General features: G+C 52.4%; 6 protein-coding genes across 8 annotated transcripts in view; 4 read left to right on the top strand and 2 right to left on the bottom strand.

The window, feature by feature from the left end:
• The window catches only part of UBE2O (ubiquitin conjugating enzyme E2 O), a gene marked incomplete at its 5' end in the record, with an annotated part of 56,563 nt that extends 9,893 nt beyond the window's left edge, over positions 1-46,670 (top strand). Inside the window, 17 exons of the mRNA XM_082678466.1 lie at positions 33,305-33,364; positions 33,492-33,602; positions 35,581-35,678; positions 36,421-36,484; positions 37,152-37,295; positions 37,627-37,736; positions 37,873-38,023; positions 38,245-38,717; positions 39,073-39,227; positions 39,476-39,588; positions 39,682-39,810; positions 40,427-40,516; positions 41,280-41,976; positions 42,215-42,351; positions 43,956-44,159; positions 44,257-44,314; positions 44,461-46,670. Coding sequence (XP_082534592.1) covers positions 33,305-33,364; positions 33,492-33,602; positions 35,581-35,678; positions 36,421-36,484; positions 37,152-37,295; positions 37,627-37,736; positions 37,873-38,023; positions 38,245-38,717; positions 39,073-39,227; positions 39,476-39,588; positions 39,682-39,810; positions 40,427-40,516; positions 41,280-41,976; positions 42,215-42,351; positions 43,956-44,159; positions 44,257-44,314; positions 44,461-45,131 — 3,465 coding nt within the window. The 3' untranslated portion in view covers positions 45,132-46,670. The remainder of the gene's footprint in view (positions 1-33,304; positions 33,365-33,491; positions 33,603-35,580; positions 35,679-36,420; positions 36,485-37,151; positions 37,296-37,626; positions 37,737-37,872; positions 38,024-38,244; positions 38,718-39,072; positions 39,228-39,475; positions 39,589-39,681; positions 39,811-40,426; positions 40,517-41,279; positions 41,977-42,214; positions 42,352-43,955; positions 44,160-44,256; positions 44,315-44,460) is intronic.
• A 962-nt stretch (positions 46,671-47,632) lies between these two features.
• Positions 47,633-51,710, bottom strand: SPHK1 (sphingosine kinase 1). 2 transcript variants are annotated; one of them, XM_082679268.1, is made up of 6 exons: positions 51,569-51,710; positions 49,807-50,010; positions 49,317-49,469; positions 49,121-49,215; positions 48,925-49,040; positions 47,633-48,626 (listed from the first exon to the last, which is right to left on the bottom strand). In XM_082679268.1, exons 2-6 carry the CDS (start codon positions 49,814-49,816, stop codon positions 47,825-47,827), a joined length of 1,176 nt encoding a protein of 391 aa, XP_082535394.1. In that variant the 5' UTR covers positions 49,817-50,010; positions 51,569-51,710; the 3' UTR covers positions 47,633-47,824. The 2 variants fall into 2 exon arrangements, with proteins under 2 accessions (XP_082535394.1, XP_082535393.1); XM_082679267.1 differs by lacking the exon at positions 51,569-51,710 and adding an exon at positions 50,681-50,848.
• Positions 51,711-73,073: 21,363 nt separating this feature from the next.
• On the top strand, positions 73,074-103,983 carry PRPSAP1 (phosphoribosyl pyrophosphate synthetase associated protein 1). Its single transcript, XM_082679964.1, has 10 exons — positions 73,074-73,429; positions 76,091-76,143; positions 78,657-78,723; positions 91,102-91,274; positions 92,826-92,941; positions 93,409-93,464; positions 94,181-94,326; positions 101,067-101,137; positions 101,917-102,063; positions 103,041-103,983. The coding sequence occupies exons 1-10, from the start codon at positions 73,260-73,262 to the stop codon at positions 103,197-103,199; spliced, it is 1,158 nt and encodes a 385-aa protein (XP_082536090.1). The 5' UTR covers positions 73,074-73,259; the 3' UTR covers positions 103,200-103,983.
• A 2,623-nt stretch (positions 103,984-106,606) lies between these two features.
• Positions 106,607-115,555, top strand: LOC309837900 (uncharacterized protein; the record flags this gene model as incomplete). The annotated part of the gene is made up of 5 exons (XM_082678777.1): positions 106,607-107,185; positions 107,243-107,335; positions 108,553-108,612; positions 112,671-112,733; positions 114,638-115,555. The coding sequence occupies 5 exons, from the start codon at positions 106,607-106,609 to the stop codon at positions 115,553-115,555; spliced, it is 1,713 nt and encodes a 570-aa protein (XP_082534903.1).
• A 417-nt stretch (positions 115,556-115,972) lies between these two features.
• Positions 115,973-127,782, top strand: LOC309837899 (glutamine-rich protein 2-like; the record flags this gene model as incomplete). The annotated part of the gene is made up of 17 exons (XM_082678776.1): positions 115,973-115,980; positions 116,166-116,311; positions 116,913-116,998; positions 117,671-117,768; positions 118,285-118,399; positions 121,789-122,049; positions 122,756-122,878; positions 122,967-123,041; positions 123,439-123,603; positions 123,718-123,839; positions 124,392-124,457; positions 124,726-124,827; positions 125,235-125,438; positions 125,947-126,094; positions 126,434-126,521; positions 127,291-127,416; positions 127,655-127,782. 17 exons carry the CDS (start codon positions 115,973-115,975, stop codon positions 127,780-127,782), a joined length of 2,061 nt encoding a protein of 686 aa, XP_082534902.1.
• Positions 127,783-132,702: 4,920 nt separating this feature from the next.
• UBALD2 (UBA like domain containing 2) lies at positions 132,703-137,572 on the bottom strand. Of its 2 annotated transcripts, none has more exons than XM_082678807.1 (3): positions 137,197-137,572; positions 136,746-136,808; positions 132,703-133,112 (listed from the first exon to the last, which is right to left on the bottom strand). In XM_082678807.1, the coding sequence occupies exons 1-3, from the start codon at positions 137,314-137,316 to the stop codon at positions 132,792-132,794; spliced, it is 504 nt and encodes a 167-aa protein (XP_082534933.1). In that variant the 5' UTR covers positions 137,317-137,572; the 3' UTR covers positions 132,703-132,791. The 2 variants fall into 2 exon arrangements, with proteins under 2 accessions (XP_082534933.1, XP_082534934.1); XM_082678808.1 differs by having other exon boundaries at positions 132,703-133,109.
• Positions 137,573-138,360: the final 788 nt, after the last annotated feature.

Raw genomic sequence — 138,360 nt, 5'->3', positions numbered from 1 at the left:
GGTTTTTGTCACCCTTCTGCTTAGTCTTCTAGTAGCAGTGTTAATGCCAGAAATTGTCAAAAGATGGGGCCACAGGAGGGAAAGGAAATTAAGTTGCCTTTAAAAACCAGGCAGTGCTTTCAGGTCATAGTGGTAGAAAGACCTGTTTTCTTCCCCACTACCCTTTTGCCTACTGACCAATATTAGTACACAGCTGTCGCTGAGACGTTTCATTGGACTTAATTTCTTTTTAGGGTGAAAATATATGACAGTTGTCATGAGTATAATGCAACCAGTCCAAGAGAAAAATGATGGAAATTGCTGTCCTTCAGCCAGCCAGTACCGGCGGGGTGCCTGCCATGTGCCAGGAAGTGTAATGCTTGCTTTGCGTGTGTCATCTTTCTCTTTCCCTAAAGTGGCCAGTGTCCCCATTTTAGAGAGGAAGAGATTAAAACCGAGAGGATGCCTGTAACTCACTCAAGGCACACAACTAGTGAGGGGCTGGCCTGGGATGTTTGTGCTGCCAAAGCTCGGGCGCTTTTCTCTTTCTTTCTTTCTTTTTTAATTAATTAATTAATTAATGTATTTATTTTTGGCTGTGTCGGGTCTTGCTCGCCGCACGCGGGATCTTTCGTGGCTCTTTCGTCGCTGTGCGTGGGCTTAGTTGCCCCAAGGCATGTGGGATCTTAGTTCCCCTTGAACCGAGTCCCCTGCATTGGAAGTGGATTCTTAGCCACTGGACCGCCAGGGAAATCCCTTGGGCTCTTTGCACTGGGTACACAGCTGCCCCTGCAACTGCTGGGTGCTGTGGAAGGTGGAGACCCCCCCAGACCCTGCCCTCTAGATCAGGGGCCAGCAGACTTCCATAAAGGGCCAGGTAGAAATATTTTCGGCTTAGCAGGCTATACTTGTCTCCTTCACATCTACTCACCTTTGCTGAGGCAGTGTGAAAACATTCAGAGACAGTAAGCAAACAACTGGGCCTGGGCTGTGTTCCAATAAGATTTTACTTTAAAAAAGAGGCAGTGGGGCTTCCCTGGTGGCGCAGTGGTTGAGAGTCCGCCTGCCGATGCAGGGGACATGGGTTCGTGCCCCGGTCTGGGAAGATCCCACATGCCGTGGAGCGGCTGGGCCCGTGAGCCATGGCCGCTGAGCCTATGCGTCCGGAGCCTGTGCTCCGTCCACAACGGGAGAGGCCACAACAGTGAGAGGCCCGCATACCACACACACACAAAAAAAGAGACAGCAGGCTGGATTTGGCCTGTAAGCCACAGTTGGCCAGCCTGTGCTCTGGAAGGGTCCTGAGCAATGGACATATGATGTAAGCCAGGTCTCGTAATTTTAACCTTAATAAGGAACCACATTTGAAAAGAAAATAGAAAACAGGTGAAATTAATTGTAATGTATTTTAATCCAATGTATCAAAAATATCATGCCAACGTGTAATCAGTATAAAAATTACTGTTGAAATATTTGACATTCTCCTTTCTCTAACGGCTACTGTATTGGATAGCACTGCTCGAGAAACTGAGTCTGACAGGAGAGAACAGCAGCCCTCTAACCCCTTCGAGCGCTTTATTGTCTTCATAGCACCTGCAGTCTCTGAGATTTTATTACTTCATTTCCTTCTTTGCTGTCTCCCCCATCAGAAAGGAAGGGGTCAGAAACGTCTCTGCTCTCAGTGCCTAGAACAGGACTGGCCCAAAGCAGCACTGATGTTTGTTTCATGAGTGAATGAAGGAGTGCACATAAGGTTCCATCTGAAGGTGCAGTGAACACTCAAAAGAGAGTTTGGTAGGAGAGCATTAGGAAAAGCTTTCCTGGAGGCAGGTATTGGGCTAGCTCTTGAAAGGTAAGAATTTGGAATCACAGTGCTGGGAGGGAAGGGTGTCCTAAGTGGGAAGTCCAATGTGAACAAAGACAAGAGAGGCCGGAAGTTTGGGCAACATTCCGGAGCGATAGTTCACTTGGCCTTAGAGCTCCTTTAGACTTAAAAATTATTGAGGCCCCCAGTGAGCTTTCATTTATATGGGTTGTATTGATATTTACCATATAAGAAATTTAAACAAAATTTAAAACTCAGGAATACCCAGGCACACATTCTGTTAGCCATCAGAACAGTGACATCATCACATCATGTCGCCTCTGGAAAATTCCACCATAGACTTGTGAGAGGACGAGAGTGAACAGAGCAAGTAACACCTTAATAGTATTTTGAGGAAGTTTTGACTTTGGACCTCCTTAAAGGGCCTCAGGGATCCCTAGGCCACATTTTGAGAACTGCTGAGCTAGAGGTGGGGGTGAGGAGAAGGCAGGTGAGAGAGAGAGTGCCAGCAAATGTGCTTGAATCTGATTGCAAATAATAACAGGCAACGTTTATCGTGCACCTGCTACGTTCTAGGCACTGTCCCTGTGAAACAGGTGTTATTATTTAACAGATGAGGACGGGTCTGAGGCTGCCCAAGGTCACGTAGTAAGTGGAAGAGCTTGGGTTAAACCAGGCAGTTGCCCCTCAAAGACTGCATCACACTTGCTCTGTGTTTATAAAGGTCTTTGAATGATAGACTCAGGAGTTTGGTTTTTTTGTTTCCGGTTTTGTTTTGTGGTTTTTTTTTTTTACATAATGAGGAGCCACTTCAAAGTTTGCAGTGAATGAGTGAATGATCTGGCAGCAGCTCACAAGATGGATTAGGTGGGGGAGCTGGGGATCCTGGAGATCATAGAGGAGCTGGGGACCCTGGAGACCAGTTAGGAGGCTTTTACATACAGGGCAAGTGAGTTGTGTCTTCTGTACGTTGAATTTGCACATACATATATATATGCGTGGCTCACGCAGAGTGTTGAAAGTACTGATTTTTCAAACAAAATGGCCCTAAGTGTAACCCAAGGATTTCAGAGGGAAAGCTGGTGTGTTGGACTTAGTGATGGCGTCAGGAAGTTTTCAAGGATAATTTTGATGGTGCTCAGTTTGACCTGGGGACCTAACTCCCAAGTGAAATTAGGACTCTGTTGAATCTGAGACAGCAGTCGTAAAGCTTTGAGTTAGGGTCATGGGGTTAGAGAGGTGGAGGGGTGTTGGGGAAGCTTTGCTCAGCGGGGCACAAAGGCAGGAAAGGCTTCTGGGGAGTAAGAAGCAGAGCACATGTAGCACTGACAGGGCTGCAGCAGTGGGCGTCGGCAGGCCAGGTGCCGGGATGATCAGGAGGGAGTCGAGGAGCCATTACGTTTCTTGTTTTTTATTGTGGCAAAGTATGCGTAACATAAAATTTACCATTTTTAAGTGTACAGTTCAGTGGCATTAAGTATAGTCACGTTTTTGTGCGACCTTCTCCACCATCCATCTCCAGGACATTTTCGTCTCCCCAAACTGAAGCTCTGTCCTCATTAAACGGTAACCATTTGCAAGAGTAATAGCCATTCACTGCAGACATGTGGTCCCCCAGCGTTCAGGGAGTGAGGGGACATGTGGCAGAGACCCGGGCTTCCCAAGGGCACGACCAGGTGATGTCCCTCCAGTAATAGTGATGGGAACAGAGGGTGAGGACTCTGTTTTGGATGTGCTGTGTCTTAGGGAGATACCTGCCTTGGAAATATGTGTTCAGTCTGTCCCCCATCTTTCTTTTTTTTTTTTTTTTTTTTTCGGTATGCAGGCCTCTCTCTCTTTTTTTTTTTTTTCGGTATGCAGGCCTCTCACTGTTGTGGCCTCTCCCGTTGCGGAGCACAGGCTCCAGACGCACAGGCTCAGCGGCCATGGCTCACGGGCCCAGCCGCTCCACGGCATGTGGGATCTTCCCGGACCGGGGCACGAACCCGCGTCCCCTGCATCGGCAGGCGGACTCTCAACCGCTGCGCCACCAGGGAAGCCCCCCCATCTTTCTTTCATTCTTATTGTTGTCCTATTTCATGCCCTCATAATTGCATTTTAAAAATAAACACTGGGCTTCCCTGGTGGCACAGCGGTTGAGAGTCCGCCTGCCGATGCAGGGGACACGGGTTCGTGCCCCAGTCTGGCTAGGCCCATGAGCCATGGCCACTGAGCCTGTGTGTCCGTAGCCTGTGCTCCGCAACGGGAGAGGCCACAACAGTGAGAAGCCCGTGTACCACAAAAAAAAGAAGAAAAAAAAAAACGACACTATTTAGATTTACAGAAAAGTTGCAAAGATCCTGGTATACCCTTCACCCAGCTTCCCCCCAATGTTAACATCTTATGTAACACGGTATATTTGCCAAAGCAAGACGCTAACGTTGGTTCCACACGATTAGCTAAACTACACACTTCTACTTGGATTAGTTTTCCACTAATGTCTTTTTTCTGCTCCAGGGTCCAAATCTATGGTACCACATTGCATTTAGCATAATTGCCTTTCAAATGTTGGAAAAACCCTTCTAATTGATCTTTCTTTACCTAAGCCACACTTCATCCTCTTCCCTAAGAGTTATCTTACTGAAGAACTTTGTTCAACAGCTTTTGATGCCAGAGAGAAGGGGTCAAGCAAGATGCTCTCTGAGAGAAGGGTGTCGGAAGCCACCTGTAACCATGGAGAGCACTTGTGGAGAGTAGAGGGCAGCCTCTGGCAGAAAGAGCGGCAGTGGGTAGACAGGTGAACGCGGAGGGCGTAGGAGTGTAGGCACCCAGGGTCAGGGACGTAGGGAAAGTGCAGACTTAACATCCTGTTGTTCAGTCTCTGTGGTCCAACACTGAAGAAAAATTGGTGGGATTATTCTCTTATTTGTCTTAGATTGATAGCTTTTTTATTTTTTCTGATTGCAAGTTATATTAAGTTACTTATACATACTTGATACAAAATTGCAAGAACATACAAAAAGTAGGTTAAAAAAAGTCTCCTATGATTCCACCACTCAAGTGTAACTGCTTTTTATCATTTCAGTGGATGGTTATTCTAGTCTTCTATGAACATATAACTATTTGTTTTCGCAAATACATGCTGTGCTTAATCCCTCCTCCTGTCCCACACCACTTAACAAACGTAAACTGGACCGTTTGCAAGTGTCCAGGAGGAGTTCAAGTTTGCAGTACCCACGTGTATTTCCACAGAACAGTGGAAGCTTTAAACCCAGACAGTCTGCTTCCCTTTGCTGGTCAGTGTTCTAAAACGCACGTTTCCCACGACAGTGTCATCTGCGTCGGAACTCTGTCAGATTTGTTGCTGTGCAGGCGACTCCTCATGCTTTGATGCACACTGATTCTCTTGGGCTCGAGTCTAAAGACTTATTCCCAGATTGTCTTTCAGAAACAAAGAACACCAATAACAAAAACCTTTGCCACTTTTACCTTGCCTCGGCTTTCGGGTCTCAGGTCCGAGCCTTCTGCTGAACCCACAGCAGACATTGGCTGAGGAGGTGCCCGGGTCTTGGGTCTTTGCACCCATCCGTCCCTCTTCCTCAGAAAGGCTAGCACTGTGGGCACCTCACAGGGGTGTGCTCAGCCCTTCAGGATCATTTCCTCTGTTGATCAGCTCATCCCATAAACTACTCTTCAAGTACGATTCATCATGCTCTTTCTGCGTTCTCTTTATTGGAATTGTCATCTGTAACCTTGGGAGCCTGCATATTCAAGTTCTTTTAACAGCAGCTGTGGTGCCCACTGCCTTTGCTCTTTTCAGATGTGATGGGATTAACGTTTGTGGAACACATGCAGACTCACTGCAGGCACAATCGGAAAGGCCGAGTAGGACTCTTTGCTTTCTGGAATGTGGCTTTGGGCCTGTCTACAGTGTTCCGAAGTTGGGTGTTCAGAGGTGGAGGTGTTTCTATTTCGCAACATTTTCTCCCCATTTCAAAAAAAATTTTTGAGGTGGCGCAGTGGTTAAGACTCCGAGCTCCCAATGCAGGGGCCCGGATTCGATCCCTAGTCAGGGATCTAGATCCCACATGCATGCCACAGCTAAGACCCGGTGCAACCAAATTAAATAAATAAATAAATACTAAAAACAAAATTTTTTTGACAGCGTGATTTTTAATGAATTCCCGTAATTCCATCAGATGGATGAAACCAGTTCTTTAACCAGTCCCTTTTGACAAGCTAGTTCGTTGCCTGTTTTTCACAGTTTTAAATGATGGGACTAACATCTTATACTACTTTTTTTTCTATCTTGTTAAGTTTCTTAGGATAAATTCCTAAATGAAATTACTGGTCAAGGGATAGGAGTACATTTTTTTAATATTTATTTATTTATTTATTTATATATTTATTTAGGCTGCGCCTGGTCTTCTTTGCAGCAACATGGGATCTTTGTTTCAGCACGCAGTGTTGCGGCATGCGGACTCTTAGTTGCGCCATGTGTGTGGGATCTAGTTCCCTGATCAGGGGTCGATTCCAGGCCCGCTGCATTGGGAGCACGGAGTCTTAACCACTGGACCACCAGGGAAGTCCCAGAATGTTTTTTTTTGTTTTGTTTTTTTTTTTTGCGGTACGCGGGCCTCTCACTGTTGTGGCCTCTCCCGTTGCGACGCGCAGGCTGAGCGGCCATGGCTCATGGGCCCAGCCGCTCCGCGGCATGTGGGATCTTCTCGGACCGGGGCATGAACCCGCGTCCCCTGCATCGGCAGGCGGACTCTCAACCACTGCGCCACCAGGGAAGCCCCCCAGAACATATTTTTAAGATATGATTCACTTTGCTAAGTGTCACGCCCCCCCCAAGTGGTACCCACTTACACTTCCATCTTAGAACGCCTATTTCCCAGCACAATGGTGAGGCTTTTTGTGACTTATGCAGGAGTACCCAGCTAGCTGGCAGCATCTCGAGGACTAGAGCTCAGGTTAGCTGACTGGGCCTTTTTGTGGCCGCGCCCCTGTTGCCAAGAAGTAAGCCCTTCTTGTGCCAGGGGGTTTCCCTGAGCCCTGCAGGATGGGCAGGCCGGTCTGTTGTGCCTTCAGCTCAGGGCGTGTGCATTCCCCAGGCAGAGGGCTGGACGAGGAGGCAGTGAGTAAGCTGGGGTGGGAAGGCGGAGGGACAGGAGGTGTTCAGACACAGGGCTTGGCGTCAGCATGTAGACCTGCAATTGCTGTGTCCACAGCCAGACCCGTAGACAGCATCTTGTACAGTTGCTGGGAACTGGATGAGATCACCCTGAGCACCGCTCAGCATAGCGCTGGCCAGCAGTTACTACTAACGGGGAATCGTTTATCTCTGCTTCAGTTTCTTCGTCATGTTTGGGAGCCCGCACAGTACGTATGATTGCAGGTTTAGGGGAATATTGCTAATTAGCTTGTCTGCCCTGTAAGACTGACTTTAAATTGAAATCTTAATGCGTGTGTGTGTGTGTGTGTGTGTGTGTGTGTGTGTGTGTGTGTGTGTTTAAATAGATAATATATGCAGATGGAACAACATTCAAGAGGTTTAAAAGAGTATGTAATGAAATGTTTGTTTCCTTCCTACCATTTCCACCACTATGACCAGATATAGTCTATTCTGTGCATATATATATATAATTTTTTTTACGAGACTAGGCATATTTTAACACGCTGTTTAGAATTTCTCTGTGATGGTTCTGCAGTGAGACTGAATTAGATTTTTTTAAACTATTAACATAGAAAAATGATATTGAAAATTTGCCTCTGCTTTTCCCCCCAGTTTTATTGAGATATAATTGACATACAGCACTGTATAAATTTAAGGTGTGCAGCACAATGATTTGACTTAAATATATCATGAAATGATGACCACAGTAGGTTTAGTGAACATCCATCATCTCATAGATACAAAATAAAAGAAAAAATACTGTTTTCCTTGTGATGAGGACTCTTAGGATTCACTCTCAACTTTCCTATATAACATACGGCAGTGTTAATTGTATTTATCATGTTGTACGTTACATCCTTAGTGCTTATTTACCTTATAACTGAAAGTTGATACCTTTGACCACCTTCCTGCAGTTCCCCCTCCACCCCACCGGCTGCCTCTGGTAACCACAAATCTGACCTCTTTTTCTGTGAGGTGTTTTTTTTTTCTTCTTCTTCTTCAGTACGCGGGCCTCTCACTGTTGTGGCCTCTCCCGTGGCGACGCGCAGGCTCAGCGGCCATGGCTCACGGGCCCAGCCGCTCCGCGGCATGTGGGATCTTCCCGGACCGGGGCACGAACCCGCGTCCCCTGCATTGGCAGGTGGACTCTCAACCACTGCGCCACCAGGGAAGCCCCCTTTTGGCTATTTTGAATAGTGCTCCTACGTGCATTTGTGTGCTGTACAAGTTTTTCTGTGGACATATATATTTCAGTTCTCTTGGGTACTATACCCAGGAGTAGGATTGCTGGGTTGTGTTTATTCTTTTGAGCACCTGCCAAACTGTTTTTCAGAGTGGCTGCACCATTTTACATTTCCACCAACAGTGTTTGAGGGTTCCAGTTTTTCCACATCCTCACCAACACTTGTTATTATCAGTCTTTTGATTATAGCCATCCTAGTGCAGTGGTATCACATTGTGATGCGATGTGCATTATGCTAATGATGTTGAGTGTCTTTTCATGTGCTTGTTAGCCATTTGTATATTTTCTTTGGAGAAATGTCTATTCACATAAATCCTATGTCTATTTTTTTATTTTTTTATTTTTTATTTTTTGCGGTACATGGGCCTCTCACTGTTGTGGCCTCTCCCGTCGTGGAGCACAGGCTCTGGACGCACAGGCTCAGTGGCCATGGCTCACGGGCCCAGCCGCTCTGTGGCATGTGGGATCTTCCCGGACCGGGGCACGAACCCGTGTCCCCTGCATCGGCAGGCTCAACCACTGCGCCACCAGGGAAGCCCACCTTGAAATATTTTTAATCTCGTTTTTTTTCTTTTCTTCTTCAGTACGCGGGCCTCTCACTGTTGTGGCCTCTCCCGTCGTTGCGGAGCGCAGGCTCAGCAGCCATGGCTCACGGGCCCAGCCGCTCTGTGGCATGTGGGATCTTCCCGGACCGGGGCACGAACCCATGTCCCCTGCATCGGCAGGCGGACTCTCAACCACTGCGCCACCAGGGAAGCCCCTGATGTCTATTTTTCTAATTGGGTTATGTGTTGGCTTGCCTCTGAGACCCTGCATTTGGGTGTTCTTTAGACTCTAGCAGGTCTGTGGTAGGTGCCCTGTGCATGGCGTAGGGGTCTGTGCCAGGTGTCTTGCATTACATTGAGATTTAACCTCCTTTCCTACTTAAATATGCTCTAGAGGATTTGAGACCCTTATAAACTGAAAGGTCTTTAAGTTCTAAATCTTTCTAAGAACTGAGTTCTGATTGTTTTCCATCTGTTGCTCCACAGTCACTCTAGAATAAGAAAGGGGTTGTTGAATAGGGCTTCTTGGACAGTGGGGCAGCATTTCACATACGTACCAGTCACATGAACTATGCATGGTATGCCATTTACAGTTGAAGTTTCTCAAAGGCAGAGGCTATACCATCTTTTTTTGTTTTTCTTGGCTCGTTCTCGCAGTACGGATTATAATATTTCTTATGCAGTAGATGATGAAATGCTTATTGCTTGACATGAATGTACTTTGGTAGCTGCGTCGTTTCTGTAGCCCTTCGGCAGGTTGAAGGCATGGTTGTGCTGAAACAGTGAGAGGATGCCTGTGTGTGACAAACAGCGCTTGGTTCCCAGAGGCCCTTGGCTTTCCGAGTGTGTCTTGGCCGCCGCTGCTTCACAGATCCTCCCTCCTTAAGCAGCATGACTGTCTGCCGAGGGGCACGTGTACTGCTATTTATGTCCTGTGACTTTCTCAGCGATTGTTTTTAGGTTAGCATTTAAGAGTCTCATTTAATTTTGTAAGTGTGTGAAGTGTTGATTACTCGTGCCTGTTGCTCTACACTGACAGTGAGTCTCTCCCACCTGGAGCCCAGCTTTGTCCTGGATCAGTTCTGACTGTCATGGTTGAATCACAGCGATCTATGGAATTTAAAGTTTCTCCGACATTTGAAACAAAAAGCTATTTGTAGGGGCAGACAGGTGGCCTTTTCAGGTGATTGGGGCACTTTCTAAGGGAGTTGTGCTCTCTTTTCCCTTCCCACCATTTCGAATCTTGGAGCAGCAATACTGGAAGAGCCCTTCAAAGATACACTGGTGTCTAGTAGGTAGTGTGCAAATACTTGTAAGTGATTGTCGAAACTGAGGAGTTCTCATTTTTGAATTTGTGATTTCTTGTTTCTGTTGACACATTACCGTCTCTCCGTCTTCAAATGTGTCCCATGGTTATGTGTAAGTACTTTGGAAAATTAAGGTTAAAGAGCTCTGGTTGGCATGGTATATTTAGGTAAACAGGGACGATTGAACACATTTATTTCCACTTCCTCCAGAAGCCCTTCTAAAATGACAGTAAAAGGATTTTTTAGGGCTTCCCGCATGGTGCAGTGGTTAAGAATCTGCCTGCCAGTGCAGGGGACATGGGTTTGAGCCCTGGCCCAGGATGATCCCACGTGCTGCAGAGCAACTAAGCCCGTGCGCCACAACTACTGAGCCTGCGCTCTAGAGCCCGCGTGCCACAGCTACTGAAGCCCACGCGCCTAGAGCCCGTGCTCCACAATAAGAGAAGCCACTGCAATGAGAAGCTGGCGCACTGCAACAAAGGGTAGCCCCCGCTCACCGCAACCAGAGAAAGCCCACGCACAGCAAGGAAGACCCAATGCAGCCAAAAATAAATAAATAAATACAATTTATTAAAAAAAAAAGAACTTAAAAAATGTCTAAGCCCACGAGGAGAAAGAATGCGAGAGAAGACAATTGACAGTAGGTTTCAAGTTGTGGATGATGGACGGTGACTGCAGCAGCAGAGCAGGAGCTGAAATGTTTGGTGCCTCAGAGACACGGCCCAGGGAGGAGCAGTGTGGGAAGCCTGGTGTCCTCGAGGTGGGAGTGCGGTCTGGGCCTAAAGACAGAGGGATTAACTGAGAGTCTGTATAGGGAGAAATTCAATTCCCCAAGTTACCTGCCCACTAGTACAAACAGAGAATACTTATCCCCTCCGCCCACGCGAGCGCAGAGGTTGATGTTCCGGAGAAATCAAACCGGAGACTCTAGATGAGGAACCTCAGGTGGAGCGAAGGGGTCAGTGTAACCCTGGGCTGAAAGGGGGATTCATGGACGTCTGTATGCTCAAGGGGAAATCCCGTAGCCTGAGATCAGGCCAGGCGCGGGGTTGGAGGACTTCCCTCTGGAGAAGGAACAGTGTCGGAGACAGGCCAGCAGTTGTTAGTGTTTGGCAGTCCCTCAAAGCAAAAGCTAGATGCTACCCCAGCTAATATGATCAGTACTAGTCCAAAGGCTTGCTGTGTCCACAAAGCTTCCATCATCTTTTTATTACCTCAACTTTTATGTATGTATGTATGTGTGTGTGTGTGTGTGTGTGTGTATATATATATATATATATTTTTTTTTTTTTTTGCGGTACACGGGCCTCTCACTGTTGCAGCCTCTCCCGTTGCGGAGCACAGGCTCCAGATGCACAGGCTCAGCGGCCATGGCTCACGGGCCCAGCCGCTCCGCGGCATGTGGGATCTTCCCAGACCGGGGCACGAACCCGGGTCCCCTGCATCGGCAGGCGGACTCTCAACCACTGCGCCACCAGGGAAGCCCCTACTTTTATATTTTTTATTTTGAAATAATTATAGATTCATAAGAAGTTGCAAAAATGATAGAGAGGTCCCCTGCACCTTTCATCCAGTTTCCCCCAATGGTTACATCGTACATAACCACAGACAATAGCAAAACCAGGAAATTGACATGTATACGATGTGTGTACAGTTCTATGCCATTTTATCACATGCAGCTTCATGTAACCACCTCAGCAGTCGAGGTACATGACTGTGCCATCACCACAAAGATTTCCCTGATGACTCATTTTAAAATAGGAATGGACAGCCAAGGATCACAGCATATTCAGAAAGCTCCCAGCATGAAGGGTAGAGGCTAGAACAAACAAGAGAAAGATGTGTCGGAGGAAGCAGTTGATACTGCGGACAGAAGAAACCCTCAGAACACATAGTGAATAGCCTGAAATAAGAGTCAATATTTTGTCAATGAAATAAAACAGGATGCTATAAAAATCAGAACAAGAAATAATTCTTGGAAATTACAAACATAATATTAGAAGAAAAGAGTTGACAAAGACTCCCAGCAAATACAATAAAGTATCTGACATCTAGGAGATCTATAAAGAGAGAAAGGGAAAATGAAGGGCAGAAATGGATCAAGGAAATCGGAAATGTTTCCAGAATTGAAGAGCACAAGGTTCCAGGATGGTGCATGGAAAAAGTCCTAGCTGGCACATTGTGTAATTCCAGAACACTGGGGATAACGCTTCCAAAGAGAGAAAACAGTCACATAAAAAAGATTGGGAATGAAGATGCATCGGATTTTCAACCACCTGGGAAGCCGGAGGCAGTGGAGTAGTAGGTTTCCAATCTGACATGGTAGATTGAGCTAACGTAGAACCACTCTTACTACAGTCACTTAGAAGTGCTATTAAAATATAACAAACATTTTAAATGTAGCTAAGCATATAAGAAAGAAAAGGGATAACAGGACACCAGAATCAAAGAGGGAACCTAAAACCAGAGCAGAATAGGCTGCTGATGTCATAGCAGCCCTGAGGGGTGTTTATTGGGCCCTAAAACAGGCCCTAACAATAATAGAAGTCTGGATTTTAATGAAAATGTATCGAATTGAAATAGAAATCCCCTCAAAGGACTATTTCCTGGTAAAAGGGAAAAAAAAAAAGATGTGACAGAATCTCCCCCATGAAGCCAGAGAAATGGCGAGGAAGTTTATCACTGCCCCACACCGTGAGGTGTTAGGGGAAGTCTCCCATGAGCGATTGAAACATCTGAGTTTGAGGTCTGTATTTATAATACCCACTTTCAGGAATCCCCAAGCCAGCACCAGGCTGGTGACGCTCCTGGAGATCCTTGCAGAAAGAAAAGCAAAACTTCTGTAGAATGACCCTTCCACAACGCAGGCCACTTGGAATCCTGTGATTTCCACAAATGATGAGCTCGTGCTGAGAAATTACTAAACATACAGAAAAATCATAAGGAAGAGTCAGCTGTCACAACAAACAGGAGGATTTCCAGCATTTTAAAACTTCAGATAATGAGATTAAATGTAACGTTTAAAGTGATTGAAGGGCTTAAAGAAAGAATAGAAATCAAGGAAAGAATAAGATACAGTACGTTTTAGAGACTGTTTTTTAAAAGAGCCAAATAAAATCTCTACAATGAAAACTCTAATCGTTGCATATAGAACCCAGTGGAAATGTTAAATAGCAGAATAGACACACCACAAGAGAGAATTATATGAACTGGAAAATAGATCTGAAGAAGCGAAGTAGAATTAGCACAGAGATCCAGAGAGATGGTGTAGATGGTATTGAGGGAAGGGAAGTGCCAAGCTCAGAGGGTGGGAGGAGGGGCCCAGGCAGAGTCGGATGGAGTTCCCGGAGGAATCAAGAGCATCTTAAAAGCAGCTTGAGAGGAAAAGACGGATTACTCCCGAGGTTCAGCAGTGATGCTCAGCAGATGTCTAAGTAGTAACGGTGAGGCCAGACCACGATGGAATAAAATCTTCAGTGTGCCGAGGAAAATGAGCTTAGTTTTCAGTGACCAGCTTATCATTCTATAGTATAGTGAGAACAAAATACAGGCATTTTTCACAGAAAGAAAAACTAAGTTCATTCACTCACAGACCTTCATTGTACTTCAGGAAGAAGGAAACTAAACCCAGGAGAGAGAGACAAAAAGAAATGGCGTACAGATACGGCAGAAACGTGCGGTAGAGCTAAATCATCATTAACTTATAAAACGGTGATCATTACTGACTTGAGGAGAGTTAAAAACTGAAATCCTGACAAACAATCAATGGAAATGAGAGAGGGGTTTATCTGAAAATTAACGCTTTCTAAGATCTTTGAACTGTTTGGCAAGAGTGGGAGGGATACTGATTTGCTTTAGATCGTCTGAGTCAAGTAGACATATTAACATGTTAAGGATAGACATAGGATTGGAAGCCTTCAACCAATAGAGGGAAAATATCCAGAATTATAAAAACTAGGTCATTTCACCAGAAAAAAGAGCAAAGAAAAAGCGTGGTAGGCAGAAAGGCCTAAAGGTAACAAATAAATCCGCAGGGATCACAATGAATATAAACAGAGCAAAAGTGCCGGTTAACGACAGAGGCCTCGGGGTGGAAGACAAGAGCAGAGCCCTCTATGTTCTCTGGGAGTTTCACATCCAGCCAGTTACCTGACGAGTATTTCTTCTCAGGCCTGCAAAGACTGGAAAAATGTGCCTCCCGTGGACCTTCCTCCAGAAGCTGGTGGGAGGTGTGCTTCACCAAGACAAGGGAGTTTTCTGGCATCCAGAAAACGAGATTCCCCCACAGGCAGGCTGTTGGAGAGGCAGGCTGGAATTCTGCAGGAGAGAGATCTCCAAGGAAGAGAGACAGAACCCATACTCACCTGATGGATTGTGTGAGCATGTTTGGAAAAGTTAGGGATAGCTATTTGATAGAGTTCTCAATCCGTACACAGGTTGTGTGTATCCACAGAGCACACTCAGTCCAGCTGTGAGCCGCGTTTACTCCATTCCAGCACCTTCAGGTCGTTTCTGTCAAAGCTGCAGAACTGTCGGAAGGATGGACTCAAGGTAAGGGGTTGTCAGGGGACGGGTAAGAAACAGGAGGTCCCTAGGTAATGTCCACAGTTAATAACTTAGGAATTAGAGGTGCAAGCATATTGTTTATGTATATGGGTAAATACTCAAACTGCTAAGAAATTAGAAAGTGGTTTTCTCAGGGGAGCGCTACTGAGACAGTAAGACAGGGCGTTGCTGTTTTGTGTTGTTAAGCCCTTTGGAACTCTTTGTTGTTGTTGTTTTTTTTTTTTTAAAGAATTCACTGGTTTAAACCAACGCTGTTCCATAGAAAGTGGTCTCACTTTCTATTGAAAGTCTTTTTTCTCATGGCCTCAATTCTTTTTTTTTTTTTTTTAACATCTTTATTGGGGTATAATTACTTTACAATGGTGTGTTAGTTTCTGCCCTATAACAAAGTGAATCAGTTATACATATACATATGTTCCCATATCTCTTCCCTCTTGCGTCTCCCTCCCTCCCACCCTCCCTATCCCACCCCTCCAGGCTGTCACAAAGCACCGAGCCAATATCCCTGTGCCATCTCATGGCCTCAATTCTTTAAATGTAAAAAGGAGCAGGTGAAATTAATTGTAATATATTTTATTTAAGCCAGTATAGAGCCAAGACATTGTTTGAACATATAACGGATGTAAAAAAACATTCATGAGGTAGTTTGCGTTCTTCGTAGTAAGTCTTTGTAATCCTCTCTGTGTTCCAGCACATCCTGATTCAGACATCACATTTCAAGCGCTCAGTCGCCAGACGAGGCTGGTGGCTGCCCCGCTGGGCAGGGCGGGTCTGACCCAGGAAGGATGGAGGGTGTCTGCTCCGTGAGGGTCTTTAACGATATGCAGATCGACATTCCGGAAGCCCGTTCTGGAGAGTGATTTCTGACCCTGGTTTCTTCCTTTAGCCCAGCCACCCCTACTTTAAATTCTCCACTGACATTTAGAATTGTTCCATATTCCCAGGAAAGCCATAGACTTGACGGCAGAAATTACAGTCCTGGGCTTGTCTCCTGGAAGTTGTTTCCCTCTTTCCTCGTAGATACTGTTTCTAGCGCTGCTCTGAACCTTCTCAGACTTCTCCACATTCTCTTAGTGTAGTGATCAAAACTGGACTTAATTTTGTCGAAAGGCTGGCTGACTCAAAACAACAGCGGGACGAACGGCCTCACCTTGCTTGTTCTTGCTGCTTCTCCGAAGTAGTGTTGTTTTTGCTTGTCGGGTCACTGTCATCTGTGTGGAGCAGCTCTTTTTCTGAAATGCTTCCTTCTCTTGGCTTTGTGAGCATCAGGAACGTGGGGTGTTAAGAGTGAAGGTTGAAGTATTACTGTTTTAAAGTCTGTTTCTTAAGTGGTTATTCTACCTGGATTTCTGGAACTCAACCCTCAGATTTCAGTCAGTGGAAAGCTGTGAAGGGTTTTGTTGTTGTTTTTATTTTTGGCTGCATTGGGTCTTTGTCCTGTGGGCGGGCTTTCTCTGGTTGTGGCGAGCGGGGGCTACTCTTCGTTGCAGTGCGTGGGCTTCTCACTGCAGTGGCTTTTCTTGTTGCGGAGCACGGGCTCTAGGCGCACGGGCTTCAGTAGTTGTAGCACATGGGCTCAGTAGTTGTGGCTTGCGGGCTCTAGAGCGCAGGCTCAGTAGTTGTGGCGCACAGGCTTAGTTGCTCTGCGGCATGTGGGATCTTCCCGGACCAGGGCTTGAACCTGTGTCCCTGCCAATCCCCTGCATTGGCAGGTGATTCTTAACCACTGAGCCACCAGGGAAGCCCGAAGGTTTTTTTTTTTTTAAGGGTGCTAGGATTGATTTGTGTTTTGAAGCTATTGGTAATCCTCTCCCTCCCATTTCTTTTATTATCCTATTTTTTTTATATAACTCTCCTGAGAATCAGGAAAGGTCTGTAGAATCAATGGGTTTTTCCACTACACACACACACGCACACGCACGCACGCGCGCCCCCCCTTGCCCTTTTCCTTGCTTCTCTTCCCGCTTCCCACCCCTTCCAAAAAAGACTCAGTTTTCATAAAAGCCACCGTTGTGTAAGCCTAGTCTTAAAGCTCTGTTAAAGCTTCAAGTGAAGGAAACACATCAGGGTGATAACAAGCAGGGAAGGGCAGGCGTCTCCCCATCCTCCAGCCTGCTGCTGGGTCTCCATCCCACTCCTCCAAGACCCTGGGAAAGGCCCCGGCCTGCGGGCCCTGGGCACCACCACTGGCGGTGTCTGCGCCTGTGGACGTTGGTCACCCCCGGAACTGTCATTTTAGACGGGGGGGGGGGGGGGGCTGAGCCTCTGGGCCAGGCCGATGACTGCAGTCCGTGTGTGCAGACTTGTGTGTGATGGGACCCTGCCCTTGAGCCGCGGGTGGTCTGCTTGGGGGAGCAGCTCACATATGCGGAGGCGGCTGCCAGACGAGGGTCTCTTGCGGGGAACTGGCTGCTCATGACGTTTGGGGCTGAAGGGAGGCGGGCGCAGTGGGAGCAGAAGCCGGGCCCTGCAGCCTGCCTGCGCCCGGAGAGGGCGGCAGGGGTGGCCCGGCGGCCAGACTCCAGGGTGCCCGTGGGACACCAGCCTCGTGGAGCTGCCAGGCTCTGGCTCTTGCACGACCGGGCTGGAGGCATCTCCCTGGGTACCTCGCAGCCTGGACTCTCCAGACTGCCCCTCAGCCGCCGCCGCCGCACCTAACTTTAAAGTCTCAAAAAGAGGCCCTTGCCCAGCCTGCGTCCCCTCCACCTGCCTCTTCCTTTCTCTTCCCGCCGGCCTCTCTGGTCCCTGCTTCCTGGGTGGCCAGTTGTCCTCCAGCGTGGGCGTTGCTGACCACTGCTTTCGGCCACCTGTCCCCGTTCCCGCGGGTCCCCCTGCAGCTTCTGCCCTGGGGGACGCGTTTGAGTGCTGTCTGTTTCCCAGGCACTGTGCTGGGGCCGCCCCGTGCCAGGCGGGGCTGGTGAGCAGGGAGCAGCAGCGCTGGACAGGCGGTCAGAGAGGGGCTTCCTGGGGGGTGACGTCTGGACAGAGGCCTGAGTCAGCTGTCTGGGCAAACGTGAAGGCCGTGATTGTTGCCGCGGCGGCTCCTCGTGTGTCGCTGCTTGTTGCACTTCCGCCCCCCCTCCTCTTGGCTCCTCGTGGCCTGGTGTCTTGCTAGCACCAGGCGCAGCATTTGGCGTCCTGGTAGGTATGCAGACTGTTGAATGAGTGGGTGGATGGATGGATGATCCACTGTCGATGGAGCGAGCAGCGGATGACAGATGTCAAAGGAAGCAAACCCAGACTTCCTACAGGGCGGGCTCTGTCCCTGCCGAGCCCGAGAGAGGAGGGGCAGGTCTGAAGCCCAGGCCTGAGGAAAGCCAGGTTTAGGTTAAACACCTTCTGGCATGCCCTCTCCCTGTGTGGTTCATTTCACAGCTTCGTATATTACCTGCTGTTTCAGGCTAGTTCAAACTACTGATGGGTGAAGTAAACTCTGAAATTGCTGGGAGAGCGTAAGCGGGGTGGGCGTGGGAGGGCAAGAGAACTACTATTTCCATTACTTACCACGTGCCACATACGTCCTGGGGCTTAGATCTCAAAACCATCTCCACAGGCCTACTGTCACCTTCACGTGGCTTGGTTGGACCTTGAAGGATGGACCGTAGCAGAGTCCTTGAGGGCGTCTGGATACACCTGCGGGAGTGGGAAGGATCCTTCAGATATGCCAGTCGGGCTTGTCTTCTGGTTCTGCTTTAGATTTCTGGTCCAGCAGACTGTTGGCCAGCTCTGAGTCCCCAGGGATTAGAGAAATAGGGACAGCCCAGGTAGGAGAGATAGGAAGGCTGAGATGTTTATAGTAAAAGGTGTACTGCGGGCTTCCCTGGTGACGCAGTGGTTAAGAATCCGCCTGCCAATGCAGGGGACACGGGTTCAAGACCTGGTCTGGGAAGATCCCACATGCCGCGGAGCAACAAAGCCCACGCACCACAACTACTGAGCCTGTGCTCTAGAGCCCGCGAGCCACAACTACTGAGCCCGCGCGCCTATAGCCTGTGCCTTGCAACGAGAAGCCACTGCAATGAGAAGCCCGCGCACCGCAACGAAGAGTAGCCCCCGCTCGCAGCAACAGGAGAAAGCCCGCGCGCAGCAACGAAGACCCAACGCAGCCAAAAATAAATTTTAAAAAGAAAAAAAAAAGGTGTACTGCGTACTCCTGGCAAGTCTCCAGCCCTCCTCAAGCAGGGGTGCTGGCACCCTAGTGCGTCCGTGGTAATGTGTTAGTGTATGTCAGTGGTGCTGATTACTGCCATCCTTAGGAGAGCAGAACATGCTCACCTTCCATGCTCTGGTGGCTTAGATGACGACGACGCTGGCGTTTCAGTCTTTGGAGGGGTTGTGACCGTGCAGGCCCGAGCTGAGTCTACAGTGCCAGTAGGTGTTTCCTCCTCACCTCTCTCCAGTGGGTGGTGGTGAGTCCTTTCCACTTTCCCAGCCGTGCCAGTTACCACGACTCAGCCCAGAAGCCGACTGCTAAGTATTTGTGCTTCATTTTGTTAGAAATCTTTGCTCAGAAGGCTGGCTACCTGATCCCTTCCTGACCTAATTCTAGTGACATGGGGTGACTGAGAAAAGGAAGATGTGACTGTCGAGGTTGGCACTGGGGAGTGGCGGGGCCAGCCTGTCTGCGTGGCTCTCAGTGACTGTGGCATCCACGGTGGGGATCAGGCAGGTCCAGAGGGCTGTCAGCAGTTTGGGACCAGCTGGCTGTTAAGACCATCACTCGGTGATGCGAGACCCTGGCTCGCTCTCCATCCCGGGGGTCTCGTGTCTCTTCCTCCTTGGCTTCCTGTGCCTTCGTCAAGCTCCTGCTTCCGGGGTGGGGGGCAGGCAGGGGATGTTTGCAGCACCCACCCCGGTTTGTCTCGGAAAGATGTAGTTTTGGAATTGAGGAAAGCAGAGGACCAGCATGGTTCTGGCACGGTCATTCTGGGGAGGGTCATGAAGCTCCCGCCCCTCTGGTGTGGATCCCCCTTACCTGCCTGGGGGTGGCTCAGGGAACGGGTGGGGTGGGGGCTCTGGGCCCACAGGTATGATGAAAACAAAGCCGCGTGGGGAGATGAGCCACCCTGCTCCCACAGCCCACCTCAGTGAGAACCTGACCCCTGAGCAAGGACTCGGCCTCGGACCAGGGGTCTGGTGTGTTATTTGTACTGTCTTTTCCTCCCGTATTTGCATTTTTAAAAATAGCAGTGCTGAGTGGATCCCTTTCGGTGTGAGTCAGCTTCAGAAGGTGGGGTGCGTTCTGCAGAGAGTGTGCCCATTGATTAGCAGCTGATTCTCAGTTTGGGAGCGTGGACCGCGGGAGCCGCAGACGTTCTGGGTGGAGATAAGGCTCGGCGTCATGAGCCACTGCGGGAATGAGTCCCCAGCTCTCTGCTGACCAGAGGTGACATCGTTTTGAAGATGCTGTCATTTTTCTGTGGGTGTGAAGAGAGGAAGGTGAAGAACAGGGAGCGGGAGCGTCTGTGAGCCGAGGTCCTCGTGGTCGTCTTGGAGGCTGTGCATCAGGCAGTGACTCGCCTTCCTGCCAGGGCAGTTCTTTCTCAGACTCGGAGTTCTTACAGGAGAGAAGAGCCACATCTGATGCTCCAGCTCCGTCCCGTCCAGTAACCCAGCTCTAAAACTCACGTTTCTTGTGGCCGCAGCATGGGCCTAGGAGCTGCCTTCCTGCCTGGAAGTCTTTATGGTGGGAAAACCGTGTCCCCCAGGTGTCCGGGGATGTGTACTGGCAGGTTCTGCTCTTTGCCACCTAGGCAGCAGCTGGCCTGGGTCAGGTCACAGGGCTCTTGGTCAGCAGGGTCTGGGGCTTTGTTCTTGGTGTCTGTCTGGAAGCTGACCTAGACCAGGGTCTGGACCACCTGAGCAGAGGTCAGAGTTGGGGCCACATCGTTTAGGGGACCTGGTGCCTGTGTGTCTGTTCAAGGGCTGAACCGCAGGAGGAGTGTGTCAGGGATACTGAGGGCCGGGTATGAGCTGAACCTCACTTTGTTCATTATTTTAATCCACCTTGCTTTTTTGCATCTTGCTCCCCAGATTTTTATCTTTAAATTTTTTAAAAATTAAAAACAAATGTCCCGAGGCTTCCCTGGTGGCGCAGTGGTTAAGAATCCGCCTGCCAATGCAGGGGACACGGGTTTGAGCCCGGGTCTGGGAAGGTCCCACATGCCGCGGAGCAACTAAGCCCGTGCGCCACAACTACTGGGCCTGCGCTCTAGAGCCCACATGCCGCAGCTACTGAAGCCCACGCACCTAGAGCCCGTGCTCCGCAACAAGAGAAGCCACAGCAATGAGAAGCCCGCACACCGCAACGAAGAGCAGTCCCCGCTCTCCGCAACTAGAGAAAGCCTGCGTGCAGCAATGAAGACCCAAAGCAGCCAAAAATGAATAAATAAAATTAAAACAAAGAAAAAACAACAAAAAAACCAAATGTCCCTAGTAGTCCTATTTTGTTTTAGAAGAAAGGGAAGCATACTGGTTGAAGTGGAGCTGTTTTAACCAGGCTGGTTATCTGACTCGCCCAGCGAATGTTAAGAAATAGATTCCTGGCTTCACCCAGAGATTCGTTCAGTAGGTTTGGGGTTAAAAAAAAAAAATCAGGAATGTGTTTTGTTTTTTGTTTTTTTGCGGTACGCAGGCCTCTCACTGTTGTGGCCTCTCCCGTTGCAGAGCACAGGCTCTGGACGCGCAGGCTCAGCGGCCATGGCTCACGGGCCCAGCCGCTCCGTGGCATGTGGGATCTTCCCGGACCGGGGCACGAACCCGTGTCCCCTGCATCGGCAGGCGGCCTCTCAGCCACTGCACCACCAGGGAAGCCCAGGAATGTGTACTTTTGAAAGAGTTCTGAGGGTTCTGATAGTTGCAGTAAAGTCTAGTCCTCCTCCCAAGGGGCCTGTCGAGGCTGCCTCCGTTCTTCTTCATAATCTTTTGCTGTTTCCGCACTGATGAGTTACATATCTAGACTCCTCCACTCTGTCTTTATGGGGCCATCGGGTGGTTTCCATCAGTTGCCCTTCAAGACCAAACATAGTGGTGTGTGTCGGCCAAAACGCTACCTTACAGTTGCTGATTTCAGGGCTTGGTGTCTAGAGGTGGGCGTCCAATAGTTCAAATACATTTTGATCTCTCACTTTCAGGAAGTGTGTCCTCCTTCAGATTTGTGATAATATGAATTCTGCCTGAGAAGTCCTTCTATGTCGGACCTAGAGGAGCCCGGAGGAAGGAAGGAAGGAAGGAATGAAGTTTCATGCTTAATCGTACAGAAAAGAGAATCAGGCCAGGGTCTTGCGTGCTGGTGTCTGTTCACTGATCACCCCCTCTCCCCAGACGGCTCAGGGGTGCCGTGGGGCAGCGGGGCTGGCCTGGTGCCAGGAGGCGGACTGGGGAGAGGCTCACTTGGTGCGTGCCAGCCCTGTGCCCACTCCCGGCACATCGTTTCCAGGACCCTCCTCCTGAGGGGGCTGTGAGGCCCAGATGAAGTCTGTGAGGCGCTCGGACACTCCTTACCCTTCCCTCCCTCCCTCCCTCCAGGCTTACCGGGGGCCTGAGAGCACCTCCTGCTGGCCCCCTGGCCCGTGCAGTACCACCTCCTCCGATCGCACCTCCTCCAGGCAGGCACCTTAGTGCCACCCCGCCATCCAGCTGAGCGCACCCTCTCCCACGCGCTCTGGTTCTCTCTTGGCTGTATCTGCTCATCGCTGAGGTGGGTGTGTCTGCAGTCATTAAGAGGGGAGGAGAATTTTGACCATATAAGAAGGTGGTAATTTGCATACTGTAAGATTTGCTGTGGGTTTTCCTGAAATAGCTCCCCGATTCTAAAATCCTTTCAATTTGTAAAAGACTTTTTAGTAATGACATCTAGCTCAAGAGGCACCTGTACGTTAATTTTTTTAAAATAAATTTGTTTATTTATTTGTTTTTATATTTGGCTGCATTGGGTCTTCGTTGCTTGCGCGGGCTTTCTCTGGTTGCGGCGAGCAGGGCCTACTCTTGGTTGCAGTGTGCGGGCTTCTCATTGCGGTGGCTTCTCTTGTTGCAGAGCACAGGCTCTAGGCGCGCAGGCTTCAGTAGTTGTGGCACGTGGGCTCAGTAGTTGTGGCGCACGGGCTTAGTTGCTGCGAGGCATGTGGAATCTTCCCGGGCCAGGGCTCGAACCCGTGTCCCTTGCATTGACAGGCAGATTCTTAACCACCGCGCCACCAGAGGAGCCCTGTACGTTAATTTTTGCATCTTGTTTCTGTCTTTGTAGATGTTATTTTGTGTACTTGTTTTCTCCAGCTGAGCTCTAAGTTCCTGGGGAGAGAAACTGTCAGGGGCCTCGTCCAGGCTTTGCCCTGGTGCTCCTGTCCCGGGGCCTTCTCAGGCCGTGTGCACCAGCGCCATCTTTTCCTTTCAGCCGCCCCCCTTGGGGGTCTGTGGGGATTCACTTTGCAAATGGAATACCCACGTGGCCCCTCTGCAGGGACAGGTGCTGGGCAGGTAGACTCCAGGGCTTCTGGAGACGTTGCAGGGGATGAGCTCTGGAGCTGGAAGGGCCCAGAGCTTGTCCAGCCCAGGGCTGCCCATGCCAGATGATGCCCAGGGAGGTGACAGGACTTAGCGCATGCAGCTGGGGAGTGGCAGCACCGTGGCCTCTGCAGGACCTGGCTGTTGGGCTGTATGGCCAGCTGCAGCCTCGTCTCACTGTGCCTGCAGGAATGGAGGGGTGCGTCCTCCCAGCCTCAGGGATTCTGCTTTTTCATGGTCAGTCAGGTTTTTAGGACTTAACGGTCAAACCAAGAGGTAATAGCGGCCCCCAGGAGCCATTTGGTCTGTGCCAGAGTTGCCAGGCCAGTTGGTGCCTGAGTGATACCCTGTACCCTAGGATGGGGATCCATTTCATGCCTTGAAATAGTAACCACAGGTGTTTGAGGAACAAGCAGAGGTTGGTGTGGGTTCAGGAGGCTGTGTTTCTTCCTCATGGGGTCCCTTATAGTTGAGAGTGGGCTTGACCTGCCCCACTGGACTCAGATATAGTCCCTTTTAGCTATTTCTCCTCCTCCCTTACTGCCTTTAAAATGCCAGTCAGAGTAACCAGGATTTGGAGATATGTATCAAAATCCCTTTAGGAACTTTTTCAGAATGCCTGTTTTCAGAATACCATCCTGGGGACTGTGGGCAGTGAGCCTGGGATGGGGCCCTCCTTCCATCTTGATGCCTCTCTGTTAAGAGCCACTGTTACGTGAGGACGAGGTGATGTGCACGTGGGTCACCTGGAGACCTTGTTAACCTGTGGATTCTAAGGCAGCTGGGCTGGGCCTGGGAGTCTGCATTTTCAGCAAGATCCAGGACGATGCCCTGGAGTAGAAAGGGCCGTGCAGAGGGTCACGCCCGCCAGATGAGGAAGGACACTAGCAGATCCAGGGCTCTGGAATCCCGGCGCCAGGTGGCCTGGGGCAGGTCACTTACCTCTCCGAGCCTCCAGCCTCCTCTGTGGCACGAGAGCTACCAGAGCAGTACCTCCATGTGGGGCTTTTCCCTGCACAGTGCGGGCTCCATAAAGGTCTATTCGTGGGATTACCAGCCTGGGTCATTGTTCTGTGAACTCACCTGCCATCAGACACGTGGGGCTTAGGGTGGGGGTCTGGAAGGCAGTGTTGGGCTCTGTCTGCACCTGGACCGTGGGCTTGCTCTCTGCTTACTCCCGGGGATGGATGCCCGGCAGCCCGGCCACGAGAAGAGACAGGACATCATGCTGTTTACTTTCTACCTTTTAGTCATGCCTCTTGAGGAGGGAGGCCTTCTCAGTCTAAAGCTGCCTGTCTGTACCCTCCTTTCTCATCCGGGAGTCCTGGGCTGTTTTGTCCTTTTTAGAGCCAGGTTGATAAGCCCAGGGCCAAGACACTGGGTGTAGTGCTGGGTTCTTTCTCCACGCCAGCTCTTGCCACTGGAACGCATGTGCTGCACCCCAAACACTGCAGCATCTGCAGAGACCCAGCTCTGCTGCCTGGGCTCCAGCTGGCCTGGCGCCAGGCACAGCTCCCTGGTCCTTCCCCCTCACTGAGCAGGCGGTTGGACTCAGTCCCCTTTCTCTGTCCCCTTGGGCAGGCTGTGCCTCTGGACCATTTCAGCAAGCTGGCAAGCCGCAGCTGCAGTTTCCAAGCAGGGATGCAGTCATGCTGCATTGCCGGCCCTGATGACAGGCTTCGGGACTGTGGTGTGCCGTCAGAGAGAGGGGCCCCTGGAGACAGGGCTACCCCTGGGGGTTGAGAGTACAGAGGCCTGGCCAGTTGTCATCTGCAGGGGGCGGGGGGTGGCATCCCTTGCCTGTGTCTCTGATGCACATTTCCTTTGCAGCCTGGCCCTTCCCGCCTTCCCCCACCTGCCATTTGGAAGCAGAAATCTTTGTCTCTCTACCCAGCTTGGCAGTGTATTTACTTGTATAAATGTTTTCAGGTATTTTCATTTTGTCTCCCCCATCTAAATGTAAGTTCTGTAAAGCCAGGACACGTACCTATGTGTTTGTATTCTTGTCTCATTCTGAATCTATGGAAAACACTAAAGAACTATTGAATTGATTGACCCCAGTCTTTGGTTTTAGCAGAGCTTCTGTTGAATGGTTTCTGTAGCACGTGATTGACAGAATTTTCCAGTTAGGGGCACCGGCGTTTGTCTTTTCTTCCACTGCCCAGCCATTTCCAGCTCTCCTCCTCCCCCCGGCATGTGAGGCCCTCTGGCCATTGGTGTTTGCTGGTAAAACCTTCGATCCTCAGGTGGGCAGTTTGCTGATGGCTGGATTTTTAGGGACTCAGTCACATGATGGTCAACTGCTCTGAGAAAGTCATTACACTGGCATTCGCTAGACTCACTGGCCAGTCATATCCCCAAATCCATTCAGAACTGGAAGCTGGAAGAGGAGCCCAGCTCCAACCCACAGTTAGTACCATTTCCTGCCACTCCCAGGTTCACTCTTCTGAAGGCCAACTTACTGACGTTTTAGGTAATGTCAGAAAGAGTTAAAAGTTCCCCACTCCCACGGTATCTGTGTGTGAACGTTTAGATCCTAGGGTTTTTGATTGTTTTCTTGTTTTGGGCTAGATCTAGACCAGCTTCTGACGAGAAGAGAGGTCTCGCTCCGCTTGTAACTGGCTGAAACCCTAGCCAGAGGGAGCCAGCAGAGCAGGTAGGCAGGGTGGGGCCCTCAGACTTCTTGAAAGTGACCCGCCATAGAACATATTATATACATCGTGACCCAGGACACATGTATGTTATATACGCACCTGGAAAAGTGTTCTCAGAACAGTACCTCGGGGCTTCACTGCTGGCGCAGTGGTTGGGAACCCGCCTGCCAATGCAGGGGACACGGGTTCGAGCCCTGGTCTCGAAGATCCCACATGCTGCAGAGCAACTAAGCCCGTGTGCCACGACTACTGAGCCTGCGCTCTAGAGCCTGCGAGCCACAACTACTGAAGTCCACGTGCCACAACTATTGAAGCCTGCGCACCTAGAGCCTGAGCTCTGCAACAAGAGAAACCACCGCAGTAAGAAGCCCACGCGCCGCAACGAAGAGTAGCCTGCCGCAACGGGAGAAAGCCTGTGTGCAGCAACGAAGACCCAACAACGAAGACCCAATGCAACCAAAAATAAAATAAATTAAAAAAACGGTACCTAGCCTTCCTGTGTGTGATACACCCAGTGTTGGCCACGACCCACTAAATTGATCTCATAACCCGCTAATGGGTCACAGCCCTCAGTTTGAAAAACGCTGCTTGGGAATTCCGTGATGGTCCAGTGGTTGGGATTCTGCAGTTTCACTGCCGAGGGCCTGGGTTCAATCCCTGGTCGGGGAACTGGGATCCCTCTGGCCGACTGGCACGGCAAAAAGAAAAAAAAAAGGAAGAAGGAAAAACACTGCTCTAGGGAGCATTCCATTCTAGGATTTCCAAGGCTTTTTCAGAATTCTGCACTGTGGGATAAACTTCCCAATCTGGCATCTTAGCTTCTCTGGCCTCCAAATTGTATTTGCGTCGGAGGGAGGGAGTTAATATCCCTGGGCCTGCCCTTCCCCTTTCCCCACCCATCTCTGTGCCAGATCCTTCTAAATTCCTTAAAGACTGTGTACATTCCTTATTTTACATTTGTATTCTTCTCTAGCCTTGAATCTATAGGAAGCACTAAAAAAAATTTCCATGACCTCAGTCCTAGGATTAGCAAAGTTCCTATTGAATGGCTTCCTCTATTCTCACCCCCTAGACTGAGCTGGGCTTCTCAGCCAGTGACTGGCATGTCCCCCATTCCATCCTGGCTTGGAGTGCAGCTGGGTGGCCACCGCAGTGAGCTGGGGTGCTTGCAGCCAAGCAGACCCAGGGGCCGCGGGACTGGGGCCTTCTTCAGCATCTGCGACCCCGGCTGAGGGAGTGAGAGGGGCTGGTTAGGAGGCGCTGAAGTCTCCCCACCCCACCCCACATTGACCACTGTCCCAGCTCTAGCTGTATGAGAGGTGGGAGGCATGGTGTTTCTCAGATTCTTTTTACCCCTTGGGAAGTAGCAGGCCTTTAGAAATTTCCAGCACTGGCCTCACCTCATTACATTCCTTTCAGGAATCCGTTCTTTGAGTCCTGGCCTAGGTAAACAGCCTCATCTCCCGAGTGTCTGCTGGCCCTGGCACTCCTCTTTCCTCTCCCTCCCCAGGAAGGGCCTGGCTCAGGCCACTGAACACTGCCCAAACCGGGGGCCACAGCAAGCCATCCCCCATCGCCCACTCACTTCCCAGGGGCACGGTGTGGGACTGGCAGCCAGCTCGTCCTGCGACCCGAGGCTGTGGGTGCTGGTACGCCCATTGTCAGTCCCCCAGGGAAGACTGTGCGGCTTTCTTGCTGTGGGTCCCAAGGACACCCGCCTCTCCTCCCCTGTGTTTTGGCCTTGCCGGAGTTTGACAGGAGATGGCAGTGGCGGGCGGGTGGCTTCCAGCCTTGACGCAGACGCTCGGCCCCTTTAATGGCCCTCCTTTGCCCATTGTTGGACTTCCTGCCTCTTCCCCCCTCACGCTGGGAGCCCTGTTAGTGGATACTGATCTTAGGGACCAGGTGTGAAGCCTGCTTTTTTCCTAAGGTGGGTGCTCAGCCCCCACTGAGCAGGCCAGCCCTTAGGGCCACCCAGTCTTACAGGATGTGATGTTCAAATCCACTTTAAAGTAACTTCTTGTTTCAGCTTCCTTGTACTTTGAACCGGTTGATCAGCCTCAGTTTGCCTTTTTCTGTCCTTGGAACATTTTTATGTGGCGCATTAGGTTCAGTGGAGAGCAGTGTTGGGAATGAGGGTCTAAGACCAGGAGCTGCGGGACCAGCTCGTCATTCCTGCTGTGCCGTCAGTGCTCGGCGTCAGAGCTGCAGCTCAGGGAAGCAGTGTGCGCCTCGGGCAGCCCGGGGGGCAAGGGGCAGAGAGTGGGCCTCCTGGCCAGGGCAGAGCTCCTTGGAGCTCAAATGGGGGTGGGACGGAAGTGCTCAGCCCCCGTGCCATGTTGCCTTCCCCCAGCAGTGTCCCCCCTCCTCCCTTGGCCACTGAATTGCTTTACCACTTGGAGCACCTCCTTAGCTCAAACTTCAGAAAGGGTCTGGAGAGTGATCCCTTCCCCCTTCTCTGGTCTCAGCACCACCAGGCTCTCCTGGGAACAGCCTCAGGGCTCCTCAGCCTCAGCACTGCTGATGCTCTGGGCCGGATCAGTCTCTGCTGTGGGGGGCTGTCCTGAGCACTGTTGGATGTTTAACAGTGTCCCTGGCCTCTAACCACCAGGAACCGGCCCCCACCCACCCACCCACCCACCCCCCAGCTGTGACAGCCAAGCGTGTCTCCAGACATTACAGATGTCCTCTGGGGGGCAGAGTTGCCCCCAGTTGAGAACCACTGGGCTACCTGGTCACCCTGCCCTGCTCAACAGCCAGATGACGCTTTTAACGTGACCCCCCCCTCCCCGGCTCAGAGACCTGCAGGAGCTCCCGTCACTCAGGACGGACTCTCAGGTCCTTCCCTGGTGCTTTTTCTCTGAGGCCCGAGACGCCTGGCCTCGCCTCCTGTTCCTTGCTGCTCTGTCGCAGCCCTGCTGGCCTCTGCTGGGCGTCGAACATCCAGTCAGGGCGGCTCTTCTGTCTGCTTGGAAAGCTCACTCCCCTAATACACTCAGATCTCTGGTCACATGTCACCTTGGAGCGGCCTTTCCTGGTCACCCTCTCAAAATAAATAACTTGCTCCCCTCCCGTTTCCAGCCTGTCCCCCACACACCCTGGGTAGTGCCTTGGTTTTCTGTATGGCACATAGCACCACCTGACCTCTGTCTGTGTGCCTGTCTGTCTGTCTGTCTCTCTGCTGCACTAGAATGGAGGCTGAGTCAGAGCGGGACTTATCTCACCAGTGCCTGTCCTCCCTGAAGCCTGGCTCTCTTCCTCCAGAGCAGGTGCGGGAATCCTCGCTATGCGGGGCAGGTGTGTTGTTTGCTACTCCTGTTTCCAGAGGAGGCAGTGGAAGCAAAGGATGTGGGTTCTCGGATTCCACCAGGCACGTCCCACAGACATGTCACAAAAGTGTCCAAGCACAGGGAGTTATACCCAATCTCTTGTAATAACCTGTAACGGAATATAATCTGCAAAGAACCCACAAAAACAAATCGCTGTGCTGTACACTTGAAACTAACACAATATTGTAAATCAACTATACGTCAATTTAAAAACATGTTAAAAGTCTCCAAAGTAATGCATGTTCGTTTTGTTTTTTTTTTTTGCGGTACGCGGGCCTCTCACTGTTGTGGCCTCTCCCGCTGTGGAGCACAGGCTCCGGACGCGCAGGCTCAGCGGCCATGGCTCACGGGCCCAGCCGCTCCGCGGCATGTGGGATCCTCTCGGACCGGGGCATGAACCCGTGTCCCCTGCATCGGCAGGCGGACTCCCAACCACTGTGCCACCAGGGAAGCCCAATGTTCGTTTTTAAAACCACCTGTAGCCCCTCTTTGCTCAGACACTTTAACATTTTGGTGTGTTACCTTTCTTGTCTTGCTTTTTTTTGTTATTCAGAAACCTCTGATAGCTACAGCTCTCCCTCAAGAAATGTTAAACAACAGTTCACCACCTCAGAGGTTGTTCAGAATTCTAGAACCAATAATGACAGTTAAAATCTATCCACCTTCCACCTCAGATCCCACGCTGGTAACAGTTTTTTAAAAACTGCGTCCAGGGTGCGCCTAGCAAAAAACGTGGCTCCGTTTCATGACTTAGTTTCACTTTACAATCTGGCGTTTTCCTGGAGCAGGCACAGCGCCCTCTGGTGTTAGCCTCCAGTGTCTGGTGCCTGTGGTCTGGGTGCCTGATCTCTCAAGGGTGGGAGGAGCAGAGGCGGGCGGGCTGCTGAGACCCGGTGGTGTCTCCCATCTGGCGGCCTCGGCGGGCGCTCAGGGCCCTGATCCGCAGGCAGAGGCCACCGCAGCCGCCTGCCATGTGCCCCAGAAGTGAATAGAGCAGTTGTTGCTTTTATAACCAGGAGAAGAATTGCTGTCTTTCAGAGGGTGTGGACCTGCCAGAAATGTGTTTTACTCTGTCCCTATCTCTGCTGCTCTGGGGAGGAGGAGCTTTTTCTGTGGTTAAGCGAATGGACTCGAGCTAGACTGCCTGAGTTGAAGTCCCAGCGGCACCACTTAGGAGCCATGAACATGAACGTGTGACCATGAACACGTGACTTATTTTCTCTTTGTCTCAGTTTACTTATCTGTAAAGACAATGACAGTATGCTTATTTCGTGGAGTTGAGGATTTCTCCGGTTAAAACACGTGAAGTGCTAGAAAACTGCATGGAGTGTAATACACACCAGCTGTGCTGTCGCTGTGAGGAGAGGCTTCCAGAGCAGGGGTTCTGAAAGCCTTCGAGATGCAGGGAGCATGTGTCTGGAACAGGGAGAGGCGAGGAGGACGTGGGTAAGCGCTGTCGTGTGGGAGATGCTCAGCTGGAGCGGCTGGCGGATGTGAAAGGAGCAGTGCCCAGTGTGGTGGGACATGGGCACCTGGGAGGGAAGCTTGTGAAAGAGCATGAAGAGGCTTGCAAGTCATCCTTGCCCTCCCAGGCGTCTTGTTCTCATTTTCTGGAATTCCCAAGGAAAAGAAATGTAGCCAGAGGAACTTCCCTGGTGGCGCAGTGGTTAAGAATCCGCCTGCCAATGCAGGGGACACGGGTTCTATCCCTGTCCGGGAAAATCCCACATGCCGTGGAGCAACTAAGCCCATGCGCCACAACTACTGAGCCTGCGCTCTAGAGCCCGCGAGCCGCAACTACTGAGCCCACGTGCCTAGAGCCCATGCTCCACAACAAGAGAAGCCACCGCAATGAGAAGCCCGTGCATCGCAATGAAGAGTAGCCCCCGCTCGCCGCGACTAGAGAAAGTCCGTGTGCAGCAACGAAGACCCAACGCAGCCAAAACAAATTAATTAATAAATTAAAAGAAAAAAAAAGAATGTAGCCAGAATAGTGGCCCCTGCACCCCTCCGTCCTCCCTGCCACACCGCTCTGCTCTACACTGTCATTGTCATTGTCACGCGAGATCAGAAGAGCCTGGAGACCCAGCTTCAGGGTGGAAGGGAGTCAGGCTCGGGCAAGAGGCCAAGCGCAGGTCAGGAGAGCCACATCCGGGGACACGCTGGCTCACCAGGCCCCCTCCCGGGAACTCGGGGACCTGCCTGCCCCACAGCCTCGCAGAGGTTCTACAGAGGGAGGAGGGAGAAAACCCACCCCTGTCCCTGCCGTGACAGCTTTCACTGGCTGTGTTGTTCCTGCTTCGGCCTCAGAGCAGGGGCCTCAGTTTCCCGTACCCCCTTGGGGGCAGCGAGGCTGGGCTGTGTCCCATCAAAGACTGTGCTGATTTAGGGTCTGCACTTGGGCCACTCCCTTCCTTTCCTGGCAGCTCTCTCGGGGACTCACACAGACGCCGAGGTTGGGATGATGTGCAGACTCAACTTGGGTCTCTCCTCAGGGTCCCTGAGCCCGCGAGGCAGCCTGTGCCCGCAGCCGCAGCTGCTCCAAGCATGGCGTCACCTCCCGCCCCATGCAGCACTGTCCATCTCCCAGTGGATTTCCCCTCACTGCAACTTCTGGTTTCCATGGCAACTTGGAAAGACCTGCAGTTGTGGCTTTTGGAAGTCTAAAATGAGAGCAGAGGTTTGAGATAGGGTGGGACAGCACTGAAAATACCTGTCCCACCCAGGGATTTGGGCCCAGAGGGTTACAGGATGGGAGGTTCTTTGAATTAGAAAAATGGCACTGTCATCCCAGCACACCCTTAGCAGAGCTCCACGTGGCCCCTTGCAGCCTCCTGGGATCTTGGATTCTGAGCTCAGGGTCTTCAGCCTGCGCCTAGGGGGCAGCGGAGGCAGGTGGAGTGATCACAGCACTTAGCGTTGGCTGAGCCCTTACTGTGGGCCAGGCGCCTGGTGGCCGTCTGTGCTTTCACTGCCTCGTTAATCCTCTGAGCCACTCATCCCACCTTCTACACGAGCGCTTCGCGAGGCTGCTTTGCAAGGCTGCAGCGCCAGCGCAGGTGAGTGTCCGGTGTGCTTAACTCCGGGGCTCCCTCTCATCTGGAACACGGGCTTGTGTCCCTGGAGGAGCATCTCTGTCACCTGTTGATGGCGGGCCCATTGCTTCCCCTTTACTTTTTTTTAAAGTCACATCCCACTAATAGCAGGGTTTGCTTTAGTCGTTGCCAGGATTTCGGTGCCCTTAAGCGCGTGTCTCCCTTCTCAGTTCTCCTCCCGTGAGGTCGCCGTTCCAGGCCCCACGTTCTGCGGTGGAGTCACCTTGAGTGTTCGGTTGGGTGTCTGAGGGAGCAGCTCTTCCATCCCCCTAGTTTGGGGTCTTGGAGGTGCCTGAGCCAGGGAGGTGGGCAGCCACACAGAGATGCGCCGGTTCCCAGGACTCAGTGAAGAACCGCAGGGGAGCGGCCCCAGGTTTGGGGAGCCAGCAAGGAAGGTGCACTGGCCCAGTGGAGAAGCGTCTCCCGCCTGGGCTGCTGTGGGGCATCCGGTGCCCGGCAGGGGGAGGGGCTTTGTCATGGAGGGATGGGTCAGTGCTTGCTGCGCGGTTGGCCAGGCTCCAGAAGCCGGCGTCCCGAGAGTCCAGAGTCGGTTACTCAGCAGCTTGCAGTCCTCTGCGGGGCAGTCGATAACGAGCAGGCTGTGACTGGCGGGGCAGGATGGCCCAGATTAGAAGGTGGTGAGGCTGATAGCGGCTTCAGGGTGACCCTCGGCCCAGTGTCACACTCCTCCTGCAACCCACCCTGCTCAGCACTCGGCAGCAGGGGTGCAGGGCAGGCAGAAGCTGGAAAAAGGATTCCACTCACAGCAAAATGTTTGGCTCTCTGCAGAATGGGCTGTTAAATCTTTCATTTACAATGAGGCCTTACGTGGTTTGTCATGTAGCCACTTTTCAGCGTGACCAGAGTTACCGCTGGTGAGCACGGTGTTTGCCTTTGGTGCGGGAGGTCGCACCTGGCGTGCTGTCTGCTGATCCAGGTGCTGTTGGAGGGGCGCGTGGGGTTTGGCAAAGCCGAGCTCTGGGCTTAGGGTTTGTGCGCTTAGCTATACGTATGCTACGCTTCACTAAGAGGTAGGGAGGAGACTGTATCCTGTAGGTGATTTTGGGGGCCGTGCTCTGACACCTGTGCTCTCTGTTCCAGTTGAAACTAGAGGACCGCTCCGTGGTGCCCCGGGATGTGGTCCGGCACATGCGCTCCACTGTGAGTCCCGCGTCCCACTTGGTGGGGCAGGGTTGGGGGCGGGGGTGGCCTGGGGCATGTCCTGGCCGGGTCTGCCGGGTGGCCCCGCGGGGCGCCTGCCGGGACCTGGATGCCTTCTCCCCCGCAGGACAGCCAGTGTGGCACGGTGATCGACGTGAACATCGACTGCGCCGTGAAGCTCATTGGCACCAACTGCATCGTCTACCCCGTCAACAGCAAGGACCTGCAGCACATCTGGGTGAGCCCGCCCCGCCTGCCACCCCTGCTGACCTCCCCTCTCGGGGCTCTGGTTCTCTCCGCGGCACCTTCCCAGGCCGGGCGGCCAAGCCCAGCAGTCAGCTCGCTCCCTGCAGCCTGACCATGCTTCTTGTGAGTCAGCCATTGAGACGCGAGGTCAGGACACAGCTTTACGTCTCCAGCAGACTGCTGGTTTCCCTTCTCCTCTAATGCTTTTTTTTGGAACAAATTTCTTTTCAGCTTACTTTTTTAATGATCTCAAACTTACTGAAAAGTTGTAGGTACCTTTATCCCCTGCAACATCCAGGCTCCTTAGCTGGTGACGCTTCGCTGCATTAGCTCCAGCGCCTTTCCTCCCTCCTTCCCCACCTCTCTGTACTCCTCTGTCGCTCTCTCTTTCTCACTCCCCCCACTGCCTTCTCTCCCTCTCTCTCTCCCCTCCCCTTTTCTGAAACGTTTGAAAGCAAACTACAGGTATGATGCTATATGACCCCTAAGCACTACAATGTGTATTTCCCCAAAACAGAAACACTCTGCTGTTTAACCACCATTCAAAGCCCCAAGCAAGGACTTTGACCCAATACTGTCCAATCCACAGACCTCATTCAGTTGTCCCCACAATCTCCTTTTTCCCCTCTGACCCAGGATTCCATCAGGAGCACACACAAGAATTGTCAGCTCTTTGATCTCCCCCAGTCTGGAGAGGTTCCCCACTCTTGCTTTGTCTTCCTTATCCCGGGTGACCCTGAGCGTGGGGCCATCTGACAGTGCCCGTGACCAGCCTGGGGCCCTGCGTTCTTGGCAGAACTGCCACGGAAGTGCCGCTGAGCTCGTCGCTGGCCCGGAACGTCCCGCGGCCGCAGGGTGGGGACATTCCGTTTGCTCCCCAGTCGTCTGGGGCTCTGCCATGCCTCCTCACCGTAAAGTCAGCATTCACCCCGTTGGAAGCGATTGTATCAGCTTTGTGGGGAGATATTCCGGGATTGTGTCAATAACCCGGTACTTCTCAAACCCCCATACATCAGCCTTAGCTTCCATTAACAATTCCCAGCTGAATCGGCCAGCGCTCCGGTGGCTGCTAAATGGGGATTTTATGACTCCACCGTTGCCTCCTTGTTTCTGTCAGTTTGGCATCTGCTGTATGGAAGAGCTGTACTTTCTGTCCCATTTATTTATTCATTTTGTACACCAGTATGGATGCAGAGATTCCTGTTTTATTCAGTTGGTGATAACCTATTACTGTCATTATTCGTTTTGTTGCTTGAATGATCCCACGTTTGGCCAGTCGGATCCCCTTCAAGCTGACATGTGTGTCCTTTTGACATATCCCCACCATTTTTTTTTAAACACTTTCTTTCCATCTTGTATTTTTTCTCATCCAGCCTAGAGTCAGCTGTTTCTTCAGGGAGCCCTGGTTCCTTTCAGAAAATGGTATTTCAAAAGCCAAGGTCTGGATGCACGCTGGGTGTGCTAACCGCTGCTAGGCCCTATTCAGGGCAACACGGGGGAATACATGTATGTGTACATAGGTAGACACACACACGTCTAAATACGTCCGTGCCTGTTCTGTGTGTGTAAGATGTATGGGTTCGTCTTGATCCTTCCAGCCCCAGTCCAGCTCCTCAGGTCCCTCCTCTCTTGCCCTCCCTGTTCCTGTATCAGTGAGTGCCGTCCCCAGTAGTGAGAGACTTGGCTCTCGATATCCTCAGTTGAGTTATTTATTTGCTTAAATCACTTTACTTATTCGTCTGTATAACCACCCTCCCCAGCCCGCTCTCACTTACGTGTCCTGTGTCCCTGGGACGCCGTCAAGCTTCTGCCTCTGCGTGGGAGGGGAGCTGGGGTGCAGCTGGACTCTCGGGGGAAAGCCTGCTGCAGCAGCTATTAGGTCGGACCTGTCTGTGTGGCCAAGAGGAACTGGTGCCCTGGACACCAGTGTCATCGGCCACCTCTCACGGCCCTGTCCCCCTGATCTGCAGCCCTTCATGTATGGGGACTACATCGCCTATGACTGCTGGCTGGGGAAGGTCTACGACCTGAAGAACCAGATCATCCTCAAGCTGTCCAACGGCGCCAGGTGCGGATCTCCCCGCGGAGGAGCCCGTCCGGGAGGAGCCCGTCCGGCGGGGCGGCCCGGGAAGGGGGGCAGGGGCTGTTGACCTCCCTGCGGAGGAGCCCGTCCGGTGGGGTGGCCCGGGAAGGGGGGCAGGGTCTGTTGACCTCCCTGCAGAGGAGCCCGTCCGGGAGGAGCCCGTCCGGCGGGGCGGCCCAGGAAGGGGGGCAGGGGCTGTTGATCTCCCCGCGGAGGAGCCCGTCCGGTGGGGCGGCCCGCGAAGGGGGGCAGCCCGGGAGGGGGGGCAGGGGCTGTTGTCTCACTTCCTCGAGGGCCGTGCCAGGGCCTGCAGGCTTTCGGGGCCCCGAGTCTCAGGACCTGACCCTGGGCTGGTCTCCTTGTCAGCCCGGCCTGATTCTCTGGCTCAGTTTCTGGTCTAGGCTGTACCGTGGCTTCGGGAGAGCTGCATTATCATTTAGGACACGCGAGAGGAGCTGATGCTTTATTTTAGGCACCTTAATGGTGGTGAACGCTCAGATCTGGGGGTAGAGTCTTGTTTGTTTTAGGAGAGTTCCTTGTACCAGTGCAGGGGCTGAGGTGTGGGCGGAGGATGAATTGCCTATTTTGGGGGGGGGCGGACGTATTGACACCTCTGGACAAGCCCTTTAGATCCTGACCGGCACCACAAGGGGTCCTGGCTGCCTCGCCTCCCCTAAGACTCAGGCACTGTGTCGGGTGCCAACCAAGCCCCTGTGCCCTGTTGCAGGTGCTCCATGAACACAGAGGATGGTGCCAAGCTCTACGATGTCTGCCCGCACGTCAGCGACTCTGTACGTTGGCTCCACCCAAGGATCCTGGGGGGTGGGGGGCCCCTCATCTCATGTTCCTCAGCCCCTGGGCTGTGCAGGAGGGACTTCTCAGCAGAGAGCTTGGAGCTGACCCAGGCTAACCACTGCTTCTACGCCGTTGCTTTCCTAGAAAAGGGGCGGTGTGTATCCAAAGGTATAGAAGTTTGGGTGTGGGCGGAAAGCAGTAGGACCTTTCTTTGCATTTTGCTAACTTTGTATCTCATCCTTTTTAAATCTCCTGTTTTCTTAGAGCGTATGCAGTATTTTACTGCAATTGACATCTTAGAACAGTAGTACATGACACAGTTTGTCAATAAGAATACTAGGGGAGTGTGTGTGATTAAGCAGGTTTGGGGACCCCTGTCCTCTGGAGCTTCAGTCCTTAAAGTGCCTCCCCTGCACCAGCAGCATTGTTGTGGCCTGAGGGCTTGGAAGCAGAATGGGTCAGACGTGCATTTCAGTAAGATCCCTGGTGACTTGTATGCACCTGAGGTCTGGGAGGTGCTGCTCCGGAGCCTTAGGGGCTGTGGAGCTGGAGGTGCGGGGCCAGCGGGAGCCAGGCACAGAGCAGGGGGTGCGGGTATGGAGAGCGCCCTCCCCTGAGGAGGCAGTGCTCACGGGGACTTTTCTCTGGCCCCCAATCCTGCAGGGTCTCTTCTTTGATGATTCCTACGGCTTCTACCCAGGCCAGGTGCTCATTGGCCCTGCCAAGATCTTCTCCAGTGTCCAGTGGCTGTCAGGGGTCAAGCCCGTGCTCAGCACGAAGAGCAAGTTCCGCGTGTTGGTCGAAGAGGTAGGGGTGGGGGCGGGACGGGGGGGGGAGGCCCTGGATCTCCTGCCCCCGCTGCCTCATCTGGGGCGGGGCTGCTCTGAGGACCAAGGGAACCCGGGCCGAGCAAGGTGGGAGGGTGGAGAGTGGCAGGTCCTCTGGGCCCTGACTGGAGGTGAGGAGGCCGCAGTGAGTGACCCCTGGGCTGGGCCTGTTCTGGGGGTGTCCAGACTTGGTGCTGCCCCGTGATGAGGACCTGCTTCCTGCTCTGGGGGCAGGTGGGCTCCGGACAGCTGCTTAAAGAGAGGGCATTAGAGCCTGCTGACCGTGGCCCTGTCCCGCCCGCCACCCCCAGGTGCAGGTTGTGGAGCTGAAGGTCACGTGGATTACCAAGAGCTTCTGTCCAGGGGGCACGGACAGCGTCAGCCCCCCGCCCTCTGTCATCACCCAGGAAAACCTAGGCAGGTGAGCGGCTCCAGTGCGCCACCCGCTCCAGCGCCCCCAGGGGCGGTCCCCAAGCAAGTCTCTGGGCCGCGGGCACGGGTGCGCGGGGCTGAGAAACCCCTGGCCCAGCCCCTGCCTCTCCTCCCTCCCCTCCCAGGGTGAAGCGTCTCGGATGCTTTGACCATGCTCAGCGGCAGCTCGGGGAGCGCTGTCTGTATGTCTTCCCAGCCAAGGTAGAGCCGGCCAGGATTGCCTGTGAATGTCCAGAAAAACACTGCGCCCAGGGGGAGGGCTCTGTGGCCAAGAAGGTATGTCCTCGGGCTTGGGGCTTGGCGGGCGTTTGAGGAACTGGCCTGGAGCCATTTCCACAGCAGGAAGGTCTGTGCTTTAGGCCTTGGGGGGCAGCCCTGATGACTCTTGCAGGCCAGTTAGGTGTGTACAGCTGTCACCCCTCAGACCGAGCTGCCTGGGGTCCGGCCGCGTCAGCCGGCTCTCCACAGCGCCCGCCCTCCCCGTTCCTTCCCCGCAGGTGAAGCGCCTCCTGAAGAAGCAGGTTGTGAGGATCATGTCCTGCTCCCCGGACTCCCGGTGCTCCAGGGACCATTCCGTGGAGGACACAGGCAAGAAGGGGGCGGCCAAAGCCAAGAGCGAAGCAGGGTCTGCCAGCCCCGAGGAGACGCCCGATGGGTCTGCCAGCCCCGTGGAGATGCAGGACGAGGGCCCCGAAGAGGCCCACGAGGGGGGCGAGCAGCTGCCCCCCTTCCTGCTGAAGGAGGGCGGGGACGACCGGCTGCACTCGGCCGAGCAGGACGCCGATGACGAGGCCGCCGACGACACAGACGACAGCAGCTCGGTGACCTCCTCCGCCAGCTCCACCACCTCCTCCCAGAGCGGCAGCGGCGCAGGTCGCAAGAAGAGCATCCCCTTGTCCATCAAGAACTTAAAGCGGAAACACAAGAGGAAGAAGAATAAGATCAGTCGGGACTTCAAGCCGGGGGACAGGTGAGCTCAGGGGCGCCTCCCTTTCCCGGCCGGGTGTCCTGCCCCCGCCCCGCCCCCACACGCATGCACACCCAGGCTCGCGTGCTCGTGGGCGCGCTCGTGGTCTGCAGGCCCCACGAAGGCTCAGGGGTGCCCAGCCGAGATGACCTGGGTGCCTGGGCTTGGCCGGGTGGGAAGGAGGGATCTGGGAGTGGGAGAGGGCGGGACGGGGGCCCCTTCCCGGAGGAGATGCCTGGTGGGGAGACTTGTTTCTTCCCTGCTGCCTGATGCTCAGGGTTTCAGGTTACCAAGCCCGCGAGGTGGGGCGGTGGGTAGAGAGCGTAGCTGCCCTTTCCTCACTGGTCCTGCCCTGCAGGGTGGCGGTGGAGGTGGTGACCACGATGACCTCAGCAGACGTGATGTGGCAGGACGGCTCCGTGGAGTGCAACGTCCGCTCCAACGACCTCTTCCCTGTGCACCACCTGGACAACAATGAGTTCTGCCCTGGAGACTTCGTGGTGGACAAGCGAGGTAGCGCCGGGTGGGGCTTGGGAAGAAGGGGCGAGAGGTCTGGGCATCAAGGACACTCCCCTTGGATGGTGGCTCACTCTTCTGAAGACTCGGGGAGCCTTTCTGGCCTGCACTGACCGAGCCAGGGAAGCAGTGGGTTCTGGGCCCCGTTGTGGTTGACGTGCAGTGGGTGGGTGGGTGGGTGGCAGGTGGCACCACCAGGGTGCCTTAGCTAGTCATGCGCCCCCCCCTCCCCGCTGGGTCCCCAGTCCAGAGCTGTCCGGACCCTGCTGTCTACGGCGTGGTGCAGTCTGGGGACCACGTGGGCCGCACCTGCATGGTGAAGTGGTTCAAGCTGCGGCCGAGTGGGGACGACGTGGAGGTGAGCGTGTGCTGCCCCCACGTTTCCTTCAGGGTGGGCTCTGGTGGGCTGGATGTAGGGCCCCTGGGCTCACGACCACCCATCCTTTCCCAGCTGATTGGAGAGGAGGAAGATGTGAGCGTCTACGACATTGCCGATCACCCTGACTTTCGGTTCCGCACGACCGATATTGTTATCCGAATTGGCAACACTGAGGATGGAGGGCCTCACAGGGAGGATGAGGTACGTGCGCCCTGGCCTGTGCGTCAGCTGCAGTACATGATGGTGCCACCAGGTGGCACCAGGAGCCAAGACATGCAAGTCCTTTGGGCTGCGTGTCCACCCCAAGCGCCTTCCCCAGGAGAGCGGCTGCCGGCAGTGGGGCCGCTCAGTCCGAGCACCTGCACGAGGACTCACCTGCCTGCCGGGCTCAGGCCTCGTTCACACAGCTGTTCCCTGGGCCTATTAGAGAAGCCCATTCCTGTCCTCCGCGCCACGAGCGTGGTGTCAGGCGCTACAGGAGCACAGGAGAGGCCTGGGGAGGTGGCGTCTGAGCTGCGCCCTGGAGCCCAAGTAGGGACACGGGGTGGGGTTGGGCAGATTCCAGGCAGAGGAAGAGTGGGGACGAGAGTCCCGAGGCTGGAAGCCCAGAGAGACCAGGGTGCTGTGAGCAGGAAGGGAGTGAGTGGGGGGCTCAGTGGACAGTGAGCATTGGGGGTGTTTCAACCAAAGGGTCCCGTGCTCGAGGTACTCACGGTGGTCTCTGGCTGGTGCCCACATCCCTTCTGTTCTCATGGCCTTGCCCCTGCCCTCACCCTTGGGGAGCTGCACCTTTGACCCTGTCCCATTTGCCCTGCAGCCGTCGGTCGGCCAGGTCGCCCGCGTGGACGTCAGCAGCAAGGTGGAGGTGGTGTGGGCTGATAACTCAAAGACCATCATCCTGCCCCAGGTGAGCCCCTGCAGAGCCCGCCTCGCGGCTCCAGACCGTGGCAGCTGGGCCGGGAGCTCAGATCTTCCTGGCCAGGGAGTCTGCTTTGGGGGAGGAAGGTCTCAGGGAAAGGAAAGGCAGTGTTACACCCAGAGCCCCGGGGTGAGAGAGTCGGGAAAGCAGAGAGGCAGCCTACAGCTGGATTGCCAGTCGTGTGTAGATTTTCTCAGACCTCCCAGATCTGCCTGGATCCCCGTCCACTGTGGTAAGAAAACACAGGTTGCTTCCTTTAAGAAACAGAGCCTTCACACCAACACTTCTAGGAAAACTTTCACAGATCAGGGAGAGAAAGCAGATGGGTTCTGAGCGGCAGGGCTGTTTTTGACGCTGTTTCTTCGCTCCCTTGTTTGAGCTGATGCTCACACCCCAGCTCCCCTCTCCTGGCACCAACGTGGGGTGGGGAAGGGGCTCACCCCTCGTCCAGGAGGCCATTCCAGGGGCGGGAACAGGCTGTGACACGGCCGCGCTGACCAAGTGCACTCAGCGGCCAGGAGGCTGGAAACAGGCCTTGGCTGGGCCTTGGGCCCGTGGGTGGGGCTGGGGCAGCGGAGGTGCCTCTCAGGGGCCTAGGGCCCACCAAGCACAGAGGCCCAGCTGCGGAGGCCAGAGCAGGAAAGGGAGGAAGGGTGGCGTGGCTGCCGAGGCCTCAGGGCGCCATCAGCTCTGAGGGTTGGGGTCCTGGCAGAGCGCCCCTGAATGGCCCGCGCCCCATCTCCCCCACCAGCACCTGTACAACATCGAGTCTGAGATCGAGGAGTCAGACTATGACTCGGTGGAAGGCAGCACCAGTGGGGCGTCCTCGGATGAGTGGGAGGATGACAGTGACAGCTGGGAGACGGACAATGGGCTGGTGGAGGACGAGCACCCCAAGATAGAGGAGCCCCCCATCCCAGCCACCGAGCAGCCAGCGGCCCCCGAGGAGGACAAGGGAGTGGTGATCAGCGAGGAGGCTGCCACGGCCGCCATCCAGGGAGCCGTGGCCATGGCCACCCCTGTGGCTGGGCTGATGGAGAAGGCGGGCAAGGATGGGCCCCCGAAGAGCTTCCGGGAGTTGAAAGAGGCCATCAAGATCCTGGAGAGCCTCAAGAACATGACCGTGGAGCAGCTTCTGACGGGCTCGCCCACCTCCCCCACGGCGGAGCCGGAGAAGCCGACGCGGGAGAAGAAGTTTCTGGACGACATCAAGAAGCTGCAGGAAAACCTCAAGAAGACCCTGGACAACGTGGCCATCGCAGAGGAGGAGAAGATGGAGGCGGTGCCAGACACTGAGCGCAAGGAGGACAAGCCCGAGGGGCAGTCGCCTGTGAAGGCCGAGTGGCCCAGCGAGACCCCGGTGCTCTGCCAGCAGTGTGGCGGCAAGCCCGGGGTCACCTTCACCAGCGCCAAGGGCGAGGTCTTCTCGGTGCTGGAGTTCGCGCCCTGTGAGTTCGCCCCGTGTGTGTTCCAGATCTGGAGGCCAGGTGGCTGGCCCCTGGCTGCCGCCCAGGGCGGGGGAGCCGTTTCCCTGGCCTGGGCACCAGTCCCCATGCCAGAAGAGGAGGGCAGGGAGCATGTGGGTTCATCCACCTGTTGGGGGAGCGCTCCCAGCGGCCGCCGCACCTCCAGGTGGAGTTCCCAGGCCTCGCCCTGAGGAACTGACCACTCTCTTTCCCCCTCTAGCAAATCACTCTTTTAAGAAAATTGAGTTCCAGCCTCCAGAAGCCAAGAAGTTCTTCAGCACGGTGCGGAAGGAGATGGCCCTGCTGGCCACCTCGCTGCCCGACGGCATCATGGTCAAGACCTTCGAGGACAGAATGGCAAGTAGCCGGGTGCGGGCCGGGCCTGGGGACCGCCGGGCGCCCGAGAGGCTGCAGCCTCGGCGACTCCCTACGGGGCAGGACAGGCTCCGCCGGGGAGCCGCACGGCTGGCAAGAGTCCCACGCGTGCGTCTAGACCAGATGGTCGTCCTTTTAAAAGTTAGCTTAAGATTGTAATGATCATCTGACTCTTCTCTCGTTTTCTGAAAAATTAGAACATTTTAGAAAAAGTCATAGTTGCTTTGACCAATCCTCACCCTGCCCCCAGGGGCCATGACTTCAGGAGTTTCATGGGTCTCCTTCTTGGTGATCTACTTCTGTGTTTACGTGTTCGTGCATCGCCATAAACCAGCCTATCTTGTAGGATTTCTTCTACACGAATAGCACATCGTCATACGCATCATCTATAACTTTTTTTTTCAGTCAACAGGGTAATTTTTGAGACCTACTGATGTAGGTCATTGCTTTTTAGCTACAGGACAGTATAGCCTCCCGTGGCCACGTCACACTCCATTTGCCACTTCTCTGTGACCTGGGCCCCGTGTTTTGAGTCATGCTGGTGGAGGCGTGTGAGCGCCTCCTTGTGTGTTCCAGGAATGAGCGAGCATGGTCCATCTGCCACCTTATTGTTCAGCAGACCTTCACTGGGCCTTGCTGTGTGCCAGGCACCATGTGAGACACTGAATTTGGGTCCGAGTGAGGCCTCAGCTCCAGCCCAGGCCTGGAGGAAGGGGCCAAAGGAAAGGGACCACAAAGAGAGGCACTGTTGAAATGGGCCTGCAGGTGGCCAGAAACCCCAGGGCAGGGCCAGGAGCACGTGCGTGGTCAGGGCTGCTCGAGGTTCTTGATGATGCTTTTAGTTTTCCTTGGGTTTTAGTGAAATTCCTTTTGAAAATTCCAGCCCATCTCAGCTCTGCTGGTGGAAGAACTCTTTTGTTCGCTTTCTACCCAAATCTCACTCCGAGGGAAAGGGAAATCGTGTGTTATCTTGAGGCCCACAGAGTGGCTCCAGTCCCAAGCACACGCGAGGATTCCGTCACCAGCTCGTCCTGGGCCCTAGCCGGCTCTCAGCTCGTTGCTCACCCGGCACGTTGCCCTGGCGATGGTCCCCCCAACCCCGACAGTCAGTGTGGACCTCTGGTGTCTGTGGAGAGTCTCCTCGATGACTTACAGCCTGAGTTTCTAGTGGTCTCCCAGCATTTTCCCCGACTTCAGTTCCTCTGATCCTTCTAGTTCCCTAAAAGCAAGTGCAGCCTTGCCATCCTGGAATGTTCTTTCATCTTCTGATGGGTTGTAATTGTTGCTTGCTTCACTGGGGGTGGGGGGCTGTTTTGAGGACTGCAACTTACAAGTAATGATTTATAAGGAAAAAACCTGGTAGGATACAAACTGGCTTGGAAAATTCTTTTTGTGCCGGGAGTTAAAAGATGCCAAGCAGGTCTGCACAGAGATGTTTGCGTTTAGCTTCTCTGTTGCAGGCAGTGTCTGGAGTCCCAGGGGGCTGCTCCTGCTGGAGCCGCACAGCGCCCTGGAAAAGATCACATCCAGCTGCCCCGTGTGGAAGCCCGCCGCCAACCTCAGCCTTCCCTCCCTCCCTCCTCTAGGACCTCTTCTCGGCCCTGATCAAGGGCCCCACTCGCACCCCCTACGAGGACGGCCTCTACCTGTTTGACATCCAGCTCCCCAACATCTACCCAGCCGTGCCCCCCCACTTCTGCTACCTCTCCCAGTGCAGTGGCCGTCTGAACCCCAACCTGTATGACAATGGGAAGGTGTGCGTCAGCCTCCTGGGCACCTGGATTGGAAAGGTGGGTCCGGTGCCGGCACCTGGTCAGGACTGGGGGAGGCCAGTCTGGACAAGTGTCTGGGACAGAGTTGATCGATGGCACTGTGTGTGTGTTTTAGGGGACAGAGAGGTGGACGAGCAAATCCAGCCTTCTCCAGGTGCTCATCTCCATCCAAGGTACGGTGGGCGGGGCCGGGGGTGGTGACAGGGCTGCCGGAGGGCACAGTGACTCTGGCTTTTGCGTCCCCCACCTCCTGTCTGTAGCTCTGGCCTCCTCTCGGGGGTTGAGGTCGGGCGGGCCTGATGGGCTTCTCCTCCCGCAGGTCTAATCCTGGTGAATGAACCGTACTACAACGAAGCCGGCTTTGACAGCGACCGCGGCCTACAGGAGGGCTATGAGAACAGTCGCTGCTACAACGAGATGGCGCTCATCCGCGTGGTGCAGTCCATGACCCAGCTGGTGCGGCGGCCGCCCGAGGTCTTCGAGCAGGAGATCCGGCAGCACTTCGGTACTGGCGGCTGGCGGCTGGTGAACCGCATTGAGTCCTGGCTGGAAACCCACGCCCTGCTGGAGAGGGCCCAAGCGCTGCCCAACGGGCTTCCCAAGGACAGTAGCTCGCCAGAGCCGCCAGCTGTGGCCGAGCTCTCAGACTACGGCCGAGAAGAACCTGAGGACGGAGGGCTGGCCCCTGGAGAGGCCTCCCAGGGCTCAGACTCGGAGGGCGGCGCGCAGGGCCCGGCCTCAGCCAGCAGGGACCGCACAGACCAGACTTCGGAGGCAGCGCCTGACGCCTCAGTGCCACCCAGTGTCAAACCAAAGAAGCGGAGAAAGAGCTACCGGAGCTTCTTGCCTGAGAAGAGTGGCTACCCTGACATCGGCTTCCCCCTCTTCCCGCTGTCTAAGGGTTTCATCAAGAGCATCCGGGGGGTCCTGACGCAGTTCCGGGCCGCTCTGATGGAGGCGGGCATGCCCGAGAGCCTGGAGGACAAGTAGTCAGCCAGCCCTGGAGGAAGGAGCGCCGCCGCGGGGAGAGGCCAGCTGCTGCCTGCTCACTCCCTCCCCTGGAACCTCCCCTCTTCCCTTTCCTCCTCCGTCCCCAGTGCAAGCCCCGCCCATTGCCCTTTTCTTCCCAAGGTGAGTTTGATGCTGAAGTGCAGGAAGTTTCTTGAGATGCTGCCATTTCTGTTCCCAAGCAATCTTCCAGCAAGCGGGGTCCGCGTGGCAAAGAAAATCTGAACCCTGTTGCTGATTTTCCACTTGTCACCCCAGGCAGGGTGTCCCAGCACTTCCTCCCTCGCCATCTCCACCTCAGGTCGGAGGTGGGCCTTTCGTGGGGGCTGACGCGGGAGAACTCGGGGCCCAGGTCTGTGCGGACCCGCGGGGCCGGACCCGTGGGACGAGTGGATGTGCCTTGCATGAAGTGTGGGTTGCTCCAGCGGTGCCCCGGTCCCCTTTGTCCTCTTCAGTCCCACTGTAGCTTCCTAGTGTCCCAGGCCCTCCTGCTGCCACCACCAACCGCCTCCTCCCTCGTGTCCCAGCGCCAACACTCTCCCTTGGGAGTTGTAGCTGCCGTCACAGACTCCTGGCTCTGCTCTGGCCCATTTGCACAGGAGAGCCTTCGGGCCTGTTGAACTCGCTCTCTAAGAGAGGTTGGGACCAGGCTGGGTTCGGGGTGACCCCCAGGAGAGGTGGTGGCCCTCACACGCTGACATGGAGTGAGGACCAGGGAGCTGCTGGGAAGGAAACAGCTGTAGGTGCCTTGCTCTTCCTGTCCCACGGGGCCTTGCGCATCTGCTCCCCCGCTCAGCCCCATCCCAGGGCCCCCGGAGGCCGCAGCACAGACAAGGCCAGGGCAAGTGCGAGGGCCCCTCCTGTAGACTGTGCCCCTCCCACTATCAAATGCTAACGCTGGGAGGCGGCATATAGCTCCCTGAACACAGCGAGCCAGCCCTCTCTCCCGGAGGATGAGAGCGAGGCCTGTCAGCCCTTCACTTACAAGCTGCAGGCTCCATGCGGGAGAGAGGCGGCCCGCAGGCTCCTCCCTCGCAGGGACGGGCCCAGAGGTTTACAAGTTTCCTAAGCGTTCGATAATGTGAAGCCCCAGTTGAGTAGGTGCCGTTGAGCACATCGCAGCTGTGTAATTTTGGTGTATGTATGTAATATTTAAGATTGAAAGAAAAGAAATCTCAAAAGCAAAGATACTAACTCTTACTAGGAAAAAAAGACAAAATAAGAAGCCAAAGCATGATGCGTCTTGTCCGCCTTACGCTGGCTCCACACCTGCGCTGCCGCAACCGCGCGCGCGCGGGGCGGCCGGCAGCAGCGCGGGGAAGGGCGGGGCCGGAGCCGATGTCTTGTTCAAGGATCACCCGGGGTGACTGCCGCCGGGGCTGCGCTTCCCCGGTGCGTTGTTCATGTGGAGATGTGAATGCCTACTGCTTAAGATACCTGTATAAAGTGCGGTGTGATTAAACTTTTTTTTTACTTGCATTTTTTTTTTGTTTGGCTCATTACAATGTACAAAAAAGACAAGGTGGCACCATTAAACCTGCCTCTGCCATCCATCCGGCTCTGTCGCCTTTCTTCCCCTCGGGGGCACCTCACACACCCTCCCCAGGGGAAGGAAAGATCCCTGTTGCTGGGGAGGCTCGAGGCAGCGGCACCTTCCCCTCCCAGCCTGCTTCTGCGCCTCCGCGCCGCCCGTCCGGGGGACTCACGGGGGCCGGGAGATGAGGGTCTAGAAGTTCAGTGGGTCGGTGCTCTCGCCTCCGAGCAGGGCCCATGTCCTGTTCCTCAAGAGCTGCCTTTCAGCAGTGCGTCAGCGGTAGCCGTGGCCCCCGGGGGCCCGTGACTGACCAGTTGCACCGGTTCAGCTCCTTCCAGGTGCTGGGGGAGCTGACTCGGCAGCACCTGGCCTGGGCTTGAAGCCAAAAGGGTGCCCCGCTTTGAGCGGGTAGCATCTGCCCCTCCCTGCTGCTTCCTTTTAACCCCCCGCCCACCACTCCCCCACAAGGACGGGTTCCTCCAGCTGCCTGCCATTTGGACCTCTGTTGCTCCTTGCCCGTTCTCCCCAGTGCGCCTAACTCGGAGGCATTTTCTCTTTCCGCTGAGACTCGCTGGCCGTGTGGCCCTAGGTAAGACACACTGGCTCTGAGCCTCAGTCTTCCTGCTTGTGCGAAGAGGCAGTTGGCTCCAGGCCAGATGTGGCACAATCATCACTGGGGCAGGGCCCCACCCCTACAAAAGCAGCCGGGACCAGCTCTGATCCTGTGCCCACCACCAAAATGACTTCCCAGGGGCCAGTAGCATGTGCACTGCCCCATCCAGGAGGGACCGTTGGGCATCATGTTAAATTCTAGAGCCCTGGAAGAAGCAAGACCCCACTCTCCCCAACCCCTAGGATAAGACCAGTAGGCTGGGAAAGTTGCTTTATTTGGATTTGATTCAGGGGGTGGGGCTCCCGGGGCTCCCAAAACCAAACACGGTGGCCTCCACGCTCCTAGCCCAGCACCTCATCCTGGCCTTTGGTGGGCAGAGCCATCCTTCCCAGCCTTCTCCAGGAGTCTTCTCCTCCCGACCGGCCACGTGAGCTGTGGACAGGCCCTCCAGTCCCTGGGGTGGGAGGGAGGGGCCTAAGCTCAGAGTAAACCAAGTAGACAGACTAAGGCACGGCAAGGCCCGCGGAGTCATAAGTGCTCCGCTGGAGGTGGCCTCCAGCTGGGTGAGGCCTGTGGCTCCAGAGAGGGTGGGGACTCCCTGCAGCCACTGACCATCCAGAAGTAGTTTGGGTGCACCTGGCCCTGCACAGCCTCACTGATCATCAGTTCCCCGTCCACAGCAAACACACCCTTCCTGTCCTTGGGTTCCAGGCGGAAAGCAACCACGGGCACGTACACCAAGTGGGGACAGTCACACTCCATGTGCCTGCCTTTCTCCATGGCCAGGAAGAGGCGCAGCAGTGTGGCCCGAGACACACCTGCCCGCACGTAGAACAAATGCATAGCGCCGGCCGCACAGCGGCCCATGGGTGCAGCAAACATCTCACTGCCCAGGTGTGAGTGCAGCAGCGCCAGCACCAGCACGAAGTCCTGCTCCGGCACCACCGTCCAGTGAGAGGGCACTGCCTCCTCCAGGGGCACCAGGTGGGCGTCCACAGGGCCCTGCTGGGCCTGCTGGTCCCGAGCGGGGCAGGGGGGCATCTTGGAGACCACCGTTTCTACAGGGAGGTAGGCCAGGGAGCCCTGGTAGGTGCGCAGGGCCGCCAGGCGCAGGAAGGTGCCCAGAGTGAAGCGCATCTCACCCAGGCGCCGAAACTTCTCACTCTCCAGATCCACGTCAGCGATGAAACCCCAAGCCAGGCTGAGCACGGAGAAGAGGCGCTGCCCGGAGGCTGTCTGCAGGGACAGCAGATCCATGGGCGCCAGCAGCCGGTGGCACAGCAGCCGGGTGCAGTTGGTCAGGAGGTCTTCATTGGTCACCTGCTCGAAGCTGCAGAGGGAGAAGTCAGATGGGGCGGGCAGGAGCCCTCACACGTCCTCCCCTTCCTCCTCCTGGGGAGTTGGGGCGGGCGAAGTGACACTGAGTCCCTAGGGAGTTGGCAGGAGTGACAGATGGAGCAGGTGGAGGCAGCAGCTGGAGTCACGGAGAGGGCCCCAGACGGAGGGGCCGAGGCTCCAGAGAAGAGGGCCTGGAAGTTACCCCTGGGCATGGTAACTTACAAAAGAAAGCCTGGCAGTAGGGCGGCACTAAGGGGAAACAGAGGGCCACTGTGGCCCTGGGCTCTCACCCGGCATAATGGTTCACAGAAGCGGCCAGTGCATTGCCAGAGCCGGCTGGGAGGCTACACAGGGGCTTCTGGATGGCGGTCTCCCAGTCAGGCCGCTCCATGAGCCCGTTCACCACCTGTTGGAGCGCAGGTGGCCTCAGCCTGGGAAGCACCCCACCCCCACGACCCAGGCCCAGCCTCCCGGTGCGGGCCTCACCTCATGCATCAACCCGTCTCCAGACATGACCACCAGCGCGTCCCAACGTCTCAGGTCCTCCGCCCGCACCAGCTCCCGGGCGTGGTTCCGCCGCTCTGCGGAGAGACCAGCGCGGCTATCACGGCGGGGGCTGCGGTGGGGGGTGGGGGGTCCCTGTCTGGGGATGCTCCCTGCATCCCCGCGGGGAAACACTCACCAGTGAGCGTCAGCGTGAAGGAGACATCGGCCTGGGCCAGCAGGGGCTGCACGTGGCTCCGGAAGAGCTGCAGGGCTTTGCCCTTGCCCCCGCGCGGATTTAACAGCACCAGCACTCGGCAGGGCCTCGGGAGCGGGTTCCGGGAGCCGCCCGCTGTAAAGACAAACCCGAACCGGCCACTAGGGGGCTGACGATCACAGCAGGGGGACTGGGGTGGAAACGCTGTGCCTGAAACCCACGGGTAACTGATCCAACAGAGTCTGACCAGAGGCAGCGGCCTCCAGCGGTGGGGAGCTCCAGCGGCAGCCCCGCGCTCCTCACCCGGCCAGCTTGGCTTGGCTCAGGCTCGGCCCGCTTCCGGTCTCGTCGGGAAAAGTGCTTCTCTCGGGCGTCCCCAGCCTCTTTTGTTCACCTGACTCGGGCCAACCTTCCTCTCTCGAGAGAGAGAAGGGATCCCCCCACAGGCCTTCCCCGCCAGGCCCCCACAAACCTGCATCCATAACCTCGACCCGTGGCCCCCGCTGCCAGGGGGTCCCCGGCGCTGTCGGGGCGCTGTCTGCGGCGGCGGCTCCTGCCTTCAGCTCCTTATCGGTCCTGCCCAGGCGGGCGTCTCGGTGCCGGCTGTGGGGCTCGCCCTCCCCGCCCGGAGCCGGGGCTGTAGGGGCACCCGCGTCATTCCCTGCGGTTGCCGGATCTGGGGGAGAGGAGACACCGCTGGTGGAGTCCGCAGCGGCCCCCTGAGGTGGGGGGCGCCCTGCTAGGTCCTGGGACCACGCGCGGGGAGCCGCGCCTCCGGCATCGCCTAGTTTTCCGAGAGGTCCTGAGAGCCGAGGTCCAGTGCCACCAAGGGCGCTCCCGTCCTAGAACTGAGCTCCCACCCCCACAGGCAAAGGGTCTCTTCCTGAGGGGCTTTCTTTTCTGGGGCCTCGGGTTCCGGCCCGACGATGATTCAGAGCCCCGTGGCTCTCTCCGGGGGATCAGGTCCTCACCCCCTGGGCGCTGCCAGGAGGAGGGGAGTCCAGTTGCGTGAAAATCCCAGAACGTGAGTGGACATCGCAGGGCGCGAAGTTCGGGGCGAGCGATCCCCGCCCCGAAACAGCCGGGTCGCCGTGTCCTCTACCCTGAGCTCCGGAGCGGCCGGAGTCGCCGCGCGCGCCTCTAAGGACCAGGCTCTGCGGCGCCGCGCGCAGCGCTCGTGGGAGCAGCGCCGGAGTCGCGCAAGAGCTGAGCCGGAGCCCGGCCGCCAGCCGCCGCCTCCCTCGGCCGCAGCCGAGTGGGCGCGGAGGCCATGCGGTGCACGGCAGTTCCCCCGACCGCCCAGGAGCCACGCACGGCGAGAGGACAGGGCGGGCGGCCAGCCCTACCCAGTCGGTCCGCTTTGCTGGGGAAGCGCCACCTCCGTTCCCCACAGTGGCCTAGGGCTGAACGCAGCTCGTCCCTGGCTCAGCCTCGCATCTGAGGGACAACTGGAGCGCCGGGCAAACGCTGACCGCACGGCCTCGCTGTCTCCAGCCTCAAACTTTTGTCTCAACTTCGGGGAGGGACCTGTGCCTCGCCCCCGGGCCTGGCCACGCCCCGCGCTCCCCGCGTTTGCGGGGGAGGACCCCGCGCCCTGCATAGCTGGAGCCCGCCTGTCCCCGGCCTCACCGCGCCGCCCCCCGCACGGTCAGCGCCCACGGCTCGGCCACGCGCAGCCCTTTGCATGGGTCCCGGGACGCTGGGAGTAGGCGACCGGCGGAAGGCGGCGCCGCAGCCCGGCAGGCGAGGCGGAGGCCGTTGGCGAGGCGCGGAGCCCCAGGCCCGGCCACGAGCGGCGCGCCGCGAGCGCAGCGTCCCGGGCGCGCGACGGTGAACGCGCAGCGCAGGCCGAGGCACGGGCCTCACGCGATCTCGCCTCGGCGCCCAAAGTCGGAGCGGCCCCCGGGTGGGACTCCGGGCACACGTGGCTCAGGGCTCCGGGCAGACCCTCGGCTGCCCCTGGACGCTGCGACCTTCCGCCCCGGAGTCTCCTGGCAGGACTGGCCCCGCTCCCGGCTCCGGGCAAGCAGCGCCCGCTTCGCGCGCTCCGCCCCATCCCACCCGGATTTCGAGGCCCAGATCCCGCCGGGTGCCCCCCGCTCCGTGCCGGGGCGTCTCTCCAGCCGCTCCAGTTCTCCCCCCGAGTTATTTTTAGCCTCCCGACCAGGCAGCTCTGCAGCGCAGCCACCGAGCCTGAGGCAGCCAGGCGAGCGGTCCCGGGGAAGGCTGGCGACCTGCGCGGGGGGATGCGGTCCAGAGGGGGGATCCTTGTCAAGAACCTCAAAAGTTGGATCTTTTTGACAGAGGACAACGTCGAGGCTCGCCTAGGCCAGAGAAGCTGCTCCGCAGCGGGCGATCCAGGCCCACGCACCCGAGAGGAGCTCGGCGGTGTAAACAGGCCTAGGGGTCCCCATCCGCATTGGGCAGCCAAGCATCGGGGGCGTGTCCTCCGCCGCCTCCACTGGCTCAGTGGGAAGATGCAAACGGGCCCAGGACTCGTGTATCGGTGCTTGTGTGATAAACATATCACCGGCAAGTAAGTGTCTGACCTGAACTTGTCCGCGACCAACTCGAGTAAACTCCCTGGGGGGCTGTTGGCGGCGACCCAGAGGAGGAAGTTACCAAGGCGGACTTGGCGACCTGACCAGGTAGGGCCAAAGTTAGGAAAAACCAAACCGCTGTAGGAGGCTGAGGTGGTACAGGCCCAGGCTGCAAAGTGCTCACGCGCCCACACCTACCCCCACCGACACCCGCTCACAACTCTCTTCCCATCGCCTCAAGTCGAGAAGAGGCAGGTCTCTGCGGCCCCGGTAACTCGGGCGCGCCTCCGCCGCATCTCTTACAGAGGACCCAGGCGGCCCGGCCCCGTTTCCCAACACCTGGGAGGGGAGGAGGGCGGGGCCCAAGTGTCCCCACGTAGAGGGGAGGCGCAGGCTGGGACGCGTTGGCCTGGCACGCGTCCGGGTGGTGGCCACCTCCGTCCTGCGTGGCCCCCGGGCAGCCCTGGCTGGGTCCTGAGCGTCCCGAGCGTGTTCCGGGAAGGTGACTCAGCGACGCTTTCACGGGTCGAGAAACCATGCGAAACTAGGAACCGGGCGAGGAAGCGGGGGCGGGGCGGCATCGCCCTCTCGCAGGGCCGCGGCGGGTGTCCGCTGAGGTCTGATCTTGAACCTACAGGCCCCCACCCGCAACCCCCAGGAATGCGGCGCCAGGAGGGGAGCGCGGCGCTGCAGCCGCAGTGCCGCGGTCACGCGACGCGGAGACTCAAGCGCCTGCGGGAGGAGGGGGCTCCTTGCGGGAGCCGGGGCTCGATCCCTCTCCTCCCCCTTCGCCTGCCTTCTCCTCCTGCCAGGACTCCGGTCAAAGTCGGGGCTTTGGCGCCTAGAAGACGCGGGACGCGGGCGGGGTGCTCCCCGAGATCTCAGTCTTGGAGGGAGGGTGCTGCGGAGACCGCCAGGGCAGCCTCCCCCTTCTCCCCCGCTCGGGAGGGCACTTCCATCAGTCCTGAAAAGCCGCTGCCTTAAACCTTGGAGTCTGGTGGGAAACTGAGGCCCTCGGGAAAGGAAGACCTGGCTGTGCAGGAGTCCGCAGGGAGAAAGCCCACCTGCCACTGGGTCCCTCCGCCTCCCAGCGCCCCGGGCTGGAGCCCTTGGGGTCGTGGGGCCGGACGGGGGCGGGGTTGACTGGAAACCGAGCGACGAGGGAGGCGGAGCAGCCTGCTGGGTTCATTATCCGGCCTCCGGGGGCCCAGCGGGAGGGAGGTGAAGGGCCGAGCCCTCTGGCCCCGGTTCCAGTCTGCACAATGGCTGCTCTGTCCTCCCAGCGGCCTCGCCCCCGCCCCCACCCCCACGGTCCCTGCTCTGCCCTCCTCATTCTTGTCCGTCACCTCCCCCCTCCAGGCTGCCTCCCTCCAGGCCCACACCGCCCTCCAGCCCCTCTCTAAAGAGCTTTATTTCATCTCCAGAAACACTCATCAGCGTCCCTGGCCCAAGAGACAAGATTGAGCAAAAGCAAGATGCTTTGCCCCTTTGATAACGGGGAACTGAAACCCTGAGAGGTGAAGGGTCTCGCCTAAGCCACGGAACCAGTTCCCGACAGAGCTGAGAAGCAAACACAGGTCCCAACCCCCAGGCTGAGAGGCCCAGCTGACCCCAGGCTTCTAGCTGATCTCTGAGTATCTGTCGGCCCGGTGGGTTGCTTGCCACAGAGCTGCCCCAGTAACCCAGCTGCTGGGTCTCCCTGGGAAAGAGGAAGCAACCCGAAGCCCTCTCCAGGCTTCATCATCCAGGTTCTGATTAAGCAACTAGCTGCTGTGGCCAAGGGCCTCTGGAGTCAGGCTTGATCTGTGCTGATCGCCAACCCGCAGGTAACACCTGTCTCCCAGGTGAAAGAGACTGCCTTTCCATCTCCCCCAGCCACCCTCCTTCCTCCTTGAGGGCAGCCTTCCCAGGTGGACACACCTGAGAACCCCCTTTTTTTTTCTTCTTCAGAGAAAGAAAGCAGGCATTCACGGGGCCTGGCCCGGCTCTCTGGAAACTTGGAGCCAAGGCCGCCAGACGGCAAATGACTTGCTTTTATTAGGAGAGGCTTCCTGTCATCTCACCTGTTCCTGAGGTTTTCAGCTCCCAAGTTGAACTGGAGGACCTCGAGGCCTCCCTTGACCTCAAGTCCTTTCTGCCTGGGAGGCTGCAAGGGCAGGGGAAGGGAGGTATCCAGCCCTGCAAACTGTGTTGTTGTTGTTTTTTTAATGTATTTTTGTGTTTGGTTGGTTTTGGTGGTTGTTGTTTTAGCCGCGCCGCGCGGCATGTGGGATCTTAGCCCCCCGACCAGGGATCGAACCCGTGTCCCCTGCTTTGGAAGCGTGGGGTCTTAACCACCGGACCGCAGTTTGCAGGGATGTCCTGCAAACTGTTTTTAAGACTTGTGTTCTGGGACAGCCCCAGATGTGGTTTTCCATTCTGAGATCCTGGTGACCGTGCCATTGAGGCATTGAGGAGTGTGCCACACATGGATATCCAGGAGAGCAGACCGGTCACACAAGATTCTTGGCTTCTTGCAGGGAATGTTACGGGTTTCTGTCCCTGCGGCGGTTCAGCCACCCTGGGTGTGGTGGAGGGAGCCTAACTCGACCTCTTGCGTGGCCTACTTCTCCTCACGGGTGTCCTCGCCAGGGCTGGGAACCAAAGTCTCTTCTGGGCCTCTGGGCTCTGCCTGCCACACACCCCCACCCGCAGGCCTGCTGAGAGGGACACATCCCTTTCAGGGGAATTCGCGGGCACAGCCCTCCCCGCGGAAGCCTGCGAGCCTCACCCGCTTCACTCATTTCAGATGCTTGCCCGGCATCTGAAGGCATTTGTATTAGTTTCCTGGGCTCATCGCAACAAGGTGCCACAGACTGGGTGGCTTAACAGAAATTTACTGTGTCACTGTTCTCAAGAAATCCAAGATGAGGATGTTGGTAGGGTCGGTTCCTTTGGAGGGCTGTGAGGGGGAGTCTGTCCCAGGCTGCTCTCCTCGCTCTGGTGGTTGGCTAGCAAACTTTGGTGTTCCTTGACCTGTACATGGCATCACCCAGACTCTGCCCTCATCGTCACACGGCCCTCTTCCCTTGTGAAAGGTCTGGCTGAGATGTGTTCTTTTAGGGTCTGCCTTCTCTTCTGTCGGGCATGTTCTTTTTCGAAAGCAAATTACTCTGGGAGGGAAAACCAATAAGTTATCAGGACTCTAGTGTGAATGGAGGTATCCATTTTAAACTAAAAAAATCTAACAATACTAGGTGTCCCCAAAGAGGACAACAGGGCACGCTCGTGTGGGTGTCGCAGGAAAGGTGTCTGGGAGCTGGACCTGCCCGCCTCCGCTGTTGGGAGGAATTGTTTATATCTGCGCTGGCTGCCGGGTGGCTTTGCCCAGGCTTGCACACTGCCCCGGCTACCTTGACTTTCAGATCTTACCTCATACCTTGGCTTATGGCATCTCTGGCATCCTGAGCAGGTGCGTTTATTCCCCAGGCCTCGGAAGAACAAAGCTGAGTTTTGTGTTAGTGCACCGGGTTCCTGTCGCTGCACCACTTTATTATCCTGCAGTACTGAAGGTCAGAAGTTTAAAACGGATTGACGGGGCTGTGCTGTCTTCCTGCTCTAGCTTCTAGAGACCTGCATTCCTCGGTTCAGGACCCCCTCCTTCACCTCCGAAGGCGGCAGCACAGCATCTTCAGGTCTCTGTCTGACTTCTGCTTCTGCTGTCACATCTCTGACTTTGACCTTTCTCCCTCCCTCTTACAGGGTCTCCTGTCTGTGATGACATTGGCCCCACCTGGCTAACCCAGGATCATCTCTCCATTCAAGAGCCGTAACTTAATAGCGTCTGCAAAATTCCTTTTGCCATATAAGGTAACATATTCATGGGTCCCAAGGATTATGACGCAGCCGTCTTTGGGGGGCTGTTATTTTGCTAACCACAGCTGGGTAGGAAAACTCTGGGAACCGTGTCCTTACTTGGCTACAGAACCTTCGTTCTAGCATTCCTTACCTCCCCAGTGCTACCAACTGAACACATACCAGGAACTTAGTTTCCCCCAGATTAGCATTTGTCGTGGTGGGACCGAAAACACTCTTGCTGAGGTCATCGACACCTGATTCTGTAGACCTTTTGGTCTTTGACTCATCCGGCAGAGGCCCCTGCAAAGAAAGCTGGTTTCCATTTTTTTTTTTTTTTTTTTTTTTTTTTTTTGCTGTACGTGGGCCTCTCACTGTTGTGGCCTCTCCCGTTGTGGAGCACAGGCTCCGGACGCACAGGCCCAGCGGCCATGGCTCACGGGCCCAGCCGCTCCGCGGCACGTGGGATCTTCCCGGACCGGGGCACGAACCCGTGTCCCCTGCATCGGCAGGCGGACTCTCAACCACTGCGCCACCAGGGAAGCCCCTCCATTTTTTAAAATTACCCAGGAGGGAAAAAACAAATTACCCAAGAGAGAAATTGACATCTTCACTAAATAGAGTAATTATAGGTTTGCAAAGGACTTTTCACCTGAGGAAGGGGTGGGGAGCAGACCAGCCCATCCATTTCCAGCCTGGCAGGAAGGGCTTACCACAGGGCGCAGCCTGCTGGGTATTACACAACATGTGCGGTCCGCTCAGCTCCTGTCATGTGACCCGACAGTCCAGCTACTTCTGTCCTCTGTGGTAAGTCTGGACCAGGCCAGCCACATGGAGAACCGTGGCTAGGAACCTTCCACAGGCTCCCGCTGACACCAGTTCTGGTTTGGGCCCAGCGTGGGCTCTGGCCTGGTCTCCAGCGCCCTATCCCCCATCCTGGATACTTGTGAGGGGAGAGACGATCCCCTTCTGAGGCTGCAGCCAGTCCCCACCCCACCCACCTGTGCTTTGTAATCACTTACTCGTTTATACTGGCTTATACTGGTTCGGAGACACTGTGTAACTGGTGAACGTTCTCATTCAAGGGAAGAGAAGCCATCAGCCACGTGTCAAACTGCTTTGGGTGCTTCCCAAAAGGAGAACTTCTGGGAAGCGGGAAGAGGGGCCTGGCCCCTCTACAGTCGGTCGGGCAGAAGGAGAGCCGAGCCGCTTTTATCTGGGAGTAGCCTGGCGTCCAGGCCGAGGGGATGGGTGTGTCACAGTTTTCCGGGGGCTTTTTGTTGTGCAATGTTTTCCACTTTCACATCTCTCTGAAGCTAAGCTATGTCCTTGGGTTGTTCCCAAAGCAAACAGACAGCGGGCTGGACACAGTGCGTTAGCGCTAATGATCTAGGGTGGTTTCCTGGTACCTGCGGATGGATCCCTTCCTCCGAGCAAAGGTGAAGTCCTAGCTCACCCCCTCCGGAGATGCTCACTCTGCCTTGGGAACGCCCTTTCGAGGCGCCCTGCTGGCCCCTGGTGGCCACCTGGGAATGCGTCCCTCTCTCGTCTTTTATCCAAACGGTGCAGCCACTCAGGCCTCCTCCACAGAAGCCAATTTGTTGGAGGCAAAAGAGGGGCCGGCGCGCTTCTTTGCCAAGCTGCAGAGAGGGAGGCTGGAGTGGGCTTGCCTGCCCGAGGCTTATTATCCACATCCTGAGAATAGAAATTCCCCCTTCCTGGAGGCTGGCCTCCTGAAGGTCAAACCCTTCGATTCTTTCCAGACACAACCTTGGTAGTTTAAGTAATGAATATACAGGATGGGCTGGACAGGGGTCGAGGAGAGGGGCCCGGGGCAAGGGACACCGTAACTTCATTCCACACGTGTGCCCCCAAGGCTTTGTGCAGCCAAGGGAGTGATGCTGTGCTGATCCGACAGGAGAACCATTTCCAAAAGCGGCTCGTTGTTCTTTTTGCTCATTGCCCGAAAGCACTGACCACAGCAACGTGACCGGCATCTTGAAAATGAGCTGAGATGTCATTTCTCCTTCAAGGCACCATCAGATGATCCTAGCAGCCTCCTCTGAAACTCCCCGTTTCAAAACAGAATGGGGAACCTAGTGATTACCTGTCAAAGCCTACAGACTAAAGAGTGAAATTATGTTTAAAAAACAAACAAAAGAGGGAATGGGCTTGGAGAGCGCTCCTGAGCTGTGAGGAGCGTATAGGTGGGGGCTGAAGAACATATCCTTTCTTTGCTCTTGCTGTCTCCTTCCTAGAGCTGCAGTCGTTGCGGTTCTGTACACAGAAGTCCTCGAGAGAAATGCTTGTGGGCTGCTCTCCCAACCGCATCCCTCTGGCGGATCCAGGGGAGGGAGCCCTATCTGGGTGCCAGGTGGCTGCTGCAGTGGTGCAGAGCCCAGGAAGGGCACAGTCCAACACCCCACCTTCTCCTGGCTCCGTGCAGCAGGCTGATGGGTCCGGGGAGGGAGGGACAGACAGACGGCTCTGATGCAGAGTTAGAAGGACAAATCCATCTTCCTGACTCGGCATGACCTAGAAAAATCCATAGCATCAGAACTTGGTATTTGCAAACAAGCACAAGGATCCTGTCTTTTTTTTTTTTTTTTTTAAGGATCCTATCATTTTAAGCTGAGGTTCCAGTTGCCATGTGACAAGTATCTGTGACCACTCGGTTCTCAGACTGAGAACTTTGAGCACTTAAGGAGGGAAGACAGTCTAACTGCAAAATATGTTTAGCGTGGAATCGGATCTGCCGCCTTCATCTCTTGGCAGGGGTAAGTGTTATCCTAAGGGGAGAGGTGTGTTGAGTCCTCAGGGGTGCATCTGTTACCCCGATTTGCAGCCATTAGTGGTGCAGGAGCCACACAGGCTGGGGAGAGGCTGAGTGGCGGCCCGGAGACAAGCAAACCCCAGGACACTGAAGACCAGGTCTCTGAGGTCTCAGGCATTTCTGAAATGCTGAGGACCCTGAGTGGAATAGCAGAAGCCTAATTCTAATTCTAAACCAAGACTTGGATATCTGTGTGTACTTAACAATGACTAGCAGGTCGCCCGTGAAGAAATGGTCCTAAGAGATGTGGAAGACAAATCTGGAATACCCACCAGCCCTTGAGAAAAATATCTTAAAATTTTTTTTTATTGAAGTATAGTTGATTTACAATGTTGTATTAGTTTCAGGTGTATAGCGATTCAGTTATCCATATACCTATATTCTTTTTCAGAGTCTTTTCCATTATAGGTTATTACAAGATATTGAATATAGTTCCCTGTGCTATAAGTAGGTCTTTGTTTTTCTATTTTATATATAGTGGTGTGTATCTGTTAATTCCAAATTCCTAACTGAACCTCCTCCCTACCCCCAAGAAAAATATCTTGTTTTTTTTCTTTTGGGCTGAGCCACATGGCTTGTGGGATCCCGAGACCTCGGCAGTGAAAGCGTGGAGTCCTAAGCACTGAACCGTCAGGGAATTCCTGAAAAATATCTTTTAGAAAGGAGAGGCTTGGGACTTCCCTGGCAATCCAGTGGTTAAAGACTCTGAGCTTCCACTGCAGGGTGTGCGGGGTCTATCCCTGGTTGGGGAGCTAAGATCCCGCATGCCACGTGGCAGGGCCCCCCAAAAAAAAAGGAGAGACGCAAGGTTCCTCAAAAAGTTAAACATAGAGTTACTGCATGACCCAGCAGTTTCACTCCTGGGTACTTACCCAAGAGAACTGAGAACATGTGTCCACACAAAAACTTGTACACGAATGTTCATAGCAGCTCTATTCACAATAACCGAAAGGTAGAAACAACCCAAGTGTCCATCAACAGAGGAATGGGTAAAAGAAATGTGGCATATCCATCCTCAGGAATAGCATCTGGCCGTAAAAAGTAAGGAAGTCCTGATCTATGCTACGGTGTGGATGAACCATGAACATTATGTGAAAGGAGTGACAGAAGCCATATACAAAAGGCCACATATTGTGTGATTCCATTTAAAGGAAACGTCCAGAATAGGTAGACAGAAAGCAGGCTGGTGGTTGGCCGGGGTATGGGGAGACACTGCTTAATGGATGTGGGCTGTATTTTGGGTGATTTTATTTTAGGGTGATGGTTTTATTATGGGTTTTGTTTTGGAACTAGTTAGAGGTCACGGTTACACAACATTGTGAATGTGCTACGTGCCACTGACTTGTTTATTTTATGTTATGTGCATTCATCCGAAGTTTTTTTTAAACGTTCATTTACTTTATTTATTTATTCCTTTTTTCTTAATTTGGCCACGCCTTGGCTTGCGGGATCTTAGTTCCCTGACCAGGAATTGAACCTGTGCCCTCGGCAATAAAGGTGCAGAGTCCTAACCATTGGACCTCCAGGGAATTCCCAAATTTTATTTGATTTTTATTCAATGAGGGACTTGAACCAGCCGTGACCCTTTCAGGATCATTCTTTTGTGATGCACAAAAAGTCCATTTCTAAGGATGCAGTTGAAATTCTGATTTGGGTGGTGGTAGATATTTTTCCAGGCATTTGTTAAAGAAGGGGAAGGAGGACTTCTTCAGGACCATCTTGATGGGGGCAGGGACCACTCCCTGGGGTCTTGAAGCGGTGGGGGAGGGAGTAGAGATTGGGCTCAACTGTGAATATAAGGAAAGGTGGGAATGTATAGCCAGGGAGCAGCAGATCGGGGGTCAGTGGATGGAAGATTACTGAGAGGAAACATCAGGGGAAAGGGGAGATTTTCGCTAAACCGACCTACCTGAACTTGCCAAAGGCAGGCCAGGGGGCTCAGACATCACCCCAGGGTGGTGGAGGATGGGGAACCTCAACAGATATTGAAGGTGACCAGACATGGAGGATGGGGGTTTTTGGCTAAACTGACTTGGCAGGATTCTTGCTAGAACTGGACTCTGCAAAGCAGGACACAGAAGCCCAGGGTTTGAGACCTAGTCAGAAGAGGGCTCAGATGAGCCCGATTAGATCAAAGAGAGAATCTTTCTCCTTGTCACTAAATTTTTCGGAGTCCAGTAATGTCAGCCTCATGGAACCATTCAGAGGCTCCTTCCCTCTTCTCTCAGGGGTGAGGGGTGGCTGCCAGTGCTTTGGTGGCATTATTTGGAGGGACTTATCTTGTCTCAAAAGTAGTGTCACCTTGCAGGGGCCCTAAATGCCGATCTTTTTTTTTTTTTTTTAAATGCCGATCTTTGGTCACTGTTATTTTCTTTTCATTTCTCTGTATTTCCCTCCATAGTTATGCAATATGTGTGAGGTTTGTTTTTTTTTAAGAATGTGTATATGTGTGTGTGTGTGTGTGTGTGTGTGTGTGTGTGTATGTATGTATAACTGAAGCACTTTGCTGTGTGGAGTTTTTATTGAAGTATAAATATATACAGGAAAGCACACAGATCATAAACTATGAATTTATGCACTAACACACCTGCATTAATAAAAGAGCACATCCTAGAAACCCCTGGTGCGCCCTCCCAGCCACTCGCCGCCCCGCACAAGATAACCACTCATGCAGTGTATTTTTATATTTGGGAAGAAATACTTAAAATTTAAACAAAGTGAAAATACATTAGAGATGGAAAAATTTTAAATCCAGCCCTTTTTATTTGTGAAGGCTCTTCCAAATGGCTCAGACGTGGTAAGGGCTGAGGGCTCTAAGTGGGTTTGGCCTCGGGATATTCCTAAAGGACAGCAGGAGGCAGCTGGCAATAGCCACGGGATCAGCTGATGGACCCATCTCCTTTCTGGGTCATTTGGCACCTACCTGGGCTCCCAAACTAGCCAGCACATTGGAACCCCCCGGTGGAGCTTCAGTACTACAGATACCTGGGTCCCACCCCCAGAGATTGTGATTTAACTGGTCTGCAGTGTGGCCCCAGCTTCAGAGTTCTTCAAAGCTCTGAAGTGATTCTAATATGCAGACAGGGCTTCCCTGGCAGTCCAGCAGTTAAGACTCTGTGCTTCCAATACAGGGAACGCAGGTTTGATCCCTGGTCGGGGATCCCACATCCTGTGCAGCGAGGCCAAAAAATTTAAAAATTAAAAATAGATAAATAAAAAAATATGCAGACAAATGTGGGAACTACTGACTTAGCATAAAAGGAAGATCTGAAGCCTGTTTTCCAAGCAGGCAGGCAAACTCAAAGGCCTCCCAGAGATTCTGTAACTGCCACAAAAAGCTTTCTTATTCAGGAGGATCATGAATTGTCATGGTCCCACTGACTATTTCACGTCTGGAAATGAGTCAGGCATACTACAGAAATGACACATACTATTACAGCCTCTCCCCACATCCTCCCAGACACTGGCTTGGGAATGTGGGAATAGTGACAAAGCTGGCTACCACCCAGGCTCCAGGAAAATGGGGGGAGGGGAGGCTCTGCAGTTATTACAGTCACTCCCACTAGGTGTGTCAAAGCAGATGCTCTTGTGAATTTAAAAAAACTCAATTAAATCTTATTTCCCTGTTGGAGAGTAATACAATTTTGAAAATGCTCTTTCTTAATATTGAATTGGTATTTAATTACCAGGGGGATTCGACCTTCCCTGAAAGGCAGATGCAGTTACCTTCCTACCATGAGGACTCTCACCCTGAGGGTCAGCCTTGGAAGTTCCTGCCCCCTCCACCTCATCACACTGTACCTTCATGATATAGGTCAGATTTCTAAGAACCTGTGTTTCTATGGTGGTTGTGTGGAATAGTGGTTTAAAATTTACGGAAGGGGCTTCCCTGGTGGCGCAGTGGTTGAGAGTCCACCTGCCGATGCAGGGGACACGGGTTTGTGCCCCGGTCTGGGAAGATCCCACGTGCCACGGAGCGGTTAGGCCCGTGAGCCATGGCCACTGAGCCTGCGCGTCTGTAGCCTGTGCTCCGCAACGGGAGAGGCCACGACAGTGAGAGGCCCGCGTACTGCAAAAAAATAAATAAATAAATAAAATAAAATTTACGAAAGAATGGGAAAGGAGTGACAGGAGGAAGAAATGGGCAGGTGGGGGAGGACGGGGAGGGGGGTGCAGGGGCAGCTGGAATGCTTTCGTGTCAAGGGTTACCCAGCTTGTGAGCTGGTACTGTGCCTAGGCTACTTGGGCTTGGAATGGTGTTTGACCTGTATCTTTCCACCAGCCCAGATATCCCACTTGTGCAAACCCTTCTTGGACAATCACTAGAAAGACAAGTAAGTTTTCATCCAAGAAAGCACCATATGTTTCTTCAGAAACCTTTCAAGTACTTGACTCCCTAGGGAAGTGTTCTAATTATCTGTTTCCGAGTGAGAAACCACCCTAAGATGTAGTGGCTTGAAGCAATAATTTATTGGGTCCATCGTGGGTTGATTGGGCTCAGTCAGGTGGTTCTCACTTGGGGACTCATGTGATTACAACGTCAGTGGGCTGAACATCTGAGATGGGTCCCTCCCGTGGGACCATTGAGGCAGGCTGTCAGCTGGTTCAGCTGGGGCTGTCCGCCAGAGTGCCTGTGTGGACTCTCCATGTGACATGGCAGCTACGTTCCCAGAGGGAAGGTCTCAAGAGCATCATTCCAGGACACCCAGCGGAAGCTGTGTGGCTTCTCACGCCCTGGTTTTGGAAGTCCCAGGCCATCACTTGTGCCACATTCCACAGCTCAAGCAAGTCACTAAGGCCAGCCCAGATTCCAGGGAATGGAACCAGGGTCCTTCCCCCATGGTCGGGGAGGAGGGACTGATGGAGGCCATATTTAGGGGCTCTCAGTTACTTACCTTAGGAATTGAGAATTGGGACAAATTTAGGGAACTGCTTCACCCTTAAGGAAACTAGTTTGTAGCTTAAGAACAAGATTCCTTCAAATATATTTTCAGGAACCCCAGCGCCGTGTTGATCAATGCCCCAGCTTCCTTGGGTCTCCTTGCTTTAACTGAAACCAGCTACCCTGCCTGACGGCGTTCGTCCTTAAGCCTTCTCTCTACCCCCGGAAGCTGCTGCTTTTCCACTTCCTTCTTAATACAAGTGCTGACATTCATCACGCTCTTATTTTGTGCCAGACACTGTGCTGAGCAATGCATACACTTAGCCCGTTTCATTAGGAAGACTTGTCTTGTTGAAGTGCCCATTGAGAAAAGGTTGATTGTTTGTTTGTTTCCAGTAACCACCGCCAGCTGTGCTCTGTCCAAACCCCCTTTGTTACTGGCTGAAAGACTCCCCATTAAGGCACCTCAATCTGATTCCACTGATCCAGTCACTTTTTTTTGTTATTAAGGCAGCCCCACTTGGGAGTTTAAGACTGGTCCATTTAGGAACTCAAACTTGGGAATTCCCTGGTGGTCCAGGGGTTAGGACCCAGCACTTTCACTACAGGGGCCCCGGGTTTGATTACCTGGTACCGCAAGCCGTTGGCATGGCCAAAAAAAAAAAAAAAAAAGAAAGAAAGAAAGTGAAACTTATCTCAAGCACAGGCTCCAGCACTGAAGCAGGGACAAGGCCTATCTCTCACAAGCCGCCCACTGCTCTGTGCTTACTTCGTGAGGTTGAGGCGGAGGGGAGAGAAATAGAAAACAGATGTGTTTCCTGCGGTGACTAGTTGGGGGCGGTGATGTGGCTGTCCTGTGCCCTGGGTCTTTACTGCTGACCCAACTCATTCTCTGGAGCAGGGTTTCTCATCCTCAGCACTATTGACACCGGGGGCTGGATTATCCTCTGTTGTGGGGACCTGTCCTGTGCATTGTTTAGCAGTATCCCTGGACTCCGCCCACTAGATGCCAGTAGTACTTCCCAAGTTGTGCAACCAAAAATGTCTCCAGTCATTGCCAATGTCCCCTGGGAGCAACCTTGCCCTGGCCGAGAACCAGCGCTCCTTAGACTTGGTGTGGACAAGTGGGCGCCCCACAGGACTGCCAGCAGGGACTCTCTCCCAAGGGGCTCCCCTGGTTCCACATTCTTGCTGACCTTTGGAGGTGGCCTCATGCCATATTTATTGCTCTGAGGAGGTTCCCCAATCCCAAATCCCAGAATCTGCAATTCCATCCACACTCTGGATCCGACTCTGGAGCTGTGGGGTTGCACCCATCTTTTGAGGGGATGGGTGGATCCAGTCCTTTGCCTCCTGGCTGACTGCCCACCATGCCAGCTCCTCTGGGCACTGTCCAAACTGCAGGAGCCCCAGGGCAGATCCACCAGCCCACGGCCAAGCGGACAGCCAAGTGGGAGACAAGATGTTCCTCTCTACTGTCCCACACACTTTACAGTGACTCCACTGTGTCCCCAACCCCCCCCCCCCACCTGGTTTCCAGAAAAGCCAGTCTTCATGAAGAAGCAGCCTCTCACCCTTCCTCTCTCCCTTTTTCTTGAGGCAGGATGCCATGACACCGACTACCCGTGGTTGGGCCAAACTTCACAGGTTAAGCCCACCATCCTCCACAAGACTGTCCAGGCACCAGCAGCAAGTTTGGGGGTCCCCTGGCCACACTCACTTTTGACCAGCTGGCTACAAATTCGGGGGTTCCCACTACCCCCTCAGGTTCAATAATTCTCTAGAATGGCTCACAGAACTCAGGAAAGCGCTGTACTTGCTATTACAGTTTAATGCTAGCAAAAGGATGCAAATCTGAACCAGCCACAGGGAGAGACACCTACGGTGAGGTCGTAGGGTGGGGAGGTACCAAACTTGAAGCTTCTGGCATCCTCAGGGACACGTTACCCTGTTGGCAGAGCACTGCCAACCAAGGAAGCTCACCGAGCTTGGGTGTCTAGAGGGTTTCATTATGTAGGCACAATCGATTAAGTCATTGACCATTGATTGAACTCAATCTCTAGCTCCCCTTCCTTCCCCAGAGGTTGAGATAGTATCACGTGGTTTATCCTAAACTATCAGATAGAATTGGAGGGGCCCACCATGAATAACTGACCCTCCTATCTCTCAGGAAATTCCAAGGATTTAGAGGTGACCTCCCAGGGACCAGACAAAGGCCAGCCACATGCTGGATTACACACAGGATTGAAAGAGTCAGTGCTGCATGGCATCTCCCAGCCAGCTCCCGGCTGGTAGTTCTCTGAACGTAGAATGTGGGGTGCATTTTAATTCTTGGCAGTAGGCTCCGGCAATTCTTGGAAAGCAGGAAAGATCCTGCCAGGCACCTCCCTCCACCTTGTCACACATGCATCATCTCATTTAGTCCTCACCAGCCCCCCAGGCAGGTAATATTGTGATCACCGTTCCACAGATGAAGAAACGTAGGTACAGGTTGACGGACTCCCCCAGGTGAACCAGCAGAAAAGGACTGAGTCCAGGTCTGTCTGACTCCAGAGCTGCCCCTTCATGGGCGATGGAGCCCTGCCTCCTGCACCCCCACTGGTGTAGTCCTACCAGCTCCTCAGGCGGCCTCCAGAACACCTCTCTTCCTCCTGCAAAGCCCTCCCTGTTCTGACCCTCTGCTACCGGGCTCACCACTCTGAACACCCCCTCTGCTGTTGCCCACTCCTGACGTCTCTGTTCCCCGCTCACCATCTTCTTGGCTCCAAGTTCTGAGAACGCGTAAACATTAGGTTCTGGGAGTTGGACGCCTGCCATAATCTCTCTCCGACCTAGAATGATCTTCATCCGCGTTTGACCTCATCCCCGGCTCTCGCGGTCGCGACCGGACCACCACCCCTTCTCCAATGCTAAACCCCACATGCCAGCCTGCCCTGCTTTCTCCCTCTTGTGGCCACGCTGTCATTCAGGCTTGCCTCTAAACCTCTGGCCTTGAGCACCCCACCCTCTTCCTCCTCCAATCCGCTGTCCTGAGGCTGTGGGGAAGGAGAGGAGGGGCAGTGCTTCGAGTGGGGACCACACGCAGCTCCGCGATGCTGCTGGGACTCTGCGAAGCCCGTTTCTCCTCTGCGGCCGCTCCCTTCCAGCCTCTGCCGCCAGGGGCGCTAGTGGGGCCCGCACGGCTGGAAGGGGAGAAAGGGCCGCTGCTTCCTGTCTGCTCTGCTTGGTCACCCGAGCATCACCCTGGCAATGGTGACATCTGACTCCAGGCCCCAGTGTCCCTGCGCTCCCAGAACCTGCCTCTGTGCCTCTCAGAGGTACCGCACCAGCTGGGCAGTGCCTCCTCGCCGGAGATCCGAGTGGCATCTCCGTGGGACCCCTCCTCCAGGCTTCTAGAATCCCATAATCCCAACCAGTCCTCTTGGTTCCCCATTCATGGGGGTGGGGTAGCTGCTTCCTGTGGTCTCCCAGTGTCGGCTTTCTGCCGCTTCTATCTTGCAATACCCATTTAACCAATTCTCTATATTAAATTCTTTGTTAAAATAATGAATGTGTTGGGAATTCCCTGGCAGTCCAGTGGTTAGGCCTCTGCGCTTTCGCTGCGGAGGGCGAGGGTTCAATGCCTGGTCAGGGAACTAAGATCCCACAAGCTGCTAGGCGCGGCCAAAAAAAAAAAAAAAGAAAGAAAGAACGTGGTTTGTTTTCCTGATTGCCTCTGACCTAATAAATATGTATAAACATTTCCCATCTCCCTTCACCTAATAGCTCCTACGTGCCAGACGTTGTTCGGTTTGACATGTATTAACTCACTAATTATTATTACCCCCACTTTACAGGGGAGAAAACTGAGGCAAAGGGAGACATAATTGTTTGCTCGGGATCACACAGCTGTTAAGAGTGGCCTCCAAGAGCCTGGCTCCCGAGATAACACTCATCTGCACATGCTGCAGCGTCTCACTGCGGACAGTGAGTTGGTGTAGCTGGGGCACTAAGTGATCACATAGTGTTCCCATTTATGGATGGACGAAAGCTATTTTTGGATATTTGTATTATGTGGGGGTTTTAGCTATTAGAGAGCCTGGATCCCCTTGAACCTGACACACTTAGGTCACTTGAGCCAGGAACCTTACAACTTTCTGAATTATTTTGGTCCATGATTTGTTGTAACCTGTCTCCTTAATGTTTAACCTTCTATCTTCTCAGCCCCGACTCCCCGTGGCCTTTTTCCTCCTTCCATGTCTTTCCCTATGAGCCTACCTTGCCAGTGTGCTGCTGTAAATCTGGAGATACGGGCGAGGAGACATCTCCTGTTTGGCAGACTCTAGAAGGTACTAGGAGGCACTATGGTCTCACCTTGAATCAGAGTCTTCAACGAGGTATGGGTATTGGTGATACCCTGAAATGCCTCCAAAGGCCTCCACCAAGAGTTCCTGAAAACCCCATGACAGAAGAGGTTCTATCCTACTGAGACTCTATGCTGGATTCCATTTCAGACTTTCCAGCGGCCGGCAGGGCAGCTGCTCTCTACCACTGCCCTTGCTGAAGCTGGGAAGGGTCACTCCCAGCGCGCTCGGCTCTGTCTGCCCAGTATTTTGCCCTCGCCCCCAGCATGGTTTCTGGTGTCCTATGGAGAGAATCAGCTTAGAGATCCAAGTCGGTATTATTTTTAGAACTAAAGATCATTCAGTCTCAGCTTGCTCCGGCCTGTTCAGGCAACGAGAACAGGGAAAAGTCTCACATTTTTCCAAAGTTCATGTGGGAGTAGTGCAACATGGAAGCAACACTTCTGAATCATTGCCTAAAGTGTTCTCCTTTGTTGCAAAGACTGACCTTGTCTTCCAAATAATTCATTCCCTGGGGACAAGGCTGAGCCATTCTGAACACACCCCTCTTTGTCTTCTCTGCTCATTCTTGGACAATTCTTCGTGCCAAATCTGAACCTGTGCTTTCTCTTCCAGTTTTTAGAAGAGAGGAGATTATATTTCCATAATTCATGCTGAACCTGCAGCCCAGTTAGCAACAGGATTTTTTTTTTTATAACTTGAAAACTGAAATTGGGTTGAATATGGAAATGTCAACTTGCACTGAGCAGAGCTGTCTTTGTTTTTGCAGGAAATGTCCAGCAGGTTTGGAGCCTCAAGGATCAGCCTGTTTTATAGAGAAACATTAAAACAACAACAACAAGAAAAACTGGAACTGAGCAAGAGAAGTCTCACTTCAAACTGCAAAAAACACATTCTTTGCAAAATGAGCAGAAGTGTCTTTCTACTCAGTCCAGACCCTGTATTGGTCAGAATTCTCCAGAAAAGAAACAGAACCAACATGATATCTATCTATTTAGAAAGCAAATGTTGAAGAGCTAAAAGGAAAAATAAAAAACACCACAATCAGAGAACAAGCAGATGAAAAATAATTAAGGTAATAGAGAATTTGACTACAACTAACAAACGATCTAACCAACAGACGTAAAACACGCACCCCCAAACTGTAGAACACATATTCTTTTCAGGTGCATATAGGGCATTTACCTACATAGATCACATGCCGGGCCACCAAGTGTGTCTCAACACATAGCAGAGGATTGAATTCACTTAGGGTGTGTTCTCTCACAAAGTGGAATTAAATTAGAAATCAATAATAGATCTCTAGAAATTTCCCAAAGTTTAGAAATCATGCAGCACACTTCTAACAATTCACAGGACAAAGAAGAAATCACAGTGAAAATTACAAAGATTCTCAGACATAAAAACCCATGTCGGGACTTCCCTGGTGGTCCGGTGGTTAAGACTTTGCGCTTCCACTACAGGGGCACGGGTTTAATCCCTGGTTGGGGAACTAAGATGCCGCATGGCGCGGCCAAAAAAAACAAAACAAAACAAAGCCATGTCATTTTCAGCAAATGGCAAACAGCTCAGAAAGCCACAGACCTAGGGCGTGGCCTGGAGAAAGCAGGGAGATGGAGAGGGAGACTCAGGCCATATCAGGCTAAGGAGTTTGGGCTTATAAACTGTGGAAAGCCCTGGAGGCTTTTAACCAGGGGATCTGCTCTGTGGATGTAGAGGGTGGACTAGAGGTACTGGAGGGAAAGAAGGACGGAACGTGAAAGAATGAGGCCAGTTGGGAGGCCCCTGCCTGAGATACGAGATCAATAGCTGTTCTCTGGGGCTTCTCTGGGGCTTCCCTGGTGGCACAGTGGTTAAGAATCTGCCTGCCAATGCAGGGGACACAGGTTCGAGCCCTGGTCCGTGAAGATCCCACATGCCGCGGAGCCACTAAGCCCGTGCGCTGCAACGACTGAGCCTGAGTTCTAGAGCCCGTGAGCCACAGCTACTGAGCCCACGAGCTACTGAGGCCCGTGTGCCTATAGCCTGTGCTCCGCAACAAGAGAAGCCACTGCAATGAGAAACCCACACACCACAACGAAGAGTAGCCCCGGCTCGCTGCAACTAGAGAAAGCCTGCACTCAGCAACAAAGACCCAACGCAGGCAAAAATAAAGAAAGAAATAAAAATAATAAATTATATATAAAAAAAATAGCTGTTCTCTATATCACTCGTTGGGTCCACGGATGCGAGTAGAGCCCCTACCACGTGCCAGGCACTAGGAGGTCACTAGGGGTTCCTTCTCCCAGATACATTTTGTGAGCCATCCCAGCGCCACACAGATTGTTATACATAGGTCATAAAGTGGGAAAACTTCCAACAGTGTAATCTAAATGTTCATTTTTTATGAAGCTTCATGTTAAAACAGAGCATGGTTCTGTAGTTCTTTTTTTTTTTTTTTTGCGGTACGTGGGCCTCTCACTGTTGTGGCCTCTCCCGTTGCGGAGCACAGGCTCCGGACGCGCAGGCTCAGCGGCCATGGCTCACGGGCCCAGCCGCTCCGCGGCATGCGGGATCCTCCCGGACCGGGGCACGAACCCGTGTTCCCTGCATCGGCAGGCGGACTCTCAACCACTGCGCCACCAGGGAAGCCCCGGTTCTGTCGTTCTTGATGCCAGGCTGGGATTAAATGCCTAGCCTGAGGGCGCTTCCCATGACATTCTGTGCCTAAATCCCAGCCTCCTCCCTCCGTGCCTGAGCCAATCTGTGAGGGCAGCTGTTTCTCATAAGTAGCTCCCAAATGGTTATCCCAAATTCATCTTTTATGACCCTTCTTCCCTATCTTATCAGTGGAGAAATAAGGTAAGTTTGTAGGAACTTAGACATTGAGGCTTGGGGAAGGTGAGTACTTCCAATCTTAAATTTTGTGATTTCTTGTCAGAGAAATTGATTATCAATCCTAGTGAGAGACCCACAGCAGGGTGAAGAAGGTGGGAGGACTTATTATTAAAAACCACAAAAGTTTTTTTTAAATAAATTTATTTATTTTTGGCTGTGTTGGGTCTTCATTTCTGTGCGAGGGCTTTCCCTAGTTGCGGTGAGCGGGGGCCACTCTTCATGGTGGTGCGCGGGCCTCTCACTGTCGCGGCCTCTCCTGTTGCAGAACACAGGCTCCAGATGTGCAGGCTCAGTAGCTGTGGCTCACAGACCTAGTTGCTCCGTAGCATGTGGGATCCTCCCTGACCAGGGCTTGAACCCGTGTCCCCTGCATTGGCAGGCAGATTCTCAACCACTGTGCCACCAGGGAAGCCCCCACAAAAGCTTTTAATAAGAGGGAGGCAAGAGTGTCAGAGTGGGTAAGGATATGTGAATGGAAGCAAAGATCAGAGAAAGAGAGGTTTGAGGACGCTAGGCTGCTGGTTTTGAAGATGGAGTATGGGGACCAGTAGCCAAGGAGAGAAGTGGCCTCTAGAGAGAGGAAAAGGCAAGGAAATGGATTCTCTTCCAGAACATCCGGAGGGAAATCAGCCTTCCAACACCTTGATTTTAGGACTTTCGACCTCCAGAACTAAGATTGTGTATTTGTTACCACAGCAATAGGAAACAAATACAACTTCTAACACACTACATAATTTACTCAATTATTATGTTTATTTAAAAATTGCTCTCCCCCCTGCTAGGTGTACCTCTCCGGGGTAGGAATTTTTGTCTTTTTTTTTTTTCCTCTAAAGTATCCCAAACAGCTAAAACGGGCCTGGCAAACAGTAGGTGCTCAGTAAATGTTAATAGATGGATAAATGGATAGATGCAGAAAGCGAGAGAAAGGAAAGAGTCAAGGATTCTCCTGAGACTTACTGACTGGGAACCTCACGTTATGTTTACTCACAGAGGGAATAGAGGAGCAGGTGCGGTTTGGAGAGAACTGAGAAAATGAAGATGGGTTTAGTTTGGGGTATATTAAGGTTTGAGGGGTTCTGTGGGATATATATATGGAAAAAATATATCTATATGGAAAATGTGAAGGGAAGTGGTTTCCTTTAGTTTTAGAAGGTAACGTGGCTTATGGCTGGGTCCATCGGCTGAACTTGTGTGCAGGTAAATAATTTGGTCTAAGCTATTTACCCCATAGCCCATTTGCTTTTTCCCTTTCCTTCTTTCTTTTCTTTCTTTTTCTCTTTCACCTGCTCTAGGAGAGAGGGGGTGGGTGCATCAGTAATTCTGGAGAGCCAGCTGGAATGTGGGTCAGGCTGCTACAGGCCCTGGGGCAGTTCAATTTCCAAATCCTGAAGCTGCAGGCTTCGGAGGCTTCGTGACACAAGAGTGACAATCAATTGCTCCCTCAGGCCCAATGTCACAACAGGCGGAGTCCTCAGAAGATGGAGAAGCAGGAGATCAGCTTCCCTCCCCAATCCTGAGGCAACTGATAACTAGTGACTCAAATGCTTCCCTGCCCTTTACTTTCTTCTTGGACCTCATTCAACAGGTATTGATTGCGTGCCTCTGGAACCCATCTCACTGCCCTGGACACTGGGAAACACGAAGAACTAAGTGACATACGATCTTGCCCTAGGAGGACTTACATCCTAGTCAGGAAGACAGATGTTCACAAAGCTAAATAAAAATAGAAGCAACTATACATGGTGCCACGCACGGTACCGCCCAGCGGGCGAGGGCGGCTTACTGTGGCTGAAGTATCTAGAAAGACTCAGTGGAGCAGATGTGACGTGAGTGGGTCTTTAAGGGACTGGAGCACATGGAAGGGGAGGAATAAAGGCTTTTCTGATTGAGAGCAAAGACTGGCAGGAGTGCCTTGACTCGTTCAGAGAGCCTTGCCTTACGTGCAGATGCAAGTTTGGAGTTTGTTTGGGGAATAAAGATCAGGCTCAGGAGTACCCCACCTTTTGGGCATTTTAGTATCCCAGGCAACCACCCGGAAATAACCCCGCCCTCCACTTTTCAAAGCAAGCCCAGCCTAGCGCGGCGCATGCGCCTCGCAGGGCTCTGGCGCTGTGTTATCATGGAGGCGCAGAGCTAGATCGTCAGCCACCTCGGAGGCTGACATTTTGGATCCTGGCGGAAATGTTGGAAAGGCTGGCACCACTACCAAGTCAGGCTGCACCACCCAAGAAGATGAGAGCAAAAGAACTCCCGTGGAGCGACAAGATCAGGCGGCGGAGTGAATCCGTGCTGCTTGCCTCGGAAAACAAGCTTGTAGAGAGTTGCCCACCGCCCTGCCCTCATCTGAGATGGTGACTGTGCGGGTGCTCTAGCCGCGCCTTTTCGATTCCCGGAGGGGGCGGTGCCGTCGTCTCTGGCTTTGAGGTGGCTGCGGCGCAGGTCGCAGCGAGCTCTGGTTGCTCCAGAGCCCTTAGTAGCCTTTTGTACGAGGAGGGTGGGGGTCTCTGACCTCTTCCCTCCTGTGCCGGGTTTCTCGGTTCCTTCCCTACGCGGGCCTACCGCTCCCCCGTGCAGCCCCGCCGCGGGCCAGCTGTAACTGCGCCCCCGGGCCGGACGATGCCCAAGAAGCTGCTGCTGCTGCCCCCGCTCTCCGTGTCCTCCGCTTTCCGCGCCCCGCGAGCCTGCCCCGCCGCCCGCCCGGCCATGAACGCCGCCCGTACCGGCTACCGAGTCTTCTCGGCCAACTCCACGGCTGCCTGCACCGAGCTGGCCAAGCGCATCACCGAGTAAGGGGCGGGAGCCGGGGATGTCCCGAGGGGCCCCTCCCGGGAGACGGTCTTGTTCCTCTTCGCCTCCACGTTCCCCGACCCGGGCGAGGGGTAATTTGACCCCATCGTCCTGCCCCTGGGGGAGGGAGTCGCAGAATCCTGCCGTTTCAGGTCTGGACAAACCCTTGGAGGTGACAGAGGATCACCCCCCCACCCCCAGTTCTGCAGCTGAAAAGCGTTCGTCTGACTCTTGCTGGCTTCTCCCCACCTCCGGGTCCTTGGACCGCTCGCCCTGCTTTCGGCTCCCCACTCCCACCTCCCAGGCGGTGGTGAGGATTCTGTAATCGCTGGATTAGCGCGCCTTGGAGAGAGGGGCTCTGGGTTTGGCTCCCTTTCCCACGGTTGGGGTTGACCTCTGAAGCTGGTCATTGCCATTCCCAAGTCTCCCCGAGGAGACGGAGGCCCGCACGTAGTTACAACACTGGGGACGGACGGTGCGGGTGCAGTAGGTGGGGGCGGCCGGAGGGCCTTGCCGGTGGAAGACGCAAGGTGCACCGACAGAAGTAGAGGTGTAGGGGAGGGCAGGGAGAACAGGGCAACCCTAGGGGAGCAGATTTGTCGGAGTTGGTGATAGAAACCATGGTCTAACCGTATTTTGTAAGTCAGTTAGATTCGATCAGGCTAAGTCTTTGCCTTTTTTTGTCTTTTTCACCTAAGGAAGCCTCTGGCCTCAAGTGGCCTTTGGGGTCTGAAGGCCTTGTCAGCCTTGCCCTGGGCAAGAGACTTGATTTTCCTGAACTTCATTAGTAAAATAGGGATAATTCCGTCTGTTGGACCCAGAACATTGTGAGCACGAACAAAATAATGTGGATCAAGCATCTAGCAGAGCAGAGGCTCATAGTGGCCCTCTGAATAATACATGTTTACTAAATGGCCTCTTTTCTAGTTGGCTCTTGTGAAGAATCCCAGAACCCTAGTGTAAAGGAAGAGCCTTTTGAGCCCTTTGCAAATAAACTTGTTATAAAATAAATAAGCTTGTCTTTTAACTTTTAAAGTCATTTTCACATTTTAAACAACTTACATTAGAGTTCTGTGGGTTTTTCAGAGTTGATAATTAATGGCATGAAGATATTTTAAAATTCTAGGTGAAATTGTAGAAGAAAGGGGAAACTTTTGTCATATTTTCTCAGTAATGCCTATGTTCTCTTCAGTTAGAGTTTTGAATGAGATTAGAAGAGCGTAAAAAAAAAAACCAAACAGTCCTTTTGCAATCTACTACCTAGTTTCTATTTCTAACCTCTGATTATTTGTCTTTCTTTTTGAGGCCAACTAAAATACTGATTTTAAATATAAAGCTTGTGTTTGTTTATCTTGGGTCATATTTACCACAGTGACCTTGGTAAGAGAAAGCAGAGGGAGGAGGGCAGATTTAAATAGTCAATGGTTTTGCTTTTTTTTTTTTTTTCTCCTTTTTTTTGAGGTATGCGGGCCTTTCACTGTTGTGGCCTCTCCCGCCACGGAGCACAGGCGCAGGCTTAGGGGCCCAGCCGCTCTGCGGCACGTGGGATCCTCCCGGACCGGGGCTCGAACCCGTGTCCCCTGCATTGGCAGGCGGACTCCCAACCACTGCGCCACCAGGGAAGCCCCGGTTTTGCTTTTTTGTTTTTATAATTGGTTCTTGAAAAGTTTGTTCCAGAAAAGTTTTAAGTTTTAGCCACTTTTAAGTGTGCAATTCACTGACATTAAGTACATTCACAGTGTTGTGTGATTATCACCACTGTTCATTTCCAGATCTTTTAATCGTTTCAGACAGAAACTCCGTACCCTTTAAGCACTAACTCTCCATTCCCCCTCTACTCCCAGACCCTGGTGACCTCTGTTCTGCTTTGTGTGACTGTGAATGTGCCTGTTCTAGGTACTTCCTATAAATGAAATCATGCAGTATTTGTATTTTTGTGTCTGACTCATTTGACTTAGAATCATTTTTTCAAGGTTCATCCGTATTGTAGCGTGTACCAGAATTTCATTCCTTTTTAAGGCTGAATAATATTCTGTTGTACACTTGGTTGGAGTGTTTTTAAACAGATTCCACCCTTATATCATTTCACTCATAAAAATGGTAATGCTAACTGATAAGAACTGAAAACAAAAACCTACCATTAATTCCTTAATATCTAGTATCTAGTCCTTGTTCATATTTCCTAGGTTGTCCCCAAAATGGGCTTTTACACGTGGTTTGTTCTAATCAGGATCCAGACACGATTCACACTTGGTGCAAATGCACTCGCATTGGGTTAATGGCACTGAAGTTTGCAACGCTTCTGACAATTGAGGCATTTACCTTGGGCTTGTGTGTTTTGGAATTATTGCTAGTAACCACGTATTTGTTGGGTATTGATGTTCCAAGACAATTGTTATTCAAAAAAACAATGGAACTAGACACTCAACTTTGATTGTGGGCTCTTCCCAGTAAAGCAGTGTGTTACAGATTGGTGAGCACTGGAAGCTGCTTGTGGAATGACAGCAGGTTTTAGTTCTTAATGAATTAAATTTTCTAAATTTTTTTTTTTTTTTGGTAAAAGAATGCTGGTGTAGTTATTGTAGTCTTTTTGTTAAACACATGCCTGTGAATTGGAGTTTTTTAAAAAGAGCGTTCTTAATTGCCTCCCCCTCCTTTAGGCGTCTTGGTGCTGAATTGGGGAAGTCTGTGGTTTATCAAGAGACCAATGGAGGTAAGTTAAACTTATTTGTTAAACATCCTTTGTTCTCTAAACTCTGTTTAATCGGCTGGCATGTTTTTAAAAGGCGAATGTTAATCATGTGTAACACAGAAATGCGTTTTTTCTTTTTTTTTTTCCGGTACGCGGGCCTCTCACTGCTGTGGCCTCTCTCGCTGTGGGGCGCAGGCTCCGGATGCGCAGGCTCAGCGGCCATGGCTCACGGGCCCAGCCGCTCCGCGGCATGTGGGATCTTCCCAGACCGGGACACGAACCCGCATCCCCTGCATCGGCAGGCGGACCCTCAACCACTGAGCCACCAGGGAAGCCCCACGTTTCTGTTTTAACAGTTGGGACAGAGGGCATGCCGTTCGTCCCTCTAAATCTTGACTTCTTTGCTCTTCCTTAAAAGTCTCCTTTCCTCCTGTTCCAAGATAATGCAAATATCCTGTCATTTTAGAATGAGAAAAAGGAGCGATGTAGAGAGTAAGTTTTTTCTTCCATATCGTGCTGTATTTGATAATGTATTTTACATTTATCTGTTTCATTAGGCCATCAAATGGCATTAAGTGCAATCAGTACTAGATAGTAATGACTTATTTAAAAAACTTCCTTGAGTTAGTTTTATCTTTCATTTTTTTCTCTCAAGTCTTGTTGACCCTCACCCTGGGTTGGTCACCCGTTTTTGCCGCCGCCTGGGTTTCTGGGGAGAGCTGGAACATTAAATGATATTGCTTAAAGGCACTTGTTTCTAGCCAGTGTCCCAGGAATGCAGCAGCACCATAACCCCACCCCCACCCCCCACCCCGGTGGGTTCCAGCGTATAATGTCATCACTCATTGCGAAGACAAGTTCGTATAAAAACAATTTGGAATTATTTTTGCAAAGTTGAAGGCCTTGGATTCATGTTTTTGTACTTGCTTTTCTCTTTCCAGGGTATAACTGTCTATGGTATCACTAGCTTAACAGGAGATAGTTCAGACAAAATTGATGTTTGGGGAGCTAATATGATACAGCCAAGTATTGGAAGAGGGAAAGATAGTTTAATGGGTAGTAATGGAAAGCACATGTTCCCGGGGTGTGTATAAGTTACACGTGTGTTATAATTAACCCCCAGCAGCCCTTCATCCAGCTTCCGCACTCACAACTTTTAACTTGGTGACATGAGAAATTTCCCTGCCAGGACAAGTCAGGAGATGCCGGTATTTAAACACCTGAAGATGAGTGCAGATAGGTGAGATAGCCTATTTAACAGTAATGAATTTCCTTCATTGTGATGGCATTTGGGTTTCTCATAAATGAAGCGCTGGAGGAAAAGAGGGTGGTTTAGGGAAGACCTTTTTCTCCATCCTCCCATCCCTGTTCCAGGCCTCCTAGCTCTCTCTCATGCTGTCAAAGTAGCTTCTTAACGGGTCGTCTTACCTCCATTTTCAGCCTCTCTAGTCTGTTCTACTCACTTCCATCAGGATATTTCCAAAATGCACACATTTTTTACTTACTACCGTTTAAAATTGTATAGGCCATGGTCCAGTCTCCTTAGCAATCACGTGGGGCCCTTTGGGTTGCGAGTTCTGCCCATCTCACCTGCTTCGTCCTTCACCACGTCCGTCAGCACGTCTTGTGCGCTCTGATTCAAGAATCCATCTGAAGCCTGCCTGCCTCTCACTACCTCCACTGCAGCTGCTCTGGTCCAGCCCGCCGTCTGTTGCTTGCCTGGACTGCTTCAGAAGCAACTGGAGTGGCTTCCCCCAAGCAGCCCTTCTTGCTTTGCCACCGTTGTCCTCACACAGTAGCCAGTGATCACACGAGTCCTCCCGTGGCTCTGCTGTCACCCCTTGGAATAAAATCCAGACTCCTGCGTGGTGTGGTCCTGGTCAGCTCCCTGACCTCCTCTCTGTCTCTTTCTCCTCTCTCGCTGTGTTTCCGAGCTCACGGTGGCAGCCCCACATCTTTGCACGTTCCGTACTCCTTTCCTCACCGTATGTTCCAGTCTGCAGCGAGGCCATCGTTCCCAGCCCTCTTTCTCTTTTATCCTGGCTGGTCTTTCTCCTGCACATTGGCCTGGAGGGTTTGCCAGCCTTTGGCATTGCACTGTCCCTCCTGAGTCAGTCTTTGTCCCCGTGGTCCAGGTCCCCCACTTTGGGACCCCAGCTCAGGGCCTGGAACAGAGGAGGCATCGGCCTTTGTTGAAAGAATAATAAGGATATTAACTTTTGGCCTCTTTATGCACTGCATACTTTTCCCTAAGCATCTTGTGTTCATTTAGTGACGGATGTTCTTTTCTGGACCCTGAGATTTTACGTACACTTGTTTGTGGCTTTTGCCTTCTAGCCTATTTTTGGCTTATTCTCCCCTTAGCTTGACTGTTTTTTACGTAAGTACGTGCCATTCCGAGATCTCTTAAGAATTTATTTTGGTGCGCTAAGCAAAGCATTGGTTTAGACTCACCTTTACTCCCTCCAATTGCTGCCTAATTATTGCACCACGAGGAGCTTTTCTTCAAACTGCAGAACATTTTTATTTTTCAGAAACAAGAGTTGAAATAAAAGAATCTGTTCGTGGCCAAGATATTTTCATTATACAGACAATACCCAGGTAAGAGTCAGCACTGCTTTATTTATCTCTCTTCCTCTAAAAATCTTAGTGATGTAACTTATTATCTTTTCATATGAACAACAGTTCCATTTTCTTTAAATTATAAATGTGTTTGCACATTAAATGCTTTCCAAAATACTATATATATGTGTACACATATATGTGTGTGGGTCTGTGTGTGTGTGTGTGTCTCTATACATATATGTATATATATAGTCTTTGGAATTCCTGCCATGCTTGTCACACTATACTTAACTGTTATTGTTTACTTTATTTATTTATTTATTGGCTGTGTTGGGCCTTCGTTGCTGCGCGCGGGCTTTCTGTAGTTGTGGCGAGCAGGGGCTACTCTTTGTTGCGGTGCGCGGGCTTCTCATTGTGGTGGCTTCTCTTGTGGAGCACGGGCTCTAGGTGCGTGGGCTTCAGTAGTTGTGACATGTGGGCTCAGTAGTTGTGGCTCATGGGCTCTAGAGCGCAGGCTCAGTAGTTGTGGCGCACGGGCTTAGTTGCTCCGCGGCATGTGGAATCTTCCTGGACTAGGGTTCGAACCCGTGTCCCCTGCATTGGCAGGCGGATTCTCAACCACTGTGCCACCAGGGAAGCCCCTGTTATTGTTTACTTGATCATCTTCTCCAAGCTTTAAACTCCTCAAGGACAAAAATATTCTACCTCCATTTTTGCCGGAACCTAGGCCAGTGTCTGTCCGCTCAGCTCTCCTGGAAAGCCTTTGTTGTTGTTAAATGGTGGGTTTTATTTTGCACAATGACCCATCTCTAGCCCGTCTATCACAGATACCATCTACCATTCCTTCCCTCAGTGTGGGAGGACTGGCCCTGGGGGAATCCTGGCATACCTGAGCATGAACTTCCCTGTGGGGTTATCTCCTCTCAGCTCCTCACTGGGAATGGGGTCGATAGATCGTGAGTGTCTTTGAAAAATCTAGACCTTCACGTCTTGATGGGTTTAGATTCCTGAGACGTGTTAGTAATAAACACGGCACTGGCTGCCAGCAGGGTGCGGACGCTTTACACGTATCATTTTTAATCCTTATGTGTCAGTCCTACATGGCAGCTCTTGTTGGCCTCTGTGATACTGTGATTTATGATAAGAAATATGTATCTGGTCTTCCTTTCCTGGCACAGAGCTCCTAAAACCCTTGGAATATCCTAAGTGATAAGAGCAGTAAAGGTACCTTTCGTTATTCAGAACAAGCCCCTTTCAGTTACACCTGAGTTATGTGAGTGAGGTGATTTTTGGAAAGCTCCTGGGTAAACACAGGATGGGGGCTGGTTGCCAGGGTAACCAACCTTGTGATTAGAGGGTTGGTACTTTCAGCCCAGCCCCCCTGACCTCCGGGGAGGGGAGAGGGGCTGGAAGTTGAATCAGTCGCCAGTGGCCAATGATTTGATCAGTTGTGCCTGTATAATGAAGCCTCCATAAAAAACAGAAAGGACTGGGTTCGGAGAGCTTCTGGGTTGGTGAAGACGTGGAGGTGCTAGGGGGTCACCCAGAAAGGGCGTGGAAGCTCTGCACCCCTTGCCCTATACCTCGCCCTGTGCACCTCCCCCATCTGGCTGTTCCTGAGTTACATCCTTGATAGTAACCTGGTAATCTAGTGAGAAAACTGTTTTTCTGAGTTTTATTTATTGGCTATGCCACGAGGTATGCGGGGTCTTAGTTCCCCAACTGGGGATAGAACCTGTGCCCTCTGCGGTGGAAGCACGGAGTCTTAACCACTGGACTGCCAGGGAAGTCCCTGAGGTTTTTTTTGCCTTTTTCTTTTTTTTTTTTTTTTTTTACTTTGCTCTAGCAAATTAATCGGAGCTGAGGAGTGGGTCATGGGAACCTCTGATTTATAGCGGGTTGGTCAGAAGCACAGGTGACAGCCTGGGCTTGCCCATGTCTGAAGTGAGGAAGGGGGCAGTCTTACTGGGCCCTTAACCTGTGGGATCTGATGCTTTGTCCAGGCAGAGAGTGTCAGCATTGAGTTGAATTGTAGGATGCCCAGCTGGTGTCCTGAGATTCCGAGAATTACGTGTGGGAAAATCCCCACACATTTGGTGACCAGAAGTATTCAGTGTTGTACAGAGAAGGGAAAAACTGTTTTTCCTTACAGCCCCCCGTGAAGGGATTGAGGAAACTGGGTCTGAAGGAAACTGAGGACCACGGGGTCACGGAGTGAGTAATCTGAACCCAGATATAACAGAGTTCCCTGTACACTGGTAACTGGTAGATACTAAGTATTTTAATACTTTTTTCTGATCATGAAGAATAATGTTCATCTCTGCAAACACAGGCAGTGTAGAAATGTGTATCGGAAAATAAAAATTCCCCAGCCCTCTGAGATAGCTAAATACCTGTTTGTTCCTCTTTATCTGATAATGGGCATACGAATTTAGCTTCCATAATTCAGGTGATCCTCAAAACCAAAATAAAAGTAATTTTAATTTATCTGCATGGTTCAAGTTTCAAAAGGGTGTATGATGAGCCCTGCCTCTGCCATCAGCCACCCTGCTTCCCTTCCTGGATACGGCAAGTGTTATCAGGTTCTTAAGCTTTCTTTTCAGAGACTCTGTGTGCCCAAGCAGTTGCTTATATGTTTTTCTTAATTTTTACCTAGAAGGAGTCTAATAGGGAATTCCCTGGTGGCCCAGTGATTAGGACTCTGTGCCTCCACTGCAGGGTTCGGTCCCCGGTCAGGGAACTGAGATCCCACAGGCCTAGTGGTGCTGCCAAAAAAAAAAAAAAAAAAGGAACCTAGAAAAACGGTACAGATGAACCGGTTTGCAGGGCAGAGACTGAGACACAGACGTAGAGAACAAACATATGGACACCAAGGGGGGAAAGTGGTGGGCAGGGATGTGGGTGGGATGACTTGGGAGATTGGGATTGACATGTATACACTAATATGTATAAAATGGATACCTAATAAGAACGTACTGTATAAAAAAAATAAAATTCAAAAATTCAAAAAAAAAATAAAAGAAAGCACGTAAGATACTCTAAATTGATAAGTTAGCAATGATTCTAATATCTACTTAAAGTTTACTCAGAAATGATTCCTCTTCCCCGAAGAAAAAGACAGTTAGAAAATAACCATACTTGTAGCCACATCAATTATGTTAACATTTTTTAAATATGAAATTTGTAGATTTGACTACATCATAATCACTGAAAAAATATAATTATTTTTAAATATTTCACTGAGTCAAAAATTTTTCCTACATTGAGGTCTTCTTTGCCTAGATGTACTTAATCCTGAAATGCTTCATCCACTTGTAAATATTTTCTTTTAGATCAGTCAATACACTTAACATGCAGTAAAAAAAAAAAAAAAAGAACTAATACACTTTGCTGAACTTTTAAAAATAAAGCATTGTACTGTATCAATACAGAAAGAGTTACCTTATCTTTAAAAGATTCTAATTTTGAAACAATCACAAACTTCCAGAAAATGAGCCTGTGCTGTGCGGCCACTTTAGACAGAGTTGCCAGCCTGGTGCCTCCCCGCCCCAAACACTTCAGCGTGTAGTTCCTACAAACAAGGGCTTTCTCTTATACAGCCACAGTGCCACCGTCAGAATCAGGATACTGAGACCTCTGTGTTGTCACCACCTAAGCCTCAGACCCCATCCCCGTGTCATCTGCTGTCCCCCAGGCCTCTTCCGGGCACAAGGAGCCAGTCGAGGCTCAGGTAGCACTTGGTTGTCTGTGTCGTGTCTTCTGGACAGTCTGGAACCATCCCTCGGTCTTTCCTTGGCTTTCAAAACTTCGTCACTTTTGAAGACTACACTTTGGCCAGTTTATTTTGTCGAATGACCCTCAGTTTAGGTTTGCCGTATTTCGTTATGGTGGGATTCAGTGGAGCTGTGTTCCCATCTTGTCTTCTGTGGCGTCACACTGTGTTCTGTGGACACACCGAAGCTTGTTCAGCCTGTCGCATAGGCTGCGCCTCTAGTCTTGCGCTTGCCAACTGCAGAACATCCTGTATGTGCGTCACATTGCCCGTGTTTGGGGTGTGTCTGTACGATGATTCCAAGAAACGCGATTGCTGGGTGTGAGGATCCATGCATTTTGTCGTATTGATAGATGTGGCCGCATTGATAGACACTTGAAATCTTTGTGGCATCGATAGATAATTGCATCTTGCCCTCCATGGAGGATCTACTAATTGATGTTTCCTCCAGCAATTTTGGTTTTGTACTGTTTGTCTCCTGGTGACGGGAATCTTTTCGCCCCATGCTCTTGTTTGACACTGCACCTCAGGAATGAGGGGAAAGCCTGCGGGGCTTGCGTAGCCCTAGAACGTGTAGTCAGAGAGCTTTGACACTCCCTTTGGCTGCTGCCTGGCCTTCTGTGCTTATCCCGGTTTTTGTTGGTGGTGGATAGTAAGGTTGCATTGTCACCACTTTTTTTTTTTTTACCTCTGAATTCTTAAGTTCCTTAGGGTATAGGACAGAGCTGCAGGTGACCCTAGATCCTTGGCCTGGCCTCCTTAGACTACTGAGAGCCTTTTACTAGTTTACTGAGGGAGAGAGAACAGAACCTCCACCTTTGTAGCCATAGACGGGCCACCTTTGTCACTCATCCTCCAGGAAATACGGGGGTCTGAGTCCAGAGGCAGTGGTGGTCAGTGAAGTCTCTTTACTCTACCCTAACTGAATTTATGGCAGCAAAAGAAGGTGTGTCCTGTCAGGAATTGTTTATCTTTAAGGAATCTTCGCCTTAATTCACAGGTCTGCACCTCAGCCTGGAATTTGAGCTCTGACTTTGAACTCATCTCTAGGACAAGAGTTAAGTTGGTCGTGGTCAGTTGTGTGCTAGCACGTGAGCAGCTGTGCTCTTGGTAGCTTTATTCTGTTCCGTGTAATCAGGGATCATCCCTGAGTTGGGGGAGGAACTAAGAGGTTATGACCTTGTCACGTCAGGGACCCCATTGTGTCAGATAGTCCTGGATGCCGTTAGTGACCGAGGACTTGATGAACTGCCTTCCTGCTGTGTGTAGACAGCTGACGACCGGCTGTTGGAGAGCCAGGGCGTTGACCAGTCTTCATTTTCATGATGAGCTGGGATGGTCGAGGCTTTGATGCCTTTGTGAAAGTATAATCTTTTCCAATCAATTTCTTAATCATAGGATTGACTTAGCAAGACCGAATTAAAATTTTTTTTTTATATTGGAGGGTAGTTGATTTACAATGTTGTGTTAGTTTTTGCTGTATAGCAAAGTGAGTCCGTTTTACATACACATATATCCACTTTTTTTTAGATTCTATTCCCATATAGGTCATCATAGAGTATTGAGTAGGTCCCTGTGCTATTCAGTAGGTTATTAATTATCTGTTCTATACGTAGTAGTGTGTATATGTCAAGGACCAAGTGTTTTTATCGTACATCTCTGAGGCTATCGAGTATTCTAATTCCTTTACTTTCATTATGAATTCAGGAAGTAGGGGAGAGATATAATAATAATAGTAATAGCAGACTTTGCCGTGGCTGGTGTGTGAAGTTGGTGACGTGTGTGAGGCTGAAGGGCTTCAGGTGGATCAGCCCCTCCACCAGTCGTCACCCTCGGAGGCAGGTGTCATCATCACCCCCTTTTATGTCCTCTAACCACAGATTTCCACACTGGGGTATCCTTGTGCACTTGTTAATGCATGTGGGGTAGAGGGACAGCTATATCCATAATTTCCTTTTTGTTACAATACATCTCCCTCCCTACTTTTAGTTCAGGCCTCTTTAACACGTCATAAACAGTATCAGTTCACAGTCTATTGGCACGGCAAAATAACGCTCGCTATTTTTTTTTTTTTTTTTTAACACTCACTATTAACAGCCCTGTCTTGGGATCTTGAGACAGCTTGTGGTTAGACTTCTTTGTGACAAGAAGTTGTGCTCTATCTAATTCTTGGTTTCCATATCTCACGGTAACCAAGAATGCAGTAGAAATATTTAGTACATGCAGTTTAGAGTCATCCTGGGGCAGTAATACATACGGAACTTTACACTGTGCAGGTGTTTTCCAGGGAAAGGACAAATTAACATGGAAAAATGAGTTGGTTAATGGCTAATTGGGAAACGTTTGTAGTTTTTTTTTTCCCACTTGTGCTTAGGATACTCGAAAATTTGAACAAAGGAAGAGGTAGGGAGCAGTCCGTGGAGCTGCAGCAGAGAAAGTGAATCTTCTAGAATAACCTTGACAGCCATTTTACACACTTACTGTATGGAAAGGTTTCCTTTTGAAGGAGCAGCACAGATATACATGGTGCTTTTGGAAACCAGAACCCTGTCCTGAAGATGGTGCAATTCCCTTGTGTGTACTTGTTTTGAGATTATTGAGAAACCATAATTGTCTTCCTTGTGAAACCTCAGATTGGAACTTGAACCCACGTGCCGGGACTCGAACCCGGCCCAAACCCACGGTCTTCCAACTGAGATCACACACCTGGTTTCAGGACTTAATGAAGTTCAGGTTCTTTTTTTAAAAAAAATATCGATCGATTGATTGACTGCTGTGTTGGGTCTTCGTTTCTGTGCGAGGGCTTTCTCTAGTTGCTGCAAGTGGGGGCCACTCTTCATCGCGGTGCACGGGCCTCTCATTATCGCGGCCTCTCTTGTTGCGGAGCACAGGCTCCAGACGTGCAGGCTCAGTAATTGTGGCTCAACGGGCCCAGTTGCTCTGCAGCATGTGGGATCTTCCCAGACCAGGGCTTGAACCCGTGTCCCCTGCACTGGCAGGCAGGCTCTCAACCACTGCGCCACCAGGGAAGCCCCCAAAGTTCAGGTTCTTGATGTCTCATCACAGAAAGAATTCAGTGAGAGACAAAGTGATAGGTAAGAAGTGGATTTATTTAGAGAGAAACACACTCCATAGACAGAGTGTGGGCCATCTCAGAAGGTGAGAAAGGCACCAGGATGTGGGGTTGTCGGGTTTTATAGGGGTGGGTCATTTCATAGGCTAATGAGTGGGAGGAGTATTCCAGCTATTTCAGGAAGGGGCGGGGATTTCCAGGAATAGGGCCACCGCCCACTTTTTGATCCTTATGGTGGGTCTTGGAACTGTCCTGGCGCCTGTGGGTGTGTCATTTAGCTTGCTGATGTGTTACAGTGAGCGTATACTGAGGCTCAAGGTCTAGTGGAAGTTGACTTGTCCGCCATCTTGGACCCATTTTGTTCTAATCAGTTTCTGTCATATCCTCAGGCTATGTCATGCTTTTAACAGTTGTGCCCTGCCCCCTTCCCTTCTGTTTCACCTGTGGTTCAGTTTGGTGGTATCAAAGCAAAAACATCCTCACCTTGTGGTTCCTGTATCTCTTAGGAAGATGGGGATTGGAGAGGAAAAATTTGGAGAAAGGACAAAGAGAAGTCTGTGTGTATGTATCCCATAAAAAGGGTTATTGGAAAAAAAAAAAGGGTTATTGGGTTTGTCACAATAGACTGTTTTATTGCCGACTACAGAATATTTTAGTGACAACTAAATTTAGTTAATTTAGCAGGGAATTTAGTTTTTTAGTACTCTCTGCTATAAATGGTTGTATAGATTGTCAGTTGAAGCGAAACACACAACCTAAAAGTTGCAGGTTAAGTTTTATTTGGGGACCTTACTGAGGACTGTAGCCCGGAGCCAGCCCCTCAGATGGCTCTGAGAAACTGCTCCAAAGAGGTAAGGGAGGAGCCAGGATGTATATGAGGTTTTTGCTGGAAAAAAACCATGTAGCGGAACATCACAAGATTACTGCTGATCACAAAGAACAGACATCTCAAGTTAATGATTTGAGTGCTTTTCTGTACTTGGGAAGATGCAGGGATCTGGGGTCACTGAAATGACTCCTTAGATATGCATCTTTCTAGCTAGGGCAGGTATCCCAAGCACACAGTGCTGCTTATTTTCCTCCATCCTGAATTCCCCTCGGCGCTTGCCTTCAGTGGGCGACTGCAGTGGCAAGTGGCTTGATCCTGGTGGAACTGGGATGGCAGGCAGCATCCTTTGTTTACCGGAATGGCAGGGAACATCCCTGTGCACAAGGGGAAGGAATGTATCTTACAGATTTTTCTATTGAGGAGAGGATGTTACCTAAAGTAATAAGGCTGATCTTAGACAAACAGAACAAAGCTTAGACGTTGAAATGAGTTCGGTCGCCTTTAGAGCCGATGTCCTGAGATATAATATAGACCTTTATCTGGTGCTGCCGTTGTTCAGCATTTCTTTGGAATTCACCTTCTGGATGTATCTCAGGAAGGGCCGGATGCAAGCGATGTGTAGGGCAAGGTATGCAGGAAGGGACACGGAGCTTTCACGCCACTCTCCCCAGTCTCTACACGGTCTCCAACCTGGAAGCTCTCTGAACCCCCTCCGTTTGTCTTTTGACTGAGGCTTCATTACATAGGTATGATTGATGATATCGTTAGCCTTAGGCGATTGTTTCAACCTCCAGAGGTCATGGGGATGGGACTGAAAGTCCAACCCCTCTAATCCCGTGGTTTGTCTCCCTGACAACCAGTCCCCTCCTTTAGGTGCAGTCCAGAAGTCACCTCCTTAACGTAACTAAGAAAACTTCATTCCTCTCGAGGCTTAGGAAATTCCAAAGGTTTTAGAAGAGAGCTTGGTGCCCGAAATGGGAACCAAATACATATTTCTTATTAGAAATCACAATATCACAGGGTGGTACTCAAGGAGTTTCGAAATGTACTGAGCATTGGAACTAAGTATAATAGATATGAAGCTCACAAAGTGTTTTTTGAAGGACAATTTTCATGTTTTATGTACAGGTTCTGGTATGTGATGTAACATAAGAAGAGGCATTAAAAGAACATTACAGCTGATTTGCTGCAGGGAATTCATTGTTGGAGGTGGGGACGGGGTAAATGACCTGTTCTCAGTACTTGCGTCTGTGGTGTTGGTCTGTCTTTGCAATTTTAATTGATGCATATAGACCATGTCTGTTTCTTTAACTCTCGTTTTTGTCTATCGAAAATGAGAGAGCAGTCAGGGCTGAGTTTAATATAAGATGTGATAGTCTTAGGCCAGAGAAAAATAGTTGGTAAACAGTTAAGATTGTCCTACTTAGATACAAAGACTGCAGGCACTAGCCAGGATGTACTTGGAACAGTCTTAGGGAACAGATAAACAAAGCAGAGGCTGCCAGCCAATTTCTCTTCGCCCTGCTAGCCCGCAGAATAACTGCTTGCTATCCAGTTTGTCCAGTGTCCCTCAGTGAATGGGTAAAGCCGTTGTGACAAAGGCCCTTTTGTTGCCGTCCTGACCAATAAGGGGTGGGGCGGGGAGGCTTTCCTTAGCCTAGAGAATGTTGACTCCCTTGGCACAGGGCGTTAGGAAGAGGAAAAAGTAAAAAAATAAAAACCTCAGGAGAGAAATTAGTCATCAGCGGAAAGAAAGTTACTCTGAAATCAAGGCTCCTCCAAAACTGTTCCTCTTGTTACATTCATGTCTTACCATCTGGCCTTCCCTTGTGTGCTCTCCAAACCTCGTGTTGTGTGGTTGTCCTTAATTGCTATCACAGAGCCAGCTGGAAACCCATGACCCAGACAGATCCTCTTCCAGGATCTGTTTAATTAACTTCCACAGTTATCGTTGGCATTGGGAGCTGGCGTGAGGAACCACCAGGTCCGGTGGGGCTTTTATAATGCCACGCATTGCATCACACAAGTGGAAGGTTAAGAAAGCCCTAGTTTTATTTCTGACGTTGACGGGCAGTCTGTGTATGGAAGAGGCTTTCGCTGCGGTGTGTGTGATGCCTGTTGTTCAGATACGGACTCCTGAGTTACCTGTATTCCGTCCTCTGAGTACTGTGCAGGCTTCCAGCTCAGCCACCAGAGCCCACAAGGCATCAATGTCGATGATCCGTTGTGGGAAGGGAGGCTCTCCCCTCTGGAACGAAGGATAAGTGTTTGGGAAGGGGAACATTCTTAGGTGAGTTAGCTGTGCTCCTTGGGACAGATGATTACAAGGGTGATCCCGGAGGCGTCTCTGGCCTTCCCCCAAAATGAGGTCAGCCTTGCTTACCCTGTTATCTCCCCACCTGACACACCTAACACAGTGCCTGGTGCAAGGTGCTCAATAAATATTTGTTGAATTGATGACCCAGGATGAAAACTGTTGAAAAGTGCTGAAAATCGACCAAATATTATGAATTCCTAAGTACCTTGGAGGTGTTTGATAAGTGGCTTTTTTAAAAATTTATTTTATTTATTTTTATTTTGGGCTGTGTTGGGTTTTCGTCGCTGCGTGCGCACTTTCTCTAGATACAGGAAGCAGGGGCTGCTCTTCGTTGTGGTGCGCGGACTTCTCGTTGCAGTGGCTTCTCTTGTTGCAGAGCACGGGCTCTAGGCTCGCGGACTCAGTAGCTGTGGCTCGCGGGCTCTAGAGCACAGGCTCAGTAGTTGTGGCGCACGGGGGCTGTTGTGGGCTTAGTTGCTCCGCGGCATGTGGGATCTTCCCGGACCAGGGCTCGAACCCGTGTCCCCTGCGATGGCAGGCGGATTCTTAACCACTTCACCACCAGGGAAGCCCTTGATAAGTGTTTTCTCCTGATTATACCAAAAGGTCGTGTGTCCTCTGACCTTTTGATGGCAGACTTGGGACATTATTAATTTGGGAGCACGAGGGAGAAGAATGTACCACTTTATTTCAGAGGAAGGAAATGGCAGCTGGAAAGTAACATCACCTGTCAGCAATGCAAAAGGCATGTCTAGGTTGACAACTGCACCTTGAAGTTGAACCCAGAATCAACTCTGCCTACCCTGTGGGAGAAACAAACATAGAAACTTAGGACAGAATCTTGAAATAGTTGTGAAAAATCCAAACTACAAAGGAGAGGTTGGAAGTTCCACCAGTTGAACGTGGGTGTGGAAAACATTGTCAGAGTGAAAGGATGTCCTTTGCATCGCTCACTCCAGGGGCACAGGTGTAAACATAAACTGGAAGAGACTGGGGGAAAATGACCTGACTGTCCTTCAAGCTAAAAAGCATTTCGTGATGAGTATTTCATTCCACCACTTATCCAACAAGCATTTATTAAGTCTCTGCTATGTTGATGGCAGGCTTTCCATTTTGCTGCAGATCAGATAATTCAGAAACTGTATAATCTGAAGAGCCTACTCCTCACTTGGGTGGGAACTAGGACGTGGGAAATGATCTTCTTTATCTGGTGAAGGCAAGGGAGATACACTCCTGATGCAAAAGAGAGGCTGTTTGAAGACACTTGGATAATCCAAAGAGGAGTATGAGGAGGCTAGAGAGAGAGGGTAGAGCTTTGGAAGGTCATCCGGAAGGATTTCAAGGCCCTTAACTTTAAGGGCAGAGGCCACCTTATGCTTTTTTTTTTTTTTTTTCAGTAAATTTATTTATTTTATTTTTGGCTGTGTTGGGTCTTCATTGCTGCGCGCGGGCTTTCTCTAGTTGCGGTGAGTGGGGGCTACTCTTCATTGCAGTGCATGGGCTTCTCATTGCAGTGGCTTCTCTCTTGCAGAGCACGGGATCTAGGCGCACGGGCTTCAGTAGTTGTGGCACTCAGGCTCCATAGTTGTGGCTTGCGGGCTCTAGAGCACAGGCTCAGTAGTTGTGGTGCACAGGCTTAGTTGCTCCACGGCATGTGGGATCTTCGCGGACCAGGGCTCGAACCCGTGTCCCCTGCATAGGCAGGTGGATTCTTAACCACTGCACCACCAGGGAAGTCCCCACTTTTTGCTTGATCAACCTTGGCAAAGGGTTAGCAGTCAGCATTCGTTAAAATTTGGAAATAGCCTTTCCTTTGAATACCTTTCAGATTCATATTTTCTTGTCTATCTGGGTAATCTTTGTTAGGAATCTATGTATCTCAAGGAAAGAAGGGATGGGGGAGATATTTGGAAATTAAGTTCCAAAATCTCCCCACCCCTCACCCTTTTCCCTACTCCCAAAAGAAAAAAAAAGAGACCAAATTCTTTATGGTTACGGCAGCTAAATACAAGGGCAGGTGGGTTTCCCTTGGTGTTCCCAGGAAAACGAGGTGCTAGCACTCTGGCCCGAGTTCAGATCCCAGGGATGGTGCCAGCAGGTGTGGGTTCACTCTGGTCGTCAGCAGTCACTGCCTGCTTCACCTGCCACTCCGGTGACCGTGTCACTGACAAAAGATCCAGGCACAGGTGAAAGTGGATAACCTTGTGTGAACTTAAGTAACCTCTCATGCAAACCGGGACTCAGACGGCTATAAAGAGGAGTCAGTGAGCTTTCTCCTCTCTTCAGGAAGTGCCGTCGTAAGCTAGCGTGAGGATCCACGTCACGTCATTCTTGGCAGCCCCGGTCAGATTGCTGAGGTTGAGATCTTTGCCAGGGGTTAATAAATGAGATTAATCCCAAAGTGCAAACCTCATGTGTTTCAGAGACGTGAATACAGCCGTGATGGAGTTACTGATCATGGCTTATGCACTGAAGACCGCGTGTGCCAGGAATATTATCGGCGTCATCCCCTACTTCCCCTACAGCAAGCAGAGCAAGATGCGGAAGAGGGGCTCCATCGTATGCAAGCTCCTGGCGTCCATGCTAGCGAAAGCCGGTGAGTGTGGCCAGCGCCCTGGGACCCCGCGCCGGTGCTTGGGACCGTCCCCCGTGCCAGATTAGTCCATACCGCAGGTAGCTGGTTGGGGACCTGTTTTCTCTAAGTGTTGCTTCCTTTTGCATAGTTCTGCTTAGGGCTGTGTGAGCTTAGGTGTCATTTCTTTTTCTGTTCTCTTTGTCCTCCTTCAGAGTGACCTTGTCTGCTTCAGGGCTTACTTCTCTCATCTTGGACTTTTTCCTCATTCCACCTTCTTTTCCATTTCATCTTATCATCATCGAAACTTCAGATGGCGATCTTGGCATTCGGATGTGATCTTTTGAGTTTCAGGTCTAGATTTATTTAAACCTTAGCTAAATTCTGTTGATGTACATAATAGTAAAACTGGATTTTTCCTTTACTACTTCTTCAGCTTATATACTCCTTTTTTCCCCCCTCCCCGATTGTCTTTATAGCAGATCATTTTCATTGTGTGTTTGTGTAGTGGTGACGTACTTTATGGCCTCCAAATCAAATGTAATAGCCCTTTACAATTAATGGGATTGTATTTGCCGCATGTTTATTTAAAAACTCAAATATATATCTGAGTCCTGAGAAACACATTTGAATTCCATGTGTAATGTGTAATGTGTAATGTTTTTGGAAAGAACAAGTAATTCTGCTTCTTCGCTCTGGAAAATTTTCAGTGACCTTGGCCATTTGCCATGTACTTATATGTGTACCTTTTTTTTGCTTAGCACTGTTGATTATAAGAGTGTGTTTTCATTGTTTTTCTGTACTTGACCCATTCTCTTCGGACATATACACGTTTCCAAACTCTTATCATTGTGTCTGTGGATTTCTTTCCTTCTAGTATATATATTACTTCGCTTTTGCTTTCCTATTCCTTCTGCCGTAATCCACAGTCCTTTAACATTTCTTCCTAGATTCTTTAACCAAGGCCTATTTTTTACATCTATTTTTGCTCCAGTATTTAATTCCATGTATATATATATATATATATATATATATATTTTTTTTTTTTTTTTTTTTTTTTGCGGTACGCGGGCCTCTCACTGCTGTGGCCTCTCCAACAGGCTCCGCAGGCGCAGGCTCAGCGGCCATGGCTCACGGGCCCAGCCGCTCCGCGGCATGTGGGATCCTCCCGGACCGGGGCACGAACCCGCATCCCCTGCATCGGCAGGCGGACTCTCAACCACTGCGCCACCAGGGAAGCCCCATGTTTATATTTTTGCTTCTACCTGATTTTTCTTTTCCCAGTGTTCAGGCCTAAGCTGATGATTATAGTAGAGGGAGAGCACTATTTTTTAGTTTTAGTGTTTTAATCCATGTGGAAGGTTATAGGCTCCTTTACTTTAGGCTTAACTTTGTCTTTAGTTCATTAAGTTTTGTTAAGATTGCAGATAAGGTCTATAACAAACATGCTTGTTCCCAGTACCCCCCTGCCTTCAGTCTTCCGTTAGGAAAGAGGCATTGGGCTTCTAGTTTGTGTCCACTGTAGCCGTTAACTTGTAGGGGTGAACTTTGTAATTTTTTGTTTTAAAATTTCAGGTTTAACTCACATTATCACTATGGATCTTCATCAAAAGGAAATACAAGGCTTTTTCAGCTTTCCTGTGGACAACCTTAGAGCCTCACCTTTCCTGCTTCAGTATATCCAGGAAGAAGTGAGGAGCATCAATAAATACCCCATTGTCCTCAAAGGAGACCCTATGTAGTTCTTCTCTGGTACCAGATTTCAGTATTGAAAGGCACATCCAATGATCAAATGATCTCTCCCTTAAGTCTTAATGCCTGAGGCAGTCAGATAAGGTCAGCATTTAGGCACAGAGGATAGTATTTTTTAAAGAAATTAAAAATGGATTTCCTTCTAAGTATTTTTAGCAATTTGCTTATATTTCCTAAAATGAAGGTTTTGGGAATTCATTATTTTTTATCTTCTTCATGTAGCAGACTTTGGCAGTGGTGCTAATTGATAAGGGTTAAAAAATGTTAAAATGAGTGAATGAAATTCTAGCTTGTTTGTTTGCTAGTGTGGGTCATTGTTATAGGAGGAAAAAAATGTATTGCCAGCACCCAGGTGTTATTTTATTGATACCTTTTCAGTATTTTCTTATTTTTCCTCCAAATCTAGATTCCAAATTATAGGAATGCAGTCATCGTAGCTAAGTCTCCTGATGCTGCAAAAAGGTAAATAAGCCAGACATGTATGCACATCCCTTTTGGGTGTTTCAGAATCCGAGGTCTGTCTTAATACGGCTTGTGAAAACTCATCAGCTCCAGCTTTCCTCCAGATCATTGTCATACCCCAAACCACAGCTTTACCTCTAGTTTCCAAACAACATGAGCATTTCTCAGAGTTACTCATTTTTCCCCTGGGAGAAAATGAAGTGCTTCCTTCAAGTTCTCAGGAAAAGGAAAACAGGAAGACTGTGGGCGCCTTTGAGACAGTGGTTTTTGAGACCTTTTTGAACAGAGTTCTTCTGAAGATGAGGGACTTCCATGGCAGTCCAGTGGTTAAGACACCACGCTTCCACTGCAGGGGGCACGGGTTCGATTCCTGGTTGGGGAACTAAGATCCAGCATGCCTTGAGGCGCAGCCAAAAAATAGGGGAAAAAACCAAAACAAACCAAAAAAGCCCTGAAGATGAGTGTGAGACTGTTGGACAAAGGGTAGAACCAAAATGATCTAGAATCGGATACCAGCCCACATCCCATCTCGAGTGCCTCTTGAGGCATTTACATTCCGGCCTGGGCCGCACTTCCTGATTTGTAGAAGTAATTCCTTTGCATATCCATAAAAGGTTAAGTGATACTTTCATTCTGTGGTTAACAAAGTGATGAAAAAGCAGCGCTTGGGTTTTCCTTCCCATGAACCTCACCCTTTCCCGTTATCTTCCTCTTAGGGCCCAGTCGTACGCAGAGAGGCTGCGTCTGGGTTTAGCTGTGATCCACGGGGAGGCTCAGTGTGCAGAGCTGGACATGGATGACGGCCGTCATTCTCCCCCGATGGTTAAGAACGCGACTGTCCACCCTGGGCTGGAATTGCCATGTAAGATCAGTTCTGTGGTTTTATTCTATTTGTAAATGGAAGAAAGTTTCGAATAGTATGAATGCCTAGGAGTTAATACCTATGTAGATGCTGTTGTGGTATTTTTAAATAACTGAATGGTATTATGTTGATTTTGCCTTTTGTCAAAGATTTTGTTACACGCTTTTGTAGACTAGGTAAGGACAATTGAGCATATCTGGGCAGCACTTGGCGTTCAGAGAGTGAAATAATTTTAGCTTTAGTAAAAAAGATATATGTGTAGTGGTGTGAAATCTTAAGCTTTTTTATTTTGGTAAGATGGATGATAGCAACCATTGATCACATATCAGGCTTTGGTGATCAGGTAACTTTAGCACTTAATTTAGTGATGTAGCCCTTTGACCTGATACTGGACTAATTTATTTTTAATCCAACGGTGGAAGCTATTTACTTCGGTGGACTTTTGAGTGACAATAACAAGCATTCTATGCTGGAAGATATATCATGGTTTTTAGAGGAAGGAGAGTATTTCTTTTTAAAATCTGTATCTATTTGCCATGCCTCAGAAAGATACAGACTAATACGTTGGGGAAACATTAGCATGGTTACACCGCAGACAGGTTATTTCAGACAGGCTCCTGTCTAAGGTATAAACATTACAATTTTTTTTCCCCATTCTGTAAAATTTCCACTGCTCTGTTTTCAACTTTGGAGGTTTTTATTATGAGAAACAAGTAATATACTCTTTAATTTTTAGTGTCACAGCATTTTTTTTTTGAGATTTTCATAATTAAAGTTCTTGAATAGGGAATACATTCACATATTTCAAAATTCAAAAAGTATAAAATCCTTTATGGTGAAAAACCTTTCCACCCACCCACCTCCCCCCTCTCCTGCAGCTACTCTGATCTCCAATGTGGTTGGTTTCTTGTGTATCCATTTAGAGCTTTTATGCAAATACAAGCAAATTCCCTCATTTTCACGCAAACAGTTAGTTGTATGTTATACATCGTTCTGCCCCTTGCTTTTTTCATTCAATAGCTCCTTCTCAGTCCATACAGATTTCTGTCTTTACAGTTTCATAGTATACTGTTTATGGATATGCCATAATTTATTTAACGAGTCACCTGTTGATGCACTTATTTTTTTCCCAACCTTTGGGTATAAAAAACAAGGCTCTGGGGGACTTCCCTGGTGGTCCAGCGGGTAAGACTCCGCTCTCCCAATGCAGGGGGCCTGGGTTCGATCCCTGGTCGGGGAACTAGATCCCGCATGCCGCAACTAAGACCTGGCACAGCCAAAATAAAGAAATATTTAAAAAAAAAAAAACAAAAAAAAACAAAAAAAACCCACAAGGCTCCAACAGTAATAAACGTCTGTTGGGAATTCCCTGGTGGTCCAGTGGTTAGGACTCGGTGCTCTCACTTCTGTGGACTCAGGTCTGATCCCTGGTTGGGGAACTAAGATCCCACAAGCCAAAAATAAAACAAATAATAATAATAAATTTTAAAATAAAATAAAATAAATAAACATCTGTTGAGTCCCTATTATGTGCCAAGAGCTGTTCTAAGCCCTTTAGTAGATCTTCGAATTTGGTCCTTGCACAATGGTACGCGTAGGTGCTCTTGTGATCCCTCATTTTGCCAGTGAGGAAACCGAGACACACGGCCGGGGCTGGTGGCGCCAGGGTTTGGAATGTAGCTGCTGACTCCAGAATCCACACTACTTTGTTTTTTTAGCTTTTTAGTTTGAACTAACTGCAGACTTAGAGAAAAGGTGAAAGAATAATACAAAATTCCTCTCTACTCTTCACTCAGAGCCCCCAAATTGAACATTTCTATGCCTTTTTTTTCCTGAACGATTGAGAGTGAGTTGCAGACATAATGCCCTTTATTGCTAAATACTTGTGTATACTTCCTAAAAACAGACTGTCTAACATAACCACGCATGATTATCAGACTCAGGAAAATAACGTTGTTACGACACTGCTATCTAATCTGCAGACCTTATCCACATTTTACCAGCTGTCCCACCAATGTCCTTCAGAGGAAAAGAAAACAGATTTTTGGGGCCCAGGACCCAGTGTAAGATCACACGTTGCACCAGTTGTCATTTCTCTTTGGTCTCAGTTAATCAGGAGTGACTCCTCTGTTCTTTGTCTCCAGTGACCTTGATACTCTGAAGAGTGCAGGCCAGTTATTTGTAGAATATCCTTTCGTTGGGGCTTGTTTCTTTCCTCATATTGGGTTGAATCACTTATTACTATGATTTTTGTCAAATGGAGGTTTTTCTAATTCCCCTTCTTCCCTGTCCGTTCAGTCATTTATATCAGTGTGGATTTGTGGAATCTTGTTTTATTCAGCACGTTATAGCCCATTGCTACTACTTGTGTTAACGCTCAAACTGTCTCAGACTTGGCCAAAGAGGACTCCTTCAGGCTGCCTCCCATGTTCTTTGGACGTGTCCCTATCGTGTGTTGACTCTTCCTTGTTACTTTCTGGTACAGCTAGATGTTCCATGTTCATCTCGTACTTTCTTAGCCCTGGGATCAGCCATTTCTCCACGGAGCCCCAGTTCCTTCAGTGGGAAGTAGTGTTTAGAAACCAAGATTTGGGCTCCAGAGTGGATACGCTCAGTCACTGTACGTCATTGCCTGTGATTAGCCTCGACTTACATTCTTTCATAAGTGACCAAATGTATTTATGGGGTAAAGACCAAGAAATCAGATTATTGGGTCAGAAGTTAAGTTGACAGATATTGCCAAATTGCCACAGTATTTTATATGGTGAGATTCTCTTCTGAGAATGTTGCCTTATTACTTATTGTAACAGTATTGTCATTCCTTCCTAGATGGTTGGTATGTTTACAACTTTTATAATCGCCATAGGATTTTCTTTTTCTTTAATTTTTTTTTTACTTTTTTTGGCTGAGGCATTCGGGATGCCAGGGAAGTCTCCATAGGATCGTTTTCTATGATCCCCTTTTATAGATTTAGCCAAGGGAATTCTGAAAAAAATGTTATTTCTTGTATGTGTAATTGTATTCAGTACCTTCCAAATTAAATATGCTTTATGTTTATATATCAGTTTTGCTTCTAGTATGTCATAATAGTTTATTCAGTAGTAATGAAGATGAAGACATTAGAACAAGGACAAAGGAAAGCAAACTCTCGGAGTCTGTGTATTTTTGAGAAAGAAGAACTATGTTATCTTCCTGGAACCCATTTTTAAATTTAATTTTATTTTTTGAAGTATTTTTGATGTGGACCATTTTTAAAGTCTTTATTGAATTTGTTACAATATTGCTTCTGTTTTCTGTTTTGGTTTTTTGGCCAGGAGGCATGTGGGATCTTAGCTCCCTGACCAGGGGTCGAACCCACACCCCCTGCGTTGGCACGTGAAGTCCTAACCACTGGACCTCCAGGGAAGTCCCTGGAACCCATTGTTTTAGAGCGGTAGTTCTCAAGCGAGGGGGCTTTTGCTCCCGAGAGCATATTTGGCAGTGTCTGGAGACATTTCTTGGTTGTCTCAGCCGGGGGGCATGGGGTGCTACAGGCATCTAGTGAGTAGAGGCCACAGATGCTACTGAACAATTATCCAGCCCAGAATGTCAATAGTGCCAAGGTTGAGAAGCCCTTTTTTAAAGTAATCTATTAAAAGTGAGGTTGTATAAATGTTTCTCTTTTATAAGATAGAATTGATACCTCCCTGATGGCAAGGAATCTAATGAACTTGAAAGGATTGTGTGTCAGTGGTTCCACTGAACAGTGCTCTGTGTTTGCCACAGTGGTGACACTTAAGAGCTTGGAATGCAAAAATGAGAGGGAGGCACCTGCTCTGCCGTGATTTTCCTGGCTTGTTAATTTTACTGGTGAAGGTGTGGCTTTCAGCACTAAAGTGAAAAATAAATAAATAAAGTGAAAACCGACATCCGCTCCTCTTGAGCATTTGTTAAATGTAGGTTTTGACTTGTTTGCATGTAGATAGCGTTATGAGCTTGGAAGTAATTTCAGTTCTAGTTCTACTGGCGACCTTATTTTGTTTCGTATATCTCTTTTTAATGTCAGTCTGTTGATAAAGTTTGACATTCCATTGAATTAGAAATAGACCGAGATCAAAATGGATAAGGAATGAATAATTCCCCTTAGTCCCTTTTCACTCTTTATTTTAGGAGAGGAAGGTTTTTTGATTCTGGCAAAACAGTAAAAGAGAGAGAGAGAGAGAGAGAGAGAGAAAGAGAGAGAGAGAGAGAGAGAGAGAGAGAGAGAGTGTGTGTGTGTGTGTGTAATCTAAAGGATGGTTGTAAAAGCAGCACTATTTTACCTGGAAAAGGCCAATTATAAATGCAAAAGACAATTTCCTACTTCCTCCATAAGAACGTTGGAAATCATTTGCTAAAGTGACATTTTTACTGCAGTAAGTCGATGTAGTGTTTTTTTTTTTTTTTTTTTTTTTTTTGCGGTACGCAGGCCTCTCACTGTTGTGGCCTCTCCCGTTGCGGAGCACAGGCTCCGGACGCGCAGGCCCAGCGGCCATGGCTCACGGGCCCAGCCGCTCCGCGGCATGTGGGATCCTCCCGGACCGGGGCACGGAACCCGGGTCCCCTGCATCGACAGGCGGACTCTCAACCACTGCGCCACCAGGGAGGCCCTGGGGGCATTTTTTTAAGCCTGTGAGGTCCTGTTCTCTTGATGCTGTAATGAAGTCTGTCTCGTCTTTTAGTAGCCACCAAATTATGTATCCAGTTTGTGCCAATCCCAAAGGCAGTTATGAGCGGGGACTGAGCCTTTTTTTTTAAGCCTTGATCCTTGCCATGCCTGTTTTTCATTTCAAACTGACAAAAGTTTTTTGGGGAGAGGCTTACAGAGAAGTCAACAGGAATACTGTGACATGCATCAAACGAGAGCTGAATTTCTGTTGATGTCTGATGAAGGTTACTGGCTTTCAGTCTTTTTTTTTTTTTTGTAAATGAGTTATTTATTTATTTATTTTTGGCTGTGTTGGGTCTTTGTTGCTACGCGTGGGCTTTCTCTAGTTGCAGTGAGCGGGGGCTACTCTTCGTTGCAGTGCGCAGGCTTCTCATTGCAGTGGCTTCTCTCGTTGCGGAGCACGGGCTCTAGGCGTGTGGGCTTCAGTAGTGGGCTCAGTAGTTGTGACTCACGGGCTCTAGAGCACAGGCTCAGTAGTTGTGGCGCACGGGCTTAGTTGCTCCACGGCATGTGGGATCTTCCCGGACCAGGGCTCGAACCCGTGTCCCCTGCATTGGCAGGCAGATTCTCAACCACTGTGCCACCAGGGAAGCCCAGTCTTTTTTTTTTTTTTTTTTTTTACAGAGAAAAATGGTCAAGAAAGGGGCCACATCTCTTTAAGAAGCGGGTAGGTCAACGTAACCACCTACCCACATGGTTTAATTTAAAGACAGAATTTGAGGAAGGCTCTTCTGATGTTGGTAGTTTATTTCCTCCCCCTTCTAGGTGATACTTATACGCAGAGCCTTTTTGACTGCCCACATTTAACAAATTGCCCTTGTTTCCAGGATGGGAAATCAGGAAATGTCTACTGAAATTTGCCCGTAAAATAGTGCTGAATTTCAACTCGGCTGGTTTGCTAGTATACGCAAAGGGACGTGTTCTTCCAGGTTTACAGCGCCTGTAGATAGAAGTCAGCTAAAATGGATTGCTTACTGATAATTACCGAACTATATACTTACCCTGAATTTATTCTATTCCCGCTCCCCCACTACTAGTTTAGTAACTATTTCAGAATTTAAAAAAGCTTTCCAGAAAAAGGAGAATGTTTAGCCTGTTCTTCTGAAATATTTCCCCGCCCTCAGTTTACTAACCTCCTTTACAGGGTGAATTCCGATGTCCCTTCTGCATCCTGTAGTTTGCTTTGTGCACTGATGGGCCGTTCTCACATATAAATTTTGTAGTGAGATAAGAAGCCTCTACTTTAAGGACCAGTTAAATCAGGAAAAGATGATGGACTTGTGGTTATTGTCTTCAGCTTCCTAACTTTCAGGAAACCGATTATGTCAGTGGTGTAGTTGTCTGATAATAAGGTTACATTGTCCCAGTAAGGTCGCCTTGGAAGAAAATGAAGTAAAGCCGGCTATTTATCTGGCAGTCTGGCAGCCTTTCCCTGTTTACTTTCTGCGGAGCGGCATTTATTTACATCTGTTTACAAGTGGAATATTTCTGTTTTGAGTGGCATCGCGGTGCTGCTTCTTTGTGCCAGTGAGATCTCTCTTGCTCTGCTCCCCGCTGACTTGAGGCCTGAGCCGCCCAGCGTGGCCTGGCTCTTAGGCACACGGGGCTGCTGAGCCCTTGAAACGTGGCTGGTCCCAACTGAGAATCGCTGCGTGTGGAGAATGCACACCAAATACGAAGACTTAATATGAAAAGAAAAAAAAGTAAAACATCTCTAATAAATTTGCATATAGATTATGTATCAAAACAATAATATATTGGCTATATTGGGTAAAATAAAAATCTATTAATTTCACCTAGTTCTTTTTGCTTTCTAATGTGGGTACTAGAAAAGGTAAGCTTACTTTCATGGCTCACCTTCCCTGCTGTTGGACGGTGCTGCTCCGGGTAACCTGTTTCTGAGAGCACCCAGGTTGATTGAGGAGAATCTGCACATTCTTTTAATTGTCCGCCCTGGCTCTGCCACCACTTCCAGGGAATGGCGTTGTGACGCCTACATTTACCTAGTGATACGTGACTAACTGAGGTCTTGTGATTTGTTTTGCTTTGCTAGTGATGATGGCCAAGGAGAAGCCACCGATCACGGTAGTCGGAGATGTTGGAGGACGCATTGCGATCATTGTGGTAGGTCACAGTCTTACTGTGCAGAGATGACATTACTCTTAGTAGGTGTCCACCTTAGGATTGGTGTCCAGTGACGATGATGCATTTAAGTGGACCCATCTAGCCTTTCTCACCCAGGCTCCCCTAAGACAACTAGAGAAACTTTTAAACAGATGAACCGGGATTATTATAACCTACAGGTGTAAAAGGAGCACAGTAGTAGTACCTGTAAGTAAATTCGATTCCATAGGTAACCTTTGTCTGAAGGGATCTGTGTCCTGTCAAACTAGCTGACCTACTCAACCTTAAGCTCGTGGGCAGTGAAGTGAGCTGAAGGTGGGCTGTTCCATTCTCACTAACAAGAGCGTGTGTCTTGTTCTTTGTTACTTTAACACGATACACGTGCTCCCAGCTCTAAACGCCTCTGCTGGGCCAGAGGATCGGCCCTTTACAATGGCTCACTTTATTTCTCCGTTCCCTTCTATTAACTTTCTCTTGGAAAAAAGTAAATGAGACACTGGCTATGTGGGATTCATCAGAAATTTGAAACAGGGAAAGGAGTCTTGGCAGTCTCCTGAACTCAGGCCGCAATGTCGCGTATGACTGTAAGGCTTTGCTGCTCTTTCTGTTGACAGTCATGCACGTTACAAGGCCACGCAGTTCCAAGTGGACGTTCAGTCTTTGACCCAGGCAGATAGCTCTGATTTTCCATTAGACATCCTCTGAAGCAAAGTGCAGGGAGGCGTGTGTTTATAGATGGGGATGGAGGGAACTTAGCACTAACACTGGTCTCTTCTCAGGATGACATCATTGATGATGTGGAAAGTTTTGTTGCTGCTGCGGAGATCCTGAAAGAGAGAGGTGCTTATAAGATCTACGTCATGGCCACTCACGGCATCCTGTCTGCGGAGGCCCCCCGTCTGATTGAGGAGTCCTCCATCGACGAGGTCTGTCTGCTCTTTTTTTTCTTTTTTTTTGAAGTCTTTAATTTTTTATTTTATATGCAGAGAGCCGTTGTTTCTGCGTAAGGTAGATGTCCTGAACGACCCATTCAAGGAAGTTGAGTCACAATTTGCTGCTCTGTTTTCCGTGAATAGTTAAATGGCTCATTCAGTTTTTTATATTTTTGAAATTTTCTTTTTTTAATATTATTTTAATTAATTAATTTTTGGCTGCATTGGGTCTTCGTTCCTGCGCATGGGCTTTCTCTAGTTGCAGCGAGCGGGGGCTGCTCTTCGTTGCTGCGCGCAGGCTTCTCATTGCGGTGGCTTCTCTTTGTTGTGGAGCGCGGGCTCTGGGCGCGCAGGCTTCAGTAGCTGTGGCTCGTGGGCTCAGTAGTTGTGACGTGTGGGCTGAGTTGCTCCGCGCATGTGGCATCTTCCCGGACCAGGGCTCGAACCCGTGTCCCCCGCATTGGCAGGCGGATTCTTAACCACTGCGCCACCAGGGAAGCCCCTCAGTCAGTATTGCTTACTGCCTCTCGAGAGGACTGTGAGATCGTGCTTTGGGTGGCTAGTGGTCTGTTGGGGCAGATGTATAGTTAGGAATATATGTCTGTTTTCATAAAGATTTGGTCTGTGTACTTCAGTATAATTTGTATTTCAATATGATTTGATACCATAGTAGCGTTTCTCTCAAGACTTGAATTCTTCCTTGATAATAGGAAGGTTTCCCGCAGTGCTGGGGCTCACCCTATCATTTCTGCATACGTAGCCCTGACCTTCCTAAGCTTCTATTTTGAATCATGTAACCTTTGCCCTGTGTAAAGTCGGGTTAGTTTGTAAAAACTGTACTGAGTGGAATAAGGTTTTATAGTTTGAGCCTTGGTCTGTGGGTACCACACGTTAGGTAAACTTTTCTGAGTGACCACGTTGGGCCGCACATATCAGTAACAGCGTTTCTTTTCCATTACTGCAACGACCAGGTGGTGGTGACGAATACTGTCCCTCACGAGGTCCAGAAGCTGCAGTGTCCCAAGATTAAGACTGTGGACATCAGTCTGATTCTTTCTGAAGCGATTCGGAGAATCCACAACGGGGAGTCCATGGCGTACCTTTTCCGAAACATCACAGTGGACGACTAGCTTTCCTGGTTGCCTTGGCCCTGGAACTCCCAAGGAAAACGTGTGAAAAGCAGTGCCGTCAGTTATGTACACAGCATTTCCTTTCAAGGGAGGCAGGTGGTCTCTCTTGCCAAATTTGGTGGGTAGGAGGCATTAAGATGGTCAAGGGGAAGACAGAGATCACAGGTCCATGGCCTCAACTGTCTGTCGTCGGCATCCTGTTCCTTAAAAAAAAGTTAGACACCTTCCTGAAGAGAATCTGAAAATCTTGTTGATATTGAAAGGGAGTGAAAGGGAGATAAAGTCCTAACTCTCTAACGTTCATTCAGTTTGTTTCCAGCGCAGGGAAACGTCCGTGTTAATGTTGAACTTGGTTAGGGCAGCTGAGCACCCGGCACTGTTCCTATTCCAGTTGTCCTCTCGCCAGTCAACTTCATGCACATCTTTTACAGAGAATCGTATTTTTCTTTGAGAAACGTCTTGCCAGCCGCCAGTGAACAATGAAGCATCTGTGGTGGTACTCCTAGCGAGGACATCAGATTAAAGAATCACATCCTAACTCTGGATCTCCGAGTTGCTCTTAAATAGCAAATAAAAGAATTTTCTGTCTTGCTAGTGTCTTCACTACATTGCAGAGCTGCCCACTCTCCTGCCTCCTGTCCAGACTCTGCAGAAGGTGGTGCCTTGAATGTAGGGTGGTGGTCCAGGTCCATGGCTCCTGGACATAAGTCTCCCTCTGCAGGTTCCATTCCCTTCCCTTCACATTCCGTGACGTTAAATTCTTGTTGAATAATGTATTTTCAACCTAAATTTAAAAAAAAAACAAAAAACGTAACCGTACTTTTCCCTGTGTGACAGGTGACACTTAGGTTGGTTGCATTACTTAGGACTGCACTTGATCTTTCTGCCACCATTTTAAATTACATAATCACGATTCTAGTTAATACCTTATTTGTCGGGCAGGCCTTGCCGCAAATGTAGACTTTTTATACCTTTTAGTCTGATCCAAGTCAGGACTGAATGAAACAGGCAGGAGGAGCGTCTGCCCAGAAGTGAACTGTAGTCTCTCATTGGTTCTCATAGCTCCTAAGAGATAATAAAGGGCAATTCGTTTATTTGTACAATTGTATTTCTCTGCAGGGAAGTTTCCTGGACATTTTCCCCCTTTCCCAATGACTAGGAAAGTTCCCAGCCCGCCATCAAGACTTGAGCACATCTGCTTTTTCAAGCACACAAAGAAGTTGCCTTTTGTTAATAATCCAAGTAGGGGAATTCTGAGAAAAGAACTAAATTATCAAATAATTAGCATGGTTGTAGAGGAAGAGCCGTGGACTGTTACTCAGGAGACTGGTTCTGTCCTGGATGTCGGGCAGATGACCAGTCCTTTCTGGCCCTCTGTCATCGGTTGTGGAAGGGGAGGTTAGGAATTGAAAGCTAAGGTCCTTTTCAACCCCAAATTCCATTTATATCTGCAGTTAATGTTATCTTTCCTATGTCTCTAAAAGAGATTTTAAATGTACTTATTTAGCAAAAGCGTTTAGGAGAATATATCTCCTGGGATTAACAAGCCCTTTGCATTGGCATTTAGTGAGTCCTAGTGTGTGCCTGGCATGATAGCAAGTCTCAGGGACATGAAAATGGAAACGTGAGGGCGCGGGAGCTGATGTTCTGGCCGTAGCTAGTGTAGTAGTAGCAGTCACATTCAGTAGAAAGTCACTGAACTTAGAACGGTTAAGCCCACACACCACACCACAGCCTCCAGTACAGCTGATGCTCAGTCCTAAGGCTTCAACTTCAACTTTGTGATCTGGCCTTACATTTTCTTTTTTTTTTTTTTAAGATTTTTTTGATGTGGACTATTTTTTTTAAGTCTTTATTGAATTTGTTACAGTATTGATTCTGTTTTATGTTTTAGTTTTTTGGTCTTGAGGTATGTGGGATCTTAGCTCCCTGACCAAGGATCGAACCCTCACCCCCTGCATTGGAAGGCGGAGTCTTAACCCCTGGACTGCCAGGGAAGCCCCCAGCCTTACGTTTTCTAATGTAAGAGTGTAAGTGCACAGAAGACTAAAAATAATTTCTTCTTTTGATGATCTCAACAACCACTTGAAGGCCTACTGTGTGTCAGGCTCTGGGAATATAATAGTGAACAAAAATCCTTGGGTGTTACCCTCAGGGAGGTTTTAGACTCGTGTCTAAAACTCCATTTCCAGGAAACATTGCTTTTATTGGAGGGGGAGGGAGTGAACATGAAGGGTTTCCATTTTACCCGTTCAGACTAAACTAAAAATTTGAATTTGAAAAGTAGTTAAAATAATACACAGTATAGATGCAGTTACAAGTTTTCTTTAGCTTCCTGAATATAAACACTGAAAATTGTTACCTGTTTTCTGGGAGAATCTAGTATGGGGAAGTCAAGCCTCAATTGCTGAGACCATCAGATTCCTCTGGTCCTGTCTAATGAGTCCTGCCTTGTAACCAGGGGAGATGGCTGGCGCTTGACCAGATGTCTGTTTTGAGATAAATGAGGCCAGGGCGGCGCAGAAAAGGTCTGTCAGCTGGTGGCTGACGAACCGCCTGGGTAGTGAGTGGTCTTTTTCCAGGTTACCTTCCCCTCTGATTGAGCAGAATGCTATGGGAACTGTTCCCAAGGGGCCAAGGTCTCAGGACTGCGTCTCTTAGATCCGTGCCACCGCCCTGCGAAGGGAACAACTAAAACACACAAAACATAGTGGCCATGAGGCCTCTTAAATCTTCCCACTATTGTGGCCTCCACAGGAGAGTAAATCAGCTGGAATCTAGGTGAACCTTACGGGGTATCCCCCTCCCCCCCTCCCCACAAAAAAGAAAAACTGATGTGTTTCCTGGTAGGAATGCCTCGGTCCAGCCCTATAGCGCCGTTTGGGAGTGTTTACTGAGAACAAAAATTGGTGGCACCTTGGGTGTAGCCAGGGCTTCCTGACCCACTAGGACTGGCTGTCTTCGGGGGTCGGCGGTGTCTTCAAGGACGGGCAGATCTCCGCGCTGAGGCCGGCTCTCTACGGGGCGTGTTCTTGCGCGGAATCCTCGGGGCACGCAGGGGGCCCCCACAAGCGAGCAGCGAACGGGGCCGCGCACCCAGTTCTAAACGTCGGCCAGCCGCCAAGGCAGCACTCCAGGGCTGGAGCTCGGAGACCGAAGATCGGACGGTGGCGGGCTGACGGCGGGGGCTCAGCGGTGCCCGGACCCCCGTTTCCCGGGAGCGAGGAGTGGGAAGCCCGAGGGCCAGGCGCTTCCTCTCCGTCCCCTAGGCAGGCTCCAGACTGCGACTGCTGCCTGGCGCGGCCGGACCCAGGGGCGGGGGTGCCCCGGGGCCTCGCAGGGGCCCGGAAAGGCCCCAGAAACGCGACAAGCCGTGAGGGGGGCAGGGCCGCCGGAGAAGGCGCACGATGCCGCCCGGGACGACGGCGGCCCCCTCGGTCTCCCTCCGGGAGCTGGCCGATCTCGCCATCGGCACCCCAGAGGTGGGCGCCGTCAACTTCACGGCCCTGCACACGCTCATCGTGGCCATGCTCAAGAATCTCAACCTGCAGGATACTCGGATCGACTTCCCGTCCCCGATGCTCGAGCAGAGTCGCTTGTTCGAGTCCCCGCGGGTCTCGAGCAGCAGGGCACAGCTGCAGGCGCTGGAGAGCCAGGTGGAGGACCTGGGCGGGCAGGTCCAGGACCTCAGCCTGCAGCTCGAGACCATGGGGGGCCAGGTGCAGGCCATCGTGCAAAACTTCCCGTCCCAGGCCGGCGGGCTGGACGCCCGGGACTGGCTGGAAATGAAGGATCTGCCCTTGCTTACGGAGGGGAAAGCACAAGTAGGGTCGACGAAAGTCCGGAAGGACGGCGAGCCGGTACCCAAGGTGGGCGCGAGGGCTGTCCGCCCCTCCCGCCGCCCCGGCCGCTCTGCAGCGCCCCCTGGAGCTGAGCCCCGGAGGCGCACCTGGGGGAGGAGGCCGGAGCCGGCAGACGCGGGCGTGGTAGGGCCCAGGCCTGCTTGCGGCCTGGGACCACGCGGCCCGTGCTCTACGTTTCAGGGTATGGAGCTGCTCCAGGACATCGAGGAAGACGCGAAAATACTGAAGGAAGCCCAGCAAAAGGCGAAGGAGCAACCCGAGTTGCACCCGGAGGTGAGGGCGGCCGGGACCCCACCTTGGGGAGCTGAGTGGCCCCTTCCCGGGCAGCCTCCTTCGTCCCTTCTGTTTACACGGGGGGCTCACCCACCACTTGTCAGACACCCAGGCATCCTGAACCGACCCAGAGAGGGGCTGACAACTTCTCAATATTCTTTGAGCGAATTTCCTTTAAACTAGAATAAAGAAAGAAGGTGGTGGGTGTTGAGAGACAAAGCTTGGTCCAAGAAGAGGGGGACTGGAACAGAGAGGGTTCTGGGGCACCACCACCATCCCCCTACCTGCAGCCCCCCAGGCAGCCCCACTCTCACTTGGATCTTTGCTCCCTGGGAGAGAGAAGCACAAATCCCTCAGCATAAGCATTTTCCAGTGAACAGCAGAGACCGGAAGTATGCCAGTTCCAGGAGATACTAGGCAGTGCTTCTGTTTCAGGCCCATATGAGACCGGAGTAGGGGATTAGAGCTGGGAAAAAAGGAGGAGCAATTAGGAGAAAGCCCAGGGAGAGGCTGAGAAAAGAGACTTGAGAGAGAAGAAAAGCTCAAAGGAGGAGGTAGCCGAGACCCTGGAGGAGACTAACCCATGGATTCCACGTGCCCACCTCATCCCAAGGCCTCCAGCCCCCAGCAGGACTCATTTTTGCTCTGGGAAGCTTTTCTTTGTAAAGTGTGGTGTTTTTAGGTTTGGGGCTGTCTTCGGTTAGACTAAAGGCTTGTTTTACCTTTAGATTCGTAGATTCTGGAGGTTTGCAGAAGGTATCAGGAGCCACTTAAATGATAGCAATTTGCTCTGGTTGTTTTGAGGTGCTTTTCTCTTTAAGCAACACAGTCGTTCAGATGCCCTTGAAGTACCCAGTCATCTTTGTCCTTGAGAGGCGAGGTTAGCCTCATGGAGCAGTGCTGCAGTGTCTCACTAGTGGGTTGTGTGAAATGCATCCCAGACCAAAGAAATGTTCCCATTCCTGCATTGGTTTTTGCTTGCGGCACGCTGTCCCCGGGTACCACCTGCCACGCTCCGCTTCCCTTCCTCTTGTTGGCTGGGAAGAGCACGGGGAGCCTGGCTTACCAGCCTTCTCTTTACCCTCGGCTCTCTCAGACCCACATACCTCCTTTCCTCTTCTGCCTTGTGAGAGTGTGTGTGTTTGTGTCTGTGTGCGCGTGTGCAAGGGCCACAGGAGGGGCTGCTTTGATCCTTAATCTCTGAACTCTTCTTGCAGAAACTCCTCCAGCGGGTTGATGAACTGGAGAAGCTAATGAGAGAAAGGGACAAATTCCTGGTAATCTCAGCCAGTTCTATGGGAAAGGGCCCTCAGGGGCCCCAGGGGGTAGGATGGTTGCCCGCGGCCCGGCCCTCCCTCTCGGGGTTCATCCAGACTCTCACCCCAGGTGTCTGCATCCTTCCAGGGTGGGGTGCTATATGCCCTCTGCCTCTTGGGGTGCCCCCCCCCGGAATGAGGGAACATTCTTTCCCTCCTTGCTCAGTTGTCCATCCAGAGCCCACATGGGACAGGAAACCAGCCACTCAGGACTCACTGGTTACTTGGACAGTGACTTCTTGGGGCTTTGGAAGGACCCACCCAATCCTGTTAGTTCTGTTCTGTTCCTGAAGCTTCCTGGGATTAAACTCGGGGTGTGTGTGTGTGTGTTGTAGTGTGTGTTTGGTGTGTGTGTGTTCACACATACGTGTTGTCTTTCACTGTCAGGAAATAGTGAGCTGGAAGCTCCGTGCGATTCCTGATGCAGAAGAAGCCACCATGGTCACCTGGGAAGAGCTGGAGCAGGCGGTTACTGGCGGCCGGATGGCCTCACAAATGGTGAACAGAGACGGGGGTGGGGGTGGGGGCTTGGGCAGCGGTCTTGGGTGGGGCCCCCAAACCTTTCCCTTTTTTACTGCTGTGCAGTATTCCATTATGTGGGTGTTTATAATTTATTTCACAAGTTTTCTATTTTGGACATGTTTTATGTTTTTTCCCCAATCTTATAACAAACCATGCTCTAATGTGACACTCACACAAGTGAAGGTACTCATAGGGTCGATTCCTAGAAACAGAACGCACATTTGTGATTTGGCTGCTTTTGCCAAATTACCTTTCATGGGCGTGGTTCCAGTTTGGACCCCCACCAGCAATGTAGGAGAGAACCTGTTTCTCAGTATCCCGCCAACTCTGTCTGTTGGTACCCACTTTTCTTAGTTTGGCCGATCGGTTAGATTGAAAACAGTACCAGAGCGTAGTTTTCATTTGCTTTCATAGCTTTTCAAAGTTCCTTTAGAGTCTGTCCTGAAATGCACGAGTCCCTTCACTATTAGTGGACAAAGGTGACCAACCCTGGAAATAAAACCTCTTCAGGAAGCCTTTTGCTGATGGTGACTTGTAGCCACGGGTGCGGGCATCTGTGCCAAGGCAGTGCACAGGATAACCAGGCTAAGCTTTCTTTGTCTGAATAAAGTGGGTATTTTCAAACGGCCCTCAAGGACAAGGGTCAGCTGCCCTTTGGCCTTGACATTCCTCTTCCCCTGGCTTTGTGTATCTGGGTCACTCAAAAAGGGTCACGTGGACGTACAGACTCACAGGGAAGAGAGCAAAGAACACTTTGGCACCACCAAGTGGCCATCTGGGGTTCACCAAATATTATCTGGGTACAAAAGACACCCTTCTGGTCTCCCAGACTTTCTTTTTTTTTTTTTTTTTTGCGGTACGCGGGCCTCTCACTGCTGTGGCCTCTCCCGTTGCGGAGCACAGGCTCCGGACGCGCAGGCTCAGCGGCCGTGGCCCACGGGCCCAGCCGCTCCGCGGCACGCGGGATCCTCCCGGACCGGGGCACGAACCCGCGTCCCCTGCCTCGGCAGGCGGACTCTCAACCACTGCGCCACCAGGGAAGCCCACCCAGACTGCTTTCTGAGTTTGGGGCCCTTCTTCAGAGGAAAGCAACATCAGAGAGAGTTGGAAGAAGAGCCTGCAAACAGAGAGTGGCCTAGAGAAAGGTGGCCTCTGCTTTCGCTGTTGCATGTTTTTAAGCCAAAGCGTTTTACGCGCACCCACGTGGCACTGTCCTACGTTTTGAATGAGCAGCACATTTCCTTGGGCTGCCACCAGAAGACACCTGCAAGACCTCAAAATAAGCCTCGACAGAAGCAACCCTAGACAGTCTTACTTCTCCAGAGGTAAGAAAGTGTCAGGGATCTGACAGTGGCTCATAATCACAAACGACCCCAGAAGCAGATGAGAATTAGTATAAATATTAACTTTTGAGAAGCAAGACAGCAAGTAATGAGAAGTGCAGGCCTGCACAGACCATAATGAAGGCAGTGGAAGGAGAGTTCCACGATCTCAAGTTGGGAAAATACAACACACTTGAGCCCAGTTTTCTTTTTGCGTTGGTGGTGGTAACTCTAGGGCGGTTGGGAGGTGCGCCATCTGCCTGCATCACGAGTGGAGAGCCAGGGTGGAAGGGAGGGTGTGCGTCCGGGGTTGGGGAGTGTGGTGAGCACGGAAAAGTAAATTCCATGTTTGGAGAACCAGACATGAGGAAGGAGGCTGCAGCTGTCCACGTAGCAGCTACAGTTAAAGGAGCTCAGAACTAACATGGACGATGCCCATGCCAGGACTTGAGTGTGAAAGGACACTGACCACGTGTTTCCAAGGGCGTGTTCTGATGGCCGAGAGGGCGGTGCTTTGCAGTTTTCTTTATCACCCAGAGGTGATGATGATGATGTTGCTTCTACTTCTCCTCTTCCTCCTGGTACTTCTTCTAATGGTCAGCAAGAATGAAAGACTTACCGTAATCGGGAAAACCCAGGCCTAGCATTGTAGTCAAAACGTGCTTAAGGGAGGAAAAAGCTTCCTCAGTTCCCTGTGATCAAGGTAATGAGTCCGGGGTGCCAGCTAGATCTATGGCAATGGGCTTTTAACAATCGGAGGATCTCCCAGTGGCCATTTTACTAGGTCTGTGGACCTTGAGGATAGATGCTCTCTTGCAGAAACAGCATGTTCAAAGGAAAGGACATTTCCTCTTCAAAGCTTTGTGGCCTGACAGGTTAAACAAAGTAGAAAGCAAAAATTAAAACTTATCTGCAGGCCTCCACCGAGGGAAAGGCGGATGACTGCCTGTTAGGTTGTGGTCACCGTTTGGATATCTTCTGCTTTGGGACCCAAGGAATAGTGGAGCGATTTAGAAAGGGGCTTCACGAGATTGAACATGACTTCAACTAACTGCGGCGCCACCTTCCCCTTCAAAGTGAATACGCACTGGGTCAGCACCCCTCCTGGCACCAGGACACGCACGCCAGCACTCGCTACCGTGCTCTCCGTGGCCATGGCTGCCCAGTCCATGGACGGGGCCTCATGTGCCTCCGGGTGTGAAAAGAAAAGGCCCCTTTAGGCAACTACGGGCCTCCTGGATCATGTTTTTAAATCCATTCTGCTGATCTCTGCCTTCTGATTGGAGTGCTTAATTACTGATAGAGTTTACAACTTCCATTTTGCTATTTGTTTTCTATATGTCTTATGTCTTTTCTGTTTCTCTGTTATTGTCTTCTTGTGTGTTAAATAAATGTATTCTAGTGTACTATTTTAATTCCCTTGTATCTTTTACTGTATATCTTTTGAGGTTTGTTTTGTGGTTTTTTTTGGCTGCGTTGGGTCTTCGTTGCTGCACGAGGGCTTTCTCTAGTTGCAGCGAGCAGGGGCTACTCTTCGTTGGGGTGCACAGGCTTCTCATTGCGGTGGCTTCTCTTGTTGCGGAGCATGGGCTCTAGGTGCGCGGGCTTCAGTAGTGGTGTGCTGGCTCAGTAGTTGTGGCTCACGGGCTCTAGAGCGCAGGCTCAGGAGTTGTGGCACAGGGGCTTAGTTGCTCCGCAGCATGTGGGATCTTCCCGGACCAGGGCTCGAACCCGTGAACCCGTGTCCCCTGCAATGGCGGGCGGATTCTTAACCACTGTGCCACCAGGGAAGTCCCTTGAGTTATTTCCTTATTTGGTCCATAGCCATGTTCAGTGTAGGGCTGATTATCTTCCACTTCCAACGCAGCACCTTTCTGAGTCCTTTGCCCCCTGAATTACAGGTTTCTGCAAACTGGCTTGTAGAAACAGGCACTGTTCCCAGCCCCCCGAGAGTCTGGGTGCTGTTCCCTCTAGCTGTGAAGATGGTTCTTTTCCCAGTCTGGGGGGTTTCCTCACATGTACGTGCTGGTCGTTTCTGTGCTGAATACCCGAGGGGGAACCCTCTGGGGATCTGCTTTGTTGTCTTTACATGCTCGTGCTTTCTTCCCAATCCTATGTTCTTTGAGCCCTCGCTGCCTCGGTCTCCCTGAATGCTTCTCTCTGCCTCCCACACAGGGAGTCTGCTCGCCCCACTTCAGTCCCCCATCCCTGCATTGCAACCTGGGAACCAGCCAGCCAGTAAGCCGAGGTAACAGCAGGGCTCCCATAGTTTGCTTCCCCATCTTTCAGGGATTGCTATCGCCTTCATCAGCTGATACCCAGTGTCTAGAAAACCACTGTTTCATAGTTGTTGCTTTTTGGTTTTTTGTTTTTGGTTGTTATAGACCGGAAGGTAAATCTAGTCCCTGTTACTCCATTTGGGCTGGAAATGGGAATAATCCACATCCTTTTTTTTTTTAACAGCTTCTTAATTTTCTGCAGCATGGCTGTGCTGTAAATATACCCCTATTGATAATCTATTTTCATAAATAATGCCACAGACTCTGTACCTGTATTTTGGTGCGTTCTTTTGTGAGAGTCCATACAGAAAATGGGAATTTCTGGATTTGTGCTTTGCATTTTAAATACATGGTATACTTTCCCTGCAGCGTGCACTCTGCCACCAGCAATGGGTCAACGATGGGGTAGACTTTATATTGTAAACTCAATACGTTATCCATGTCCTTTATTTGTAGACTCAACGAGGGTTGGAGTTGACCACTTGTATTTTGCAGGTTTTCCCCTGCCTTTTATGAGGGAAATTACATATTATGATGCCATTTACAAACGTGCAGATTCTCAGAAGTCTGGAGAACTATCCCTCAAGAATGTCAAAGTTGGTCTTTGTGTCCAGTTTAGTTTTGTGAGGGTATTTTTTTCCAGGGGCTCTAAATCATCTTAGATGCCCCACACTTCCTTCCCTCCAACTCTTAAAATGAGTACTTTTTACTCAGAGTCACTGATTTCTTTCTTCCTCTTCCACCAGGTCTCAGAGTCATCAACAAGGCTTCCTAGGCGCAAAGGGCAGGGTTCCATGACATCAAACGATAAAATTCCAAGTGGGGCCTCTACCAAGCATCCAAGTGTTGACGAGGCTATAGAATCTGCCAGTGGTTTTGGCACAGATGAGACCTCGGGAACCAGTGGCATAGGATACTCCTCTGAAGGGGTTACTGGCAGGGAACAAAGCAAAGGTGCGTCTGCTACTGGGTTTCCTGGTAGAGAAGAGCACTCAAGGGCCCGTGAAGAAGCTGGCCTAACCAAACACCGTCCCCAATTGAGAGCAGAGTCAGATCGTCGCCGGGCTGGAGAGCAGCACGGCTTAGCACATCTACGCAGAGATGAACGAGATGCACACCTTGGCCCAGTTTATCAGGACGTATCCTCCGCCACCTTGCCTAGAGCTTTGCATGGTCATGTGTCCCCAGATCAGCATGGGGGAGTGCACGTTAGCCAGGGTCAGGTCTATGCACGGCCAGACCAACATGGATTAGGACCACTTGGCATGAATCAGCCTGCATCGCTACAACCTAGCACTTACGCACATGGTGCGGTACCCCTCGCTGTGGGTCAGCTTGGGGTGACGCCGCCTGGAATGGATGAGCAGGAATTGGTACTAGCTGGCATGGCTCAGAGTGATGCAGTGCCACCATTGGTATCTGGCAGAGATCAGCAAGGATTGGGACTACCTGGTACAGACCAGCCTGGTATGGTTCCACTTGGCACATATCAGCATGGTGTGATACTTCCTGGCATAGACCAACATGGTATAAAACAGGCTGGCATGGACGAGAGTGGTGTGGGACCACTTGGCACTGATCAGCATGGATTGGTACCTCTTGGGGTAGATCAGCATGGATTCGTAATATTTGGCACGGATCAGCAGGGCTTGCTGTCACCTGGTTTGATGCAAGTTGCTGCAGATCAGCAAGGTTTTGTACAGCCCAGTTTGGGAACATCTGGCTTCATACAACCTGGCACAGAGCAGCATGATACGATCCAGCCCAGTGCAGGTCAGCCTGCTTTGGTCCAACCCAGTATAGGTCAGCCTGGTTTGGTGCAACCTGGTGCCGGTCAACCTGGTTTGGTGCAACCTGGTGCAGGTCAACCTGGTTTGGTGCAGCCTGGTGCTGCAGGTCAGCCTGGTTTGGTGCAACCTGGTGCTGCAGGTCAGCCTGGTTTGGTCCAGCCTGGTGCAGGTCAGCCTGGTTTGGTGCAACCTGGTACAGGTCAGCCTGGTTTGGTGCAACCTGGTGCAGGTCAGCCTGGTTTGGTGCAACCTGGTGCAGGTCAGCCTGGTTTGGTGCAGCCTGGCGCTGCAGGTCAGCCTGGTTTGGTGCAACCTGGTGCAGGTCAGCCTGGTTTGGTGCAGCCTGGTGCAGGTCAGCCTGGTTTGGTGCAACCTGGTGCAGGTCAGCCTGGTTTGGTGCAACCTGGTGCAGGTCACCCTGGTTTGGTCCAACCTGGTGCAGGTCAGCCTGGTTTGGTGCAGCCTGGCGCTGCAGGTCAGCCTGGTTTGGTGCAGCCTGGCGCTGCAGGTCAGCCTGGTTTGGTGCAACCTGGTGCAGGTCAGCCTGGTTTGGTCCAACCTGGTGCAGGTCAGCCTGGTTTGGTGCAGCCTGGCGCTGCAGGTCAGCCTGGTTTGGTGCAACCTGGTGCTGCAGGTCAGCCTGGTTTGGTGCAACCTGGTGCAGGTCAGCCTGGTTTGGTCCAACCTGGTGCAGGTCAGCCTGGTTTGGTGCAACCTGGTGCAGGTCAGCCTGGTTTGGTCCAACCTGGTGCAGGTCAGCCTGGTTTGGTGCAACCTGGTGCAGGTCAGCCTGGTTTGGTGCAGCCTGATACAGGTTCACATGGCTTTTTTCAACCTGGTGTATCTATGCCTGGCTTGGTTCCACCTGGTACATATCCACCTGGTCTGGTACAGCCTGGTGGCTATCCACATGGCTTGGTCCAATCTGGTGCCTATCCACGTGGTTTCATGCAGCCTCATGCCGATCAGCGTGGTTTGGTTCAACCTGTAATAGATCAGCATTGGTTGAGGCAATCTGGTACAGATCAAGGCTTCATACCACCAGGCACAGAGCTTCATGGCTTTCCAACATACCATGCAGATCCTCGAAGTTTTATATCACCACGCCCATACCAGCATGGTGTGGCACCTCCTGGCAGAGATCAGTATGGTCGGGTGTCACCACTCGTAGCCAGTCAAGGTTTGGCATCACCAGGTATAGACCGAGAAGGCTTGGTACCACGAGAGACTTATCAACAAGGTTTGATGCGTCCTGGCCCAGACCAGCGTGGCCCAAAACCATTACGCACGGGTGTGGGATCTGCACGCCAGGATCAACAGCATTTGGAAGCACCTGAACCAGAGCAGCATGACCGGGCACATTCTGTCCCAGACTCCCATGGCCTAGGGTACCAAGGTGTAGATCAGTATGTCGAGGTGGGTTTGGATCCAAATGAAATACGTGGCTCAGTCCGACCTGGAGTTTCTGTTCAGACTTCCCCAAGCCAAGATGCCCCCTTTCTCAGGAGCACACGCTCCCTTGACTATTTATACCGAGGCTTATCAGAAAGGAGTGATGTTCAGGGTGAGAAACGTGATTCACTGGATAAGTTGGCTCCTAGCTTCCCCATGGCAGTGGAAACATTTCGTCTGTTGGGAGAGCTTATCGGCCTCTACCTGGAGCTTAAGGAGAACGTAAAGGATCTGGATGATGAACAAGCTGGCCAAACAGACTTGGAGAAGATCCAGTACCTGCTGACACTGATGGGTGGGTGCTGCGTGCCCAGAGGAGAGGCTGCTGTCCTCCTCGCTTGGTTTCATCCTTCTCTCTCCCTGGGCCTCTGCCTGAGGCCGTGAAAACAGCATTTCCATTCTTAGCCATTCTGGGTTCTCCCATAGCCTTCAGAGTCCAAGAGATGGGATTGAACCGGTAGGAATAAAGGAGCCTCAGGAGAGGAGTGAGGCAGGTTCTTATGCTTTTGCCAGACTCTCTGGAAAGCAGCTGGGAAGATGTTGGGATGAAGGGAAAGTGATTTCATGGGGTTGGGCAGGGAGAGAGAATGTTGAAAAATTAAATTTAACCTTTGCACATTCACAATTCTAGCCCCAGAGAATAATTACGATTTTAGAGTTGGGTGGAAATTGTGGGTAAGTGGTCCCACAGCCCTTTAGGATATTAAGCATTAGGTGGACTCTTTAGAGCTAAGGACGCTTATCCCCTAAAAGGACACTCCTTTCTTCCCATCCCCTCTCTCCAGCCCCCAGGAAAAGCAGATAAATGATATGTGTTGTTCTTGATTGTGAGGGCTGGGATTGGGAGCCCATGGGGAATCTGACGCTTCTGACTCTAAGGCCTCGGTTCTCCATAGTCAAGAAGTCCATACCCGCTGACCTGCAGGAACAGCTGAAGACCTTAAAGGCCTTGACCAAAGAAGTCCAGCAGGAAAAAGCAAAAGTAAGTAAGGGAGGGTCCTCCTACTTGGCCTTCAAGTGCCAGTAATCCCTTTCATTTGCATTTGGATAGATTACACAGTCCATTCACTTTCATTATTATCTCACTGGATCTGTACAGTCTCCTCAGATAGGAAGCACACCTCAGGTATCCACGTGTTTATTTCCTGGATCTAAAAGCTGACATTCAAAGCTATTAAGATTCAGTTGGGCCAACAAGGAGGCCTGAGCTCCTTTCATTACCTGTGGCCATTTCCAATACAAGCCACTGTCACTGGAGCAGCCTTGGAGCCACGTTCGTGGGACTGTCTGGGACCAGCGGTCATGGCGAGGGGCTGCTGGGTCTTCAGTCATTCTTTTAATGCTAGCTACCTGTATCCATGGGATGGATGGATGGGTGGAGGTTATGAAGGGACCTTGGGCTTTGCCAGAGGGTTGGATAGGATTAGGGAATGGGGGCGACTCCCTGGTGGTCCAGTGGTTAGGCGCTTTCACTGCTAGAGGCCAGGGTTCAATCCCTGGTCCGGGAACTAAGATTCCCACAAGCTGCGTGGTGGGAATTTTTTTTTTTTAAAGGATTAGGGAATGGGGGAGGGGCTTGCTGGGGCTGCAGAGGTACGTTCAGAAAGCAGAGATCTCAAGCCTGCCTGACCCTCCTCTTCCATTGGATTTGTAGCTGGAGAAGGTGAACAGTGTCCTGGAGGGGGAGGGAGAGCAAGAAACAGGAAAGGAGGTGAACGCTGGCCAGCTGAGCCTGCAGCTGGGTGTCCTCAGGTAAAATCCCCCTGCCACATGCAGCTTCTGTCCTGGCATCACACGTTCTCAGTCACGGAGGTGATAGAAGCCTGGGGTTCACTCATCCCCGAACTGACCACTATCTTTGACCCGCATTGTGTCTGCTCTTCGGGTTGTCTGTATCTAGTTCAAGTTGCTAGTGGAAGTTTCCCAGGTCCTTAAAACAGCTCAGCACCAGGGCTTAGAAGAACCAAAAAAAAAAACCACCGAAAGCCTCTTAGATTCTGTCCCCAGCTGGAGGCTTCGGAGCGTTTGCTGGAGCCCCTCAGAGCCGTCTCTGTGCAGTGCCAGGCCTCACCCCCTAGAAGCCTCTCAGGCCAGCACACTGGGCACCCACCTCCACGACAGGCGGGGCCTTGGACCCCTTAGACAGAGCTGGAGGGGAACGTGAAAGAGCCCCGTCTGCCTCCTCCATCCCTGACGGCCGGGGCTCAGCACTGCTGGGCCCAGGCCCCTGGGCCGGTGGTGGGGCCGGACCATCTCTCGTGCATACAGAGTCACTGTGGCTGACATCGAGAAGGAGCTGGCGGAGCTGAGGGAGAGTCAAGAACGGGGCAAGGTCAGCATGGAACATTCGGTCTCCGAAGCCTCCCTTTACCTGCAGGATCAGGTGAGGATTCCGCACTCTCCAGCCACAGGGACTAGGGCCCTTCGCAGAGTTGGCTGTGGACATTGGAGATAGTAGACTCTTACCTGATATATAATTTGCAGATATTTTCTCCTGTTCTGTGGGTTGTCTTTTCACTGTCTTCAAAGTGTCTGCCTTTACATCTTTTTTTTTTTTAATTGGAGTATAGTTGATTTACGATGTTGTGTTAGTTCCAGGTGTACATGCCTTTACGTCTAGAGTGTTACGATCCTTGGGCACCCCAGAATGTTCCCAGCGAGGAGCGTTGGACTAGGAAGAGCCTCTGAGTGCTCACGGAAGGATCAGATGGGCAAAGCCACTGGGCCCAGGGGTCCCACGCCAGGAGTCCCTTTGTGCTAGAGGCCCCGTTCTGGGCCCACTCCAAGTTCGTCAGGACAGTGGTTTGCACCGTTTCATGACCCAGAGCTGATTGTCAGGCCAGCAGGAGGACAGCAGTAGATAGTGCGTTTAAGAGTCATCTGTCATTCCAAAGCTCACAACCTCCGGGGCTCCCTGGGGCCACACCTGGGAGGGCATCCACTCCCTGCTGGGCAGGCTCGGCCTCTTGACTCTTCAGAAGCGTGTCAGCTCTTCTGGTGGCAAGAGTCTTGCTGAGCTCGGGCAAAAGGGAGCCTGGCTGAAAATACATACGTGTAGAGGAAATTGGGAAAAGCAGAATTTCCAGGCCAAGCGGGCAGTCTGGCCGGGGCCACCACCTGTCTGTCTTTCTGTGTGTGTGTCTTTGCCTCTGTGTCGCCTTCCTTATCCATCTCTCTCAAATACCCGCACTTCTCTCTTCCCTTCTGCTCTCAGCCAGCATTTTTATCTCTCACACACAGTCCAAAAGGGCCGCCCCAGGCCTTGCAGTGTTACGCGCTTCCAAGAAAGGGGGCCTTAGGTTGGTGCAGTCCCTCTCTCTAAGCCAGGATAAGACGTCACAGGTCTTTGGCCAGTCGGGTGTCTAGCTGGGACCAATCATTTGTGGGGACAAACTGGGACCATCGGATCCAGAAGAGAGCAGGAGGGCGAGCGGAAGGAGTTTGTTCCCAGCCAGGCCATGAGAGACCCCTGTAGTGGTAGACTTATCACATTCTCTCTCTTTTTTTTTTTTTATTGAAGTGTAGTTGATTTACACTCTTATATCAGTTTCAAATGCACACCATAGTGATTTACTGTTTTTATAGATTATTTTCCACTTAAAGTTATTATAAAATAATGGCTCTATTTCCCTGTGCTGTACAATATATCCTTGTGGCTTTTTTGTTTTACACATAGTAGTTTGTACCTCTTAATCTCCTACCCCATCTTGTCCCTCCCCCTTCCGTCCCCCCACTGGTAACCACTAGTTTGTTCTCTAGATCTGTTGAGTCTGTTTCTGTTTTGTTATATTTCCTAGTTTGTTTTATCTTTTAGATTGTACATATAAGTGACAACACACAGTATTTGTCTTTCTCTGTCTGGCTTATTTCACTAAGGATAATACTCTCTAGGTCAATCCATGTGGTTTCAAATGGCAAAATTTTCATTCTTTTTTATGGCCGAGTAGTATTCCGTTTTACATATAAACCACATCTTCTTTATCCGTTCATCTGTTGATGGAAACTTAGGTCTCTTCCATGTCTTAGCTATTGTAAATAGTGCTTCCGTGGACGTTGGGGTGCATGCATCTTTTCGAATTAGTGTTTTCATTTTCTTCGGACAATATATACCCAGGGGTGGAATAGCCGGATCATACGGTAGCTCTATTTTTAGTTTTTAGAGGAACCTCCATACTGTTCTCCATAGTGGCTGCACCAATTTACATTCCCACCAACAGTGTAGGAGGGTTCCGTTTTCTCCACACCCTCTCTAGAATTTGTTATTTGTAGACTTTTTGATGATGGCCATTCTGACTGGTGTGAGGTGATATCTCATTGTGGTTTTTTTTTTTTGGTACGTGGGCCTCTCACTGTTGTGGCCTCTCCCATTGCAGAGCACAGGCTCCGGACGCGCAGGCTCAGCGGCCATGGCTCACGGGCCCAGCCGCTCCATGGCATGTGGGATCTTCCTGGACCGGGGCACGAACCCGTGTCCCCTGCATCGGCAGGCGGACTCTCAACCACTGCGCCACCAGGGAAGCCCCTCATTGTGGTTTTGATTTGCATCTCTAATGATTAGCAATGTTGAGCATCTTTTCATGGGCCTGTTGGCCATCTGTATGTCTTCTTTGGAACAATGTCTGTTCAGGTCTTCTACCCATTTTTTAATCAGGTTGTTTGTTTTTTTGATATTGAGTTTATGAGCTGTTTATATATTTTGGATATTAACCCCTTATGGGTCATATCGTTTGCAGATATTTTCTCCGATTCCATAGGTTGTGTTTTCTTTTTGTCGATGGTTTCCTTTGCCGCACAAAAGCTTTTATTTATTTAAAAGAATCTATTTTATTTATTATTTATTTAGTTTTGGTTGCGTTGGGTCTTCGTTGCTGCACGCAGGCTTTCTCTAGTTGTGTCGAGTGGGGGCTACTCTTTGTTGCGGTGCGCACGCTTCTCATTGCAGTGGCTTCTCTTTGTTGTGGAACACGGGCTCTAGGCACGCAGGCTTCAGTAGTTGTGGCATGCGGGCTCAGTAGTTGTGGTGCACAGGCTTAGTTTTTCCGGGTATGTGGGATCTTCCCGGACCAGGGATCAAACCCATGTCCCCTGCATTGGCAGGTGGATTCTTAACCACTGCACCACGAAGGAAGTCCCCCAAAACTTCTAAGTTTAATTAGGTCTCATTTGTTTATTTTTGCTTTTGTCTCCTTTGACTTAGGAGACAGATCCAAAAAGTATTGCTACGATTTATGTCAAAGAGTGTTCTGCCTATGTTTTCCTCTAGGAGTTTTATGGTTTCCAGTCTTACATTGAGGTCTTCAATCCATTTTGAGTTTATTTTTGTATATGGTGTGAGAAAATCACATTCTCTTATTGTTATTTACGTTCTAGATGGGGACAGAGCATGTGTGAGCCCACCCTTCGTGTCCCCAGGGCCTGGAGCAGGGCCTGTGTGTCGGCAGGGTGTTTGTGGACTAACGGACATCAGCTCTGTAGGATTTAGCTAGAGGAGATGTGTTCTCACACTGCACCAATGGGCTGGCTGGAGAAAGGTCCAGAAGCCTCCTTCCTGCAAGGGCTTTATCAGCTCCCTCCCTGGGAGCTCTGGTCACTATTTAATGGACGGAGGTCGAGTGCCTCGCATGTGCTGCACACCCTGGGAGGCACCGAGGCCGCGGCACGGCCCAGACCGCAGCGGCCAGGGCAGAAAGCACTCGCTGCTGGCGACTGTGTGGATGCGGCGTAGCTGGACCTCGCTCACTGCCCTGCACCCGCCCTCTCGCCCGTGCCCAGTTAGACAAGCTCAGGACGATCATCGAGAACATGACGGCCTCGTCCTCCACGCTGCTGTCCATGAGCATGAGCGCGGCCCCGCACAAGCTCCCGACCACCCTGGCACCCAGCCAGATCGACCCTGCAGCCACCTGCCCAGCCTGCAGCCTGGACCTGAGCCACCGGGTCAGCACGCTGGTGCAGCGCTACGAGCAGCTCCAGGACATGGTCAGCAGCCTGGCTGCCTCCCGGCCCTCCAAGAAGGCCAAGCAGCAGAGCCAGGTGATGCCGCCTGCTTTCCTCCGGTGCGGCCGCTCACGGCCCGCCTGCACGGAGCCCCTCGGGGAGTCCCTGGGGGAGCGATGTTTGGGCCACTTTTCCATGATGGAGCCCTTTAGCGACCGCACGGAAGTCCCTGGTCTTTCCATAGGGTCGCAGCGAGGGCAGCCGTAGAGCTGGCTCTGGGGATGGGGGACCACGGGGAAGAGCTGGCTCCGTGGGTGGGGACAGCACGGCTGGCTGAGGGGTGGAGCAGTGCCATTCACATGCCTCGGGACGCTGGCATAGCCTTAGGATTCATCACCCCTCCTTCATGCCGGTCTTCTGGACTCCTTCCCACTTCCCCTCCAAAGGGCAGGCCTGCTGGTGGGGCAGGGAGCACAAGTCCCCGAGGCCTGCCTCTTAGACTCCAGAATTCAGATTCAGCTCAGGGTGGGTGGCGAGGCTGTAGCCCACACCCCAAATCTCAGGGGAGCAGCTCACCACTCCTGGGCCTTGAGACCGCCTCTGCTGCCCACCCACCCCGGTGGACCAGGTCCCTCAAGGCTAGTCCACGGGGAGGTGGGGAATTGTGGCGGCAACTGAGGAGATCCAGAATGGGGTCTGAAGTTGGCCTGTCTGCCGGGTGATGTTTTAAGGGCTGACTTACCAGGGGCGGCAGTACCCCTGCGGGTGCCCCAGAGAGGCTGCCTTTGTCCTTCTGCTGCAGGATGAAGAGCTACTGGGCCGCGTGCAGAGCGCCATCCTGCAGGTACAGGGCGACTGTGAGAAACTCAGCATCATCACCGGCAACCTCATAGAGGACCATCGGCAGAGGCAGAAGGACATCGAAGTGAGGACGGGCAGGGGGGCGGGGGCGGGGCCGAGGCGCGGCCCCAGTTCCTCCTTGTTCCTTATTCCCTGCTTGCTCGGCCTCCCAGGTGTTGTACCAGGGTCTGGAGAAGCTGCAGAAGGAAAAGGCCAACAGGGAACACCTGGAGCTGGAGATCAATGTGGTAAGGCTAGGCCGAGGGGCCATCCTGCATCCCAGGGAGGTCCCACCGCTCGTTCTTCAAAAGGCTGAGAGAGGGGCTTCCCTGGTGGCGCACTGGTTGAGAGTCCACCTGCCGATGCAGGGGACGCGGGTTCGTGCCCCAGTCGGGAAGATCCCACATGCCGTGGAGCGGCTGGGCCCGTGAGCCATGGCCGCTGAGCCTGCGCATCCGGAGCCTGTGCTCCGCAACGGGAGAGGCCACGGCAGTGAGAGGCTCGCGTACCGCAAAAAAAAAAAAGGCTGAGAGAGGAAGCTAGTCCGATGGGGGATGTGGGCTCAGTGCTGGCGCTCCCACTGCAGGGAGTGGGACCCCCCATGGCTCTCTCCCATCTGGGGGACCTCTTCCTCTCTCCGGGCAGAAAGCCGACAAGAGTGCCCTGGCAGCCAAAGTGAGCCGTGTCCAGTTTGACGCCACCACGGAGCAGCTGAACCACATGATGCAGGAGCTGGTGGCCAAGATGAGCGGGCGGGAGGGGGACTGGCAGAAGATGCTGGACAGGCTCCTGGTGGAGATGGACAACAAGGTGAGGGGTGGGAGGCTCCAGGGCCCCCTGGACTGGGACAACGCCCTCCTCTCCAGGCGCCGCAGACCCCACCTGCTTCCTCAGAGCTCACCTGGGCCCCGCCCTCACCCACAGCTGGACCGCCTGGAGCTGGACCCAGTGAAGCAGTCACTGGAGGATGGCTGGAAATCCTTGCGACTGCAGCTCAAAGAACGTTCTCCGCTCTACCAGGTGGACGAGGCAGCCGCCATGCGGAGGTGAGGCCTGGAAGGGGTGAGGGCAGGCGGGCTGGAGGTGTGCTCAGAGGGAATGGTTGATCTTGCCTGGGACCATCCCGCAGTAGGAGTGACAGAGTTTTAGAGCTTGAAAAGCTCTTCTCGCTCAGGCCAGTTCACATTACAGCTGAGAGTGGGAGGGGAGGGAGGCGTAAGGCTCTCTGGGCACAGGTGCGAGGGGGTCCACAGCCCCCAGAGCTGAGAGCACTCCTGGGGGGCCTGGCCCATGGCAGCCTGAGTCCCAGGATTTCCATTCCTGGCCACCAGAGGGCTCCCGAGGCTTACGCAGGGCAGTCCTGGGGCGCTTGGGAACCCTGCCGGCTTTGGGTTAGGGTAGGTGGGTGCTGGGTGTGTGCCCAGAAGCAGACACGTCTAGGAGCTGGTGAGTCTGGTGGCCTGGGACCCATCACTCTGGGCACTGAGCGTCCAGCCTGCCTGGCCCACAGAGCGCCAAGCCCGCTGGGTTCTCTGTCTCCCGCGTTCGGGACCCTCTGGGCAGGGCGCTTACCCTGTGTGTGTTCCACCTCCTCACAGGCAGCTCCTGGCACACTTCCACTGCCTCTCATGTGACCGTCCCCTGGAGATGCCTGTGACTGGACAGTGAGTGGCCCCAGCTGGTGGCCACGATGGGGGCGGGCTCGGCAGGGCTGCGTCTCCTGTATCCCAGGCCTGTCTCCACCTCCTCTCGGCTCCTGCTGTCTCACCGTTCTCTCCGTACCCACTGGCTGCTCCTACCCCGGCCTTCAGCCCTCCACCCCTGCCCGGGCGGGGAGGCTCCTCGGGCAGGTGGAGTATGGGGAGTGGGTGGGGGGCTTGGACGATGGGGTTCCTCACACTCCAACCTTCCCTTCGCTCTGTCCCTGCCCAGAGTCATCCCCCTGACTCCTGTGGGCCCAGGCCTGCCCGGGCACCGGTCCATCCGCCCCTACACGGTCTTTGAACTGGAGCAGGTCCGGCAGCAGAGCCGCAAGTACGGGCAGCGGAGGGAGTCCTGTACAGGGCTTTGCAGGGGGGTCTGGAGGGCAGGAGTGGAGGTTCCTCCTCACGCCTCGGGTGGGCAGTAGGGGCGGCGCTGCGAGGGTGCTGACGGAGCTCCCAGCTCCTCCCAGCGTGAGAGCCTCGGAGGAGAGCGCCTGCCTTTGGGTCCCTGCTGGGCATCCTGGGGGGACACTGCCTCTGAGACCCCCCCTCCCTGCTCATACCGGGCATGTGAGGGAGGGAGGCGGTGGCTCCACCAGTGGGTGGGATTAGTGGGTGGGGGGCGCATTTCACGCCCTCTGGGGCTCCTGCCCTCCTCCCAACGCCTTCCCACCTCCTCCTTGAGGGGAGGATGCCGGGGGCGTGGCTCACCCCTCTGCTGCCCCCCCGCCCCCGCAGCCTGCAGCTGGGCAGCGCTGCCTTCCCCTGGGGCAACCTGGGGCAGACGGAGCGGAGCGTGGGGCGCCTGCGCAGCTTGCACTCCAAGATGCTGATGGACATCGAGAAGGTGCAGATCCACTTCGGGGGCTCCGTCAAGGCCAGCAGCCAGATGATCCGCGAGCTGCTGCGCTCCCAGTGCCTCGGCTGCCCCTGCTACAGACGGTGGGCGGCCGGGCCGGGCCCCCGGGGCAGGCGGCGAGCCTCGGCCCACTCACAGCCCACCACCACCGAGAGCCTGGCACAGAGCGGGGGAGTGTGCGTGCGTGTGTAAGAGAGAGAATGTGTGTGAACACGTGTGAGTGAGCATTGTTCATGTGTATTGTACGAGTGAGAGTGTGTGTGTGAGATTATGTGTGTGCATGAGGGGTGGGGCCTGTGTGTGGGAGAATGTGTGTGAACGTGTGTATAAAGGTGTATGAGAATGTATGATTGTGTGTGAATGTGTATGAATGTGTGAGAGTATGTGTGAATGTGTGTGTGAATGTATGTGTGTGAACACATACGTGTGAGTGTGTGTGTGTGTGTGTGTGTGTGGCCTTCAGGGTGGCCGGCCGGGCCATCCTGCTCACTCACCCCCTGCCCTGTCCTGGCTCGAGTGCTGCCCCCCGCCCCACCCTAGGCATGTCCCCGGCCACACCTGCTCCCCGTGACTCCGCTGTCTTCACCGCAGGCTGCCAGATGCGGCCGATCACACCTACGGGAGGTCGCCCCGGAGCTGCGGGGGCAGCCACACCCTCACCTACCCCTACCGCCGCACCCGCCTGCAGCACCTGGCACAGGGCCTGTACCCCACCGAGGAGATCCAGATCGCCAGGAAGGTGGGGGTCACTGCCGTGACGCCAGACTCTCAGGTCCCTCTGGAAAAGCCACCAGAAGTCCCCTCCTGGGCCCTCGGCCTCGGGGAGGTTTCTTAGACCCAGTCCAAGTGTCAGGTTCTTATCCTTTCCTGGGAAGAGGAATGCCAACCCGGCCACCCGCCCACCTGGCACTACCGCCTCCACCACGGGCCCCCCCTTCCCCCTGTGGCTCGGCCCTGGCGCCACCCAGAGCCCCCTCAAGGGCTCTGAGCACCGTTTGGTGCCGGCCTCAGGCGAGGACCACCCTCTGGCAGGCAGGACGGGAGGGCAGCTCTGAGCGGCACTCGCCCATCTCCACAGCACGACGAGGTGGATATCCTGGGCCTGGACGGACATATTTACAAGGGACGGATGGATACAAGGCTGCCGGACATCCTGAACAAAGACAGTGAGTGTCCAGGTGGCCCAGAGGCCCCTCAGCCTCCTTGCTTGGGTCCCACAGGGTCCATCCAGCTCCTTAAGGCCCTTCTTGTGGCCACCGGGCCCTGACTGCCTTCCTCCACCTCCCTGACTCCAAACGTTCAGGTCTCCAAAAGCCTCCGGGTCAGTGTTTGCAGAAGGGGTACAGCTGTCCAGTCTCAGCCAACTAGCTGGGATGTGGCCCCAACTTTCCTTGCCAGCTTTTATCCTCAGACGCCAGCCCAGTCTTCCTGCCTAAGCCTCTGTTCCCAGCATCACCGAGGCCAAGTCCTACCCCTTCTTCATAACTCAGAATACCCTCTCCTGAGCCCCCCACCACTTTGTGAATCACCCGTGTCCTGGAATGTCCCCTTCCAGTTAGCCATCCTGAGGTGTGCCATTTGTCACTTCCCACTGGGTCTCACCGCCACGTATGCACCTTTCTAGTTGCCTCCCCTCCCGAACCATAAACCTGGAGTCAGAACTCACCCAGCACCTGGCACGGGGCTGATGTCTGTGGGTGGATATCCGAGTGAGTGAGTGGGTGGATGGATGGATGGACAGACAGATGGCCGGGCGGACATTTCGGTGAATGAAGTGCTTACAAGGGGCATATCCACGAATAAAGATGGAGAAGGACACCAGCTGAGGCTGGCTGTGACCAGCAGTGCTGCAGCCCTCTCCCCATCCCCATGGGTCCCCACAGGGCTCCCACCCGGTGTCTCAGAACTGCCCCTCCCCTCCACTGTCTCCATCAGATTCGGGGATAAAGCATAAGGCCAAGCAGTCCCGGCCCCACGTGCACCGGCAGCAGTCACTCAGCGACAGCGGTCAGCTGCCCTCACGGTCCCAGAGCGCTCAGATGCTGGCTGGCAACGACTCAGGTAGCTCCTCTCTGGATGGCAGGTCGTGGCCTAGGCACTACCCCTCGCCTCTCCTCCTTGGCCCGCCAGGCCCCTTTCCTGCCCATGACTGGTATATACCTTTATTTCCCTGGAGAGAGGAAGGGCCTGGGAGCTGAGGGACGGGATGCAAGGGAGGAGAGAGAAAACCCTTCATTGCTGAGAGCTTGATAATGCGCCAGGTCTGTGATCAGATACTGTTACTGCCCCCATTTCACAGAAGAGGAAATAGGGACAGAGTTGCAGCCCAAGCTCTGGCTCCAGGCCCGAGTCCATCCCCTGCTCACGTGTGCCGACTCTCACCTGCCCAGTGAGATGACACCTGCCGACAGCTCACCTGCCCAGTGAGATGACAAACCTGCCAGCGGGGTTAGAGATGCACATGGACGCGCCTCCTGGGGAGGGGCTCGAGGAGCCCACCCCGGGGCCAGGCTGAGCAGAGCTATAAATAAATGTTTAGGAAAAAGCTTGGGGCCTTGCAGCTTCTCTGGTCCTGGCTCAGGAAGGTGGAGTGAGAGGCAGGGGCCGCTGCAGGTCGGATGGCAGACCTCTTGCAGCCTGACCATTAGGCCATGGAGCTAAGCCCTCTGGCCTGGAAGGTCCCCCAAAGTCCCTGCTCTTCCCAGAGGGGCTAAATCCTGCCTGAAAGCCAGAGGGCTAAGGGTTCCCTTGGGGTTTGGCTACACATGGGGCCAGAGAGGGACAGTGGCCTGGAGCTAGGAGGCTGGATCACTTCCAGGTGACTCTGAGCACCTCTCCCCCTTCTCTTGACCAGTTTCCTCATCTGTCGATAAAAGGATGCTGGATTAGGGCTGCTCAGTTAGGCTCCCCCTTGAGAGTCTAAGAAAGGTGCTGACTTTCTTCCCATCAAAAGCTACGCACCCACAATGCTTTGCAGCTACTTCCGGAGGTTCAAGGACCACCCCCACCCCCTGCCCAGGTTAAGAGCCCCAGCTACACCCCCCTTCCAGTTCCAGCATTCAGTGGGTGCCTGGAGGAAGCAGAAACAGAATAAGCGGAAACAGAATAAGTGGTGGTCATGTTGCCTCGCCTCTGTTGAGGGTTCCTGACCGGCCAGGCACTGCTGAGGAGCTTTCCACCTACAAACCAGTCTTCATCCTCATGCATTAAGAGGCAGGGACCACTGTTGGTCCCACCTACAGCTGAGAAAGCCGAGGCACAGAGATGTTAAAGTATTTGCACAAGGTCACACAGCTAGGAAGCAGCAGAGCTGGAGTTCAAAGCCAAGCCATCTGGCCCCAGAGCCAGCGCTGGTGACAAAGGGTAAGAGCCTGGGATGGAGGATTCAGCAGTGGACCGACAGCACAGGTCTGTGGCTCTTGGTTCCGAGTTGATTTCTTGGGGGTACTTAGCTTTTTTCTCCCCAGCACTCCACCGTCTACTCCAAGGGCACTTAAAACGTGTGGACGCAGCAGCAAGAGGGAGGGTAGTGTTAGGGAAAATTCCTGCACCTATTTGTGTCAATATTGCCTAAAGAGTCCGTGTATTAAGAGGGAACGTTACCAAAGAGGCAGGCTCTCAGCCCCTGGTGAAAGCTTATTTATTTTTAACTCAGATTATAAAGGAGTGTGACTTAGGGGCTCGTATGAGGGCTTGCCACCCCCCACCCCTCCCCAGCATGATGCCCTAGCTCGGCCTGGCTACTGGGGCTGCTCTCGACTTCCCTGGGCTTCGCGCTAGCTGGGCTGGGCCGCTGGCGGGCGTGGGAGCAAGACAGAGCCAGGTCTGCTCCCTGCTGTCTCGCACATTCTTCTCTTCAACGGAAAGACAGACCCGTCTCCACCGAGGGGCGCCTCTCCCAGCCAAATACAGCTCACCTGCCCAGTGAGATGACAAACCTGCCAGCGGGGCTGGAGATGCACGTGGACGCGCCTCCTGGGGAGGGGCTCGAGGAGCCCACCCCGGGGCCAGGCTGAGCAGAGCTATAAATAAATGTTTAGGAGAAAGCTTGGGGCCTTGCAGCTTCTCTGGTCCTGGCTCAGGAAGGTGGAGTGAGAGGCAGGGGCCGCTGCAGGTCGGATGGCAGACCTCTTGCAGCCTGACCATTAGGCCATGGCCCCCAAACAGGTTGAGCTGTTCTCTGAGGGTGCCAGGGCTTCGAGAGGGCTGAGTGTTGGACCCAGGGCCAGGAAGAGGCAGCACAGGCCAGACCCCAGGCTCCGGGGACTGGCGGGCCTGCAAGCTGTCTGCCCTCTCCTGACCCCAGCTGGACCCGGTGCTGTGGCCTTCTCTGGCACTGGCACTGCCTTCCATCTGGGGAGGCTGTCCAGGGCACTCTGGTGAGGTTGGGAGCTTCATGTCTGTGCTTGAGCTGTTCCTTGTGTACGAGCTGTACCTTGTGTATCTTGGAGCAAAGGTAAGGGTGGCAGCCCTCCTGCTGCTGGCAGGGAGGCTCCTGGCACATCCTGGGGGGGAGCAGTGCCACCAGCACCTGGGAAGGTTCCCGTTTGCTGTCCTCTGTGGCTTACCCTTGAGTGCCTGCTGCAGACGCAGGAGGGGCGCAGACCCAGGGGCCGCCAGGGCTAGGTCATGTCCCTATTCCCCTCCCTTCCCCACCCCTCCCCAGGAAGATAGAGCAGAAGTGTGCCTGGCATTTGCCAGGGGGTCTTGAGGCCTGGCCCTTGCCCTGCTTCAGTGTCACCCCAAACAGGCCAGAGGGCTCACTGCTGTCCCCCAAGTCAACTGTAAGGGACAAGCGCGTCCCCAATCAAAGCCCCAGGGACAAGGGAGTGCTGCCCCGCACCCAGACGGAGGCCTCTGCAGTCATGGAAGCAGTTTTCTGCCTTCAGATCTGTTCTCAGCAGCTCCCTCTTCCAAGGTGGGGTTCCCTCCCTCCCCCCCACCACCCCCAGTCCCCTCTGACATGGGAAAGGGATGTCTGGGCCCAGTAAGAGGGCTGCTTCAGGGTGTGAATTGAGGGATGACAGAGTCACACAGGAAAGTGTAGCAGGAAGTAACCGAGAAAAGGGTTTCTCCCTCATCCCCCTGTGGGCACAGGAGGGTGGAGTTGGCTGGGGTGTCATGGGTGGGGCAGGCGCTCCCTGCGGGAAGGGGCATCCCCCATCTCTCCCCATCTGCTGAGATCCCGTTCACTGTTGAACGCTGGGGTCCCAGCTGGCACCGCCCACACCCCCACACCCTTTTCTCTGCAAGGGGCGGCAGGGCCAGGCCCAGGCCTCCTCTGCTCCTGCCTGAGAAATGTCAGGTCACTGGCTCAGTGTCCCTGCTCTAGAATCCAAACTCACCAGCTTGGAAGGGAGGAGCGGCAGCCAGGCCTCCCCGATGCCCCGGAAAGGATGAGGGGTGACATTCCCCAAGCAGCCCAGACCACCCCTGCCTCCCCGCACCTGGACCCGCCTGCCTACGCTCACCCAGGCCGCCCAGCACTGACCGCCCACGTGCCCACGAGGGGCCTTCCCCTTCCAGCCTGGGAAAGCACAGGTGGGCAGAGTGAGGGGTGCGGGTGGGAGGAGTCTCACAGGTTTCCAAGGAGGAAACAAAACTGAAACGACAAACCCAGCTTCAAAGTACATGATCACATGCAGAGGGACCAAGGACAGCTGCGTCCCCAGTTCTCCACCCCTGCAGGGGCGGCCCCACAGGTGACCTTGTGAAGACACACTAGGCCCAGGAGCAGCACGGGCTGGCTTGCCAGGTGGGGCCCTTCCCAAGTGTCACTGCACGTTGGGCCTGAACCTCCAGGCCCCGCAGTCCTGATCGACAGCAGTGCCCGGGCTGCTGAGAGAGGGAGGGAACGAGCCCACTCACACATATTAAAGGGGTTTGTTTTTTGCGGGGGGCAGGGGGCTCAGGAGGAATCCCAACCCTGGGGCCAGCCACCCACTCCTCCAATTGGGCAGACAAGCTCCTCACGCACCTGGCCACCTGCGCTGGAGTCTGAGAAGAGCCCAGCTGCCATCACTGCTGCTTCCATTCCAGCGCCTGAAGGCCGAGCGAAGGGGGGAAGGGAAAGGAAGCCAGTCCTCTTGGGGACCCACCCAGTCTCTGTGGCTCCCTGATCGCCTCGGTTGACCTTTGGGACAGGGCCACACAACATGCACATGGGGACAGGTTACCCCAAAGGAGGCTGAGGGCAGGGACAGCAGAGACAGGTCCAGCGGCAAGCGCCTGGGGGAACAAGCAGAAGCGTGGGGCTGCCATTGGGCCCCCAGGCGGGGAGGCAGCTCCCCCACTGCAGGCAAAGACAGGGGCTCCAGGGCTGAGGCCTAGCCTGCGGTGGGCTGCACGGTGGCGAGAGCCAAGGGAGAGGGTTACCGTAACCAAGCCAGGACCTGTCCTTCCTCTCCTCCCCACGCACAACCGGATCCAGCCTGTCACGTGGCCCCCTGGCCAGGATGCCCCTTATCAGAGCATCCAGACCCGCCACGTGGCAATGGAGCTGGTCCCCCAACCACAGCACAGCCGAGAGCCTCACCACCCCTCTGCCCAAGGAGCACGCTCTCCACACCAAGGTAAAGAAAGGCACCGCAAACCAGGCAAGTTAGAAAAGTCTCTTTTAAGTTTTAAATTAAAATTTCACTCTGGTGAGATGACTGATTTGGGAACTAAATCCAAAGGCAAGCTCTCCACTCTGTTGTCCGCGGCTGGGCTGCACGGTGGAAGAGGCAGGGCAGCTACGGGGGTCAAGCCCACTGGCCGAGCCCGGGCCTCTGACCCCAGTTGGCTCTTAAAGTCCCGCACAAGCCCTGCACACCTAGATGGAGACAGGGGTGACACCGGGAGAGGCGACAAGAGCTGGAGAGCCACTGGCTGGGGGTGGGGAGAGCCTCAGGACGGCGAAGAGGGCCCACACCTTCACCCAGCCGGCGCACCCCTCCTGCCGCCATCACGTGGAGTGGAGAGGTGGTGGTCCTTCTCCTGATTCCAGAAGGTGTGGCCTTTGAGAGGAGGCAGCCGGCAGACACCTCGTGACTGCAGGATCACACCACCTGGCTTCCAAGCACCTGCGCCCGGGACCGGGGTGGAGGACGGGGTGCTGGCCCAAGGGGAGGCTTCTCTGGCCCTTCCCCACTGACCCAACACCCGTCAGCCAGCCCCGTTCTCACACACATTAGTTACTTTTATATATTCATATATATATTATAGTTATATATTAAAAAGAGGAAAAAAACTTGCCTGAAAACTCCTGAAGGACCCAAGTGGCTCAGGAAGTTTACTGTCCCCTCCACCCACAAAAATTCTCTTATAAAATCTTCCAGTGCGATCTTCAGGAAACCCCGCCCGCCCCAGCTCCCCCCACCCCGCCCCGGCCCTCCTGTGTCCCCACGACCCTGGACTGCCCCCAGCTCCAGCCCAGCGCCCGGCGGCATCCAGTCTCATCTCTGGCCATCCATCGCAGCCACGGCTTTCTGCTGGGTGCCCCCCTGCTGTGCTCCGGGCGGCCACGTGGGCTGCGGGTGGTGGAGATGGTGGAAGCTGTGGGCCGTGGGGGAGGAGGGTGGGATCCACGCGGCCTGGTGGCTGGGCGGGGACGAGGCCCAGAAGGGGCTGAAGCTTGCCGGGGGGGAGCAGGCCACCGCGGTCATGGGGCCGTTGTTGTTCTGCAGGCCCTCGGAGGCGCGAAGCTTGGAGAACATGGCCAGCGCGTCGGGAAAGTTGGGCGGCGTGGCAGGTGTGTTGCTCGGGGTGCACATCTGCTGGGAGAGAACACTGGGGTTGCGAGGGCTGCCTGCACCGCTCCCACCCGCCGCCCCGATCCCAGGCCACTGTCTGCGGGTCTATAGAGCCTTCCCACGGGGCTCACCCACACTGGGCCCTCCTTCCTCCCCGTTTTTCAGTCCATAAGCGGTTTCAGCAGGACAAAAGCACTCCTTGCACCCTGAGCCAATAAAAACAGAAAACCGGGGGCGGACTCCTACAATTTTTGTCAAAACCAAAGAGTGTTTCCTGATGTTTGGGAATGACGCTCTGAGTGTCAGAAGTAGATGGTTAATTCCGGCAGAAGCTAGGGTGTCAGATTGAAGCCAGGACAAGGGAGGCAGCCCAGGACACCGCTGCTGAGCGCCTCACCCTGGGTGAGAAACCAGCTGGCTCCTCAATAATCCGCCCTCAGACGTTCCGAGGTTGTTAGCCAAGGGAAGGCGGCCAGATCCAGGATCTCCCTCCTATGCCAACCCCGGGGAGGCTGCACTTGGTAGGTGCTTGGGTCCGTTCCACATCCACAGCGCCAGCCAGCGGGCCTCGGGGCCTCAGCCTGCGCGCTCTCACTCCTCACCAGGGTGCTAGGTCATTCTGATGGTCTTCTCAGTTACAGATGAGGAAACTGAGGCCCAGAGCTCAGGTCACTGGACCAAAAACACACCGCTGCAGGGCACAAGTTGAGAAGCCCGAATCCCGGGGCTCCCAGGTCTGCGGGCCCAAGCTCTTAACCTCTACCCAGCCCCACTCTGCACTTAAGAGTCAAGTGCAACTTCATGCCTGGGCTCCCCGAGGACAAAAACCGGCGTCTCCCAGCAGGCTGCCCTTGGCCAGATGCTGCCAGTGTCTCGGTCCGCTCAGCCCCTCTCAGCCCGCTTTGTGAGGGCAGCTGCAAACATCCCAGCATCTGCTGTCTTCTGCCACTACCCTGAGCAGGGACCCCAGCCAGGAAGGGCAGGGGCTGGGCTGCTGGGCGGTAACTGGCAACCTCCCTGCAAACAGCGGGGACCGCAGGCCTCCCAGCCCTGTGGCGTGGGGGGCATGGGGGTGCCACCCCCCCCCCGAGCACTTCACCAGGGTGCAGGGAACAGGCGGCAGAGAACAAGGCCTGCCCAAAGCCAGTTCTGACCCCGCAGCAGCTTCTCCCTTTCCCAGGAAGCCACGGGAGCCCTTCTTTGAATTTCTCCTAATTTTAGCAACACCGGCCCCTCCCCCAGGCAGAGGGCTCAGGGAGCACGATTCTAGGGGTCCTCACCTTGCTCCCAGGGCTCTGTCCCGGGAGCTTCCACAGCTCTGCAATTAAACCCCAGCCCAGAAGGAGGACAGGCCCACGGGAGGGGGGCAAGCCCCCTCTGATGAACTGGGCCGGCTCCACATCGGCAGCTGGGGCGCTCCAACCAGCGTCCTCTCCAGGGAGGCCACAGGACCCGGCCTGGCCCCACCCAGACCATTTCCCTCCTCCCTTCACTCCTCCCCGCCCCCGCCCCCCCCCCAGGGCTGACTTCTCGGCAGCAGGAAACAATGAATGGGGGGTTGGGGGGGACAGGCCAATTGCATCACAGCATCGTGACCGACTTCCCCAGTTCACCGAGCCAGTGGAGCCTGTCTCCTCGGCAGCCACCCTGCCCCCGGCCCCCGACAGCGGCAGCGGCCTGGATCCGGGGCAGGCCTGTGCCCACCTGCCTGTGTGAGCTCGGGCAAGTCCCTTAACCTCTCTGGAGTTTCTCTCTACTTCTATAAAACCAGGGGTTCGGACCAGGTCCTGTAGAAGTCCCTCCAGCTCTGCTTCTAATAGCTGTGGATGGAACTTTCCAGCTCTCAAGCACACCCAGCGTCCACTGCACCCCGCTAACGTCCTACTGCTTCGCATCCAGTGTCTTCCTCCTCTTCCCGGCCCTTCCCCATCTAACCCAGGAGCCCTCCCTTATCTAGGAAGATGCCTCCGACTGTGTAGGTACAGTCATCTATGGGACAACCATTTATCAGCAGCTCTTGGCCTGGGTCACTTCTGGTATTTTTAATCTAACATTTTCCTTTGATTTATATTATCTCTAAAAAAAATTACCAACTCCTTGAGGGCAGGGATGGCGTTCTCATGGATACACTGATCATAATGTCTATTAAAAAACCAGCCACAGCCCTTGAGGGAAGCTTCAAAAAGATGACAGTCCCTCAGGATTTGCAGGGAAGGAGCAACAGAACCTAAAAGGACCATCAGTCCCAGCTCTCGGGGGCGAGCCCCTCTGTTCAGGGCAGCACAGAGTGGCTGTGCTGGAAGCCTGGGCCTTTTGAAACGACCACAGTTGGTGGAGCAAACCTCAAGGCCCCTTTAGGAGGAGACGGAGGCAAGACAGAGGCAAGCTCCAGGCTCACACCCGAGCTTCCCACGGTCCGGTACAGGGGAGGGTCCCCTGGAGATGAACCCCTCTTGGGTTTACCAAGAGCCCAGCCTCAACTGCCACAGCCCTGCAGCCAGCATAATTCTCATCATATTCCGATGCAGTTTTGTTTTTTGATTTATACAAATAGCATGGGCTATTCCAAGAGAAAAGCTGGTTAAAAGGGTCAAAACAGACCCCCTCTACTTGTCCTTTGCAACTAGATGAATACAGAGCGCCAAAGACAAGACACAGCAGAGGAACCATTTGCAGCTTCTCCAGGCAAGGCAGCAGCTCTGAGAAGGGAGCCACGGGCAAGGACACCAAAATGCCAAAAATGTACTCCAGAAGCCATAACAGATCTCCTGGGGAATCATGTTTTACAATCCCTATCTTGAGGCCCTCCCCCCACCAGCAGGGCTAATAGGTAACTAGAGAGGTAGAGAAGGCATTCAATCCTCTAAAGTGAAAGGGATGTCCTATGCCTGTGGAAAGCAGGGCAGGAGGGCAAAGGCCCAGGCCTGGGGCCAGCTTGGAAAAGAGACGAAAGCAAATCTAGGCCTGAACCACTTCTGTTTCCTGTGTTTTATGTATCTTCACCTACTGAGATTAAACGCATTCTTGGTTTATCTTGTCAAAAATCTGTAAGTCTTCCACGCTCAGGGTAGGTCTTTTTCCATGAACAGGAAAGAGTGAACATAACTCTCTGGGGGGAGCCCAGCTCCCAGGCCAGGGTGGATTTATCCCTTTCCTGTTCTCTGCAGAGCTGGGTTGTCTGCATGGGGGGCTGCCACTCCAACAGCAAGACGGGTGCTCCATATAGACAGACATTCCAGGTCTCAGTCCCCTCGGGGCCCTTCACTCGGCCCGGGTTCCCCCGACGTCTAGTTGTCGTCCGAGCCCCCCTCCCCACTCCCTGCCAGCCGGCTACTCCGCCGGCCACCCTCGCCGCCCTCCTAGCCCCTGGCCCAGGGGGAGCGCCGAGCACAAGGCCTCAGGTCGAACTACAGCAGCCCAGGAGGCCTGACTGCAAACTTGGGCGAGCCAGCCGGCCCCGGGAGCCGCTCTTTCCTGGAAGACATTTTGGCTCTTTGTTTACATCGCGGCTCGGCGCTCCCCGGCAACATGGCTGTCACCGTCGGCGCCTGACAGCGGCCCCCGGCCCGCGCCCTCGGCCGCCCGGGTGGGCTGCGGCCGCGGCGAAGTCGACCCTCCAGCCCGCCGGCCCTCCCGCCGGAGCCCGGCCACACTTACCATCTGGTGGTGGTGGTGGCTGTTGGGAATGTTGGTTTCTTGGAAAAACGTGCTCAGGGCGGTCTGCGGACAAACATAGCGGCAGGGCGGCGGTTAACGGGGACGGGGCAGGAAGCCCACCGGCCGGCCCTGCCCCACCGGCCGGTCTCATCCGCAGTGTCCGCGGCGCCGCGCTCGGGCCGCCGGGCCCGACCCCTCGGACAGCCGGCCCGCGTCGCTCGAGGGGACGTCCCCGGGCCGCGCGCGGAGGTACAGGGCGGCAGGGCCCCGCGCCCCACGCGAGACCACGAGGTCACTGAGCGCCTGACGGGGCGATATAAATAGAGCTTCCCTCCCCCCACCCCCTTCCGTGGCGCGCGGCCGGGCGCCCCGGCCTGCGCCCTCTGCCCCAGTGCCGGCGGCCGGGGAGCGGGGCCGGCCGGGAGCACTCGCTAGCTCGGCCCGCACGCACCTCGAACTGCCAGTGGGCCGCCTGCAGCAGCTGCTTCGCCTGGTCGGCCGCGCAGCCTGCGGCCAGCACGAACTGGTTGATCATGACCTGGTGCCGCAACTCATCCATGTTCACCGACATGGCTCCGGCCGGCGCCCCCTCCCGGGATCGGCGGCCGCGGGAGGCCGGCCGCCCTCGGCTCGCGCTCGCCGCCGCCCGCGGCCTCCGGACCCTCGCCCGCCCCGCCGCCCGCCGGGCGAGTGTTGTGGTCCGGCTCGCGCGGCCGGCCGACACCACAAACAACAGTGCGGGGCGGGGCCGGGTGTCCCAACGTTCGGGGGCCGCGAGCCGCCGCCGCTGATTGGCCCGCGCCGCTCGGCCGGCGCCCGGCTCCCTGGCAGACGTTCGATTCGAATCCTGCGGCCTGCGGGCCCGCACTGTTTCTCTTTCTGCCTGGCCGCGCCCATTGGCGGACGTCGGCGCCGTGGGGCTCCCCGGTATTGGCCGGACGCTGTGTTTTGGCTCGTCCTGGCTCATGATTGGCCACGGCCCGGCGTCTGGGGCGGAGCCGCGCGCGCTGATTGGTCTCCCTTGGACCTGTTTGAACTCAACTTGAAAACCTTGAGTGCCTGCTGATTGGCCGAGGCCCCTCTGTTTGCTGTTGTAGGCTTGGGGGTGGTGCAGCCAAGTTCATTCATTACTTCATTGAAACTGAACATGCTCAGCTGGAAAAGCAAGACAGAGTGGCTTTGACTCACTTCCTCTGAAAGATGTGGTCATCTCGAGAAACAGAATGATCAAAATAGAAAACAGACAGAGACTTTGCAGCTGCTCAACTCTCAAAATTGTTTATTTTTTTAAAACTTTCAAGCTGCTCTACTTTTTTTTTTTTAAGCTTTTTATTGAAATGTAACGTACCCACTTCATGCCTCCTTCCAGCCGCTACCCACCCCAAGAGCCCAATAGTCTTTCCCTACGTTTTTAGGACAAAAACTTGGCTCTCTGAAGACGAAAATTACTGTTAATGTACACTATAAATACAATTGCAAGGGGGAAACGAGACTTTCTCAGACACTAATATTCCAAGCTAAAAAACTGTTTTTCCTTAAATTGATTGGCCTAACTGAAACTTTAATTTGTTTCTATACATGTACCGGCTCTCAACCCTTGACATTTAAAAACAAA

The sequence above is a fragment of the Grampus griseus genome (genome assembly GCF_964374135.1).
Source record: "Grampus griseus genome assembly, chromosome: 20".
Lineage (NCBI taxonomy): Eukaryota > Metazoa > Chordata > Mammalia > Artiodactyla > Delphinidae > Grampus > Grampus griseus.
The sequence above is the reverse complement of the archived record's forward strand: the minus strand, read 5'-3'. Positions and strand labels throughout refer to the sequence as shown.

What these genes read in the sequence shown, in the direction of transcription:
- SPHK1 (XM_082679268.1), bottom strand. An exon ending in CTTCACGCTGACGCTCACTG is followed by an intron (nt 49,216 to 49,316) that starts GTGAGTGTTTCC and finishes GTCTCTCCGCAG; the next exon opens with AGCGGCGGAACCACGCCCGG. An exon ending in GAGACGGGTTGATGCATGAG is followed by an intron (nt 49,041 to 49,120) that starts GTGAGGCCCGCA and finishes GCGCTCCAACAG; the next exon opens with GTGGTGAACGGGCTCATGGA.
- PRPSAP1 (XM_082679964.1), top strand. Translation starts at nt 73,260, where the DNA reads ATGCCCAAGAAGCTGCTGCTGCTGCCCCCGCTCTCCGTGTCCTCCGCT. An exon ending in GACGCATTGCGATCATTGTG is followed by an intron (nt 101,138 to 101,916) that starts GTAGGTCACAGT and finishes GTCTCTTCTCAG; the next exon opens with GATGACATCATTGATGATGT. An exon ending in AGGAGTCCTCCATCGACGAG is followed by an intron (nt 102,064 to 103,040) that starts GTCTGTCTGCTC and finishes TGCAACGACCAG; the next exon opens with GTGGTGGTGACGAATACTGT.
- UBALD2 (XM_082678807.1), bottom strand. Translation starts at nt 137,316, where the DNA reads ATGTCGGTGAACATGGATGAGTTGCGGCACCAGGTCATGATCAACCAG. An exon ending in CGGCCCACTGGCAGTTCGAG is followed by an intron (nt 136,809 to 137,196) that starts GTGCGTGCGGGC and finishes GTTTGTCCGCAG; the next exon opens with ACCGCCCTGAGCACGTTTTT. An exon ending in GCCACCACCACCACCAGATG is followed by an intron (nt 133,113 to 136,745) that starts GTAAGTGTGGCC and finishes GTTCTCTCCCAG; the next exon opens with CAGATGTGCACCCCGAGCAA.